Raw genomic sequence first — 121896 nt, 5'->3', positions numbered from 1 at the left:
AGAAAAAGGTGTGGCAACGCTGCTGTGGGAATCCATGGGGCTGTGGGAAGCGGGTTGTAATACTGGCTCACCAATTTTCTAATTAAAGGTCATGAGTGGTCCTCACGATCTGTTAAAGGATATTGCACAGGAATTAAAAAACAGGCAAATGTGTCACAGGAAGCCCAAAGGCTGGAACCACAGCTGCGTAATTCTTCCTCTGGAAACTGCGCTGTGGACTCGAATCGTGATGCACCGCTTGGTCACAGCCACTCACTGAGCTGAAAGTGTCCCACTGCTCTTTTCCTTCCTGATTTTATTGAGCTCTGCTTCAGGCCCATTGTTGAAATCGCTGCAGAGTGTTGGTGGGCTAATGTGGAGCAATGTCTGGGCGGTGTCACTATTGAATGAAGTGTCTGGCACAGACGATGCCCTCCAGGCACGGCAGCACCTCTTCCCGAACATAATCACCCTCATTTAGCCCCATTAGTGCCAGCTGAGTCGGCGGTGATGGATGGCGTCACACCTTCTGCTGCAGCCTCATGCCACGGTGTAACACGAGCTTTTGGTGTCTGGACCTGTTTTATGGCAGGAGCAGGATTTACGGGGCAGGAAAGGCGTTTCCCATTCCAAATCCAGAACCAAGGCATCGTGAGATGAGGCCTGTGATGCACAGCAGAAGCGAGAAGGACATTTCCAAGTAAGTCTTGACTTTGGGGAACGGGATATGACAGTGATGGGGCTGATGGGATGCATCCTCTTATCTTTTTAGTCACTCTTCTGCCCACACCAGCTGGAACAGTTGCGCACAAAGCTGTCATTGTGACAGGGCTTAGAATTAGTGCTTTAAGGACATGTACTCCTCAGTACTGCGTATCTGGTAACAAGGCAGGAGGGGATAAAATGAACTTTCATGAGGAGAGACCACATTTTCATAAAATATATATCAGAAAAGCAAGAAAGGCTCAAGGGAACAAAACAGAGCTACTGCAGTTCTTGACTGTGTCTAGAGCAGATGTGAAGGTCTTCATGGTGTGCCAGGAGGTGAAATCAGCCACCAAGAAATGCCTGTCAGCAGGACAGTGTTGCTCCAGGTCAGTGAGTTATGGATTCTGGACAGGAGGGCTGGGAAGAAGAAAGTTTGCTCGTCTCCTTATTAGTAAGGCCAACTGTTCCCTTCCAGCAGCAGGGAAGGCAGATGTGGAACATCTTTCCAATAACATCAGGGATGTCATTGCATTGTTTGCAGCCCCGTTTGGCTGAGTCAAGATTTCCAGTGCTTGTGCCTCATCCAAATAAAAGCAGGAGCTGCTCACATCCTTGTCCACCCAGAGGAACCAACCTTAACCAGGAGCTTTTGGAGCCAAAGTAAGGAACTGTGGCCACGTCCTGAGCCACAGGAAAGGCAGCCACGTGTTGAAGCTTGCTGGATTTTCCTTCATTGTGCTTTTGCTCATGTTGGATCCCTGTGCACAGCCTGACTCATGGCTTTGGGAAAGAGAGAAGTCAGCGTTGCCCACTCAGAAATCCAACTGCTTTCAATTCACCCAAACCACCAGCTGGACGCTGAAGTTCCTTGTGTGGATGATTTCCAACTAAAATTTCCCATCTGTAGTCATCAAAGGATGCAAGCAACAAACAGTTCCACATTTCACTTTGCTGCTCTTGTACTCTGCTTTACCCCTATCTTGTCCTCTTTGGCATAATGTCCACTTGCATCAATCTGAGGTTTATTTTTGGAATGAACATGAGTTTGCCTGGAACCTCTCCAAAAAGCTCATTAACTCAGGTCACTCTTTTGATCATGGAGCAGAAAAACATAATTCTGTTCTCGCCTTTATTCTCCCCGAGAAAGTAACTGGGGTTTTGTCCATGGACAGTAGAGCTTGCAGTATTTCTTTGGGTAGCCAGGAACAGGGATGCCCAGGACATTTGAAGGGTTTTGGTGCCTGCTTTAGCAATATTGGTCTGAGGTGTGGCCGTTTTCTGATCAAACCTTTTTTTGGTGGGAAAGTTGAACTTCTGACATCTGAATTTTGTGGCATTTCAAGCTGGGAGTTGACTTTTCCTCTGGAAAGTTTTAGTTCTCTCGTGGGAAAATGAGAGCATGGCCAATCTAAATACAAAATAAAGTCACATATTACTTGAAACACTTTTTCTGTGCTCAGGGAAGTGGTCAGTTACTCTGTGTTGCTCTGTTGCTTTACAGAAAATCCCTCCACCCTGCCCTGTAGATGTGTCATCCTGAGTTTTGATGTTACGTGGTCTGGATTTCAGCAGCAGGAGAGAGAGGTCTTGCACTGTGCTCTGAATATTGGGGTACTCCTGATTTTAGAAGAATGTCCTTACAGACACAATTTCTCTGCCTTGTGGTAAATCTTTTAATCTCTTTTGATGTCTCAGAGAATCTTGTCCCAGGTATCTGGGAAATACAATTTGTAACCCAACTTCTCGGCCAAATGAATGAGAATCTTGAGGAAAGTTTCATCCCAGAAATTTCTTTTTCTCTAATGAAAGCAAACTGATATTCTGTGCTGGGTTTGTAACCTGGGAGCATGTGGCTCAGGCTGGGTTGTCTGGGAGGCTGAAACTGTAAATGGCTTTCCCAGGGTGTGAATGGGACACTCAGTTCTTCAGGCACAGTAAACCCTCATCAGAAATACCCGAGGGGGTGTAAATTGGCACAACCTCACTGCTGCTGCTGGACCTACTTCACACCTTGGCTGCAGCCTCCAAAGCCCCACACTGGTGATACCAACAGAGTGATATGGGGCAAGTCAAACATGCTCAAGCTATTCCCAAATTCAGGGGCAGTTGGACTGGGGACAAGCCCACCACTGACCAAGCTTCGGAACAATTCTTGGAGGGGCTTGCAGGTCTCAGCTGTGAATTATGACATTGCTGAGCGTGGTTTCCTGTTCCAGTTGGAAATACTGCATGGATTCGGGCAGAGCTGCCTTCTCCCAGGGAATCACATGGGCCTAGAAACAGAAATAAACTTCCCATGGCATTTCTTTGATGTGCCTGCTTGCTCCTCTGAGGTATAGGGTGTATCCAGAGGCCAGCGTCAGCAAATGCATCACTCCTCCCTTACTGCAGTGTTATTTCTAGACCCTTGCTTGGTTTACAATGGACAAAAATCTGATCAAATGCCTGGATGAAGCACAGGACAAATCCAGCTGTTCTACAGATGTGAAAGGATAGAGAGCCTTTTGGTTCTGTCCCTTTTTAAAACAAACCAGCTCCTCCACTTCTTCAGCCTCTTAAGCACTGTCACAGCCTGTCCCCCCCAGGGGAAAGAACAAATACCCTCCCCATCTTTCCCGGCTGGAAACCCATCTGCCAGAGATGTGTTCGAGTTATTTTTCATATTGTTCGAATTATTTTTCATAGTCTCAGGGCTCTCTATGGGTAAAATAATGTGAGTAAAGCAATTTTGACGAACATCACAGTTGTCAATAAAATGAGGAACAATGTTTAATAAGAACAACTTAACGGTGAACTTGACTTTGTTGCTGTTAATCTGTTTTCTCAAGCTGGATTTCTGTGGAGAGGTTGCCAAAGAAGTTCAAGGATTTCCTACGTGCCTTTGTCCATCGGATGAACTCAGCTCTTCTCTTGGCCTTCAGATTTCTTCACTTTTCCTGATGTGCCCAACTGGAATTGCAGGTAAATTGCATGAGAGACTTTCTTCAGCTGTTCTGATGGAAAAATTGCACCTGTCTCATTTTTTCTGTGCATTTAAAGCTGAAACAAAATTGTCATTTATCCTTTTTTCCTGTTGCAAGGTTTTATGGAAATACACTCTATTTTCTCCTCTGTTCTGCTCTCCATGTTGTGATACGCTGGAAGATATTAAACAACAAAACAGCAAAGAGGATATGTTTTTTATTATTTTGTTTGTAAGAACACTCTGGACTGGTAAATAGCTACACCCTTCATAAATGTTTTCAATTTTCCCTTTGAAATAAGAAACAAGTAATGCTTTCAGCAAGCAGCTCTTCTTGGTCAAGGGTTTTTCTCTTTTTCTCATTTTAGGGTACATACATAATTTGCAAATCAAAATGTTTCCAGAAAACATGTTTGGGGCACGTGGGGTTTTTTATGTTTTGTTGTTGGTTTTACTTTTGGTTTTTTAGAGCTATGTGAAATCCAAGCTGTGGCTATAAAGACATGGCTGTTCATGATGCCGAGGGCTTTGTGCTGAGTAGAATATCTTTCAGTATGAGAACCTGCAAGGGATCTGTAAAAAACCATAGCAATCCCATAAAGTCACTTGCAGGAGAGACTTCACTTGATTTATTTCTTATTAATTTCAGCAAAAAGCCTCTTGTATAACAAACCAATAACTTGAGCTGTGTAGGGAAGAGTTGCACCTTCAGACACAAGTCAGTGGCCTGGATTAAGATCATTCCTTGGAAACAAATGGCCAGGCCGTGGTGTTTCTGTTCTCCTGCTTTGCTGCTCCCAACAATATGGAATGACTTCAAAAATCTCTTTTTTTCCCAGGCCGTGCTTTTTCCCTGAAGGATTCCTGAGGGCATGCCAGGTACTTGGTCCCAATTCCCAAGCTGGGCACAGGCATGGGATCCTCCTTGACTTCACCATGAGAGAGTTTGAACAATTAGGTCCAAAAGTGAGATGGCCTAGACCCATCTCATTCTAGGTTGGCCTTACATCCTCCCTGAAGGCTTTTGGTCTTGCTCTGGCTGGGATGGTTTTCTCTGAATGTGCTGTATCGTTCTGGACTTCCAGAGAGTGTTTGTGCAACCCAGTTTGAGGTCACCTTGAGAGTGGCTGGGCTTGGCAGAGCTGATTTCTGGGCCCAGGCCTTGCTGTTGATGTCGAGCTTTTGACTGATTACACAAAACATTTTATAGATTAAGTTTGAATGAACCCTTCAATTAAGGTCATAGTAAATAAGATTCTAAGGTTAAAGCACTTTATGGCAAGCAGACTTTTGGGAACTGGTTGTATTAAGAGGAATGGTTTGATTAGAGAATGAGAAACAGGACTGGGGAGACAGGAACCTGACCTCAGCAATAAAATGCACAGAGTTGCTTTTTTTTCTCCTTCTTGGAATCTGGTGTACAAAGGTACAGTTAAACAACATGGCCAACATTTCAGCAGGCCAAGGCAAACCATCTGTGCTTTTCCTGACTCTGGGCATCTGCACAGGGTTTTGCTTTGCTTTGCTTTAAAATTCTGGGCCAAATCTGCTTCTTAGCATGCAGCAGGAAGAGGTTGCAAGGTGGGAGCTGGAGTGGGACCCTCGGGAGGCTGGAGATGCCCCTGGAGCTGAACTGACCACACTGAAATCCAGAGCTCTTGGGCTCCTCCAACTCAGAATCAGCTTCTGGACACCACCAATCAGTACAAGCTGAATTTAAGGATATCTGCAGGCAGGATGTAATTTGGAAGAGCTACCAGGGCAGATAGTCTGGGTCACATTGTTGGAGTCAGCTCAAGTTGGAATAGCAGGGAGGCGGAGGGGATAACAGAGAAGCAGCCAAACACCCACACGACCCCAGTGCCAACCTTCATTGCTTTTGCAGTGTTTGATTTGCTGTTTCCTTAGAAAACCAGGCTGAGCTCCCAGCAGCAGATCATTTTCAATCTCTATGTCTGAGTTAGAACGAAAAGGCTTTGTCCCGAAAGTGGGTATTTCCAGTATCACTGGAAATGCTGAGTGGGGTTTTCATTTCTCTTATTCTTCCTTATCTTTCTGCAGGAGGAAACCTGTCCTGGGAGCAGGGCTGACACTTGGATGCTGCTGCTGAGGTGAGAATCAGATGGCCCCTGGTTTGCTCATAAGCCAAGAGGGCTGGGAGAGAAAAGGATGGACACAGGGAGGATGAATCAGCATTCATGCCTGGTAGCCTTTAACCAAGTTTGGGTGTCCTGCTCTACAGGATGAATGTGATTGTCCCAGTTCATATGGGAATTGCAAGGTAAGACCCGCTGAGCCAGCAAATATTTCCATTTACTTCTCTCAACCCCTTCATCTGAGTATTGAAGCCCTGCACTGGAGGTAACACAAGTTGAAGAGCCTCAGACAAAATTTAAACATGTGCTTTTTCACAGGCAAACACTGAGTAAAGATTGCACTGGCTCAGGAGAAATGCCCTGGTCTGAAGGCAACACTTTTCAGCTCCAAATCAGCTCGTGTTTGGGGAAGTTTGATGCCATTTTGCAAAGTTTACTTTCTCAAACAAGAAAGAAACAGCCAAAATATTATTATTTCTAGAAAAAAACAAGCTGGAATAGGCCAAATAAAATGACAATCTCCATTTGGCAGGGAGAAGAGGTGATGCAATTAGCTGGTTTTTATGAAGAAATGAGTAGGAAGTTGGGAATTTGATACATAACCCTTTTCTGGCGAGAAATACCACAGCAAGGAGAGCAGAAAAGATAAACAGCTAAATGCTTTAGCAAAGATGACCGGTGTCTATAATCAGATAATGCTCGAATATAACACTAAAGAAATGAAATAATAGGCTAAAATAAATCTCCTTAATTTATTTTCCTCCTCTGTTCTGCCAGTTTCAAGTTTCCTTCAAATCCCTCCCATTTGCTGAATTTTTCTCTGGCAGAAATTTGGCCAGGTCTTTTGCAAACCAGAGCAAAGGGAATGCTTTCAAATATCCCAGACAGATAATTTTCTCTTTGCAGTTCTCTTGATGGTGTTAGAAAACACAAGCTGTTTGTGTGAGACCTCTGCTGCTGTCACCATGTAGAAAGAAACATCCAGGAGATGACATATACAATTCAGAATGAGTAAAAATAAAAAAAAATATAATCTGCTGATGCTTTGAGAAAACCCTGTGTCTCTACATAAACCTCTGGATTTGGGGTTTGGGGTTTGTTTTCGCTGTTCCCATGGGGATCCATGAGATCATAGGTACCTTAAAGCACCTAATGAGAAGCAAGAGAATCTTGCTGAGCATCTGGGTTGCCTCTGCATCCCTGGAGAACAACAAACATCCCTGGGGACCCCACAAATCTTCTATTGATGGCTGAAAGACCGGAGAAGGAGGTCAGCTCTTAATTGAGGTAAGGAAGTTCTGTGTTATGGGAGGAACAAGGAGGTTAACCCAGTCTAAACTGGTGCTGAGGGCAGCTACCCCTGAGGTTATGGTGTTGGGCTTGGCTGTGTGAGAAGCACCAAGGGACAGAGAGAGGGTTTGGAGGGATCCTACAAATCCCTCCAGGTCCTGTCATCCCCTCTGAAAAGTGGGATTTGATATCTCCAGGTGTCAACATTGCTGCTCTTTCTCACCCTCCAAACCCTATAGCTGTCCTGCCTTTATTAGAGAAGTGTGGGTTTAATTACGTGTCTCTATGGCCATTTTTCAGGCCGTGGTTGACAAATCATCGTATGTGGCTGACCCAGCAAAGCTCCACCTCTCTCCATAACTGTGTTTTCCATGGGAACACATCTGTTCTGGCTGCTCCACCTATTTTTGAAGGTATATCAACAAACTCCCTCTGGCTCTGACCTCCCAGCAGGCCAACAGTACAACCCTCACCTCTCTCATTAATCAGCCTTACATCATTAGCTCAATTTAGTGGCAGTTTTATCCTTTTTCTCTCTTTCACTGGTGGAGAAATGTCTGCAAAATATTTGGGTTACCTGTGGCAAAGCATGAAATGTCACTCGGGATGGAGCCCAAGCTGGCAATGCTCTGCTGCTTCAGAGGTCTTTGGAATGCAGTCCCTCCTATAAAAACCAGAGTTCTCTGAGGTAACATCACCAGAGGTGACCCTGAGAGTTGTCTTATGTTGAGGCAGCTTCTTGCTTTTATTTTGGGGTTTTTTTGGGTGTCCCTGGGACTATTTCTGGTGGTGTTGCACTGGCGTCTCCTCAGAGCAGAGGTGCTGGATGAAAAGCTGCCTCTGGTGGCACTGCTCGGGCTCAGTGTGTGGCTGCAGAGCTGTGCTGACAGAGGAACTTTGAAAATCTTGCTTGAAAGTATTTTTCCCACTTGGCAGCTGAACAGAGCAAACACACACAAAACATCATTCTCGTGAAGGTTAGAGCTGATCCATCCACCACAGGCTGTGAGAAATGAGAATAAGCCCATTGTCCTGAATGTTTCTTTGTCTTAAGCCTGGTAGAATTTATTTCCCAATATCATTTCTTGACCAAACGCTGCTCTGCACTAGATTTTATCATTTCCTCATACAATAATAACCAAACCTTTTCAATTAGAGGACATTCTCCTACCGGTGCAGCCGACATCCTGTTTTGCCTTCCGTGCTGCAGCTGCACATGGAGTATAAAAGCTTCAGGAATATTTCCTAAATCTCCAGTGTAATGTTCTAGCTGCAGCCCCTGTCAGCTCTTACAGCCCCTCCCATCTGGATCATGGGATGGATTGCTCCAGGAAACATTGCCCAGCATGGTTATACGTCACAGAGTAAAACCTTGATTATTTGCATCCTATTTAGGACAGCAGAGCTTGGAATGTCCCCCGGGGTTTGCCTGGCACTGCAGGAGTGCAGGTGCTGCAGGAATTTTGCTCCCACAAAGCTCAAACAGAGCAGGAGACAAAAATGAGTGGTTTTGGGTGAGATTTGTGCCTTGCACAAAGGATGCACTGGAGGCTGTTGAGGGCTCTGGTGGGGCTTTGGGGGAATTTCAGCTTGTGCCTCAGTGATTTAATTTTCTGCCATTCAGTTACTGAGGGTGCAAAGGTCACCCTAATGCCACTGTGTTCCTCAAGGGCAGTAGCAGGATGTGCTACAGGACAGCAGGTGAAGGAAAAGACAGTGGGCATCTGTTGAAGTAAATGTTGCTGGATCCTCCCCTTTTCTTTTAATTGTCTTAAAATCCTGAGGCAAATTAAACCCATATTTTAAAAGAAGTCTGATTGTGAAGTGTAGTTTAGTGCTGCTTGGTGCATTTGGACCTCATGTTCTGCAATAACAGCAGCCTTGCATGTCGATGGCAGAAAGCTCAACGTGTGACTCACTGCTCCTGCTGGTCCCAGGGGTTCAGGTGTCATCATTTTTATGGGCTTAGTGCAAAAATTGTGGTGAAAACAGAGTCCTTGTGGCAAAATCAACCATGTTTGTGTGCCAAATTGAAGTTTTCCCAGGGTTTCTACGACTGTGTTGTTCATATATATTTGTATATTTATTTGTTTTATATATATATATATATATTTAGTGCTGCCTTCAGGTTGTTTCACGCCAAGAAGGGAAAAGGAAATCCCAACAAACAGCGAGTTCATAGAGTCCTTAAATCTGAAGACATGTTCAAGGTATTTGTTGCAAATAATGCCAAAGGTCTCATGTGCTCCTTGGAGCATTCCTGGAGAGCTGCTGGCTGCCTTTTCCTAGATAATGATCTTTATGTGTTTAGCTGTGAACACACATTTCCCATCTCCTGTTGCTGCTTTTCTAGGTTAGACAAAAAATTCTTGTTCATGCATGGTGTTTTCCAAAATTGGTTTGGATTTTTTTCCCCAGCTGTTCTCTTCTGCCTCCCTTTGAGTTTATTGCCATCACCTTTCCAATCTTCACATCCCCTCCAGCCCCTGTTCCCAGCCCCCCCACTCACACCTGGTTTTCCCTTTCTTTCTTTGCTCTTCTTTGTGCAATTTGATGATTTTCACTTCAGCAGTTTTCCAAGAATATTTGGAATTTAATCTTGGCCAGTAAACCCTTCCTACTGCAACACAAGCTCAGCCTTTTGAAAGTTCTCTCCTTGTTCCTTTGTCTAAGTCCTGAGCACAAACACCACCCAGAGCAGACTTATGGGTCTACCCAAAGACCTGGCTCTGAACTGATAAAGCAGAGCAGAGTGTTTTAATTAGCTCCAGATTCATTTTAAAGGGGTTTTGTCTCCACCACACTCCCCCTGTTACTGATCTGAACACCACGCAGAGTCACAGCCAGATTCCCAGGATATAAATCTCCAAAACTTTGTCTCTGCTCCAGGCTCACTGGTGCCCTGCTAGGAGCACTATCTAGCTCTTAGCTAAGGAATGCCACATTTTTTCACCTCTCTTGATAAAAACGATGTTCTCAGCCCAGCCCTTTTGCCTTCACATTGCTGGTTCTGTGCTTCCCCCTACGTTCCTCTTCCCAACAAACCCCTGGTTTTGCTCTACTCAACACAGGGCTCCACAGAGAGAGTGAATCCCTTTGCTTTTGTCAAGGAGAGAGAGATGAGAAGCCTCAGCAAAACAGGAAGCAATGACAAGATGTGGGTTTATTGGGTTATTAGCCCTGGGGCACAAAGACTGCATGAGATGGTATTTTTAAAGCAGCAGCATCCAAAGGTCACTGAAAGTGTCAGGCCTGAGATACAGGATGGTGATTTCTTGAAGTCCAGGTGCCTGATCACAGGGTTTGTTGGGAGCCATATGTTGGGTTATCCACATGGATTATGTTGGCCTGAATTGCAGGATTTGGTTGGGAGTTTGTTCTTGTTAAGCAGAATTTACTGTGCAGTTTTCTTTGGTAATTCAGCACCTTGTTGCCAGTCTGTGAACTTTTATGTGGAGGAAAGCTATGGAGACGGACTGTAAAGGCTTGGATTTATATTTTCTGGGGTAGAAATCTCTACCTGGGCAAGAGTTGCTAAAATGGGATCTTCACTTGAGGTGCTGTACAATTAAACAGGATCAGAGCTCACGCAAAGAGAGGTTCAGCTGCAGCACTGCAGAGTCAAACTCTGGATGAAGGGAATTAATTTTCTGGTCCACAGATGTAGCAGTTAGAGAGGTTATTCTCTTTATTCTGCTTCACTGGGCCTTGTATTCCCTCTTATCACAGGAATCTACTCTCAGGAATACCTGACATATTCGAATTCTGCTCAATTTGGGCTAGAAATGTCTCGATTAAGTCGCAAAATGAAAGAACTCCCAGTTTACACTTCCATTTCTTAATTACGTTTTATTATATAAATGTGATTACACTTCATAGCGATGGAACACAACGTACCAAACATCCAGGAGAAAAAAAAGAGATTGGAAAGAAAACAAGCTTCATCCTTGAGCTGAATTTGGACCTTTTGCCTTTTAAATAAAACCATCTGTATTTATATTTTAAAAGTTTGTCAGGGCCAGATGTTGACAAACCCTACTATTTCCTAATCAGTAACCTGGAGGGTGACCCCTTTGTACAGCCAGGCATGTCCTGAGCCTTCCTATACAAAATAGGGTGTGAGAAGCCAGAGATGGAAATTATTTGCCAAAAATCTTTAGGAAAAAGAAAGAAAAATGAAGGGTTGTATACTACTGGGATTGGAGCCTTGGGAAAAACAATCATTCATCCTTATGGCAATCAGGTAGGCTCAGATAAAATAAAAATGAGGTAGAATAATATTCCGTAGACTAAGAAACTCTTCTCACCAAACTGAAATATTTTTTTCCTTGATTTCAAGCACAAAATTTAGATTGGAGCATGGGCTTTCCTTAAGCCTGGAGTGTGTTTGGATCCTTGGCTTGGTTCATGCCTACATCCCGATTCTGTTTTAATTTAAGGCAGAAAGAGAAAAGTATGTTTTTAGTGCCAGTTAACCAATTCATATTAATTAACTCTAATGAAATTAAGGATAAAGAGAAAGAAGGAAAACCAACATAGGTTCTTAATAAATTCAGCAATTTTAATTCAGCCCCAACCTAAACCCAAATCACCTCTGGGCTCTTACTTTGACCTGAAGGAGCTGGGGTGCCCACACAGCAGGTTTAAATCAGCTGAGGAGCAGTAATTTGTTCCACAGTCCATCCTCCAACCCAGGAGCTCACTTTTGTGGGATATTGTGGAGGCTCAGCTGTTGCATGAAGGGTTGGCCCACGAGAAGCTCATAAATATGTCCATGTTGGGACTTGTGACTTCAAACCTTCCTAAAGCTGTGGGTTTCTGAGGGCTGCATATGGTGTGGGAATTAGTCACAGCTTCCTATGCTTGGGTGTTCCTCCCTGAGCCCACGGGGACCTTTGATGTGACCCAGTCCACCCCTGTCCTGTTCCCGTAGTCTTTTCACCTCTATTTTAGCCCAGGTTAGCTCATGGGCCTTGGCCAAACTGAAATGGAAGCGTTTTTTTTTCTTTTCAGTGTAGACATAACATCAGGCATCCTTGTTCAAACAAAATCCTCTTGGAGTGACTGCAATTAAACCGAGAAAGGACATGGGCCTGGTCTTTATTTTTGAGCTCTTGCCTCTACAGTGATTCAGATTGGCTTGGATAATAAAAATAAATCCCTCTTCCTCTTGCCATGCATCAGCATGTTCTGGCTTTTGTCCCCAGGAAGAGCCTGTCTGTTCTCTTGCCAGTGTTATTCCCAGTTCTTTGTCCCAGTTCTAGGACTGGATTATCTTCAGGGACAGGCTGTTGCCTCATGGTCACTCTAACAGCTTTCAGAGGACTGGGGAGATCTTTGTGAGTCATCTCCTTCTTGTCTCTTCTCTAACCAAACTGTCCTCAACACCAGCTGAGCTGCAGAAGGGTTTGTGTTCTGGACATTTGGCATTTTTTGCCCAAATTTACTGAAATGTGGGATGGATGGGACATGTGGAGCAGAAGATGGGGCAGGTGATGTCCTTTGGTGCAGAAACACCACCAGTGCTGCGTGTGCATTGATGCCCAGGCCACCCAACCACCACCCTCTGGTTCCCTCTCCCTTTTTAAATCCTTCTCCATGTCCCTGCTCCCTTTCCCTCAGCCTCCATCCCTCCCCAGCACTCAATGTCTTAAGATTTCACCCCTCTTAAAGGCCTTCTTTTGCTACAGATACTACAGGTAATATTTCCCTCTGGAAACTCAGTGTTGGGACACCAAGGAGGCTCATTCCAAATTTCTATCAAAATGATGCATATTAGAATGAGCAAATGTGGGGTTTGCTGTTGCCAAAAATTGGAAGCCAGGTGTATAAGACTTCAGGTTCTTCCTCTGTGAGAAGGGTGTTTTTCCTTTGGCTTTTTTTTTTTTCCCTGTTGGATGTCATCTGTCTGAAGGCTTTAGAAAGAATCCACAGGAGTTGCACAATTTCAGCAATTGGTGCAATAAATTAAATAAAGAAGGTGTGTGGTTTTGATAGGGAGAAAACAAGTATGAGCATAACAGCCTCACTGGTAAATAGAGGACTTAAGGAGCTCATGCAGAGAAATCTGTAAAAAAAAAACAAATTAATTTCCAGACCAGGCTTGGAGTTGCATCAAATATAATTGAAAAATTTCTTGGTTTTACTCCATGGCTTTCTCAACAAGTTCCCCACTAATGCTACTTTTCAAGAATGCACATAAATGCAAGTTTCAATACAGTTAACTTCAAAACAATGTGAAAAATTATTTAAAGTCCCACCAAAATCACACAGGATATTTGAGGATGGGCGGAATCTCTGCTTAAATCAGGGTCTACAAGAGCAGGTTCCTCAGGAGCAATTTAGGTGCTGATTTTATTTAATAATTTTTTTCCTGAATGATGACTTCAGTTTTTCTATTGTATTTCTCAGGTCAGTGGGACACCAGGGAAATTGTGTTTTGTGTTTTTGAGTTGCCAGGTCTGTGTCTAATGCAGTTGCAGTTCAGACGATTTTCAGGCTTTCTGCTTTTTTTTGAGATGACAGCAGCCCTGACACTGCAGCAATATTGGACAGTGAGTCACCATGAGAAAAACCAGCATATTCCTGACTTCTGAATACTTTGAGTCCATCAATAAAGGCTTCATTTCAAATTTCAGTTAATTCTGTCCCCCTAAGAATAGTGCCCAGTGCTGATGTTCCATGTAATGTAACTGTCTAGTGGGAGTAAGAATCTGCAGGAGCTGATGTTGCTGGGACCATGAAGGAGTCAGCACTGAGAGGAGCCGCTCAAAAACTGCTCAAATGCTGGACCAAAGCCTTGGAGACTCTGTGAAATCCCCTTTTTTGGAGATTTTCAAAGCTTGGCTGGATGAGGTCGTGAGTAACCTGATGTAATTCCTTCTCACAGAAGGTGTCCCTGCCCATGGAAGGGGGTTGGATCTAGATGATCTCCTTCCAACCCAAACCATTCTGTGAGTCCATGAATTTAGAAGTTAGCCCTGTTTCAGTTGGTCCCACCAGAGCCCCCCTGGAGCCCACAGTGACTCCTGACTTTTGCAACCAGGGCTTGGAGGGTCTTATCACCCTCATGGTCTCACACTCCCTCATCAGTCTAAGATTACCTAAAACCTGATTTTTTTTCCCAGGATTCCTTTGCTTTTTGAAAGGATCTGCTGGCATTTATCTCCCCAGCTCCCTCTGAGCGAAGGCAGGCGGGCTGGCAGACGCAGGTGGCTGAAGGAGTGCAGCATAAACTCCAGATGATTGTCTGGACTGGCTCAAAGTGCCATCAGGTGTGAGGCTTGGATGGAGATTTGTGGAGTTTGATGCCTTGCCCAGACAGAGCTGGAGTTCAATCACTTGAAGGCACGTCCGGCCAGACACAGCCATTGTGTCGGATCCTGGAACGGGAATATCCTGAGATTTCTATCGGAGCCGCAGAAGTGTTTGGCTTCACAGGTCACTTCACTTCTTCCTGGCCCCTGCTGATGATAAATAGCTCCATCTCCTGTGCTTGCAGAGCTGTTTGCTTGGTGCCTGTAGGCATTAAGATCTACCTGAGATGATTTTTGCCTTTTGGCCGAGGTGGTTCAGCCCCCAGGCTGGAAAGCTGTGCTCTGTGAGCTTGGCATGAGCCAGATTTATTGGAGTCTTCTCACCCACTCATTAGAAAAAGCCTGAGGTGCAGACGGTGTATCTTAGTAATGGTATCAAGGGGATTTATTTGGAGATAGGTTGAGATTTAGAGTGTCACTTTGGATTGTTATAAATTGAGCTGTTTCCTATTTGCCCGGTTATTTATGCTGCGATAATATTGCAGCTGTAAAATCCACTGCTCTGGCAGGATCAGCCCCTGATCCCACTGCTGGAGGGCCGTGGCCAAAGCTCCTCCATCACAGATGCTCTGTGCCCAGAGCTGTCACTGCAGTGTCCCTTCTTTAATCTTTACACCACAGCAAGAGCCACCATCAGGATTGCAGCAACCAGACAGCCCAGGGTGACTCCCAGAACAGTGATGCCAAAAATACTCAGATTATTTTACCTGTGCCAAATCCCAGACTGATCCATCATCCCCCAGAGAGCAGTGAGACCACCCCAACAGCTGAGGGACAGCACCCACCCTCTTCCTACAGCACATCTGAGGGGGCTGGTGGCCTCCTGCCTGCTGCAGAGCTGTCTCTGTCAGGAAAGTGGCATGGGTAGCAAAGTACACCCATTTTTAAAGGCCTGGAGAGGTAAGAATAATCCAACCTCAGGCTTGGCAAGGCACAGCATTGCAGCACATTCCTTCAGCAGTGTAACTGCAGGCTGGGGCTGCACAGACAGACGATACTGGCAAGGCAGCAGGAGTTGAGTTTATGTTTTTTGGTGGGGGGAAAAAGATCAATGCACTGACTCTAAACTCAGGGTGGGGGAATTTCAGGAGAGCAAAAAAAATGTCCTGACTCCGAGTTGTGCCAGAAATTAATATCCCAGTTCTTGTAAGAAATACAGTATTGCCTTTCCAGTATAGCCAGGGCTGAATAGCTCCTTCTCATCTGAAAAGAATAATATCTCTCAGGCAACATATCCGACCAGACTTGGATGGCTTTGCTTTTAGGTACAGGTGTCCTGACTCTGTTCCTCAATCCACAGGGTGGAAGGAGTCCAGGGCTGAATGGAGCATCATTCCCCAGCAGCTCGGACCAGCTGTTGGAGAAATGATCAGGAATGAGAGGCAGCGTTCCCTGGGACAACGGTATCGAGGTATTTCCTAGGGTTCAGTTTCATTTCTGGAAAGCTTGAGTGGGTCCTGTGTGTTGGTTTTGAATGGATTTTCACTTCAGTCCGAGGGAAACAGGTGGACACCTGGCTGGCTCTGATTAATTAAAATGAAGGGGATGTCAACATTAAAACCAAAAAGTGTGTGTGCAGGGGAAGGAAAAGAGGGGTGGTAATGCTGAGTCCTCTGTTTTCTGCCTGTCAATCGCTGACCTGTCAATCACAGCTGTGTCTGTGCAGGCTTTGGCAGTGATTGCAGGGGACACTGCAGCAGTTCTCCCTCACAGCTCCTTTTCACCAGCACCACCACAGTTTCAGGTAAATGCCTTATTTTTCTAAAGCCGTCTTGGTTTCCGTGATCCTTCCAAAATAATTTTTCTTCTGATCTTCACCTGGTGATTAGAACTTTGTGGTGGCTTTTTGTGGGCTCAGATTTGCAAGGTGCTTCTGGTCCCATCAGTCATTCAAACCAACCAAAAATGTTTGGGAGAATCTTGGGTAGAATTTCCTTAGGTCTGGATAAGTGTGCCATGACTACCCTTAAACATAACTGGTTTAAGTGTCTCCAAACCAGAATAATCCTGGCTGCAGCACCTCCCCAGGATACGGAGGAGGAATGTATCGACTGTGAGTTAAGAACCCAAAAATGTCCTACTGAATTCTCTATTGCGATTCAGTTACCATAAACAGCAATTAAAACATTTCTTGGGCTCTCCACTGGCATGAGGAACATTGCATACTGTTATGTTTTCCACAGGCAAACAGCCAAGCTCGGGCCAGAGTCAGTCTTGATGTCTTTTATTTCATGCAAAAGGAATCACAAACCTGGGGCTTTCCCTCAAAGCCCTGCAAAGAGCTCTCCCAAGGAATTCCTGACCCAGAACTGGGATGCCTCCAGCTCTGGAGCATTCAGGAGGATCCACATGTGGTGGGGCAGAGTGAGGCAGACAAGTGACAGCCCACCCAGTCCTTGGGACACGTCTTTGTAACCTGGTTCATATCCAGCAAAGCCTACTTAAAAGTTTACTTAAATATTTCTTACTTAAAACATTTACTTAATTTTTTCTCTTCTGTTACCTGTGCAGGGAGGGCTGTTCCCATGCAAATGCCCTGCTATGCAACCTGATTCAGACCTGCTGAAGAGACCTCAGGAGCTTTGGGTTGAGAAAGAAGGACAAAAAAGGTGACCAAGCTCTGCAATGCCCCTTTGGAAGAAGGGAGCTGAAGTCATTTATCCTCTACTGTGAATTTTCTGAGCCTCAGTTTCCACCTTTAAGGGTAACAAGAGCATCACCAGCCCCCAAATGAACAGTTTAAAAAGTAATGCATTTTTAAATCTAACAACTTCTATGTTCTAGCTGGATAATGTTTTCTCCCTGGGGATCTATTCTTTCCCCTCCTTTCATGCTTTTGTTTTAAAGTCAAGAAAGAACCTTTGCAAAGGAATAAAGCCCCAAAATCAAAACAGCAAATGACAACTGATTTGTTCCCAGAACGTGGGGCTACACCCACGTAGGAGAGGTCCCAAAGTACCTGGAAAGCTCAGGAGAAGTGGTGCCAGGGGAGCTTCTTGCTCCTCTTTTTCTCCAGTGGATTTTCTTCCCTGTTGCAGATGAAGGGCTCTGGGATGTTCCCTGTGCCACAGCCACTGAATTTATAGGGCTGTTAAGGGTGAGGAGGGGCTGGACTGAAAAGATTTTGCTCTCATGGGGGCACCTGAAAATTATTTTGGATCTCAACCTTTTCAAAATCTGGGTGTAAAGTGCTGAGATACCTCCCACCTCTTAGCTAGGCCTCCTCCAGAGCAGGTCAAACACTTACAGAAGTGGTGGGCAGTCCTGAACCCAGCAAAATCCAGCCTTGAGAGTATTCAGGGACCTTGTAGAGAAACTGAGGCACTGGGTTTGGCCAGTGGTGGCAAAGGGCTAGAGCTCAAACTCTTCTCTAGTGCTGCATCTGTTGGTGAGCACAGCTACAAGGTTTGCATGCAAAGGTTCCTAGAAATTAGATAGAGAGCCTTGATTAAAATCACCCAGCAGGCTCTGCTGAGTAAGAGTTTCCACCCTGAACAACTGTCTGAGCATTCAGCTCCCATAAATCTCAGCTCCATGTTCAGCCCCATCCCAGCTGGCGCAGGCTGGTTGTTCATTCCAGCAGATTGCTAGAGAAGAGCTTGTTGAAAAAAAAAAAAAAAACCCAAAAGAAATAGGCAAAAGTACAAAAAGAAAAAAAAAGGAAAAAAGCAGAAGATGCAGCCAAGACTTCAGTGATAAAATGGAGCAGATGAGGCTTGGACTGCAGCGCAGGACATGGTGTGCTGGAATCAGGAGTTGCTCCACACAGATCAATATTTGTTGCCCTGATGGCCCAAATGTCAAAGCACTGTGTCACCAAGGGGCAGAAATCCATCCTGGGGAGCGAGTGCTGGGGTGGGACGTGCAGGCAGCAGGGGACAGAGCAAGGAGCCTGGAAAAGGAGATCCATAGACCTTCACTTGGATATTTGGTGCCTTTTGGTTTTGCCTTTGGCTCTGCCTTCCATTTGTGTTCCTGTCTTTGTCTTCCATGTTTCACCCTCACTTTATCCTAGGGTTTCCTGGGCCTTGCAAGTGGAATTGGCACTCTGGGTGGTCCTACCAGCCTCTTTCTAGGGCCTGCTGAGAGTCACCTCTTGTACCAAGCAAGGGATTATGGATCCACTTGTCTCTTCTCTACCCAGGTTTTTTCAGCACTGTGGGAAGCAGTCACTGGGAAACTCCTTTGCTTTTCTCCCATGTGTGGCCAGAGGTGGATGAAGCCTGGGAAGCCTTTGTCTCCAATTCCACACTGAGAAGTCCATCAGTGCTGAGCAGGGGGTGCAGGTAACATCTGGTCCTCTTCCCCTTGCCCAGGAGAGACCTCAGGCACCAGTATGTGACTTTTAGGGTCACACAACTATCCCTGCTTACTCAGGGGTTGCAGAGGACTTACTGCCCACCTACAAAATCCAAATTTCTGCTCTACTTATTGTACCTCTCATTAACACTAAATGTCACCTGGGCTGCCCAGTGGCAGCAGTGTCCACCTTAATCTGGAGCTACTCAGCAAAATTTATTTCATGTGTCACATGTGCATAAGAGGCCAGGCTTTAGCAGCTTTTGGGTTGCCTAAACACAAACATGGGTGTTTATTTTTGGCCCCAGGATGAGTTTACTCCCAGATTTTTTGTTGTCTGGTGAAGGCCTCTGTACTGCCCTCTGGCCTGTAAGCCTGGCTTTGGCAATGATGATGAGGTGACAGAAGAGGTTTCTGTTCGCTCGGGAGATGATGGCAGAGGGAGCATAACCCCATTGCTGGGATGGCAGCAGGCTGCAAGCTACAAATCAGCTGCCAGAGGAGAGAAATGCTCAAACCCAACCCAGCCCAGACTTCTCTCACAGTCTGCTGGGAACAGAGGCGAACACAGGGTTCCTCTGCAAAGCAAGCCCTGGGGAGAGCCCCAGAAGGATGGGTGAAGGTGTCAGAAGCCTGCTGCAAATCTAGGCCACATCAGCTCTTGCTAGCCATGAGTGCTGAGCCTTAGCTAAACCCTGACAGTAATTTTGGAGAGTGTGTTTGGTGTCTGGCCAAGGAACTTTTTTTCTTGCTCAAACTTTTCCACTACAACTGGCAGAGCTGCAGCTGCACATGGGGGATTGCACAATGCTGGGTCCCAGGGCTCCAAAAAACAGGGAAAAGGCACAGAGCATCCCAGATTGCAACTAGAACTCAGATGAAACAGTTTCATAATAGAAATATACAGCATGAATTAGTCCAGGTGTAAGGACTGTGGTTCGCTGCTTCCTCTTCAAGACTTATCAGAAATATCAAGAAGCTGCAGGAGATATCAGGAAAAAGATGATCCTTGGTTTGTTTTAGAAACTTCCCTTATTTTGTGTTTCTTCAGTGGCAGGAGAAGCTTTCCCCCATTGCTCTCTGCAGCCTTTTCTTGATGAATGATTAGAGATTAAGAGATCTCCTGTAGGTCTGTGCTGGGCAATTTGTTGGCTGGTTTGTAGTGCAGAGAAACTTAGGTGAGATAAACCCCTGGCCCCTTGTAATTTGGAAGGATCACGACCCCCACTCCCTTGGCACAACAGTAAAACCAAAAGAACGATTTTTATTAGGATTTACAGAGTAATTTAATGATTTAATTTTGATCATGCTTACCCATACTCACCAGGCACAGCAAAAATCAGGTAGACATCCAATTCTTCATCTCTCCCCTTTATCTTCCCCATCTGGTTTTCATCTGATCACAGAAAGAGAATAATAGTCTTTTGGGAGAGGAAGAAAGAGAAACTAACACCAACAAGATAATTACAGTGGGGTTATGGAGGTCAGAAGAACATCTTAAAGTAATAAGGAGTATGGGGAGCTGCATTAGTTGAATCAACAAAACCTTTGCAGGAGAGGATAAATTCTCTGTTTCACTATTGAGCTCTATTTTCCCCCAAAGTTTAAACCAGTGATGCTTCTTCTGTAACTCCCTTGCTGTGGCAGGCTTTGCATTGACTTTCAGACAGAGTTTTCACTGCTGAATTTACAGAAAATAAAAATGCGTGGGGTTTTTACTGCTGAGAGTCGGTGCAAAGAGAGGGAAATAAGAGAAAGGAGTTCTGTGCAAAAGCTTGCAGGGATATCCAGCTGAAGAGCATTTGATTTAAAGTTCAGACATGCAACGCTCTCCCCAGGTTACCTACCATAAATTTTAAGCTGATCTTATGGTTTTGATGATATACTTTTTATGATGCATTTCATGCCTCATTTCCAGGCAGATTTACAGCCCTTACACAATGCTGGATGAGTGACTCCACATGCTTCATGTCAACAAGTTCTTTCCCTTTACTTTTTTCCCTCCTGAAACTCCTGCTGGTTAAAATTAAGCTATATTGCAGTCAGAGTGCATTTGCTTTCGTAATTTTTTAACTGCTTTTGGTCATCATTTGGTGAAAATGGCCCAAAGAGCTTTGACTTTACAGATAGACAGCAATAAACATGGGCTGGTATCCCTAGAAATTCCAAAATTGAACCTGGGTCTTTCTTTTTTATAGGTATATCTTTTGTTTTGACCACCTGAGTTTTGACATGATTTAAGGGCAGGATTTAATGTCCTACACCTACAAGGTGCCTTTTCCAAAATAATCTCACCCACAGAAACAGAGAGAGATCAATGTCACCTTTTACAGGCCTACAGATGTGAAAATATCTACAAAAGCAGAGCAGCCAACAACAACTTAGCACAAATCATGAGCTGTTGGAAAGAAAAATATCTTTACACTGGGCTTGGAATAAATGCTGTGGCTTGGAGATGAGCACGGATTTTGCTCAAATGTCCTGGCTGATGCTTTGCCTCTGATGGGTCCCATCACCAACCTTGTACCCCCCCAAAGCCTTCCACCTGTCAAAGCCAGCAACAATAAGCAAAACACCGTGTTTATTTATATTTAATTCTGAATAAACACAAGTATATTTATATTTACTTCCAAAACCCTCAAGAGCTGAAACGTTTGACTAAGGCTGCTAGGACAGGGTTATCCTTTGGCATATTCATGAACAGGGGGCAGGAGGAATCTGCCAGGATGTCACATCACAGCATGATGGAAGCGCAAGGCAATTGTACCTGACTCACACAGGATGTGGCTTTTTTCGCCAGCTTGCCCTGAAATAGGGAAATTTGGGCCATTAATCCCTAAAGGGGAGTAAGTGTCTGTGTGGGGTGTTGCAAGGCTGTACCCACAGCACAAGGAAAGGAGAGGCTGAATCAGAGGAGGAAGGGATGATGCCAGGATGATCCGGGCAGGTCAGCCCACAGGGATGTGTTACAGCCTGGTGGCAGAGTGACCCATCTCCCGTCCCTCATGCAAGGGCAGACACAGGAACACTGCTGAGATAATTAATCCCTGCTGGGCCCATCAGCCCTGCAGAAGATGGTGGTTGAAAGGACACTGCCTACATTCCATCCAAATTTTACCTCGTCAGTGAGGCAGAAAACATCCCAGGTGTGGGAAAACACCTAGTTTATCCTGGGAGCTGCTCCTGTGTCCCAAACTCAGAAGCAGTGGAGGGATACTGTAAATGGGCTGGCAGCTGCACCAAATGCCCAACACACCTGGAGCCAACATCCCTGGCCCACGGTGGGGATGCTCCCTGCTCCCACAGGAGCCCAGGAACAGCTGCTTTTCAGGGAGCTGCTTCAGGAGCAGAGATTTACGCCGTGTTTGACAGGAGCAGAGCCTGTCCCAGCAGCTCCTGCTGGCAGCTGGGGGCACGCAGGGAGGCGGCCGCTGTTCCTCAGCTGCTTTTCCAGTCCCACACGTTTGGCCCTGGGGATCGAGGGCTCAAAGGGGCAGGGAAGAACCTCTGCTCAAGGACAGAACATCTTGTTAAAATATTTTCTCTCTGTTAAAATGACTTCTTTCAGGCTGTTGCCTGCCCGTTCATGAAGAAAAGCTAAGAACAAATTCCTCATGTGCAGTGTATTTCTCTTTATAACCTCATTTTCTTTAGGCAGCATTGATTTTTCTCACACCTCCCTCCACTCCCAGAAGAGGTGTGTCTTATCTTTTTTATGTCTTTAATCCTGGCCTTTCCAAATTGTTTCTCTTAGCAGCCCAGACACTGCCTGGGCATCCTCTCACTCTTTTGCATCCAGACAATCACTGCAATTGGAGCAGCTGCTGTCTCCTGTGGTCCTCGTGTTGCTTTGGTGATGGGGCTTTGAGCAGCAAAGAAAAGCCCAGCCAGATATCCCAAAAGCTGGATTTTAGACTTTTTTTCTCCGTGTCACAAAGAACCAAGTGCTTGATCATTCCCTTTCTGCATTTTGTTTTGCTGTGGGATGTTGTGTCTTCGCATGTGTGAGTTTAGGCTGTTGTACCAAAGGTTTTATTTGCTCTGCAGGCTGTGGAGTAGCTGGAAAAGTTGCTGTGGGGACAACTCACATATTAAAATTCAAAAAGAGAGGAACCAAGATGAATTTTAAACTCCAAAGAAAAAAAAAATTGGGAGAAAAACCTGGACTGTGGGTCACAAGTATTACTGACCTCACTCTTCCTGGTGTCATCCTCTGCAGTTCCTCGCTGCTGCCCCCAGAAATGGCTTTGCTGGACCCCAGCACCTCTGCTCTCCTTTGTCCTCTCACCTCTCTTCACGGGATTTGCCAAATCCTTTTCCACAAAGGGTTGTCAAAACCTGGGAAAGTTCTTTTGACACAGTGTGAAAACCAAAGGTTCTTTGTTTTAATTTCTGTGTTTTCCAGCAAAGGTCCAACATCCTTTTCCACAGAGGGAAGAAATGTTTTCAGTTCATTTCCCTGACAGCTGTTATAGCTTGTACGTTCTCCATTCCTTCAAATCCTCTCTTAACACCATTAACAAATTTTCCCAGTTGTGTTCTTCCCAGGAAGTGTTTGTATTTGTTTGTACATTGTTAATTTTGTTGATTTTTTTCCCCCTAATCTAGTTAAAGCCGTAAATTCTTCAGGGTGAAGAAAAGAGCTACATTTTGAGTTTCTCTTTGATAGCATTGACTTTATCTGGGTTAAATCACCAAGAATAGGGGCAGCAGAGGGGAATTGTCTGCTCCATGCAAGTTCACATTTAGAGAAATTTTGGGGTTTAATATTTTGCAATTTAAAGCAGAGGATGGTTTAAGGACAGGAGAATCTGGAGTTCCTCAGGCCTCTGCCACTCAGCTGTCTGTCACCTCCAGATGTTTTCTTGGCATTATTCCCTTGCAGCAAACAGTGGTCTCTCCCCAGCTGCCCAGAACCAGCTAAATGCCCGAAGGTGCTGAGACTCCTGTGGTTTGTCCCTCATCCAAGAAACTTTTCCAAGGCACCTGCGTGAGCTGAAAATGCAAATGCAGTGTTGATCTGGCAGCAGCCTGCACTGGTCAGGGATGAGATCTCCAGAACAGACTCACCTCTTTTCCTGCTGACCTCACTGAGCCTGTCACTGCTTGTTATCCAGAAGTGATGCTCCAGAGAGCTGTTATGGCTGCAGCCTCTGAGATGTGTAGAGAAAATGGTCAAATTTGTGTGCAAAGTGTGTGCAAGTGGAAGCAAACCGAGAGTTCTGGAAACAGGCAGGTATTTCTAAAATAATGGTCTTTGCAGTGTCTCCTTCCCTGCAGAGATGGGGTTTGGCCATGGTAATGGTACCTCTGTGTATGTTTATCAGGGTCCAAGAGCTCACATGATCCTAAACTTTAGATTTCGTGAAAATCTTTACATTTTCATTGGTTTCTATTAGCTACGCTGACAGAACAACCAATACAGAAGCCCAGCAATAATGAAAGCAAAGGTGGTGTTTATATCTAGTTCAGCTAAGAGAAATTTAAATTTATTTACTTCTAGCGGTGTTCCAGGAAAAGTGGCAGCAACAACAGATGTGAAGGTAATTTTGCCTATTATTATGTGATGACAGTGTCCTTTCTTAACGTGTCACTAATATTTCAAGCCTCCCTTTCCACACAGCTCTAGAAAGATGTGACTATTTCCAACTGGAGGAATACATAAAATAGCATAGAGCTGTTACACTCGATAGTGCCTCATGGCTGGTGGTCTGGCAGATGATCCATAGGAATACTTAGAGGAAAAGCATCTTGGAGAACTTTAAAAGCCTTTCTTAGAAATGGATATGTGTGTGATTCCATTCACTCCTCTGCCTCAGCCATGACAAATAAACGCTACCAGTGTCAGGAAGAGCAGCCCTGGTGAAGGGCAGCAGCAGCTCATTCAGAAAGGGATTACAGCTGAAATCTGGATGCAAAACACTGCCTGCCTTGCCCAGGGAAGATGGGAAATGTTCTCAGAGGGAGGGATGGGACAGAAAAATAAAACCCAAAGTGTTTCCTGCCCTCATGCCAAGTTTTTTTTTTTCTCTCCTAGGGAAAGTTTGACCCTTTTACCTGGGGGGATGATGTGCAACCCCATAAAGAAGCAATAGACCCCTCATCCCTTAGCCAGGTCAGGCCAGACAAAGCCTTTGCTTTGTCTATGCAGGTTTTGCCCAGGAGCAGAGGAATTGATAATGGATGAGCAGTATAATTAATTTCATATTTGAATTTTTCGAATCAGCCAGTAAAGACTGTAACTAATAGTTGCATGAGTAACTGCAGGAGAAAAGAGATACATTGTGGTGTCTGCTGCAAGCTGTATTTTTCTGGAAACAATGACTAATGCAGCTTTTCCCGCAGGGGATTTGATGTTCATCCAGGCTGTGTGCATGAATCAATGCTGACAACCAACAAACTGCAACTCCTCTCACTCCTGGAAGTCTCTGGTTTTGCTTCTGCACGGGAAGGACCTGATTTGCTTCCTCTTGTATCCATTGCATTACTGCTGCTGCTGGGAAAGGTGACACCAGAGGGCTGCTCAGGGTTCTCCCATGGTGTCACCACCCGAAGGTGTGGCAGGTGTCACCTGAACTCAGCGTTCAGACTGATGCAGCCTTTGCTCACCTGCTGTGGTGGGGCTGTGACACATCCTGAGCACCAAACCCAGGGGGAGCACTGCCGCTGCGATGTGCTGCTAGCGCTGATCACACCCCAAAACTCTGCTCACGGGAATTGCGCTGCAATTCCAGGAAAACCATCACCCTTTATGCCTGTAATCCAGCGGATTTGAAAGGAATTATAAAGCTGTAGCAAGGAGCATGAAGGGTTTCTCCTGCAGCAGCAATCCCACCTTCTGACCAGCTCCAGGAGCAGCTGTGTTTAGCAGAATTCACCTTGCTTCAACAGCTTCCGCAGCTGGGAGAGTCTGAGATTACCCAGAAATATAGAAAGGACCAGGGAAGAGGTGGGTCATGTCCAGTATCTGTCCTTTCAGCACCACCTTTCCACAGGGAGAAAATGGAGGAGACTGGAGCTGCAGGAGGGTGGACACAATTAGGAGCTGTTTTTGGGAAGACATCGCCAAAAAAGCCAGAGATTTTCACCGTTAGTAATGTCAATTCAAGTGTCTTTATGTTTTCCTAAATTCTGTTTTTCAGTGTGGTGCAAAAGTCTATCAAGGACTTCATTTTCCAGTGGTTTGTCAGTATAAAAAGTGCCATTTCCACCCAGCCTGTTGTTCCCAGTGTAAATATGTTTTTAGGCACAGAGCAATACAATCCTACAGATTTTCAGAGAAGCTGCAAACCCTTCTGGCAGTGCCTGAGGCAACATAAAGGCTCTGTTTCCATCACTCTTATTTATGGAAAACCAGAGGCCATTTATCTCCTCGATGCCCCTGAGATTTTCTATAGCTTAGTCAATAACCATGAATTACTGCTTGGCTGAGTTATTTTAGGGAAAACAGGATAGCATGGGAAGAGGATGTGCCTCAGCAAACAACCAGTGTCTCTAGCCTGGCTTCCAAATGGGGCCAGAGTGAGGCCCTCTCCCCTTGCCTAAGAACTCATTCATTTCATTGCCAAAATTAGACTTTCATTTAAAACTTCTTTGATTAGAAATGAGTTTAGAGTTTGTACCGCTGATCTCAGGCTCCTGAAAGGATTCCATCTGTATACCCCTAAACCTGGATTGTTGCCATAGGCAATTCCAGCGTGAGGTAAAGGAATTACCTGGGCTCTGCAGCAGCAGGAGGGGACCCAAATGGGATGTACAGAGGCATGGGACAGGGAGAAGATGCAGGAACCCTCCCAACCGTGGTGGCTGCTCAGTGTCCCTCAGTCCTGCCAGGGACAGGCACAATTTTTTTCCCCCCCCATAGACATTCTGTCATTGCAAAGCTTTTGCTGAGCAATTCCAGCCATAAAGAAAAAAAAACACAAAAAAAGGGAATATTTAAATCTTCCTGACTGGACCAGGAGAAATTTCTTGTGGTTTAACTGGTTAGACTTCAGCTATGTGCTGGCAGAGGGCCCAGCTGGAGGAGTGCTGGGGGATACATCCATGGCACTGAGACATTTTGGAGTGTCCTGGGTGTCCCTCAAAGTGCTCCTGGATCCTCCAGGGAACATCCCATGGCTTTATACCTCAGCTGATGGCTGCTGCTGGTGTGTCACGAGATTTGCCCATCACCAGTGACACTTTGACAGCCCCTGAGCTGTTATTTGGTTGATGTTTACACTGCAATAAACGCCCTCCTATTTATTTCTGCCCTCAGCACCTCACCTCAGTTTGTGGGAAGCTTTATGTTTCTGAAGTGCTTTGGCAAAAGTGGAGGGCAGAGCAGAGTTATTTCAGGTTTTGTTTTAACAACACCCTGAAAGGCAGATTATTTATTTATTTATTTTATTTTATTTTATTTTATTTCTAGGAGAAGGACATGTAAACCACTCTGCAAGATCATCCCAGGAAAGGAACTAAAGGAGCCAGAAATTAGGTACAATTCTCCCTTATTACTTTATGGTAATAATTATTTGTGGCAAATCAAGCTTCTAGATAAAGTAGTCTAGCTTTTGAGAGGATACAGTACTTCAAAATTAAGAAAAAAAAGAAGAAATTCCCTTCACTGGAAAGTTCTAAGAAGCAGGGAAAGAAAGGAAGTTCCTGATCTATTTCTTATGGAAGATTTTCCCCTACTCCATATCTGAACAGATGTTTTAAATTACATGATGACTTTGAAAGTGTAGTAATTTCTTCTGGGAGTTTAGTAGTTCCTGGGTTTGCTGTCAAGAAGAGCTGTCTGCTCCCCCTGTAGCTTCTCTAATTAGGCCGTAAGTTGGCAAGAAAGGACTTCAGTCTCAGATTTTTCTGCTCCATCAGATGATGTCACATTTTATCAGGGCAGCAGGGGCTGCACTGTGGAGCTCTTGGGAGTCTTTTTTCCTATTTTTGCTGTCCCCACTGCATGTTTAACAGGCATCCCAAAGAAATCATACTGCCAGCCTCATCTTTGTTTCATTGGATCGTTTCTCATCCCAGTGGTTCAGTGAGTTGCTTCAGCTTTAGGATACCTGAAGCCCTTATGACAATTGTTTTGTTAAACATGGCCTGGGTTAAGAAAGAGTGAAATGATTTGGGCCAATTCTTTGTTTCCATAGCACCAAATTGGGTTTGTAGGGGATTTGCCAAGAGGAAAGGTGTGCTGGTCAGAGGTGAGATGATATTTGGTTGGCCAGATACTCTTTAATTGCTTTTTTTGAAGGTACAAATGTGGATCATTCTCTAGGCAAATTGTCTGTAGATGGATATCTATTGTGCCCTTGGAGGTTTTGTCTTTTTAGAGATGTTTGTAACCAAAAGCAGATCAACTTCGCCTCTAATACCGAAGAAATAGAAATCATCTCCCTGAGTACAATTACTGAGGTAATTATAATAGATATTAATGTCATTATAATTCTCCCCTTGCTCAAGTTCTTGTGCTGGCTCACGCCTTTGCCCTCCAGCTCTCCCTCACACAGAATTTCTCAGATTCATTAAACAATTCCCACGGGTTCCAGGGCAATAACTGAGGTTTTGGAACTTATCTTGGGCAGTTGGTTTCTGCATGGATCTTCCTTGGTGACTCTTGTTGCTGCTGGGTGTCATTGCTGGCCTCGTGCCCCTATGAAGAGCAGAGGGCCAGGTCAATCAGCCCTTACTGTAATGGAAACTAAAGCCTGTTTGGTTCTTTTTAAAAAAGGGGTTAAATTGCTGGTCTGGTCAGGAAAGAACTGGAAGAGTGTTTGTTCCAGTGTTGGCTCCTGAAAGATTCAGTGGACAGAAAGAGACTCATGTTTGGGTTTGAATCCTCTGCACCAAGGCTGTGATAAAATCCCACTCAGATCTTAAGTGTGCACCAATCCATTTTAACAGAGCCTGAAGAGCTCTCTAAGGAGGCTTTTGCTGCTGCTCTGAGCAGTGTTAACAATCTGCTGTGGTGCCTCAACCCCAGAGACAGAAGAAATCCTGGCAATAAAAATGCTTCCTCCAATAACACCTTCACTGCTTAATGGGCTGTGAGCTCACATGGAAGCAGCTGCCTCTCACCATCACAGAGGACACATCTCCCAGTCAGTTTTAGCACATGGAAACCACAGAATAAGAAAAAAAGCAAATCAGGGCTGAAGCATGACATTTCCACCTCCACATACAGGAAATAAGAATGGTTCAGTAGTGCTGGCACGAAAGAGCCTGAACTCAGCTTTATCGTCTTGGGAAAGAAATAAACACCCATCTTTTAGCAGAGCTGGAGGTCACCTCGTTCTTCCTGCACACCCACTGTGGTTCTCTTGATCCTGTCTCCTGCCATTCCACAGAGGAGGTGGAGTAACACGGATGTCCTGCAGTGGATGGGAGATTGCTGAGGCATGGGACTCGTTTTGTCCATAGCACAGCAAAAAAGAGCCACTCCTTGCTCCAAAAAAGCTCCTTAAGCTTCCAAAGAAAATTCCAGAATAAAGGAATAAGGGTGGCCTAATAGATGGGGTCCAAGCACAGTGGGGGCAATGGAAGGGGAAGGTTTTAATGGAGACTTTTCTTTTTCCACACCTGGAAGAGGAAGGCTGCCTACAGAACACAGGCAGGATTTTGGTTGCAAGTGCCAATTTTCATATTCTTCAGAATGATTTGGGGTGAAAGGGACCTTAAAGGTCATCTAGCTTCAACCCTCATGTTGCCCAAATATTTCATATTTCGTATTTCACATTTCATATTTTGTATTTAGTATTTAGTATTTCATATTTCACATTTCACATTTCACATTTCATATTTCATATTTCACATCTCACATTTCATATAGGACTAAATAAAGAGCAGGTATAGACCTGAGTTTTTGTTGTGGCATTCAAGCTACCAGGGTCCCAAGAGCTCAGATTTCAGCCTTAAATTTCATTGCTAAAAGGAAATATTCAATCCAAGCTATGGTCATACTGGCATGGGTTATGTGGACCTTTCGGAAGGGACCTCACCTACTGGGAATGCTCCCTGCTTTCCAACTCTCTTTCTCTTTGCCATCCCTGGAAGAAACTTGTGAGTAAAATTTCATTCCTGGAAGACAGAAATCTTGGAGAAACATCTTCCTTTTCTCCTCAAAGGGTTGTGGTAGAGAACATGAATTGTGGTGTGTCCTGTGGCTGGGAATGTCAGAAGGGGGAATCTCTCTGGAGACAGAAATCCCAAATTCCAGGTTTCCTCCTGCTGAATCCAGAGACATTGTGTGCGATGGGATCGTGGGTTTGTTGTTCAACAGGGCTGGTTAACAGCAGCTCAGATTTCAGGAAAGGCAAGGCAAGAAATTCCTTGTCCTTATTGTTTGTTCTCCAGGATGGAATCCAATGTCTGACTGTCCTGCCTAACTTTATGGGTAGCTTGTTTCCTGGATGTCCTGAAACAGATGACCTGGAACAGATAGAACTTGGCTTTTTCCTCCTGCAGCTGTGAGGGACAGGAATATTGCTCTTCCATGTTATTTACTGGAATTCACACCCTTTTCTGAATTAGTTCCTCCAGGTCGATTTTTAGTTTTGAACAGGTTTAGCTTGATGCTGCCATTTCCAAGTGCTGGTCCAAACACTCCCTTCCAGAGATGGAATAACTTCAGGGGGGCATCTCCATGGGCTATCCAAATGTGTCCATACACTGTGGCCACAGACCTGATGGGATCTGGGGGAATAATCTTGTCTGATGTTCCTTCAACAAGAGGAGCCATGGCAGCGTCAGACTGTGTTGGTGGCATCTAAGAGCAGCAGCAATTCTTAATTCAGGTCTTCCCTTCAGCACAGCAGGTCCCATGTGCAGCATCTTCCTGCCCAGTCCAGCTTCTGACCTTGCTGGAAAACCAGTTTGTTCCACAGGTGTTTGATGACTGGTTTACAACAGGATGCTTCTGTCAGTAGTGACCTTTCAGAAATGTTGCTTGAAGAAAATCCTGACAAACACCACTGAATGGTGAGGTGTGGGTGTTAACAACCCTCACTGGAAAGGACTGGAGGAACTGGGAGTGGGTTTGGGGCAAATAATTTATCCTCCTTTTCACCACTTCCTCCATATCTGCCTCGCTAGGGCCATACCTGGTGGCAGGCATGTCAGACACAGTTAGTTTGATGTGGGATTATTTTATGTCTATCCATCTGAAAACAATTGCCATGAAACACCAAAACCTTAGTATTTCCAATGTTTATTTAATATTTTGTTCTTGGCTTCTTGTCCTTAATGCAGCTACTGAAAGCAAAAGAAATATCTTGCACTTAGCTTGCACTTTCTCTTCCTGTTGACTCTTCTGTTTTAATTCAAATTTGGGGGCTTTCTCTAGAAAAAAAAATATGAATAAAGTACTTAATGAGAGTTCACATGGTAGTTTAACTTTTCAGGGTCCAGCACTGCTGTAGTTTATTTGCTTGCCAAGTAATTACCAGTTTGAAATTGCAGTTCTACTCCCAAGTTTTAGGACAGTCAAACAGGAAAGATCATCCTCAGGGTCAGACAGGTCTGAGAGACTTTAATGTCCTTGTTCCTGATGTGGAGAGGGCACAGACTCATCCAGGTCAGTGGGGAGTTTGTCTTTCCTTGCACCAAACCCTCCAGCCAAATGTGGGAGATGTGTGGAGCTCCCTGGTTTTCTGTTTGCTGCCCAGGTGATGTCATCCAAGTTACTTTTAGCTGGGGCACAACAATTAGTCCTATTTTATCCCTCCTCAAGTGGTTTAATGAAATTTTACAGCTTCCAACCCCATACTCAACTGCCAGGGAAATCTAAATTTCCATTAATAAATGTTCTTAAACAGCTAAAAAATACCTGTGCCTGGGGTCTTAAATTTACTTAAAATGTGGCAGTGATGAGGAGATGGAAGTTTTAAACTTAGCAATAGGATCATAAGAGAAGGCTTTATCACCTGTAGACCATCTTGGAGCAGGCCTGAAGAGTGGCCTGGAGGAGGTGGGAATACAGAGGTGAGGTAATCTGGGAGATGACCCCGTGTGAGTCTTTACTCGTGTATGAAGCATTTATTGAAACAGATACGAACCCCACACCTCTGCCTTTCCCATGGTGGGTCCTTTTGTTGTGGTGCTGTGCAACCTGGCTGGAGGGACCTACAGGTTTATTCAGCAGCTTCAGATGCTGAGGTTACAGAGAAATACCCCCAGTGTTCAGATACTGGGAGTATCATGGAATCACGGAATGGTTTGGGTTGGAAGGGACCTTAAAGCTCATCTCATCCCACCCCCTGCCATGGACAGGGACACCTTCCATTATCCCAGGTTGCTCCAATCCCCATCCAACCTGGCCTTGGACACTTCCAGGTCTGAGGAAATCTGCAGATAAAGTCATAAAAGGTGTCAAGGATCAGGCACGTGAGAGTATCACAAATTGATTATGGCTACTGCCGTGACCAGATATGAAATAATGATTTACACCTCTTTTATGGCTGGCTGATATCTCTTAGTGTTGCAAATGTACACTCTTTAATCAGTGGATTTCCATTCACATTTTCAGTGGCCATCTGCCCAAAAAGGCCCTGAATAAGTGGTACTTTTTGAACGAAAAATGTTAAGGAGGTACCAAACCTTCAAAATAATCTGGATGTGCTCCCTGTTTTAACCAATCCAGCAAAATCATAACCTGTTACCTGCTAGATGTGGTGTTTTCTTTCCTTTGTTTTCTTCTCCCTATAGGAGCTCCATGTTGTGTTCCCACAGCCTTAGAAGGGGTTAGAAGCACGCAATGGCCATGGGGAGAGGAAGCTACTTTCCAGGCTAAATCCTCCCTGATATAAATCTGTTCCACTGGCACTGCATTTTATCAGGTCAGTGCAGCAGGCAAAGCACGAGAAGTGACACCAGAGCAGGTAAGAGATCCCCATTTGTTGTGTGCCCAAATATTCCAAGCAAAAGAGTTTACGTCAGCCATGTGTTCTTTTTCAGGGAGGAGGAGGACATCAGGAAGTCTCCTAATCCTTGCTGGGTTGCCAAATGATGGAAACGTGAAAGCTGCCAGGAAGAACAGGGATCAAAAGTGTAAGCATTCAGTTTTGGGGGGAATAAAACTAACTATCCCATGGAAAAAAATAAAAACGCCCTGCAGTTCAGTGTTGTATCTGTCTCTGAAAGGTATTTGAGTTGACAGCTTAAAATACTTCTTAAAATACTCTCTTAGTCAGTTTATGGTGGTGGTTTCTGAGTTCTTTCAAGTGTCTCCTTTGAAGTTGTATGAGGATGCATGAGACAATTCACCCGAAGGGAGCCTAGGCTGAGAAGCCAGAGAATATAACCCAGGAGGGCTTTTTCTGACCATGCTGAAGATCTTAATTTTTTTAAAAAATAGGTACATTCCTAATCAATCTGGGAAACGATACAAAGAGATCACAGCCACATGTACCTTCAGGAATGCACTTCAAAGAACACGTTGTGCTCAAGCGTTTCATTTTCACTGCAAACTACTCTGAAACAGAGCTTTCCTGCAGGGTTATTTGTGCAGGCTGTGTGGTTCAGGAGCTCTGCAGAGGCTTTCAGGTGGTACCTCCTGCCTCACAGGGACTTGGGATGATGAGCTGGATCTCCCAGGCAGACAGTTAAGGCACTTAGGGCTGATGTCACAAATAGAAAGTGTTTGATCATTTGTGGTTTAGCTCAGAGTGTCTCAGCCCAAAGTATAGACCCTTAATCTCCTCCTCTTTGACTTGCTGCCCAGTTAGAAAGCCCCTGAAAATCCACCTCCATTCCCACCAGGAGGTTCCTGAGGCATCAGAACGTCCCTTCTGCTGATGTTTCTGGGCAAACTGACCATCACTGCCCTCAGGGAAGGCAGAGGCAGAGACACAGATGTCCATCTCTTCATTCCCATCCTTGGATCATGGGCATCCCTTCATTGGCTTGTCTTCTCCAGAGGCCTCTGGCTACCAGGGGAGGGTGTCCCCAAGGCATTTTTAGCCATCGAGCTCAGTCTGGAGAGTTGATTGAGAGCCCAGCCAGAGTGTGGCCATTGACAGAGACCAGGGATGGCAGCAGGGCATGGGATACAAGTGGAATTCTTGGCCCAGGGATGAGGGAGATGTCTCATGCCTCAAAGGTGACTCCTCCAGCACTGAATGAGTAGGTGAGGGCTGTGATTCTCCTCAGGACTCTGCCTCAGGGCATTTATCCAGCCGTGGATGGATAACACTGAGACTGGGAGCCAGCACCCGGAGCCCCTAATTCCCTGCAAGGCTGTGCTGAAGGCATGCTTCTTCCCTTGGCATTTTCTTTTGGCCCTGATTCCCATGCCAGCTATTTTGGAGTCCGGGCCAAGTTGTCTTGCTGTCTCCACAGGCTGTAAAAGGAGCCTTGGCAGCACTGCCTGCTTCGCACTTAGGATGTCCCAGCTGCCTGGGCTCCTCAGGGATTTAACCCTGCCTGATTTGCTTGAATCTATGTGCAAGCTCTTGTTCTCAGCTGACCACAGCAGCTCAGGTCACTATTAATTCATGAGCAAGTTATCCCTGCCAGCCTTTTCACCATCACAGAAATCCATAAAGACAAGTCTTGCTGTTTTTCTCCCCACTTCTTTATCCTACTAGTTTTAAAGTTGTGGTAAAAAAGGCTGATTTAATCACCTTTCTCTTGCTGATGAACTTCATAAAGCACAATAAGCTTAGTAAGGAAAAAATCTACCCTGAGTCTGAGTGATGTGTTCACAGCATCTCAGAGAACTACAAACCCAAGTAACTGCATGACTAATTTGCCCCGTGTCATTAATTATGTCTTATCTCTGTGGAGAGAATGGGTTTTCCTAATAGCCCATATTAATGAAGGAACAAGTCAGGAATAAGAAAGTCAAGCAAAGAGCAAGGCCAGTGGCCAGGGAGGCACAGGGCGTGCCTTGGGATCACACTCAGTCCGGGCAATAAATCCCTGGGGGTTGTTCAAGGGTGCAGGGGAACTTGGCAATTTCCTGGGGCTTTCCACACCTCACGGGATCAGAGGTTGGGGTTCTACGTGTGTGACGAGAAGGAAAAGCATGACCTAAACACCAGCGGGCACGTAGATGCCATTTCTCCAGGAGCTTTGCCAGGCTGAATGCCCATGACCTGACTTCTCTTGAACACCTGCATTTGTTCCCAAAATTTAATGAACCCACTTCTATTGGTTGTGTTGAGCAATTTACCATTCTGGTGCCAAAGCAGAAGAGGAGGAATGAAGGTGATATTTAACCTTCCCACCTTTCCCACAAGGGAGAGAAAAAGGTCTGGAGAAGGTCAGTGCAGAGGGGCTGGGTTCTGTCTTCGGAGCCATGGGAAGGTTGTTCTTGAGTCTGTTGGTACTGCTGAAAGCTCTAAGGTCTGTGAGGACCCTTGCAGGGTATGTGGCCTCAGTGTTGCTGTAATTTATTGAATTCACTGTTCCTGAGAGAGCTGGGGGAAGTCCCTAAACCACTGACCAGTGGTCTCTGGGAGGGTGTACTGGCAAAAGACCTTGCCCATCCCACCCCTTCCCTACCAGGAGCAGGAGCCTGGGTTGTGAGCGGGGTGAACCCTCTGCTCTGGAGCAGGAAGGCAGTTCCCACAAGCAGCAACCCAACATCTGTCAGGCACTTCAGCTGCAGCTCATAATATTTATTTTTCCCTTTGTTCTCCGCCTTTTATCCTTTGGTGACTTACCAGGCCACCCAAACCAAAGGAGATCGCTGGGTCTGCAGAACAGCGTCTCACACAGCGGAACAATATCAGGGGGAAGAAATGCTCCCCCAATTTCTAGGGAAAAGGGCAGTAGCACTTCTCAGAAGGTTTATTTAAACATGGCTGTTTGTTTTTGCTGGAGATTGAGTTACCTTCCCTTATAAGAGTAATGTTTTTGGAATCCTCCTTGTTTCTCCTGTAATCAATCACAGTTGTCTGAAGGAAACGAGCTGGGCTCTTTGTCATTTTTCTTTGCTTTTCCTCCATTGGCAAGTGAAGGAAGTGCCCCAAAAAGAGTAATTTATTATGAACTTGGTTTTGACATTGTTGGCAAGTCCTTGGCATGCTGGCTACATAAATTACTGCCCTATCTCTGGGCAGACAGAGCACAAAGGCACAGCTCTTGTTTCTAATTGTAGGCTGGCAGGACCTCTGCTATCAGGCAACACAGACAACAAAGAGAAGAAGAAAAAAGGCTCCCAGCTGGCTCTCAGCGAGGGTGGCAGGGCTGCAGGGAGGGGACCCCAGGTCCTGTTATGACTCCAAGCCATGTTTTGTCCCAGCAGCTGCCAACAACCACACGGACAAAATCTGCTGGCTGGTTTTGTGGCTTCTCGCGGATCACGGGCTGCTCTCCTCAGCGCGGACAGGCAACAATGCAAAGTTGCACCCAGGGCTCTTTAATTCTTGTGAGGGGATGGCATTTGGGCTGAGGCACAGCACAGTGACCTCAGGGAACAGCAGACTGATGGGGAAGACTAAGACTTCAAAGAAGTTCTGAAGTGGTTCTGACTCTTCTCATCCCCCGTTCTTGTTTTTTTTTTGATCAGCTTTTCATTGAGATTTGCTGCTCTGGGCTAAATAGTTTGGAAGTGTTTGGCTGATAGAACAGCTGGAACTGGTAATGTCCAGCATCTAACAGGGTCTGTTATGATGTTGTTTTCCTTGTTTTTCCTCACAAAGTTCTGAAGAGCTTTTACAAAGAAGAACTATTTTTTTGTGTAATTGTGGAGGTGTACATCTAGAGAAACTGAGGCTGTGTAAGTAGGACAGGAACAGATCCTGCATCAGCAAGTGGACAATGGGAGAAGGAAAAAATAGGACTAAAGTCATGGAACTCCTATAATTTTAAATGCAATTTGCTAAGGAACTGCAGTCCCCATCTCTCTGCCCCTAATCACTTCTTTATCACTTGAGACAGAAAAGTGCTGGACAATGAGACACAAATATCTGTAAGGTGGCAGAAGTGGAGGTGGTTTTTAGCAAAAAAAGGCACCTTCCCAGCACTGACCACCATTGCTGTGGTAGAAATGCCTTCATTTGGGATCCTCCAGGCCACTCTTTGATGTATTTGAGCTAAAAAATGCTGAGTGTTCAGTTCTTTCTACTGGGTGATTTTGCTTCAGTTGCCTCCTTTTGAGCCCTCCATATTATTTGGTTTCACTGAGTATTTGGTGTAATGGTGGTGTTCTTTGAATGACGTTGATCCATCATTTCTGAGAGTAATGTCTACTCTGCTTTTCCTGTGGTAAGCTTTGAATGCAGCCATGCCACACAGCTGGCAGTATATACCCAAGAAAATGGAAAAGGTGCAGTTATTTTAGGCTTTACAAGGTTGGAAACAGGGAAAGTTGTTTTGATTTTCAGCCTCCATCTCTCTTTAGTAGCGTTTAGGATTTACAAGGACTTGGAGGGTATACGGTTCAACACAAGCATTTCCCCAGATTAGGTGATGCTCATTCCTTGGTCTCCTTAAAAAATATTAGAAGAAATTTCATCAGATCATGGAGCTCAGAATGTCAAATCAGAGTCTTACACAAATAATCCAGGTTTTGGGAAGCTTGTCATGCTAAGTGGGTTCTTTGGCATCGACTGGTTTTATTATGGATGGAGCCACAGCAGAGCCACATTAGAAAAGGATATTGTTACCACACTTTCAGTATCAACAATGCTACTTGGAGAGGAATAATCTGTTCCAGATGACTGTTAAGAACGTCTGTCCTCTTTAGAAGGGATTTTTTTTTTGTTTAGTTGATTTATTCTGATTAGATTTGGGATCATTTAGACTCCTGTCAAAGAGTCAGTAAACATGAAGATAATGTGATTCACAGAACGGGCAGTCTGAGAGGCTACTTTCATTTAATTCAATTAGATGGGCTTTTAGATTGGATTTATTTGTTTTATCTTGAGTATTGTAGCAAATTTTTTCTCCGTGAAAGAGGAGGCAGAGTACAATTACTGCAGACATCAAAACTGCTGGGTTAATTCCAGGGCTTTTCCATGCCACTGGCAAGTGAGGGGACTGCAGTTACCTGCATAAATGACTGGGTGTGAGAGCGGGCACAGATAAAGCAGATGAGATTTTGAGGGGCTTGAAGGAAAAACTCTGTTTGTGATATATATCACACCAGCATTTCCCACCAGAGCCATGTGCAAGGCAGGCGCCAAACTGAACTCTTTGAAATTAAAGCAAAAAGATATTTTAAATTTGGCTTTGCTCAACATGGGTGAGGGGAGTCTGTGAAAAAACTAAAGTTACTGTAAACTCACAGGTTTCTTCAGTCTCTTTGTGTCCCTCCTTTGTTCTGGTCCTGGGATAATGCCCATGGTTTTTATAGCACTGATGAGGATGCTTTTGGTATCTCCTGTCCATCACTGATGTCCCTCTGTACCACATCATCCTGCACACGGGAACTGCAGGTGAGACAAGGCTGGGAACACCCCTGGATAGAGCTCAGGAGCAACAGTGCAGGAAAAATATTCCATGGCCAAGGGTATGGGCAAAGGCTGTTGTGATGTGCCTCAGTTATTTGTCTGTTCTTCTCATAACTTGCTGTATCTGGGCTCTCGCCCAGCTTCTCCCTAGGCCATTGCTTAGGTGCCTTGGATCAGGTATTCCCAGGAGCCACGGGGAGAGCAGTGGGGGCTGACTGGCTGCATCTGGATGCCTCTTCCACTGAGCAAAGTGCTTGGTGACCACCCTGACAAAGCTCAACTCTCACTCCTCTCTGCATTCCCAGCACATCCAAATCCATCTCTCCAGCCACTGAATTTTCCCTCTGAGGACTTAATTTTGGTTTTGAGTGTTTCTCCAGCAGGCATTAGTTAAGCCTGAAAGGCTTTTGAAGATGTTCCCCACAGCTGAGGGCTGCTGAGCATCCAGCAGTGGCAGAGTATGGGGAGCTTTGTTAGTCCTGGATGTGCAGATTCCTGTTTTGTATTTGAAATAGATCTGCACCCTCTTGGTTAACAAAATATTATGCTCAGGACAACTACCTGAGCCACCTCACTGAGCCAAAGGGCCCTAGGAGGGTTCCAGAAGAGCCAGTATTAAATCCAGAGACATCAACATTAGTGAAGTAGGACTAAATTATCTCCAGCTGGTGCTGGCTCTCACCTGAGGCTCAGAAATAAGTAGCTCCCTGGAAAAGAAGGGAAGATGAAGGGTGCTAATGAGGACCAGAACCATGCTTGGAGCTCAGGTCACGTTCTGTTTCCAGCCCTATCAAGTGCAGTCAGAGACAATTTTTCACCTCCTGTCACTTGTGCACCAGCCAATCCATCAAAGCCAAATTCCTCTGGCAGTGAGGAAGGATCCAGTCCCACTGTTGGAGCATTGGAGGCATGGCTGCCCCTGCTTCCAAGGTCTAGGTGAGAAGCGGAGATCCCTTGAAACTTCTGTTTTCCTTCATTCAATTAACTCTTTGTAGCTGTTAATTGCATGTTAACCACGATCAGAACTCACTACCAAGGGCTTCGCTCCTCACTGACCAGTGCCATTGAGTGCAAGTCTTGAAATATTTGGGGAAAATGATAGGGAAACACCAACCATTGCTCTGTGCTGAACGTGACTTAGAATAGCAACTTATGAGCAGATTAAAAATCAGCTCTCACATCACCTGGATATTCAGAGACCTTCACTGTGTGTTTCTGAGCAGTTCTTATGACTAAAGTGGTCTTAGAAGAAACAGGGATTTTCAGACATTAATTATTTACTCATGTGATAGGTAAGCTCTGCTCTCACATGTACCATACTATTATTTTTAATTAACATCTCTAGATTCTCTGGAAAACCCTACTTGCCATGTGACTCTTTATAGCTAAGCAGCGTTGAAAATACCTGTATTCCTCACTGCACCTAGAGCTGCAGAGTCAGAATGGTTTGGGTTGGAAGGAACCTTAAAAAATCCTCTTGTTCCAATCCACCTCCCACTATCCCAGGTTGCTCCAAGCCCTGTCCAACCTGGCCTTGGACACTTTCAGGGACCCAGAGGCAGCCACAGCTTCTCTAGGCAAGAAGGAGATGGGTATTCATATGAGTGTGGCACTTGTGCAGCACTTTGGGGCATACTGTTGGGCAGAGATGGATATAACGAGGCATGGAAAACATAAATTCAGCTGGCTGGGATCACTGGGTGAGTAATTATCCCTGTGGAAGCCCAGCAGGTGGATTAATTACTGGGCTGCCTTTGCAATAAGCAATTAAGGGAAAACATCTGTTTCACATCACCCATCTCTCCTTTTCCAGGATACTCCTCTGGTTTGTCTCTCTGATGCTGCAACCTGGAGACAAGTCATTTCTGTGAGGAGGTTGTGCAAACATCATGTGTTCCTGTGTGGAAAGCAGAGGACACGGCCAGGAGCAACAGGACACGGTAAGGAACATCCGGAATGAACTCCCGACTCCCTTGTTTTATTTTCTATTGGGTTCTGCCTTGTTCCATTCCAGAACGAAGCTGTTTCCAGGCACTGGCAGCAGCCCTGTTAGAGGTGCAGAAAATAAACCCAGGAGCCAGCTCTGCTCGGTGACTCAATATCTCTGCTGCCATCTTGAGTAAGAGGAAAGTCTGAGCATCTGAGCAACCTTTTCCTGCTTGATTAGGGGTTTTAAAGTGGATTTTGTTAAATTAGCCAGGCCAAACTCGTATCTGGTGTGCAAAGTTGGAAAGGTCCTGTCTGCACCAGGAAAGGTTCCCATGCTCACCAGTGCTCCAGGGTATCCATGGCTGATGCTGAGTGTCCTTGTGCTGCTGAAAACTGAGAGCAAGTGAAGCAAAATGGTTTTTGTATTACCAGCAGGGTTTCTTCATGCTCTGGGTAGATTTAATTGGGAGAGAATCTGTTCAAAGTGATGGTAAATCCAGAACAACCCTGCTTTATGTGAGCTGGTTTCAATACTGCTGCTGTAGGTCGACATGCACAGATGTAAAAGAATGGTTTTTCCCCCTAAATTGTGGCTATTTCTTACTGGGATAAGTTACCCAGAAGTTAAATCTGGTTGTCTATAGATTATCACGATGTCCAGGCCTCTGCCTGCTAACAGAACATAGACAGAAAAATAATTTTTGAAGGTGTGGACTTCATTATTTACTTTATCCAACTTGCCTTTAATTTATCCATCTTGCCTGAGCAAGCATTGCTTTCTCTAGAAGTCCCTTATCCTTATTGCTCTTGTCTGGGATTTATTTTTCAAGCAAGGATTAGATTAAATTTCTGTAAAAATATTTAATACACTTGATCAGAAATGTGGGGTTTAGCAATGGATCAGTGTGTCACCTGCTGTGCACACAGCAAATGTTGGTTATTTTCTTCGTGTCTTGATCTAAAATCGTGAATATACAATTGGAACATACATTTGGTGAAGAAATGTATCCACCCTCCTTTAGAATGACATGAAAATCTCATGTTTAATTTAAAGTACAATGGAATTGCTGCTTGGCTTGAAGTGCTTAAGCAATATTAGAAACTTTTGCCTAATCTCTGTTTTGCAGATTAAAATACCAATATTTCCAGTGCAACCAGAATTTATTAAAGCAGGCTATTGCCTAGGGAAATATGCCTTTGGATGTGTTTCTATCAACTCCCCTGGAAAAAAATTGAATATAATTAGTGTTGCATAACCATAGAGAGAAAAATGGGCCAAAACCTAAGTGCATAAAGGGAATATTGCAACTGTGGAGTGTAAATTGCTTGTGGCTTGCCAGGCTGGTTGTCATTCCTGGGGGCCAATGCCAGTCAGAAACTCCTAACTGGAAGAAAGCAGCAAGGCTGGCGATGTCCAGGAGAAAGATGAGAGGAGCTGTTGTATAAAATTGGGAAAACAGAGTCCCAGAGTGACAGGTAATTTGTTTTATATATACCTTGTATACCCATCAGTGAAATTCAGGCCAAAATGAAATTATTCCAGTCCCTGGTGATGGAGTTTCACTCTGAGTTCATGGAGACTCCAACGGCTCATGAGACGTTGCTAAATAATTCTCAGTAATTGTCCCATTCTTTCTCCTTCTTGTGGTGAAATCAGTTCTGTGAATCAGCTCCTCTTCCAATTAAAACAATTGGCTGATTAAACTCTCTCCATGCAGTGAGATCAGATTTAGGTGATTCTCACAATGCAGTGACTGGATTTGGTGGGGGCTATGTGCATCTGGGACTGAGCTGCTCTGGTTTCCCTCTTCACTTCTCCTCTTCACCTCTTGTCTGCTGCACTTATTATCAGCAGGGATGTTTCTTGCAGCATTTCTGAACAGCACCAGGGCTGGAGTCTTCCATCCCCCAAGTGCTGCTGAAGTATAAATAAGAGCAATAAAGAGCCTTTTCCCTCTGCTAATAATTCATTGGTGTTTTTATGCAGAATTCTGGCCTGGAGCAAAATATAATTGGCAGGCAGCTTTTAACAGGGGAGGCCACAGTGACCTGTTTCAGCAAGGGACCACGGAATAACAACCTCATGTTGTGCTTTAAGCATCACTGAAATCAGAAACGAAGCTTGGCTTGGAGAGCTCCTCCAGGATTTAAGGCTGGTTTTCCCTTTCCTTCCCTGAAATATCTGGGGGAAAAAAACCCAAACAAACAAGAGACAGAGATTAGGTTATTCCATGTGTTAGGGGAGAAATAGCTGTAGTAAGTAGGTATATGGTGTAAAAATGCAGGTCTGATCTGTCCCCAGGCCTGTGACATTTGCCATACATTTGGGTTCCCCAGATTTGCTAAAAAACTCTGCCCTGAGGGAATGTCGACAGTGGCAATTCACAAATGAAAAAACAGAGGAGTGCATAATTTGCTGGTTAACTCCAATTTCTAAATGACTCATTTGATGTCACATATTCTTGAAGATATGAAATGGTTCTAATTAAAGGCAGATGTGCAAAATATAGCCTATAGGATGGATATAGGGAAAACATACTTTTCCATGTGAGTGGCAAAGCCCACAGCCACAAATACCTCTCCAGTTTGGCAGCCTCAAAAATGCATCCACAAATATTATTCATCTCAGTGGTCTGCAAAGATTTATCAGGGGTTGCAGCTTCCTGAAAACATCTGTGAGGCTCAGGGGTTTGTATGTGTGTGTTTGTCACTTGGCAAACAGTCACTTGCTTTTACTATACCCTCTAAGAGAGCAGCAATTATGAGTAAGAGAGTCTGGAAGAGACTGAAGTATTCAAAAATGGATCTTATGGGGAAAATATAGCTGGATGTTTACAATAATTTCTCCAATTTAAAGTCATGAGAAGCATCTTTCCACACGTCAGTATGTCTGCTTACTGCTTTTTTTTGGGGGGTTGGGATAAATCTTTTAGAAAGGAAAATGTCTGAATTTGTCCCAAATACTTTAAAAGTAACTTGTCATTTTGGATTGTGAAGGATGGTTTGGGTTGGAAGGGATTTTAAAAAAGATCATCCCATTCCATCGCCTGCCATGGGCAGGGACACCTTCCACTATCCCAGGTTGCTCCAAGCCCTGTCCAACCTGGCCTTGGACACTTCCAGAGATCCAAGAGCAGTCACAGCTTCCCTGGGCATCCTGTGCCAGGGCCTGCCCACCCTCACAGGGAAGAATTTCCTCCTAATATCCCATCTAAACCTAAATTTTTGCAGTTTAAAGGCATCACCCCTTTGTCCTATCTCCAAATGCCCTCTCCAACAGATGAACACGTAATCCTGAAGCTCCAGGGGTTGAGTAAGAGGTGTCTTATTGATGAACAACCAGCACTTCCCTTATGGACACTGTTGAATCGTTATGTTGTATCTATGATTCTACGGTTTCTCCACGGTCCCTAAGGCATTTTAAGAGATATCCCTTACTAGAAATAACAGAAAAGCAAAAGTCTCCATGGGATATAGGATGGACAACCTGTTAGAGATGATTCACACACTGGAGTGTGCTAAAGACTGTAAGGGTACAAAAATGCACCCAACCAGCACCAGCATTGCTTTCCCACGTTTCCAGAGACTGGAGTGCAGTTCATGTCCCTCAGAGCCTTGGTTTGTGAAGGAGTCAGGGCATAAGCTGCTGAACACCAGTGAGGGATTAAATCTTTGCTGATGAGTCTCATTTTCTATCTCTCCACGTCCAGCTGAGATGGATATTTTTAATGACCTCTGGGTGCAGAGCTGGAGAGCAGAGACAAGCAACGAGTCCCAGAATTACTGGGGTTTCTCATCTCCTGTTTTAAAGAGAGATAAAATAGGGATTGCTCCTGTGCCTCAGTTCTCTAGAACAAGCTATTGGACCTGATGGAGCTGAACTCAATGATTCTCTTCCCTTCCAACTCAGGATATTCTGTAATTCTGTGATCTTTTCCTACAGGTTTTCTCATTTTTCTTCTTGACTTTACACTTTTGATGCTATTATGACTCATAGATGTTTTCTCCAAAGCCTCATCAATTTCAACACAATAAACATAGATAATCCATCATTAAAAAAAAAAAATTTAAAAATCAATATTTACTTAGGTTTGTGCCTGTTTCAGCTTTCCACTCCCCTGCAGAAATGGAAAGTTTTTCTCCAGAGTACTTAACATGTTGGTTGAGGATTTTTCCCTTTTACTCTTGATGCTGAACTCCAACAAAATGTTTGTGTGTGTGCAAGAGCTGCAAGGTCAGATGTTCAAATAGGTAATGGATTGTTGCAGATGAAATGGACCTAGCCTTTGAGTTTTGTTTTGGTTTTTTAAGTGGTCTGTCTCCTCTCTGAAATGTTTATATTCGCACTTAGTTTACTTAGAAGACAACACTGAAAGGAGTATTTTGGAGGAATTCCATCTTTGTCCTGAATTATTAACTTGTCTGAAGAATGGCAAAGATAGAAAATCTGGTGGACAGAAACAGAAATCAAAACTATCCAACAAAACACTGCATCATTTCCCTGGAAGGAACGTTGTTGAGTTTACTGTAAATCTGATGATGATTCCTGTTATCACAGTCAAAGGTCAACCCATTCTTGGTGATACTCTGAGATAACATCTGTTGGTTTATCTCCTATAACAAAAACACAGTGTGAAGACACTGAGGAGAATGGTTTGCAAAAAATCTTACAACCGGAAAAGGCGGCTTTTGGTGACATTTGAATCTTTCTTGTGATACAACTGGATCCAGATTCCACCACAGAAATCTTAAAATGCAAAAGAAAAACAAGGGACAAGGTAAATTCTTTTAAACTCAGAGCTTGGCATTTGTAAGATACAAGGCAAAATCTAAGTCCTGGGTTAATTTTTGGGAATGTGGGAGATTAGAGTTTAAGATAAATGAGTATGGCAGTGATAGAAGAATCCCTTAAAAATGGTGCTTTACGTGCTAGAAAAGGGCTTGTAACATAAAGGCATTCCCTAAAATAGAAAGCACAACACCAACATAAAACACTCATCATGTTTTCAGTGCAAGGCGAGGATTTGCACTCCTAACCTCCCACGATGGAGCTGGGCCTTGAATAGCATTTCTGTTCTCTCCTCAGCTGAGCTAATGACAGATCTGAAGAAGTGTCAACACCGCAGCCGAACAAGCTCGAGGTGGCAGGAATGTTGTTCACAGGGGACGTGGGAGTCACAGCAAATACTCTTTTCAAGGCTGGTTGCTCCTGATTAAACAGTGTTTTCAGCAGGAAAAGCCAAAAACTTGCCCAGAGGCAGTGGAGTGCTCCAGATGAGTCCCATGCTTACTCCAGCAACGGCGGGTGAGGTAATGCTCTCCCTGGCTCCTCTCTCCTCTCCTGCTGCCAGCTCTGGCTCAGGCCGGGATATTTGCTATTTGCTTGCTATTTATTTGTTATTTTTTATTTATTTGCTATTTATTTGGTATTTTTTATTTATTTGCTATTTATTTGGTATTTACTTTTTTAAAATTTATTTATTTGCTAGTTGCTTTATTCAGAGGCCGATGTCACCCACGGTGGAGGAATCCAACCTAATTCCCAATGGCTCTATGTGTCATTTTCGTTCTTGGCAGGGGGAGTTTGTCTTCTGTGACTTCACCTCCCATAAAATTTGCAAATTGAGTGGAAGTCACCTAAACTGCCCGTGAGCTCTCTTTAGGGAGGTTGGCATTGCCGTGCAGTTCCTCCGAGGTCTCTTGGACACCTGTCTGAGTTTGGGATGAATCACCCTCTGGACACAGCAGGAGAGGAAACGGCCTCAAGTTGAGCCAGGGGAGGTTGAGATTGGATAGTAGGAAAATTTTCTTCATGGAAAGGGTTATCAAGTGTTGGGACTGGCTGCCCAGGGAAGTGGTGAAGTCACCATCCCTGCAGAGATTTAAAAAACATGTGGATGTGGCACTTGGGGACATGGGTAAGTGGTGGGCTTGGCAGTGCTGGGAGCATGGTTGGACTCGATGGTCTTGGAGGTCCTTTCCAATCTTAATAATTCTATAATTCTATGACACGCCAATTTTTCTTTAGGGGTTGAAGAGATACTGATTTTCCAATCCATGTGTGAAATCTTAGTTTGGGATGGTGAAAATTAGGAGAACATCGTGATGGTGGTCTGGAGAAGGGGCTCTGATGCAACCTCGTAGTTCTGTGAGTGACAAAATCTGGATGAACACAGGGGAACAACTCATCGCAAGGGCAGTGAGGGGAAAATGAGGGCAGAAATGGAAGTTTGATTATTTTATGGTCTTTCCCCCATGTTTTGGTTCTCTGGACAGCATATTCCAAAGCTGTTTTCCAGTTTCTATTCAGTGTTGGATATATCAACAATTTGGAGGAATTTGGGCTGCATTGCTCTGAGACAGAGCAGAGCTCAGCCCAAACTCTTGCAAATTATTTGAGTTTGGATTTTCACATGTAAGCCCAGCCTAGGAAAAAGTTTCCATCTTTGTAGGAAATAACTAGAAAAAGAACATTTCCCTGCCAGAGAGTGAAAAACTGTGCAAATCTCACCTGTGAAACGCAGTATGAGTTCGCTGAAATAAGTCCCATCTTAATTTTGGTGAGTGAGGTGAAGTTTCACAAATGTGTTGACGTTTTCACAAGTTGATGGTGCCAGATATGATCTCTACTGAATTCTTATATTTTCAGATAAAATGTGTTGTACCCACAAATTTGTCAGTTTTGCTCCCTAGGACATAACTTTCATTTTAGTTTCAGAAGGTTGCCAAGGGTCCCAAATTTGAGTCAGAAACTGGTACCATACCTAACATTTACAAACAAAAATAAGAAGCAAAATGTTTTGTTTCTGTCCTTTCAGTACTTAAAATTTTGTTCATAATTAAATACTTTAATTTCCCTCCCTTCAGTGACCTTCAAAGTTTAAATACAAATGAAACCAACAATTCTTTTTTCTGTAAAAAGAGTTTTAAACGAAACTTGTTCCTGTTTTTCCATAATTTTTTCAAGTGTTGATCAGCTGATCTCTTTCCAGAAAAGAAAAGAGACAAAAAGTCCCTGAAAGGAAGAGAGACAAGAGGTCGTTGTTGATGTGAGGAAAAACATTGGGGTTTTTTTTCAAAAATATTGCAACCATTTCTTTTTTCTGAGCATTTACTTCTGCTCATGGAAAACAAAGAAGAGAAATTCCAGCTGGTGCATGGAGGCATCAGGTGTTGGCTATGAAGCGTTTGCCAGGCAGGGACAGGTTTATAAAAGGCCTTGGACCCCACACGGGGGAAATGAGATTTTTAATCAGATTTCACTCAGGTGTCCAAAAAAGGGGATTTATTTCTAAATCACCAGTGACCTGTGGCTCCATCTTTGCAAATCCAGTTGTTATTCCCAGCGGGAGCTCCTGTTTCTCAACAGAACTGAAATTCAGGCGGCTTCACATTTAGGAATCAAAAGGAGCCCTTTGTGCTTCTGAAAGTCTGGCCTTGGCCAAGTGTTCTGCAGCCAAGAACAAAAATTAAGTTAACTCAGAAAGAACAAGTCATCAGCCTGACCTTTGGTCATCAGAAGAATGTAAAACATCTCAGATTTATTCCCCAAATCCAAGTCAGATTTCATCTGTGCTGAACATTCGGTGCAATAACTGGGAATTTCATGAATTAGCCAACGTGGAGTCACTGCTGGCAGTGGGGTCTCCAGGTGATTTGTACTTGAGAGTTTGTAAAGACCAGAATCAGCATTCCAGCCTGCTGGAAAGAGCTCTTTAAGGGTTTTTTAATTTGGTTTGGGTTTGATCTTTTGTTGTTGTGTGTGCCTTTTTTTTTTTTTTTTTTTGGAGGAGGTGTTGTGGTTTAGATTTTTTTTTTGTTTGTTTAAATTGTCCTAAAGGAATTCTTTCCAGCATAGTGATTGGAGCTTGTTTAAGTTTCTATTTACTCCAAAGGGTTGTTATGGAAGAGTGAACCTCATTGTTCTAAAGCAAAATGAGTAAATGATAAATGAATGTGTTTGGCAGCAGTAAATCAAAATAAGTTTGTCTGCAGAGACAGGAGGTGGAGGTCCTGATATTTTGCTTTTCTCCCCTCCATCCTCCTGTATGATGGGTGATGATCTCCCACGTCTATCAGGTCTGTCACAGGACTTGTGAAATTTCTTAAATGATTTTTATTTTATGAATAATCACTACACAGGCAAAATCTTTTTGGGAGATAACAGCTGGAAGAACAAGGAGCCCCTCACAGTGGAAATTACAACATGTGGAAATGTAATGTTCGTTGTAATAAGAAATACCTGAAAATGTAGAGACATTTTCCTGTTTACTGTACCATAAATATCAAACTGCACCCAGGAAAGGGGAGAATTGATTTAATAACATCTCTTCTAGATAACTTTGAAATGTCTGCCATGGTAATTACATGCTAATGATATGATTTCACACTGCTTATAATCTCAGCAGCACACTGTTTCTAATTATACATTGCCCAGAAAAAGGGCCTTGCTGCTTTCTGTCTCTAAATTATTGTTTTTATCCAGGCACTACCTGTCCAGGTAGGTAATATTATAGCTACTGTTGCTTCTGAGAACCACCTGATCATTGATGGATTTATGTTCACTGCATAAAAATCCTTTTCCTGAACCATGCAAGTTCACAAAAAACTGTAATTAGTGCTGCATTTCAGTCAAAGAAAATTTCAAAACAGTGGTAGGGGATTTTAAATGGCTGTCTATGAATAAAAGCAGAAAACTTCTGTTCCAAAAATACAGTTAATGACTTCTGCCTCACCATTTTGCATAGCAACAAGTCCTTCATTAAGTTTTAGTCTCTCAGACACCTCTCCCCATATGCAGCATTGAGTTAGTTTCCTTTAAAATCATCCTCCAAAGATGGATGTGCAGCTTCCATGGCTTGCAAACATCTTCCCCAATCACTTACCTCTCCAAGGAAATGTTATTTCTGACACCCTGCCCACAGTACTTTGTGTTCTCTCTTAATCAATCTAAGCGTCCTTAACTTTGTTGCACTTCATCTTGTCTAACAAGCGTTCCCAAAAGCACCTGAATTTTATTTCTAGGAGTAAGTGTGCTGTCTTATTGGGACCATGTGTTCTTCAGAGCCTGCCCTGTGCCCTCACATAGGAGAATCCACATTGATTCATTCCCAGAGCATGAACTTTGAACACTTGTATTATTTTTATTAAACTTAACTCTGGTTCTTTCTCTGCTCTCCCCTTTCCCCTGCACCCTCCAGCTATATCCAGCCTCAGCGTCAAAACAGGGATAAATGGAAAACACATTGGAAAGAGGGTTATGTCCATATGGAGGAGGATTGACATCCATTTCCAAACTGGGAAGAACGTGCTATACCAGCCAGTTTTGCCCTTGGTTATCCACCTGAGATGCCTGTGCAGGTGAGTGCCTGAGCACCCAAGGAAAAGAGGGACACTCTGGGAAGTGTCTCAGCAGAAAGTGTTTGTCAGCCTCACAAATCTCTACTCAAATCCATCCTTTCTGCGGTCACAGTCTGGGAAGGATTTGAGTTCTCTTCCCATCTCCCTGACTGCTCTGTCAGGTTGGATCATGGTAAGGTAAAAAGAAACCAGCTTGATGTTCCTGGCTCTTGGCTGGGCCATTGTCACTTCCTTGTGACATGAGCAGTCATGCTCAGGAGATGTGAGGCCACCTCTGAGTCTCCTGATGTTGATAAAACTCAGCCCCAGCCTTGAGTAGGTCCCAGCTGAATTGCAGCTGTGACTCAGAAAGTGATGTAAGAAAGCAGGGAGAGGAAAAAGAAGAAACTGTTCAAACCTCAGCAAGGTTTTGTCCATCTTCAGGAGTGGTTTGGAACAGGGCACTGACATCTGTTTGGAACAAATGCCATGTACTGTCCCTCCAACCCCACCTTCCACAACAAGTCAGTCCTGATTATCAATGTGGTTGTGGTGCTGAAATCTAGTCCTGAACTATGAAATTTGCTCTATAACCTTTTGTCATTCCCAGAATGAAAATTGTCCAAGCACATCCTCATCCCACAACTTTCCTTGGAAATTGTCCTCAACCCTCACATTGTACTGAGGGATGGAAAATGCTGAGAGATCTCTAAAGCCAACAAGATCAAGGCAGGAGCCCTGAGTTCTCCTCTCTGAGCCTCAGCTGCCCAAAAGCTTGGTAAATACCAAAATGGCTATTTTAATGGTGAGAAATCCATTAAAAAAACTCTCCTGGAATTGTAGAAATGTGAAAACCCTTTGCTGTAATAGTAGCAGAGTTCTGAGAATCAGGCAGGATTGTGCCCACAGCTCAGTTAAAAAAAAAAAAAAAAGAGCCAGATTAATGGGAATAATCAAGCCTGACATTGAGTAAGAGGCAAGAACGAGTAATCAGATCCCAACTTAGCTGATGCTGGCATTACTGGGAGCCTGGGGCACAGTCCAAGGATAAAAACATAATGTCTTATCTAAGCAAGGAGTCATTTGTGCACCACTGGTTACAACACATTCTTAAAAAGGGAAAGAAGGAAAAGGAAAATATGGCACATGAAATTATTTTATTCCCCAGAAACGATAAGAAAGTAAAGCTAAAAGTTCCTACACCCAATCTTTATAGAGGAAAAACCTTTCTAGAGTTAACCCCTTGCAATGTCCACTGTAAAACCCCAGGATATGAAAAGATATTAAAAAATAAAAGTGAAATGGGGATTAAATCAAATTAATATAATGAAGACACTTAAAACCTCAGATTTTGGAATATTTCTTGCTATTTGGAGATTGCTGGGATCCATGGGGCTGGCCTGCTCCTCGGTTCAGTGAGAGTTCAGCAGTCTGGCAATCCCATCCTTTTGGCCGAGGCTCCTTTTCTGGCAACGCATCTCCCTGTTTCTCAAGACTCTTCTTTTCCTCCAGATTCAACAGGATGTTGACCTGGATCTCTCAGAACAGCTCATGGAGAGGAAAGACCCTCTGACACAAAACAACGTCACTGGAGAGAGAGCTGTAATGTCAGGGAGGGCATCTGGAAGATCAAAGTGGGAATAAGCCAATCACTCCAAGCTGTATGGCTTTGCATGGCTGGGTTTTATTTCCATTCTTTTGAAGCACATCTCATAAGTCTTAACAAGGAAAGAACTTTTGTGTAAATGAAAAAAAGGCTGTTTGTGTAAAATTCAGTAAATTAAAAAAAACCCCAGCCCAAACGCCACAGGCCTGCGGGGAAGAACTGGAATTGAATTTCTGTAATACGGACCTTTCCCAGAAAAGCCAGGCGTGGGTCAGCGTGCAATGCAACACCACACATCTGCTAGGGATTCTGCCCAGTTCCTCCCAGTCTTTTCCATTTCCATCCTTTGCCATCATTTGAAACCTTTCACGATGACAACTCTCAACCACAGCCCAGCTCTTCCCCAGCAGGGGCTCTGGGACTCTGGGGCTGCCTGGAGTAGGGAAGAAGACACAGGTGAGAGGGATGGAGGGTGGTGGGTGGAAGTCACCTCCTCCACCTCGCCTCTGCCTATGGAGCAGGGTGAAACCATGTGTGCAGCTGGAATGAAGCCTCATTTTCCCCTTCCAGCAGCGACTCAAGGTGTGACCCAGTGTAAGCACTGTGGCGTCTCACGGAAATGACTCAGGTTCTCAGTGCTGACCTGTTTTGATGATCTTCATCCAGTGGGACATGGATTTATTGTCCTCATCAGCCTCAAGTGACACCGTTTGCTCTTTCTCCAAGGGCTGGTAGGCAAGCAAGGTGACAACTGGTGATTGGACGTGACCACTGCTCTGCCCTGGGAGAGCGACATGTGTGCAGTGGCCTCTCCTCAGCCCTTCTCAAAATGTTTGTCCGGGAGCAGCCATAAATCCGGCTATATTGACCCGAAGATGCAATCCAAGGCGTTTGAGTCTAGGCCTTATCTACATCACCTTATCTGGAGCGAGAGAGCGAGATGCACCCCGGGAAGGGAGGGGACTGCGCCAGAGGGATCGGCCTCGTCCCTTCTGTCCTGGCACAGGGAGGGGACTGCGGGCAGAGCTGGGTAATGATTTGTCATTGCAGGGACTGGGGTGTCTCTCTTTGCAGAGGAAACCTTGGCCGTGATTGACAGCAGGGCTGTTTCTGCTGCTTCCCTCGCTGTTGTCAAGTAATAATGAAGCTTTGTCAGTCCATCATGGACATGGATATGCCAGATTATGTTGACTCCTTGGACTCCTCTTATACCATGCTGGAATTCGACAACCTCCGTGTGCTCCCCAATAACACCGGTGAGATTTTTATTCATTTCCTCTCGAATAAGCTCCACTATCTTTGTTATAAAGCTGGACACCGAGGAAAGGCTGGTGGGAGGTGTGGGGCAAAGGGTGGAAGGGGTAATATTTAAGCAGCTGACCTGTCAACCTCTGTTGCATCTGTGGTTTTGTTTGGGCTGAAATGCGACCCCTTCGCTTGCCGGTCCCATTTTGGGTTATTCTTTTCTTTGGTGGGCTGAGCGTCATGTCCTGAAGAGCCCACCAGGTTTTGCAGATGTTGGTAGAGGTCTTCATGGCATTCCCTGTGTTTGTCCCCCTGTACTGCTTATGAGAGGAGTAATTACCAATATTTCTCATTAAAACATGTGTTTCATTCCCGTATATGACTTCGGTTGATATTTAATTCTCAGGAAAACATGTCGTGCCAAATGGCATTTGCCTGTGACTGTGTGTCCCGTTTAAGTTGGTCCCAAGGACCTGGATTGAGAAGCAATATCCAAATGATTACTTGCCTCATAGTTTTTTTCTGGCTACCAAAATGGTCCAACAGTTTTTAGGGCACAAAAGGACTTGGCTGGGAGATGGAAGTGTTTATACGCCGAGACTTCCGCTTCGTTCACAGGAATAAGGCGCTTTGTGTAGTACTTAATTTTTTTGCAGTCAAAAATACTCTGACATAAAGTGAACTGTATTCTGTGAAATCAACTGCTTACTGTGTTAAACTAAAGGGCATTGTGGTCATTTTGCATGAACTCAATCGTGCAACTGAATGAGATTCCAACGTTAGCGATCCCTTTGGAGAGTTTTGGCAGCCTTTTCTTTTAATTTGTTAAGGAGCTTAGTGAAATTAAGATGGGATTTTCACATTTGCTCGTTAACTGGCTCATCAAAAGAAATCAGAGTTTCAGTAGGGCTATCACCTACAGTATAAAATGATTAGAGTTATTATTGTGGGGCATGGAGGGAGGTCAGGAGGCAAGTTAAAAGGCCTAAAGAAACTTGAATTTAAAGTTGACTTCAGTAAAGCTCTGGCTGTCCCCAAATCAAGGATTTTCAATGTATATAGGTTTTGCCATCTCCAGATAGACTGGATCTTACTCCTTATTCTTGCAGAAAGGTTTCCATCTCCCATCCTATTCCAGAAATAGTATTTAACACAGAGGTTTTTACTTTGTCACTTCCCATTGAATAACAAGATATTTTTCACTTTTTGAAGCGGCACAAATTTCCTCAAAATTTGATATAATTTTGCAAATGAACCAGCAACACCTGTTTGGGCTCTCTGTTGATTCATGCAGTGGAACTGACAGGTTGAGTTTTTTTCTGAACTTTATCGAGCTCGGTATTGTGTTATTTGTTTAGCTGTTAATGACTAACCAGCTCTCTCGGGAAGTAGCTGCTTTGAAATTAGCTTGTTTGTCTTGGGTAAGTGTCCTTTTCTACAGTTTGTAAAAATAACTTCAAAAAAGGCCTGAAATGGTCATGCCTGGAAATCTATTGCTGTCCAGCTGAGTTCAGCCCCCTGAGATAACTCAAAATCACAATTTCCTCGTAGCTTCAGAGATATTTTGAAATTTGTTAGAATCAAGAAACAATCTCATTTTAGGTATTTTTCACAATTATACTGGACTTCTTTAAGATTGTTTATATCTCTCCTAAGACTCATCTGTATTTTCCCTACTAAATGATGGCAGCTTTGCCCTCTATAAACACGAACAGGAAGGGATGCAATATTTATTTTAAAGGACTCAGCTCAGTTTCTTACCTTCTGAACAATTCCAAAAGTGAAAATTGGAATATTGTCAAATAAGGTCATGCTTTCTTGAAACCAACTCTTTCCTTCTTCAGAACATTATTTCACCAAAATTTTGGGTGGATTAATATTCTGGAGCACTTCTTGTGCTTAGATGTTTCTTCTTCAGGAAGCTGCTATCACTCTGAGATTTGCCCAGATACGTATTTTGGATTTTCCACCTTCAAATAGCTCATAATTTGCCAAATATTTCAAAATTAATTCAAAACAAAGACTAGAACACTTTATGGGAGTGATATAAAAAATATTTTGGTTTAAACAGATGGCAAAAGGAAAGGAGCAAAATCACTTCTAATTCTGTCTCTCCCTTGAGAAATATGTGTTGTAACAGCAGAAATTTTCCCATTCTGTACAAATTTGTTTCCTTTGCCTTGGCTGGCACTACAAACCTTGTTCTCAGGTCCTTTTGTGTGGTTTGTCAGAGCTCTCATTGTGGTTAAGATATGAAGCATTATTGCAGGGCAGCCCCAACTCTTCTGTCGAGAGCTGGGGAGCGCTTTCCCCCGGGGTGGTGCTTGTTGTCCTGCCTCAGCACACACACACCTCACTGATCCTTGGGATTTTGGCACAAGGTTGGTGAAATTATTCCCAGCCCTGCTGCAGTCTGACCCAATTCAGACCATGCAAAAGCCACCAGAGATGTTTTGGCAGTGATTTACCATCCCTCCAGCTGCAGGAGTGCCTGGAACAGCTCTGGCCTTTCCGGTTGGCCCTTTCATCATCGTTCCTGTAGGATTTGGGATCACTAAGTCACAGCTTTGTTTTATATCTCAAAAACCCTTCTATTTGCTGAAAGCTGATGTAGAAAGAGGGCAACCTGCACGTGGCCAGGGTTTAAACCCCCTCCTGCCCTACGTTTGTGTGTACAGGTTTCGCAATGCTGGCTTTGGCACCGAGTTTGACTCTGTGTGTGTACAACCCATACTTGTGATGTCTTCACATTCTAGCCCAGCATGTGTAACTTGGGGATTTGTTAACTGCAAATTCTGCGCACCAAAACTGGGATTTCTGAGTAGGTAAAAGCCACTCTGGAAAGTATTGCAAGACAATTCTCTTTTACAATGTGCATCTAGAAGAGCTGTAGTCAATAATGGAACTGAAAGGAAAAGCAGTGCAGGGGTCAGGTATCATGAGAACATCCTCAGTGTCATTTCTTATCACTGTAAAACTGGCATTAACACTTCAGCCCTGGTTAGGCAATGATTTATATCCAGAGGCAGTAGGTAACAAAAATTTGTGTGCATTTCAGTTGTGAGCTTGGCTACCCCCAAAGCTGAGGAAGCCACTAGGATGATCTTCTCAGCCTTAGGCAGCTCCCAATCTGCACACTGACTATATATAACTCACAAAAAATGGTCAACACTTCAGATATTTCTGCCAGTGAACCCTGGGGACAGCCCCAGTGAGGAGTCTGGCCACAAGCAGAGCCTCAGCTCAGAGCCCCACAAAGTCAAGATGAGTTGTGGTCTCTTCCTGGAGAACAAAATCAAGTGCATCTCTCCAGTGGAAATTTCTGAGGCACCATGGCATGGCTTAGGAACTGTTCAGGTTATTGCCTTGTGTCAGGCAGGGATGGAGCACACGAAGCAGATTGCACAGGCGGTGAGGGGACTGTGCTGCCAGGGGTGCTGGCTTTCCTCTGCCTTTCCTTGCAGAGATCAGTCCAGGAAAAACCCAAACACTGGCTGGGTTTGAAAGAATCTTCTGGTGCCTGCGAGATCCACTGTGTTTTGCTCTTCTCTGAGCTAATTCTCATTTGGGACCCATCATTAGCTGGTGACAGGATTTTGTAATTAAAATTTATCATCCTAATGAATGTGCATTCTGGCTTAGGGCTTTCCTTTTATTTATTTAATTTTTTTAAAATTTTCTGGTCACATTCAGCCAATTCAGCTGAAAAGGACACGTGGATCCCTCCCAGGGATTGAGCTTTTAGCTGTGGAACTGCCCTAACACAGAGCCACCCGACTCACTGGTGGTTTGTTTGTGCTTCCATGGATACAAGTGAGGGCAAAATTTGGTTTGCTAATTTCCACAGGCCCTCTCACACACAGTGCTGATGGTTCCTCCTTCAGTAATCCCTGGTGTAAGGCCAGATTATTAATTCCTTCCTTATATCAGCAAGCAGATTCTCATGGCCGACTCACATAAAGGAAAAAACAAAGCTTTTCTGCTGAGTAAATACTTTGCAGCATCAGGAATGTTTTGTGGTCTGGACCTAGCTGAAGGATGAGGGGTCCATTGGAGACCTAAACTTGGCTTGATTCCTCTAAACTCTAGAGAAAGCATGAGTGGAGTGAAGAGGAAATTGGCTGCCTTATCTTTTTTTTGGTTGTGCAAAATTTTTAAACGGAATCCTACACACTCGGTGCATTTGTTTGTGGTTATATGCTCCTTCAAAAAATGGATGGAACAACAGATGCCCAAATGTTCTGCAGTTATCCTCAAAGGAATATTCTGTACAGCTCATTTAATATTGAGTTATTAAGGAAAATAAAATCAAGAGTCATTGCAAAGAAAACCCCTAAAAATCAACCGAAATTACTCTTAAACACGTCTGACACAGACAACGTCCCCAAAGGACCCAAGTGTCACTTCCTGACAAATGTCAGCGCTGGGAGCATCTTACGCAGATTTTGGGAAGAGGCAAATCTCAATTCCAAATCTCAAATGTCATTATGACCTAAGAATGATTTTGGTGCTGTCATTCTTGCTTGTCATGTTGCTCCCATCCTGCTATAACCCACTTATTTACTCATCCATACACCAGAAGGTGGATATGAACCAAAAGGGTTATTTTAGGGGGTGACGGGAAGTCTGAACTTTGCATTACTGAAGTCTTAGCTAAAAATATCTTAGCCTTAGCTAAGAAACTTCCCAGTTTTTGAAAAACTAAAGCTTTGTTGGCTTTGTTATTTTTGGGGGGGTTGATTACAATTTTCCTTGCACAGCAAATATTTTCACTATAAATTTTTGAAGTGTGTTCACACACAAAAACAACCTTCCCTCGCTCTCTCTGCATATGTACCCAGATTAACCAGAGCTATTTTTATGCATTATGGATTAGAAAACTCTCTCTAGGCAGATCAGATGGCAGTTCCTCCCCGTTGAGTAGTTTTCTCTAAGAAACTGTTAAGCTGAGCTTTCCCTGTCTCTGCTGCGAGGACGTCTCAGAGAGACGTGTCAGGATGTGCCTTGTCCCAGAGACTTTTCTGAGATCACTGGAGTACGAGATGGGCTCCTCTGGAGCACAGAACATGCTCCCAGAGGTGTGATAAATTCATAAAACTGTCCTGCAGTGAGTGCCCAGGTCAGGCTCTACAAACAGATGGAGAGATACAAGCACTGTCAGCTGCCTCTTCGCAAGGATCTCCTGTTTCTTCCTTCCCCAACTGTGCCTCAAATTAGGAGGATTAAGAGGGCAGCGAGTCTGGTGGTTAGGGCCGAGGGAGAGGTTCCAAGGGGAGTTTTCAGCAGTGTGTACACACAGGGCAGGCAGGGGCAGAGCTATTCCTGCCCCAAATGAGTGGGTGCCAATGGAGGACATGAGAGAGGGCATTCATATGACCTAATTTTGGGTCCCTAATTTAGAAATCTGATCTTCCTGCACACCTCTGTTGCTTTCTCGTGGAAAGCAATGAGTCTCTTCAGAGGGAGTTTCAGAGCAGGGACCAGACTTAGGACTAAAGGGATCCCTGTGGGAGCTGCTGTCTCTGCTTTCCAGCTGCAGAGGAGCTCTCAAGAACAGTCTTTTTTCATCAGCACCTCTGTCATGGGCATGAAGTAATTCATCCTTTCTGCCTCTGCTGTTTCTTCTCTGCATTCTATTTATTCAAGTTCATGAGGTTTTTTTGTATTTTCTGCTGTGAACACCAGCTTTGAACCACGTTCTCCAGGTATCTCATTCAGGAGGTGGCTCCCTATCCCTCAAAAACATAAAACTCACATCCAGGTGAGGTTTCTTTATATGTGTCCACAAAAGTATTGATAATTGATAAATTCTCAGGAGTTGTTTGGGTTATGCAGCTTGAACTCTTATCACTGAAGTGAAGAAAAACACCAATACCAGAAGCAAAGGAGCTGAGCTTGGGAAGAGCACGACCATAAATGCTGAGGTTTCCATTAAAAGGGATGTCTAATTGTCCCCATTCTCTGCCAGCAGAGGCCATCGCGGCTGAGTCAGCAAACACCAGCCTGCTCCCCAATGGTGTCAGCTCCCTGTGCTCCATCTGTGGGGACCGGGCCACCGGCAAACACTACGGGGCCTCCAGCTGCGACGGCTGCAAAGGCTTCTTCAGGAGGAGTGTCCGCAAGAACCACGTCTACTCCTGCAGGTACCGGGACTTCGGCAATCGATAAATGCAATTTATGGATGTGGGAAATGATTTGGGGTTGGGATCAGGGGCTCTTTTCTCAAATGTCAAGTTGTCACACCATGAAGGCCAACAGTAGGACTGCAGTTTGGTTTGCAAGGAGTAAATTCCGTCCTATCTCTAAACTCAGTCCTGTCTCATCTGGGACCCTGAGACCCGCATTGAGTGAACTCACCACCACTGCTTTCCCCATGGTGTAAATTGAAGGAAACTTGTAGACTTGAGAATCACAGAAAGACAGAACTAGGTTGGAAAAGACCTTTGAGATCCTTGAGTCCAACCTAAAACCTGAGGTTTGACTGATGTGTAAAATACATAAATACAGACCCTGAGTGTGGAGTGACACCATGACCTCGTCACAGCCCAGCAAGGGATAGCCAAGGTGGCAAAGGACCAAAGCTCCAGAGATTTAATCGTTCTTGCTTTTCCTGGTAAAAAGCAACAGGCATCCAAGAATCTGTCACCTCCAAAGCCCTCTCACAGCTTCTCTGTTCTTGTTTTTGAAATACAAAAAATGATGTACACTGACTTAGCAGTGATGATTTTATGAACGTTCTGAGAAATAAGTGTGGACTAGAGAGGATTCACATCCACTTTGGCACACAGGTATACATTTGAGAGAGGCTTTTTGCCAGGAGGAGGCTATAAATTACAAAGCTGCTATCTTGCTTGGCCTTAGAAAAATGATGTTTATTTTAGCACAGGAGAGAGTGGAAATAAATCCCAAACCTGAATACACTTGATCCCTTCATCTCTAGCTAAAACCTGGAAGTTTTCTTTCTGTTCCAAAGCTTTTTCTCCTCTAAGGGCATTTCCAAATTTTTGCAATGCAAGTCACCCTACTCGTCCAAAATGTTCCTGGTGCCCTTATCCCTCCAGGACACACCAGCCACCAAAGACACCTGAGGTGACAGCAGTGTCCACCCACACGGTGCCCATCCCATGAACTGTGGGATTCCTGCAGGAGGAGATGACAGCTAGTACTGGTTTCTTTGAAATTTCAGCTGTTGGTCTCCTGGGAGCAGAGTTGTTGCCTCTCCCCAGGAACCTGTGAATCTCTGTGATAGTTGGCAGCTCAGGGAAGATGTACAGCATCGAAGCCAAGCTTGTGTGCAAGCCCTTATTTAGTGAGCTCAGCCCAGCTCAGGGCTCTGCTTATCACAGACGTGAATTCCTCTGAAAGTCTTTGGGCCTTTGTACCTTTGGCTTTTTACCAGGCTGGGAAAGTGCCTCAGCTTTTACAGCCTCTTGGTCCTGGAGCAACCCATGTCATCTCCTCTCTGCATGGAAGATTCCCCTCCCATTGTTTCACCCACCATGGGGAGAGCTGCCAAGCCTGCGTGGGCCGCCCCTGGAACTGCACAAGGGTTCCTAAATCCCCATTGAAATGAGGAGGAATTAGGAGGCCACAGGCCTCAGAACAAGGCTGCAGACCCAAAGGACTTGTGGCCTTTAATGCAGCTTATCCTACACAAATCATAGAATACTTGACAAGTGAAATCAGACAAAAACCCCAACACCCAAAAACTGTCTGGAAGTGGGAGATGGAGCTCCTACTGAGCCCAGCTTGAGTCACAGTCATGTTTTCACAGCCAAAACCATCCCAGTCCCTGCAGGGTGGGTGGTCTGAAGCTGCTGTGCTCCCATCTGGCAGGAGTGGCGGTGGGGAAGAGGAGGAGCTGGGCCAGGCCAATGTGGATTCAATCCATTTCTTGCAAACCTTTGGCTCTTCTCTAGGATTGTGCAGTGTGGAGCTCAGGGAGGTCTGGGGCTGTATTTGGGGCTGCTCAGGGTGAGAGGGGTGCAGATACCAGGCTGGTTGCTCCATGTTGTATTTCCCATCTCCTCCTAGGTTCAACCGACAGTGTGTGATAGACAAAGACAAGAGGAACCAGTGCAGGTACTGCAGGCTGAAGAAGTGCTTCAGAGCTGGCATGAAGAAAGAAGGTGGGTGCAAAGAGGCATTTCAAATGCGCCAGCTGCTGTCTCGGGCCCTGCTCCCATTGCAGAGCATGGCAGGGAGCAGCAGCAGCACTGGCTGGAGAGAGGATGATTGTGTGTCACAATGAGAGATCTTCTGTTGCAGCCAAAAGCCCCATTTGCCATTTTATCTCCATTTCAATGAGAGCCTGGTGACATTATTCTCCCATCCTGTGAGGCTGGTCTTTTTGGGATATTTTAATCCTGGGAAAGGAATGGGCTTCCTCAGGGTTTATCTGTTTTCTAAGTGTTTTGCAATAGCAATTTCTGCTCTCCATACCCATTGGTGTGACTCCTAATTCCACCTGTGCCAGTCTCGGTGAGGATCTGCCACCTTCAAAATCATAAATGCCGTCAGTTTGCTGCTTCAGATGGTGTGGTTGGCTTGGCTGATGCTCACATAGCTGCGTGCAAGGGCAAGGTACAGCCTGAGTACAGTGCCTTAAGTAGCAAGAGCCCGTCCTCTGTGGCACAGGGCACACAGGCAGAGCTCCTGGAGCAAGGTGACCCATGTGTCCCCCACAGGTGACACAGGAACCCCAAGAGGGGACATGAGTCAGAGCCAAACCCTTTGGTTGTGCTGCTGGTTATAGTGTGACCATGGGGCCACCAGCAGCACCAGCATGGAAGGGCCAATCCCACAGTGGCCAGCACCTTTTGTTGCACGTTCCATTGGCTCTACTGAGAAGGAGGTGGAGAGTTGTAGGCTTGGGTGCCAGTGACCATCAGGATGTGCCCTTTCTAAAGGAAATACTGCTATAGTGCCTAATGCTCAGCAGCAGAAACCCCATTTCTGTTAACCTGTGCCTACATCCAGCTTGCCAGGGGAAGTCTGGGATCTAGCACAGCCCTTCTGGTCTCTGCTCATCCAGTTCTGCCTACTAGGAGAGTGTGGATGATCCTGTTTTACTGTGATTGTCCCTGTCCATTGAATGCTTGACAAACTAGGGGCCCAACCAACCTGAGGTGTAGGTTTTCAGGTGATGGTTTCAAGACTCTTCACCTTTCATTTGTGCTGTTTCCAAACCCACTGAAAGATTAGGGAGGTAGAAAGGAGCTTGAAAGTTTCTTTCCATGTCACCAACTTCACCCAAGAGGTGAAATTGCTGTCCCATTGAAATCAAGGGGAAATTTGCCATTGATTTCTGGTAATTCTTAAGATTTTACTGGTGATGAAATGATCTTTCTGACGTTCTGACCATATGTTTCCCTGGAAAAGAAGGGTGTCTTGAAAATTGCCATAAGTCATGGATGAAGCAAAAATGCTGGCTGGTTTAATTTAGGAGAAATGGAGTAAATAGAGCAGATGGAAAAATAAATAGAGCTCAGGCTAATAAAGACGAAACTGAAGCTGATCTGGTTAGTTCTAGATGGGATAAAGCCAAGTACCAATGCAGCAAACTTCACTGCCTGGAAAGGCTGAAATCTGGTTATCAGATCTATTCTTTGAGCTGAAGCATGATTTTTATTGTTTTTTATGGTAAGAGTTATAAAACCTTGGCTCATGCCTCCATCACTGAGTGCAGCTTGATGGAAGACGACTCATTTCAAGTTCCACATCGTCACATTCCTTCAAACTTTTTTATGAGTGCAGTCAGGTTGTGTGCTCAGAAAATGCTCCTGTGTTTGGCAAGGAAGATTTTAAAGCACCTTGAGCAACTGCTGCACAGAAATTAGCTTAGCTGACCAGAGCTCTATCCCAAGCACATACACAGGACTGGGAAAAAAATGCTCTTGCACAATTGTGTGCACAAAAAGAACACAGCTATTTGCTTTTGGATGGTTCTAGATTAATATTAAACAGTATTGCAAAGATTTAGGGAAAAGGAGAAGCCATGTCTTGGATAGAGCACTATTGGAGTGCACAAATATTTGTACTAAATCTTTTGGAGCGTGCAGCAGTTCATGCTGGGAGGTGGCAGCATCCACACTCGCCGTGCTCTGTGTCCCAGCACTGGCACAACCCTCTGTCTCTGGCACATTCCTTTTGGGCCAGCCCTTATAACGGCAATCAGAGTTTCCAGGGTGTGGCAATAGCATTGTTTATCCACAGCAGAGGGGAAGAAGCTGGAAACGATCCTTTTCCCAGGCTGGCTGTGACAATACACCTGGGGTGGGGTCAGCAGGGCTGCATCACCCTCGAACGCGCCCCACTGACCCACTGCTCAGCGTCTGTGTGCACAGCCTTGGAGAACTTGCTATTCCCTGGCAAAACGAACAGATAAATGGGAATTTTTGATCCAGAGGGATTTCCCCCCCCCCTCAATCTTCCTGTGTTGTAAGACGTGACATGCTTGGATCTTTTTTTTCTCTCCTTTTTTTTTTCCCTTTTGACAATTTCAGTGGATAAGGAATTACAAGGAACTGTGTAGAAGGGAAATGTCTCCCTAAAGAAAAAGCCATGTGATACAAATACCTGAGTAGCCTTAAACTGTGCCAGCAGGGTTTAGGTTGGATATTAGGAAAAGGTTCTTCCCTCAGAGAGGGGTGGAGCGCTGGCCAGGCTCCCCAGGGAATGGCTGAAAAATTACCAGTAGGATCTTTAGATTGCCTTGTTTGTACAGACTGAATTCGATCCTACTTTCTGAAAGGACCAACACTGCCCCACACGAGCCCCACACCTTCAGGCTTGTGCTCTGAGATGGGATCCGGGTTCCATCGGCACTAACGAGAGCAGGGAAGGGACAAAACTTGAGTGTTGTGGAAAGTCCAGTTCCCAGATTTCCTAGAAAATAGCTTGTTCAGAATCACTCCTCTCCCAATTGCATTTTTGGTATCAGTAATTCACTCTGATGAAGACCATTAAAGTTAGCACAAGGGGAGAGGGAAAGGAAACCCCTCTTATGTCCCAAAAACACCTCTATGATCAGGATTTAAGATTTTTACAGGAGATTCACTCCTTTATTCTTGTTTTGTGGTTAAGGCTGGGACTGTGCCAGAGGTTGGTCTGGATGTTTTGGGGATTTTCTGGCTGTTCCCCCTGGTTTTCTCTGTTGGCTCAGAAGGTTCGATTTCTATTGTCTTGCACAATGCTACCAGGCAGGTTTTTGGTCACTGCAGCATCAGTGGCTCAGAACACCAGGTACTTAAACACCCAAAGAGAACAGCAGGATTCTATTTTTAGCATCTCCCTGAGATCATGTTTAACCTTGAATAAATCAGCAGGGTGTGATTTCTCAAGTGAGCCTGGTCATCTCCTCACACGGAGCTGAGTGCCTGAAAACCTGGAAGCCTTCTGAAATGCCAGCACTGCACTGTCAGGGTTCAGTTTGCTGGTGGGAAAAGAAAAGACAGTTAATATTTAACCTCTCATCCCCTTCAAAGTAATTTATGAATGTACATGAACTTCTTTAGTTTTATGCAGAAGTAAAAAGAATGGTTGTATCACTCACTGCTGCAACACAGTGGGAGGGTTTGAGGCTTTATTTATTATTGTGAAATTGGACAGGTTTATAGGACAGTTTTATTAGTGCTCCACAGGGCCTCTATCTTGTTTCATACCTTTTGTTTGCACATCTCTTTTGCCAGCTTTCAGAAGGCTGGGACTGCAGTTTATTGCAAAGGATGGAAAAGATAAAGGATCTTCTCTACCTTCAGTAGTCATAAATCATCCCACAAGCCCATGAAAGGATTAAATGTACGTGTACGATCAGGATTTATTTGTGAATAAAACACACCACACCTACAAAATCTGAGGTAGCTCAGGGAAAGAAGATTATTTGTGGCTATGAATTGATCAGGCAGCAGGAGGAGTAAATCTGTCAGTGAAGACAGAAACACTGTGAGCACCAGTGAGTGCACCACGCAGGGACCTCCCTCCTCCTGCTCTCCCTATGTCATTTATCACCACATTTCCAACTCCACCAGCATTAACTGACGCTGGTTTTAGTGGAGTAAGGATGGAAACAGTAATTCTCGTGTAGGCAGGGGTTGAACCTCCGCAGTTGCCATGGAAAGTTACTGGGTTGCTGTTCTCCCAGCCAGTGCCTGTGCCTCATTTATTGGACTCTCTGGAGGTTCCTCATCCCAGGCTTTGGCTCTGAGTGGCAAGGACAAATAGTTTGGGAAGCAGGGGCTTGTTGCAATCCCACAAACACGGCGCTGTTTGCCCCGAGCTCGAGGCAGAGGGTCCAGCCTTGCTCTGAGTGACAAAACCCTTCCGAGGCTCCCCTGCGTCACATGGAGAATATGTTTGTTTTCTCGTCCTCTTCCCACAGCCAGGACATGCCGTAGCCAGGGACAATTCCCTGGAGGGAGACACAGCCATCATCCTGCCCTCTCTCCCCTTTCCCTGTGGGAAAGCCCAGCTTGGGGCCACGCTGTCCCTGGCCAGCACCATCCTGGGGACTCACAACCGCTGACGTCCCTTCTTGCGGGGCTGTGGTGGCTCTTTGTGGTGTTTACTGGCTTTGGGAATGTGCAGAGGACAGGATTAGAGTGGGAAAAAAACAGGGAGCAAAGCTTTTGCCAGGCGCTTCTGGAAATTGCAGCCCCTGGGAGACAGAGGGATCCAGCATTGGCTTTTTAGTCCTTCCTGCAGGTTATTGCGTTTTACTGACTGCAAAGCCAAGATCACACCTGAGCCCAGCACCCCCAGGGCCAGCACGTCCCTCGAGCACTCCCACTGCCTCACCAGGAGTGAGCTGTCCCTTCCCTTTTACAAACACAATAAATATAGCAATATAATCAGTGCACGGTAAGAGATTAATTTTTGTGGCGGGTGAAACATTAACTCCCCTTTGTATCTAATTCCATCACATCTTGGGTACTTTCAGCGATAACACCCGAATCACCTTGAGAAAGTCGGTCTGTACCATCCACTTACACTGGAAGATTGAGCTTATCAGAGCATGAGGGAAGCACTGAACTATGTGCCATAAAAAGACTCAGGGGGAAAAACAGGCTGAGGCTTCTTAAAGGAGTCTGTTGTGGTGACCAGGTCTGCCTGGGACTGTGGGATTTACGTAAAATCGGATGTGTAACTCGGCTGGAAAGGCAAAACTTGTACCTTTTCTTGTAAGGAGGCAGAGAGCCCTACCCTGAGAGCATGTGGGGGAGCATCTGGTATAAATCCAGGTGTAGAAGCTTGGATGGGGACTCTCCAGAATAGCCAGTGATGGCACAGATTGGGTCAGGCTTGTTTCTCCTGAGTGCTGGATGCTGCCACTCACCTTTCTGGTGGACCAATAAAACCCCTGAAGGGTCAAGATTATGGTTCCTATAACCACCTTCACCTCCAGGCTTTGGGGAGGCGTCCCTGGCTGACCCCCCCCTGCCTCCTGCATAGGGCAACTTATGCTGCTATCTAAGGAAGGTTAGCAGAGCCTCCCAAAAGCTGTGGTTGGTTTTTCTCTAAATTGATGACAAATTGCCTCTCTGTGGTATCCATAGCCCGAAAATGCTCCAGGAATGTGTGTGTGGCACTTTGCACAAATGAATGCACCCACCCAGCCCCTTGCAGGCAAGACTGGCTCGGAGGTACAAAGTGAGATCTCCACAAGCTGATCCTGACTGACAGCAAGGCTGAGCCCCAGCTCTTGGAAAATAAACACTGCACTCCAGTCAATAAGGGGAGACATTGATTTTTGTCACTGGTGCTTGTTTTCTGCCCTTTCACTTTGTTGGCCCCTCATCAGAGGCCGGTTAGGAAAACAGAGCAGTGGTTGGACATGAGCTGGCAAAAAAAAAATCCACCTTCCCTCAAACTGTGCAAAGCAGTGCCCATGTGTTTCCTCTGTATGGATTCCCAGGAATAAGCCCTGTGCAAAGAGCGATGCTCTGAAACAAGACCCAGCAGCGAGGCAAAGGCTCAAGGGAATGATGGCAAAATGACTCTGCTGATCTGCAAAAAAAAAAAAAAGATCATTGCTGGAAAAATCTTCTCCAGTGGCCACTTTTGAGATAAACCCACACTGTTCTACACCCGAGGGGTTAAAGCACAGAGTGAGCTCTGGCAGCTCTGTTTGAGTCGCTCCCCCCCGAAATAAAGCGAAAGGAGTCTGGGATTGCTGGATGAAGGAGGAGGGATGTGCTGCACTGTCACCACATGCTAAATCTTCCTGCTCCCTCTGCTTTAAGGACCTGACAAGTGCCTTTCTGAGCTGTTTGTAGCCAAGACCCGTGAGCTGCCAGGGAAGCACTGAGTCAGTGTTCAGGCTCCTTCCCCCAGCCCCGAGCTGCTGGACAGAGGCAAGAGGGCTTGGGGGAGACACCAACACTGAAATCAGGTTGGGTTAATTCTAAATTCTCCTTCTTTCTCTGCTGCTGTCTCACTTGATGGCTGCAGTGGAGGTGAGTCAGCTCTTGGAGACCGTGTTGTAAAAATGAGCTGCTGAAGTGCAATCCAGCTCTTCTGTTCCCTGGTCAGGGCTGATGGAGCATGAGGCTGGATGTGGCTCGTGCTTCGGGGAAAAGGATTATTTAAAGGGTGGAATGGGCCTCAAAAATCAGTGGGTTTTTTGCAATTCACCATGGCATGTCCATACCTTTCTGTCAGCAAAGAGCCTGGGCTGATCTTCGCTCTGCTGTGGTCCCTACAAGGTGTGGTGTGTGTCCAAGGTCTGTGGTGTTGCTGTTGTGACCAGTTCAGGACACTGAGCTGGTTTCCAGCAGGCATTTGCACCAGCAGGGCTGGTGACAAACCCTGGCTGCATCTTGTCCTCAGCTGTCACTGCTGTTGGGGTTCCAGGCTCACTGAAATCAGCTGGGCAACACTGAGGGAAAGGTTTTAAAGGGGGAATCAGTGGATTTAATCTTCCTTTTCTTGAACTTCCTTAATGGAGTGGCTCTTTCTGTGTCCCATGAGTGGTGACATCCCCTGGGATCCCACCTGCAATGCCTCAGGGACAGGGGACACTCCAAGGCTGCTCCAAGGTGGGGTTAGGGGATGATTTTCCAGCACTGCCATGAGATGAGGTGCAGCTCCAGGAGCATTCTGCTGTACCAGGAGCCCAGCAGGGGAGCCCTCAGCGCAGCCATGGCAGAAAGGGTACCAAAGGCCAGGGCTCCAGCAGTGTGGGTGCATTGCCAAGGGGAAAGGGGTGACACCAAATCCCTAAATTACCCCTGAGCTGCATCAAATCCAGTGGGACCAGCTAACATCCCATGGGTGCTGCTCTGACCCCCAAATGGCCTCATCTCCCTCTTATTCTTGGTCTTCTCCCTCTGAGGTGATGTCTTTCCTTCCCCCAGAGCCTGTTGATTCCAACATCCAACAGGAGTGGACGGTCTTGCAGGAGCAAAGCCTCGTCCACTCCTGTTTAGGGATCGCAGGGAGCAGCAGCCATTGGCTGGGGGAGGAATTCTCACTGACACAAGCACCTCTCTCTCTCTCTCTCTCGTTTCAGCCGTGCAGAACGAGCGGGACAGGATCAGCATCCGCAGGAGCAGCTACGAGGACAACGGCTCTCTCTCCATCAACGTCCTCACTCAGGCTGAGGCCATGGCACAGCAGGTAGGACACGTGGGGACAGCCCTCCAAACGGGTCCGTGGCCCTCAGCAATCCCAGCCCTCTAAACCAACCAGGGCTGGATGTTTTCTCTGCCCTTGGATGGCTCCTGCACAAACCCACGGGGAAGAAAATGCAAAATATCTGAAAGCAGACAGGAAAAATCCATTATCAAGGCAATGGAGCAGATGCAGCCTTTGGTGTGAGATACAAAGCTGAAATTCCAAGGGCTGAGGGATGTTGCAGAGCCCAGGTCCCCTCTTCCCCCAGCTTAAATTGTTGCTGCATTCCTAGAATCTCACTGCATTCACACGGAATTTCACCCTTCCTTGCTGCACTCTCTGTCCTGCTCTGAACACATTGTTCCAGTCGTGGTTGATTGTATCTGTCCTCATAACTTCTTTATCAGCATAACAATTTTAGGGCAGAAAAATACTGTGAATAATTCCCTGGGCTTCAGCTGACGCTGATTGCTTTTTCATTTCATGCTCCACCATAAATTTCACTCTGAGCGTCCTTTAACTTCTTATGCAAATACCCTTTCTCCACTGAAACGCACGGCCCAGATGTTGCGCATTACATGCAGCAGTGAGCCCACTGCCTTTTCAAAAATTACGGCTTTTTAACCCTCTCCCTGCCACGCAGCCCTTTAGAGACCAAAATGGGAATTTTGTGTCCCTGACAGCAACTTGGAGGAGAAAGGCTGGATGCATTTCATGCATTTGGCTGGCTGGAGGGATGGATGGGAAGCTGAGACGCAGTGCTGCTGGCTCCTGCTGGGAATGGGAATGTTTATTTTGTCCTGAGCCAGCCTGGAGGGTGGAGATGGAGGTGGAGGAGGGCTGGGTGTGTGTTGGGACTGAGCACCACCTCGTGGAAGCTGCTCCATGGGCTGTGAGTCGGACACAGCCGAGCACAAGGGTCCAGCCACAACGGGAGCATCTTCTCAGGGCCCTGATGGGATGAATTGTTGCTGTGGAGGGTGATAAAACAGCACTGATCGGGTTCAAACACAGCGGGGTGGTTTCTCTTTCAGTATTTATCCCTGAGCCCCGTGCACAGCACAGACATTGCCATGAAGAAGGTTGCCACCATCCACGATGTGTGTGAGTCCATGAAACAGCAGCTCCTGGTGCTGGTGGAATGGGCAAAATACATCCCGGCCTTTTGTGAGCTCCCCCTCGACGACCAGGTACAAATGCAAATGGCTTTTCCCTGCAAACCCCCTGCCTTTGAAAGGAATTCCCAGCTGGACCTTTCGGCAGGAGAATCCGGCATTAACACACAGATCACCCTGTGCAGAGTTATAAACAACAGGAGAGAAAGAGGAATAAAGGCCAAAGGACCAATTAAAGATAACTTCAGCAGCCAAAGTCCCTCAAAATATAGAGCTGGTCGCTCCAGCCTGCCAAAGATCCAGGCAAAAATTCTGATTTTGCCTTTACTGGTGCCTAATAGTTGAATATAGAATCTGCTTATTTCCTAAGAACTCGAATTACTCAAGCCTCTCTTTGCTCTTTTAGTTAAAAACAGCTTCTCATTTAGTAGCACTTCTCAAAGTGAACACACACTGATATTTTCTAGCCCTGAACAGAGCTTTATCTGTAGATCTGCCAGATCTAAGCAAACACCAAATGGGGCTTAATTAAACAGCAACAGCTCAGCACTCCATTCTCCGCTTTGCAAATATAATCTTATTTCTTCCTCCTGTGCCACCTCCAGGTTGCCTTGCTCAGAGCCCACGCAGGGGAACATCTGCTCCTCGGGGTAGCCAAGAGGTCCATCCCATACACTGATTTCCTGCTATTAGGTAAAGTAGTGAAACACACTCCTGCTTTTATCATTCCCCCCTCCCAAGTCATTCCCAAGCATTCTGCATCCCTGAAACCCCCTCTGCACTCCTGGGTGTGGGCTGCACATCTGGGTGGAGACTCAGTGCTGGAGGGGAGAGTAAAAAGGAGCAAGTAAATTCACTGGGATTTTTGTAACTGTTCCCTCATTGCTTTGAAATTGTGGATGAGAAGCCCCCAGTATTTAACTGGGTTGCCTTGTTTTGGTACCTGAAATTGCCAAGGCACAAGCAATGAGGTATTTGGGTATGGATGATTAAAACCTTAGCAGAAACCTCTGTTAAAAATGACAGTGCAAATAGGTGTTTCCTTTTCACGGAGCTCTCTGCCACCACAGGTGGGATTGTTCTTAGAAAAATGAGAATACTGACCCTGAAAGGCTCATGTTAAAGAAAAGAGAGAGGGATAAATTTGTTTCAGAAAAGAAAACCAAAAATAAAGACGCAACACTGCTTACAAACAGATGCTTGATGTAACAGAGGGCAAAGCAGAGCAGAACGGGGAGCAGGCTGTGGGCACAGCGTGGGTGCACTGACGTGCAGTTGAGATAATTAAGGACCAGGGAATGAGATCCAGGGCTTGCTTCTCACTCTCAGATCAGATTATAAAGCTGCAGAGTGGAAATTGCTGCAAATGGCACTGGGACTATCAGGCAACACTCCTTGGGGTAACTGCTGGATGAGACTAGAGCCAGAGCCGAAACCTGATGGGGAATTTCTCTTGTCCTCCCAGGGAATGATTTCATCATCCCAATGCACTGCCCAGAACTGGAAATCGCTCGTGTGGCCACCAGGATCTTGGACGAGTTGGTGAAGCCCTTGCGGGACATCCAGATCGATGACAACGAGTACGCCTGCCTTAAAGCCATCATCTTCTTTGACCCAGGTGAGATTCCTTCTGACTGCCGAGCATGGGGCTTGCAGTGCAGTTGGAGGCTCTTCAAAAACCAGGAAAACCCCTTGGAAGCAGCTTGACATCTCACCCTGCCCGTGCTGGAATGAGCAATACTCAGCAGTGCAGTTTTAAGTTAGAAGTGACCTGTTCCTGAGTGTTCTACTCTTTAGCAAGTAAGAACTGCAGCCAGGTGGATGTGCAAAGCTCTGCAGGCCCTGGAGGAGTTTGGCTGCTTCAGGAGCTTGGCTTTGGGAAAGTCCATCAGCCTGAAATGCAGGAGATGCCCATTAAGGACATCCATGCCTGTATTAATTATGTATCCGCAAAGTGAGCCAAACGAGCAGCAGCGTGGAGCATCCATCGGAGCCCAGAGAGCACCATCAAAAACCACAGGGAGCTGGGCTGCTCAGAGTGCCCAGAAATATCAGGGATCTGCTAATGGATCTTGCTGGAAGCCAGCAGTGACCCAGGGCAGGGCTGATCCACAGGATGGAGAACAGGGAAACACAGAGGAAAGCCACAGGTTGCTTTGAAGCTTTGCTGTGTCTCATTCCAGAAGCACAGGGGGTTCTGCCTCAGCCCAGATTCCAATGTGTATCTCCCTGGAGCTAAGGGAAAAGATGGGAGAACAATCCCAAGCCCAGACAATGCTCTTTTGCCTTTTAGCATGGAGAAATCAAAATATCTTCCATTAATTATTGGGGTATTTTGCTGTATTCACTGATTGAAAATCAAGATCCGGGAGTTTTAGGAGCATCGTGAGCTTTGGCTCACCAAAGCCTGCTGTGACCAGAGTAAGGGTGCTTTCATCAAATTGATTTTGACAAATCACCTTCTCAGCTGATCAGTGTCTCTGTGCAGCTTTAGATCAATGTGACAATGAGGTGCTGAGGTTTCAGCTGGAAGGAGGAAGCGTGAAGCTCCCCAGAAGTGAAGTTCATCCATGCTAACGAGCAGGAATGTCCTCAGAGCTTCATGCTGACATACAATCATTCGTTAACCACTTTATCTAATCTCTTGGCACTACAATCCCGAAAATGTGGTGCCTGTGGATTCTTTGCAGGCAGTGAAGGAAATGGTGCAGTGATGCAGAAATCTCAGGTTTAGATAACAGCAGAGGCAGGAGTGGAAGGCTGTAAATCCCAGCACTTCACCCGACCCAGGGGCACATTTATTTGTTTAAGCAAAGCTGGACCAGTGGTCTTTGAAAAATAGGTTTGACCACAGGTCAAAGACAGGGAGAGCAAGACAAGAACCTGGTGCTGCAGTGAGTGTAATCACAACATACATTGCATTTAGAGGGGGTAGTTGTGACTCATAATTTTCAGGGGAAAATTCCAGGCTGTTTTCATGGAAGGATAAATATTTTAACTTCTAAATTTTTCCCTTTTGCCAATGGCAGTAGGCAGACATATCCTGAAGCAAGCTCCTTTACTTACTGTTTCTCTTCAAAGTCTCCTCGAATTACGGTTTCTCCTCCAATTACTGTCTCCCCCCCCAATTCCCCTCCCTGTTTCCCTGCTCCATGTGAGATGTGAAGCAATGGCAGCCCCAGCTGTCAGCTGATCTCTGTCAGAGCATCACTGCCATCTCATCCTTTTCCCTCCACACAGCCCGGCTGACAGGGCAACATTTGCTTACACAGGCCAGCAATTAACTCCGTTTTTGCCTCTCCCAGACTGCAAAGGCCTGAGTGAGCCCGGCAAGGTGAAGAACATGCGCTTCCAGGTGCAGGTGAACCTGGAAGATTACATCAACGACCGCCAGTACGACTCCCGCGGCCGCTTCAGCGACATCCTGCTGCTGCTGCCGCCCCTGCAGAGCATCACCTGGCAGATGATCGAGCAGGTGCAGTTTGTGAAGCTCTTTGGTGTGGCCAGGATCGACAGCTTGCTGCAGGAGATGCTGCTGGGAGGTACGGACCCTTCCTGAGGAGGGGCAGCAATGCTGGGTTATCTCAAAGCTGTTATAGGGCTTTGGGTTTGTGTCTTCTGGGGGATGTATGGGAGGGAGGACAGGGGGAAATGGTTTTAAACTGAAAGAGAATAGGTTTAGGTGGGATATTAGGAAGGAATTCTTTATTGTGAGGATTCTGAGGGCCTGGCACAGGGTGCCCAGAGAAGCTGTGGCTGCGCCTGGATCCCTGGAAGTGCCCAAGGCCAGGTTGGACAGGGCTTGGAGCAACCTGGTCCAGGGGGTGATATCCCTGCCCATGGCAGGGGGTTGAAACTGGACGATCTTTAAAAATCCCTGCCAACCAAAACCCTCTAATGAATTGTAGCTTGAAGGGTCCCTCTCACTCCAGTCCAATCCCTGAGCAATTCTTTCCAGCCCAGCTCTGGAAATCTGAGATTTACAGCAAAGGATCCACTCTGTGGTGTGGCACTCGACTTAGGCCTCTGTCCTAACTGAGGCAGTTTAAGGAAGACAACACATCTTTTGTTAGGAAAGTGCAAAAGTTATAACTTTATGGGAAACCCAGATAAGAGCAGCCCTTGGGACACACCCCCAGGCAGAACAGCGCAGCTGGAGAGCAGCTGAAACCCCAGACATCCCAGGAGGCTGTTCCTGCACAGTGAGAGGCTGAGAGCAAAGAGGAAGGAAGCGAAGATGAGCCATTAACCTTCACCCACAGAGGTCTTCCGCATCCTCTGGATGAAAAAGATTTAGCCCAGAGCATCTGGCTTGTCGGGAACTGTGCAAGGAATGATATCTCTTCCCACTTCCACTTGCAGGAACCACTGCTGATCTCCAGTACCAGTCAGCACCTCCCAGCCTCAACCTGGAACCGCTGCCGGGACATGTCCTGCAAAGCAACATGAGCTCTGTGATCCACGCTGCTCCAGACCGTATGTGGCCCTTTTTATATTATACACAGCCCATTTTTACATCATTTACAGCTCATCTTTAGATTATTTACAGACCAGTTTTACATCATTAGTGTCAGCATAGCCAAGGGACTGGGAAGGAGAAATAGTTCAGGAAAAAAACTTTTATTTAAGTAAATTAAATTTAAGTTCATTTAAGTAAATTTAAGTTTAGTTGAGTTCTTTATTTATATGAGTTTAAGTGTTACACTAGAATCAGAGCTCTCAGTCCCCCTGGCTGACTCCTTTCCATGATTCCAAAGAGAATTTAATGGATTTTTAATGGCAGCTTGACCCAGGGGGGTTTTGAGGTGTTACTAAAACATTGCAAGATCGAAAAAAGAAGCAAGAACTCAAGACTGGGTGTTTCTCTAGATGTGGCAGCACTGGGAAATGGCACAAAGGAGGACTGAGTGCTGATTGTGGCAGGAGTTCACTGTGGTTGTTGCCAAACAATAGGACCTGAATCCGGGACCATCTTCACCCACGCTGGGCACTGCTGGGGTGTGGGTTAAGGCATTTATCCCCTGTAGGACCGTGCTGTCAAAACCAGAAAGTAGAACAGGAGCTGTAATTCAACAAGCACTGCCATGTAATCACAGTGTCCTGCACTCACAGTCTCCCTCCCTCTGCCAGTTACAGTCAGGTACCTCCCGGAGTGTATTCTGCTGTTTCTCAGCTATTTAAATGTTGGCATCGTGCATTTTAGGTGGCTTTTATTTAGTTTTTAAGCCCCTTTCCAACAAAGGAGATGAGAGAAATGCTGTGCTCTGTAAATGAGGTACAGTGGGGCTGCAGGCTGAGCTCTCCTCTGACAAGGAGATGAAGGATTGAAAAGCAGTTGGGGGCATTTCCCAAGTACAAAATACTGAGAAGAACTGGCCCATGTCTGTCACTCCACCCTGTGCCTCCTCACAAACCAGGAAAGAAGGATGCGCCGGGATCCCCCAAGCTCCTGCTCCTTGGTTTGTAGGACGGTTTGCTGATTTCTATTGAACAGCATCCAAGTCCACCTTAATCCTGTTTTTTTTCTCTCCCACAGCATCTCCCGAGACATCCCTTCCATCTCCTTCTGCCAGCACAGGAAGTGAAGACTATAAACTAGGCTCTAGCGCAGGGCCCAGCACCGTAGTGCAGCTCCTGCCTCAGACACTGATCCCCAAGCAGGAGATTTTATAGGGAGAGGAGGAAGGAGAAGGTGGGAGCAATGTGGAAAGCGTGCTGAAAGTGAAACGGGCCCTTTCTCTTTGCAGAGGCAAAGCACAGCACCCCCCTGCCTGCAGCCGGATCCGTCGCTCCCACCCTTCCCCGTCCGTGAGCCAAGTGCCAGGGGCAGCCTGCAGAGGAGCCTCACCTCGGAATTCCCACCACCATCACCCCCATGGGATTGGGGTTCATGCCCTCCTCAGTAGGGCCAGGACTGCCAGCTCTTCAGGGCAGGGCTCCTCAGTGTGTCTGTGATCATTGCTTGGTGCCACCGGGACCCTTTCGGAGCCTTCGGCCGCTCTCTCCATCAATCCCAGTGCCTTGCACAGCTCCTGGTAACCCTTCATGCACACAGCAGGGCCTGAATTGGGGTGAAAAAGTCTATTCCCAACACAAATTTAATTAATTACACTCCCATTTCTCCTGTGGCACGTTCAGCTTTAGGAAAAATACCGTCATAACCTTCAGCAGGCCAAGGCCGCCTTGTTCCACCCAGAGGGGCCCTGTTCCCATAGAGAAGCCAACATTTAACACTGGCCAGTTGTTATTTATAACCAGCAATGCCAACATTTTGCTATTTTCCATAATTTCCAATATATCCAGAGTCTAGTTGTGAGCCAGTTGATGGACTCGACCCTGTGAGCACATCTAACACAGGACAGCAGCAAAGATCTCTGCCTCTCACCGTGGCTGCTGGTCTGGTAAACCCCCAAATCAAGGTTGACTTATCCCAGCCCCTGCTTTGTATCTTCTCCAAATGTTTACTGCAAACAAACCTGGAAGTAGCAAGTGCCCCAAAATACCTTTTCTCAGTACAGAGATGTGATTTTTCTGCAGTTTTATATTTCTTTGTAATGTCTACAATGTAAACTTCAAGGCTCTGAATTACCCACGAAAAGGAACAGGCAGGTCTGTGAGCCACTTATTGTAAAAAGAGTTTGTGTTTAAAACAAGGTGCTTCTGCCTTAATGTAAAATTTAATCAGCAGTTAAACAACAAATTAAATAAGCCCAGTGATGACTACACAGCCTGAAGAGTTCCCAAAGTGCAGTCATTGTGCCACAGAGTTGATTTGAATGAATGGGACCTTATTAGAAAGCAAATTATCAGATTTCCACAACACTTAAGCTCATTTGTCCACCAACCTCTGTCAAACAGCCACTGGGGGATCAGGAGTGGCTGTCCTGAGCACTGGGGCACGATGGAGAATCCCTAGTTCTGACCCTCTGCACAAATCACCAACCCCCCCCACCCCTCCCTGCTCATGGCAAAGCCGAGATGGTGGAGCCCAGAGGGGCTTTGGGGAGCACCTGGAGATGTGCAGCTGGAGGAAACACAATCCCATCACTGAAAGGGAGGTCGGGAAGAGCATCCGAGCTCCCAGCAGCAGGGGAATTACAGCCTTGCCATTCTGCAGCACCAGAACGAGCTGAAAACCATCAGAGCGCAGCTCCAATTTCACCTGGACCAGAATGTTTTATTTTTCTCCTGCCTATGATGAATTTGATCTGACATTTTATGCTGATAAGTCTGATTTGAAACAGCTCTATCTGGACAGCAGGTTCCACTGCAGGCATTCCTGCTGCATGACAGATGCAACTGTTCTGAGCCAGCACTGCTTCCAGTGCCTCCAGCAGCTCCATTCCATTCCTCTTCCAGACATTAAAGGTACATTTATACTCATTAATGGTAAGAAAATAAATCTATGGGGGAAATAAATTCCATATTCTCGTATTTCATAGGGACAGTTTGCCTTTTTTCTTGAATTCAAAACCAAGTTTCCAAGGTTCTCCACCGATTTCTCCAACACAAATATCTATTTTTCATTAAAAAGAATCACCTACGGCTGCAAAGTCTGGCTTTCACTGGACACCGATGGAATTCACAAACTAAGAAGAAAATAAAGTTGTCCAGGCACCAGCAGCTATCAGAGTCAGCCCCCAGTGTTCAGCTGCTCTGGTGAAGATTTGCAGCAAGAATAATTTACTGTATGAAGGCCCAAAATGGGGAGTTTTGCTGTGAATCTTTCTGGCTTCCTTATCTCAAACCCCACTGTAAATTAAACCAATATTCTTATGCAAACACACCTCAGAAGTGGCTATTTTATTGGAATGATTGGAATCATGATTAACAAAACAGGTTCAAAGCCATCATTTAAAAATATCTCATTTGCCAGCTGCTTATCAGAATGGGGCACCTCAGGCAAGAAAGCCTTAAATATTTCTAAGTTATCCCTTTCTGTGACAATTCTCGTATTTGGCATCTTTACCATTGGATCTGGGTCTAAAATTAACTTTATGCTGCACTATAATATAATGAGAAATTGCAGAAATATTTTGGAGGTGCAAAGTTTCACTTCTGTTATTAAAAAACTCAGCCTGTGCTTGCTTTGATGCCTGCTGGATAATTTGCAGGGCTATGGTTGGGGATGACAAGAGCGAAGTGCAGGATAGGAGCAGATGTGCTACTGGAATACAGGCAGGAAAAAAAAAAAAATCAAGACATTTAGAACATACAAAACCATGACTAAGTGAAAGAAGCCAAATAAAAAATTAACAATATCTCATCAATGAAGAAGCACCAATCCACATTAAAACGTGAATTGACCTGCAACCCTGTTCAGAAGAAAATAAATATATAGAACCAATGCTGGTGCTTTCCATTTTAGTGTTATTAACAGATTCCAGAGTCATTTTACAGCCCAATTTCTGTATTTCAAACCCCCTTCAGCCACCTTCTTTCTCCAACATCATTAAATACATTCACATGTGGACCTGAAGCCAACAGAAAGAAGCAGAAAAGTTGTAGAAATTTAACATTTCTGCACAGGACAGGCATAAAAAAATCCATAAATGAGTTCTTGCTAAGTCAAAGACTTCAGAAAGGATTCCTGGAACAATATTGACACTACTACCAGAAATTAAACAAGAAAATAAAAAGGAGATAAATTGGCAGGAACCATCTGCAAGGGCCTCTGTTCCCTTTGGAGACGAAACAAACTCTTCCCTAAAATACACATAAACACAGCCCTGCCCGGCTGCTGTGGCACACAAACACAACCAAATCATTAACCTGCTCAAAAATATCAGCAGCACTGGCACCAAGTCTGTGTTCATGGATTTGGAGCTCTTTTCTCCATGGAAACAGCAGAGTAGAAAAGTGTGATGTATCTCCAAGTATTTAGAAGTATCTCCAAGTATAGGAAATGAACAGCTTTGAGTCTCTCCATCCTTTACTGCCATTTGTTCCTCCTCCCCCTTGTTTGGGTGGACACTCCCAACCTGCTGCTCTCCAGGCTGCAGAACTGTCTTTGCTCCTGAAGCTGCAGAAACAGAGGAAAAACCCAACATTTGCAGAGAGAAACTGGGGAGTCCAAAGCTGTATTTATCCCGAATTCCTTGGAAGTGCAAAGGCTGGAATGCTGAGGTAAGTTTTCAAATTGCAAGTGTTTTCCCACCCACCTCAGAGCAACAGGGCTGGAACACAATGAGCTTTAAGGTCCCTTCCAATGTAAATCATTCCATGGTTCTATACCAAAATAAGCAGCTACACCAGAGGAGGAAGAAAAGGGAATTCCCAAGAAGAGATAAAGAGTGTAGCTTAAAATTCTTAATAAGCAGAGGAGCCTCTTTAATTTGGAGCAGTATCACCTGTTAATTAATATAAATACAAATTAATTACAAACGGAAGGATTCAAGACCATTTCCCTGAAGCTGCTTCAATCTAAATATATGTGGGGAAAAAAAAGTGACACGTAGAGAAGTTAATCAACTAAGACTTCAATTCATTAGTTTATTCTTTTTTTACATAATAAAAAAAATTACAACATAAGGATTTGAAAAGCCGAGTAAACCGGATTTCACACGCACACATTTGCCAAGTCACAGGGTTCAATCACCTGGAGTGATGTTTTCTGATTTTCTCATTGAACAATATACACAGTAAGAGCCTCAGGACAAAGCCAGACACTTTTTTCCCCCCCCCCAATCTTTAAGGTGTGCAACTGAATATGCACAGAATTCTGTGGAACTTCCAGCTTTCCCCTCAGTTTTGTTCATTGGACTGCAATTCCAGTGGATTTCCAACTAGGAAGCCTCCAGCATTCCACACCACCACCACCACCCTCCCCAAGAGAAGTGAAAATATCCCAAAGTATTGCACAGTTTTGTTCACAGGGCCACAGACAAGAAATGGATCCCTCAGTACCTTCAGGCACCCCATGGAACAGAAGCTGATGGAGCTGGAACCAGGATGCCACAAAGAGATGGAGAAGCAGGGCACTGACAAAGGAAACAGCTCCTGCAGGGCACAAAGGTTGGAATGCAGGGCTCTGAACTGCTCGAGGTGGGACAGGTCACCAGTGCCACTGGCTGAGCAAAAGCAAGAACAGGACAATTTTAAGGCAAGTCCCAAAACAGGGAGCTATTAACTTTCTAGGCACGATTTCAAGCTATGCATCAAGGCTCCTGCTTTATCCTTTATATTGTCAGTAATTTATAGGTTAACAATAATACAAAAAATAGTCTAAATGTAATTTTTAAAGAATCAACTTTTAGCTGGATTTTTATTATTTGCAGCTTGTATTTCATTACTTGCAGATTTATGAACATTTTTTAGCACTACTGCTGTTTGTCAGGCCCACATAAAGCAGTTCTAGATCTATATTGCTCTCATTTCTTCAAAGTAGTTTTGGTTGGAAATGGTTAAACTCAAAATAACTCGTTCTATTGCAGATATTTCTACATTTAAGATGTGTTGTACTTGAGAAAGGAGGGAAGTTGCCTCTTTCTCTGATGTCTTTGTTCAAGGGATCATTAACAGCTTTCCTTCTATGAAAAGTCTGTACAGTAAAAAAGGGGCAGAGCAAGACCCTACAAGGACAAAGTGTTTGCAGTGAATGACCCCCAATTTGTCCACTCATTGTCACCCCACACAGCAGGACACTGGTCCCACTCATCCCTGCACAGTCCACACTTGAGTTCCTCGGGAAACAATGCATGAGGAATTGGAGATGCACCTCCCAGGGCAGGATTTGGCCCCCAGACAGGTTACAAGTGTTGTCGAGCAAAAATGTAGCCTTTCCCTAAATTCCAGGTGGGATGGACACTGCCAAACACAGGCCATGCTTTAGGGAGCCTGGGAAGATGCTGGGCAGGGCTGTGACAGTGCCTCTGTGCTGGGCACCAGCCCTTGGCATCACCTGCAGGTGAGGAATGTGTGGGACGCAGAGGTACAGCTCTGTTTATCAGGATGAGCTGAAAGGAGAACTGAACTAAGCACTATTCCCTGAAATCTGCATTGAGAAGGCTGTGTCTCCCTGGAGATCAACTTTCACCAGAATGCTCCTCCTAATGACTGCCAACTGCACCCAAGGACTTACACTTGGTATAAAAACACACTGGTAATTCCCCAGACATTTATCAAATAAAAAGGATTTAACAAAAAATGGGGAAGTCATCTCAGAAAATAAATTACAGTAGCATGACAACATTTGGCTTCTTTAGTGTGACCACGTGCTTTTCCTCTGGTATCCTGCTGTGAAGATCATGGCAGATCCAGTTCCTGTCTCAGAATTAATGAGATGTCTGTGACAATAAACGTAGAAAACTCTGCTTGCTACAAGCAAATGTCTGATATCAGTTTCACCTGGTCACAGATTATATGTAGACAGCCTTCTCTGGCCCCAAAATAAATATTTTATAGGATTCTTGCAAGTTCCAGCATATTTAGACTCAAACAGAAAACTCAGGTCCTCCTTTCTTTCCTCGCAGTAGAAGTCGCCTGATCCGAAATCCTGCGAAAGGGTTGATCCACAGGAGTGACGGCTGGCCCCCAAAAACAGATTTCATCCCTTCCCAGCGGAGTCTGCGCTCCCACGTTGGCTTTTCACTCTTCAGTCTTTCAATCTCCTGTAAATAAGCACAGGCAGGGGTGCACTGCTAAGTCCAAAGTTTAGTTTAATCTAATGGTGGCTGTAAAAACTGGGTTTGCATTTTTATTGCATTGTTCCTCAGCTGATTAGTTTCTTACTGCTATTTAATTATTAAGGAAGAAAGTAGACACTGTTTTAGCCCCTTGGACACAGGGCAGGAATTTAGGATATAAAATACGTACAAGAAGGCTGATCTACCTCAACCTCTTTCCCCCCCGCAAAAAAAGACAAAAATCCCAGAAAAGCTGATGGATCCACATGCAATAGTCCTACCCTGCAAGTTGTTTACTCAGTTAATGAAAGCAGACAATCAGGCTCCTGCTCCACAATTACTGGAGCCAAGATTGCTCTCCCAAATGCATTATTTTGACGGTCATTTTCTGTGCTTCCCACTAACGAAGGCTCAATATTTACCAATTGTTTTGCACTTCTCCTCAGTACAGAAACACACTTTTAAACATGAGAAAATATTGAACAGTCACAGGATTCAATTTCCTTATGTTTCCAGTCAATTATTCTCTCAAGATGTAATACAGCAGATCTAAGGGCAAGGGAGCTAAAGGCCCAAACTATGTTTTATCCTCTGATAAAATGTATCAAAGTGAAGTGAACAACAGTGATTTTCAGTGTAAACCTGAGAAAAGCAAACACTTCCCATGGCACCCATCAGGAATTTGTGCCAGCAGAGAAGGGAAAGTCAAAACTCAAGTCAGAAGCTTTGCATTCTTTGTCATTTAAAACCAAACTACAAAATGTCAGAAAAGCAAATAGTGCAATAAGCTCTGTTAGAAAGCAGCCCCCAATAAACTATTCCAATCTTCCCAACTGTCAAAAATAAAAATGAGGAACTATTGAAGTTTTGCAGCTTTCTCCAAAATAAGAGCCTCTCCTCACGCAAATAAAACCACATCTAATCACATCTTCCCAAAACAGATCTTACAGAATACAAAAAAGTCGAGGTTTTTACCGTTTCATCATTGCATATTGAGTGGATTTGGGTGCCAAACATGACTGCAGTGAAAGTGAGAAACAGAAAACCTTCAAGGCACAAGAAGATCATCAGGATCACAGTTACAGGTGGGGAGAAGTCACTGCACTCTGTGAAAATGAGATAGGTGGTTACAAAAAAACCCCAACAGCAAATTATAGAGCATGTTCTACATGTCTGGCACTTGAAATAATATTTCACAATTAAAACAAACTTCTGTTTTTGCAGCAGCTTTATCTGCTGACCAAGAAAATAAAGACTTTTATGGAAGTAACATTTCTGGCTTCCTATAAAGCACGTGGTAACTATTTCTGCAATCCTGCCTTGGGATTTCAGGGATATCAAATAAATGTTTGCACATGAGGTGACTGAAGAACTCAGAACTGCACATGTGAGAGCAGCTTAGAGCTTCCTGCATGACAGATGCTGTAAAAACCATCCCCACTGTCAGCCCTGACTTGCTGGCTAATACAGATGTTCCACTTGGCTGTGATTGCTTTATTATTCTTCTTTTAATTCTCCACACAAAGTAATCAGGTTCTGCCTCACATTTACAGTTACATCTCTGGAGAGCCTCTGATCACCTGATTAACTCAATTCTATTTAAACAGGGAAGGCATGGGATAGTGTACAGGAAGGTGAATGTTTCAAGTAAAAAAAAGTTCTAAGATTCCATCCATTTAATGAAATATTCAGAAAAAAATGAAAATCACATGGAATTCCCTGTTGCTTCATATACCAAATGAATATCAACAATATTCTGCTAAAAGCACAAGACTAGAATGAGCTCTGGCACACCAGCACATTAAGAAATGCAAGCTAGAAGTCTAAATAAAAAAACTGGGACAGTTTAGGAAATTTCTTTTCTGCAGGAGCTCCGCAGTTGGCTCCAGTAATGGAATGAGGGAGAAATTCATTTAAATTTCAGATGTCATTCCCAGAACTGAGGTGGGACACACAAAGCCCTAATTTACGTGATGTAGTGCTGAGGTGGTTGAGGACCAGCTCAGTTTCCTTCCTACTACAGAGGTAGTAAATTACTACTGTGTGTAAAGGGAGTGAGAATGCCCCTGACAGCCACAGCTCTCACAGAGAATGACTGATGGAAAAGGGGGGGAAAAAAACCAAAGAAAGAAAAAGGAGAGCGTTGGATAAACAGATCTGAAATGTTTTAAGGACATCACTTTAAAAAGATGGGACTAAAATAGGTGGAATGCTACGACTTTTCCCTAATATCTGCTAGATGATGATAATGAAAACTAAGAGTTTATTTGCTCACCAGTCCATTGCCCTCGGACACAGGAGAAGAACTGAAACCCACAGAGTACAAGAGCATGAGCTGAAATTAGGGCTATGTACATCTGCAAACAAGAGACAGCATCATTTCACTCACTGTCACTACACAAAACACAGCAGAATAAAGAAAGTTTGGAACAACAGCATTGCACAGGATTAAAATGAATATGGGTAGAAATATCTTGCAAACCCACCCAACCAAAACAACACGATCGTGTCCTAAAGCCATTACTCACTAAACACAACCAAAATCGTTATAATCAAGGTAGATTCAGGCTAAAATCAAGCTGCTGGTGATGTTCACTTACCGTAAACAGAACAAAGAATCTCTGATTTTTCTCCCCCACACAATTATTCACCCACGGGCAGTGGTGATCCATCTTTCGGATGCATCGCTTGCAAATACTGGAAGAAAGGACAAGAGGCTTCTGTTGAGAAATTGTATTTTAGATGCAGAAACAAGGGCAGCCAGCAGCCATAGGATGATGTGCTGAAATATTTCTTGACAAACTGCAGACAGAATTTGCATTTCTTTATAGAAACTGTTTGTTCCCTCTCACAACTCAGCTTCTGTTACCTCCAAAACTGTGTACATAAAATACTCCTCACAATAAAACACCATCACTGCATAGCCAAACACACAATCAAGCAAATCCAGAACTTCAGATACTTGTGAAGTTCTTTGTTCAGAGCTGAGCAAAGCTTCAGTTCTCTCTAGATTCAGTATTAGTGAAACCTTTTCCCTTCTGGAGAAGCTTTCTTAGCTTCTAAAGTAAATATTTCACGTTTACAAGCTTTCAAGTTGTAAATTTTGCTTGTGGATAAGAAAAAACCCAAGAAATTCACATTTTCAAGAGAGAAACTGTCACTCTTGAGGTCTCAACCGGCCATAAAATTCTAAACATACGCAATCAGAATCTGAAGTAAAGCACAGCTTATACAGTGTCAGACCTCGCTTCCTCAACAGAAAACACAAAGACTGAAACTATAACCAGCACTTATTGAGAGGCTACTTGTTCAAGACTCCTTCAACACTCCTGTTCTCTGCTGGTTCACTGGGTTCCTGCCCAGTTTTGAGTCAAGGCTATGTCAACAGAAGTCAGTAACTCCATTTTACATTTGCCATACAGCAGCAGAGGGCTCAATTCTGCAGCCAAATATGAAGAGTTATACACGAAAAACAAAACAGTTCAACATCTGTTGTAGTTCTTCATAAATCAATAGCTTAAGCAATGCTGATGTTCCATTTTCCCAGCTTTGTACTTAACACAGCCACACACTCAGTGCTCCAGATTTTCCTGTGGAATACCCAGAACATTAAAGATTTTTCACTTCAGCAGTTACCAAGCCAAATAAGCCTAAAAAAGGCAGGCACTCTTATTCAAACCCCTTTGTTTTTAACCCAGGCTGATTTATGTGTGGTATCTACAAGTACTGCAGTGACAAACCACGAAGCAAAGCTGGGTGACTGTCACTGGAGTGACAAAAGAGGGAGGTGTGGGGGGAAATCAATGCTCTGAGGCAGAAAATAATTTTTAAGTCATCACATTTGTATGATTCTAAGGTAATTCAGCAAGAGGCAGAATATACTACTGTGCAGGGGATGTGGAAGAATCCCAAATGAAGCTGCCTCTGCCCTGAGCTATCAAAACCCAGCCCCTATGTTCCCCTTGCCTCCTGTTTTATGGACATTAAAGAGGATTCATCCTCTGTTACAAATGACTTTTTAAATACAGGCAAAAATCCCAATACCAGATAAACACCACAACCATCCTCTGGTGCAGGAAAACCAGGTATCACTCAAGAGGAGGCATTCAGGAGGCTTCTCAAAAGACTTTCCTTGCTGCCTGTAAGTTCAGCCTCTCATTTCCCTGAGTACCACAACCACGCAAGGCTCTTGATGTGTCACAGAATCCATGCCAGCACTCCAAAAGCAATATTAATGCAAAGTGCTGAGTAAAATCCCATCCAGGCTCAACTGAGCTGAATGCTGGAGGATGTGAGGTGGGCAGGACTTGCTTCTGCTCATTCAGAATTTCTCACAAGCCCACACAGAGCTCAGATATCTGGAACCCTGCCTTCATTCCTGATCTCCCACCAAAAATCTCACAGCAATGCTTAAAGCAGTGGTTCTGCCTTCTTCCTACCCCATCCCTTGTATTTTATTCCTCTTTATGCAGCAGGAGTCTGGGGAAATCCCTCCCTCAGCTGCACCCTGGGTCATTCACCCTACACAAAAGAGAAGCAAAGAGAACAAGCACCTGTGGGTGGAGGAAGGTCTCTCCTCCAGCCTGAAATTGCTGCTCCATGAACTTAGGGAGGTGCAATTACAGCTCTGAATGCCAAAGATAACATCCAGAAAGACACAGATAAAGACTCAAGAGAAATGGGTGTGGATAACAGATATTCCCAGGGAGCCTAATGGAAACATCTCAGTGACTTAATTCAGAGTAACAGCTCCCCACACACAAACAGAGGCACTCAGAACAGGCAGAAATGATGACAGCTGTGCTCCTTCAGTGAAAATGAAAACCCATTCACTCAGGATAGGGTTCTTCCCCATGCTGAAAATGTTAACTGCTCAGTAAAACATCAGTTTAATGTATTTCAGACATGCTTAGCTGTAAATAAAAGGTTCTTGCTCTTTTCCCCATCACTAATATGTGTTTTGAAACTATTTTTCTTCCTTAAAAGAACTTCTGTTGCAGTGTTGCACAACAATTTTCGTAACTACATCCTAAGAGTCTCTTCTGTTAATAATGTACTACTCAAAACATGCACTGTGGCTTTGAGTGAAGTATTTCCCAACAGGAACCAACTTCAATTTTCATTTTCAAGTCTCTTCTATCAGCAAATTGCCACTTTGAATACTTGGGACTAGACCATCCTTTTAATGTGCTTGGAATGGGTTTGCAAACCAATAAAAAATTGGCAGCATAATCAAACAAACCCTTTTTCTACTGGGCAAACTCCTGCAGCGATAAATCGAAGGCAAAGATTCAGATTAACAGAAACAAAGACAATAAAACCAGAAATCCAGCTGCTGAGAAAAACATGACAGCAGCCTCACAAAAGGATACCACAACACTATCAGGCTCTGGCTTTCTCTTTCAGAGGTTCTGTGGAGCCAGAGATGCACTGAGCAAGCCCCAAAATGCCTCCTTTGCCCTTAGGTAGAACATCAAACAGAATATTTAACCAAGGATTAAAACAACTCATAAGACACACAGAGCTGGATCCCTAAACAGGTGCTTGGGGAAAACAAACCCTTTGAAAATATCAGATATCTCCTTTATCACAGGCATTATCTATTCTTGCTCTGCTTTAACAATAACTGTTGCTCAAATTCTTGCTATAAAGAAGGTATTTGAGCTCCAGGCTCTCTGATACTCCAGCTCTTTTTCTGTCATATGGAGAGTTCAACATATGATGTTGAGGGCTCCTTCCAAATTAGCAAACCCTATCAGGACCAAAGATGTGGCAAATGCTGTCCAAAGATACCTGCAAGGTCTCTGTAGGAATCAACCTAAATGTGGGATGAGAAAATCAGTGAGATCCCACCCAAACTCAGCAGGGGCTCCCAGGTGTCCCTTTGTGCAGCCCATGGACACAGAGCCAGGCCATGTGAACACTGCACAGCTCTTCTGGATCCCCAGGGATTTATTTCCACCTTCCATGCTGCCACAGGAGCAGCAGTGCTGTCTCCACCCCCAGCCATCCTCATGAACACTCCCGAGCTGATAAAGCATCAGCACCACACTCCCTGCACAGGAAGGCAGCCCTGGGATCTGCACCCCAGCAAAATCCACACACAAACTAGCTGGAGATTGTTCCATAGTCGCCTATTCATCCATGGAACTTCTCCCTTCACACTCCAGATACAAAAACCCACTCACAGCTGAGAGAAGAACAAGAGCTCGGTGCCAAGGCTGAGTATTTATAATGGGAGCAGCTTCTGAGCCGTAGCATTTGCACTGAGCAGTGACACACACGAGGCTTTTAATTTAGAACCCACAAAGCTACAGAATCATCTCAGAGTCCTGACAAGACTCTGCTCTGTTCTTTTGACAGGCACTAACTCAAGGATTTCAGTTTAATACTCCTCACAATTCACCACACATCACTCCCCACACCTAGAGAGCCACCAGAAGCATTTGCATCTTTATGTAAGCCCTGATTATGCAGGCACAGCTATTTTCAACTGGCACACAATAAACACTACAACAGCATTTCCACAGTGCCTGAAAACTCCAAAGATTGAGAATTAAAAATATACATTTACTATCTCTTCCATAGCATGTTTAGTTCAAATGATCATCACTTCTGTCCTTATTCAAATGGATTTTCAATAAGCAGAAGTGCATTTAACAATTATTCATGCAACTTTGGGAAAATAATCTGCTAGTTCACATAAAACTTCAAATGCACTGCAAAGAAGAGATGACACAAAGTAATCATTTAAAACTACTCTGAATTTTGTTAATTTAAGACTGCAGGAATCATTTCTTTCATCAGCTCCTCTCAGAAATTTCTGAGATCCTTCTCTTTGCCCTGCATTACCCACATCACAGCACAATAACTGCAGTGATGCATTGGAAAGAATATTCACAGATCAAAATTATTTAAGACACCAGAGAACAGTTATTTTTATAAAATCTTTGAGTCTCTTACTTCTCTCCCCTCATCCACAGTCATTTTTGGCCACAGTATATTACACTTATAAAATACTCTGCAATGTAGAAATTTGAAAGTTTAGCAGACATCAAAAGAAATTTGTGGGGGATAAAAATGAACAGATAAATATCAGGAATGTTATTCCATGCCTCCAAATGCAGAACTCTTTAAGGAAGTCTGGCATACCTGCAGTGGTGTGCACGCTCAGGTTTGATACTACAGCACTTGGGACATTTGTAGATCACTTCTCCTGGTTTCAGTTGCAAATTATCCATGTATTCTTTAGTGGCATTTCCTTTGGGCACAGCCCCCTGAAATCATTTCAATTAGAGGAGAGAAAGCTTCTTAAATGGCATGAGAGCATTTAAAAATACATTTCATAGACTTCATACCAGTAACCTCCGGATAACTGCTGAAATAAGTTCATTTATTCAAAGCCAGTCTGCAGTAAGCCAGAATCAATTCCAAATGAATAAATTACCTCTGCTTGACCTCAAATTCAGCTTTATTTCAGCAAGACTCATCTCTGGCCAAGTATTAGCTTAATTCTCATAGAATATCCTGTCACCAGCCCACAGAAATGAAGAGGGAGACACATCTTACCCTGCAGATACAAGCACTGCTCAGCATTTGCTGAGAAGTTAACCCAAATATTTGTTGCAGCATTTGATTATTGGGCCAAGCCATCCACAAAAGTTAAATCAGCAACTACTTGAAAGATGTTATTTCAGCTCTCTGAAGCCAGGGTTTAACCACCTGCCCCGAGTTTTTGAGAACTGTCATCCTTTTTTCCTTAAATATTTGGCTTGGACACTGTTAGCATGAACCAGCACTGGCTTCTTCATTCTTCTTTATTGGGCAGCTTCATGGCAAATAGTTGAAGGAACTGATTCAGAAGAAAAATAATTGATTGGGAAAAGAAATTAATTTTCAGTGATTAGTTCTCTGATCTGATTATCACAGAGCAGATCAGCCTCCTGAGTTCAGGATCTAAATTTGGATCAGTAAGCAGAAAATAATGGACAGCACCACTGTCACCCTGCTCATTTATGGAGGTAAAGTCTTATCTGTGAGAGGAAGTGATTGTGAAATAAACTGGGATGTGACACCCAAGTGCAAGGGCCTTTCTGTACCAACTGCTCCAGGTCAGCACTTCCTTCACACAGGGAGAGCTTTCTCCAGGTCAGCCTAAACCAACTGCAACATTCTACAATTAATTCTCATTCCAAAAAAAAACTCGTTCAAAAAAAAATGGCAACTTCAGCACTTGACACAGACACCTTAAGAAGTTCTGAGACAGAATTAAGAAGCCAGCAGGAATTCAGATTCCACTGCCAAACACTCCTCTGCTTAGGCAGGGAGTTTTTGTTATTATGGCCTGGAACAATAGATTTGTGTTTGTGTTGCCCAAGAGACAGCCCAGGTCCTGTCCCAGCTAAGCTCTTTGGCTGAGTGGTGCTCCAAATTTGAACTGGTACTCACAGGGGTTCAGAGAGACTTCCTTAAACACTCATGTTGTACTCCTCAAGTGTATTTTGCAATCTGAATGTTCTTACTCGAGTTAATAATTTGGTGTAAACATCTCACATTCCCCTATTCACCTGTCACAAGGATGAGAACCTCAGGCCATGCTTTTAAGCATTTTGCTGACAAAAATATGCTCTACTTCAAAAACATCTTTCACGGTCACAGCCAGCCACCAAAAATCTATTTTTATAGTTACAAGAGTAAATTTAATTCACATATGTTTCGAGGCAGTTCATTCCTTTCTTCCTTTAATCTTAAGTTTCTATCACACAGTTGCGTCTTCCATTCTGGGAGTCAGCAGGAAAGGAACAGAGGAAAAAAGCAGTGACTCATCCCAGTTTAGATCATGTTTTACCCATAAAGAACAACACAGGTCTAGAAAGACACCCAGGTTTACCAGCTCATATGTTTAAGCAATAAATCCTTAAACCATTAACTCTCTTAGCTGTCACAGTTTGTAGAAGTTGTAATATTTCATCACTGGGTGTGGGCAGAAGCAAACCAAAGACCTAGAAAATCATTAACTACAACACCCTGCTGGGGTTTTGAACGCTCCCATAACTTCTCTATACACTGCTACTGTCTCAAAATCTGGAGAAAATAGATGTTTTCCCCCTCACCCCCCTTTTCCCAGATTTATTCCCTAAAAATAGTAATAGATTTTAATACAAAATAAACGATTTCATCTCTTGAAGAGAAAAAGTCCTGAGAAATGAGCACTTTCAAGATCTCTTACACCTGCACTGCTTCAATGTTTGTTCAGCTTAAATCTCCCTTCTCTCTGACTCCAAAAACCTAAACACAAAAATGCAGGAATCATGTGGGATAGTGATTTTTCCATTATGCCAAAGTGTGCCTGAGGTTTTGCAGCACATCCACCTCTAGAAGTTCTTCCATGTGCCACAATTGGAAGAAACATTTCAAGAGATACAACAGGATGAAGGTACAAACTGTGAAAATAAATCTGATGGAAAAAAAGTAGGAAAAATGAGGACAGAGAAGACTAAACTTTACTAGCGTCCTCAGGACCTGGGGTAATATTTTACTGGTTTTTCTTGAGTCTAACACTCTTATAAAAATTTTATATTGACTGTTCCTTTATGGTTTCATTAATGGAACAACAAAAGAAGTACAGGTACCATCCTGACGGTAAGTACAGGGATCATCAAAACCTTGAGGGTTTTTAATCTAACATGAGGATTTTGACTCTAACACTACTTTTTCCAGCAGGAGAAGACTGGTATCACTTCTACAAACTTCTCTGCAGATGGAGGGAACAATCCAATGCCAAGGAACTCTTGGATACTTACTGGATCAGTCAGCATAGTCCTCAGGTGCGACGACAGAGCCAGCACTGCCAAGCAGTTAAAGAGAACCCCATTGATCACAGAGTACCAAAAGTCTTTGGAAGGCAGCAACATGACAAAAGTCACTACGAAGTCTGCATAGACTACCAGGAGCCAGGTCATGATGGCACAGACCATGCCACAGCCATCCCGGATGAACCAGACCCTCTCGGCCATGTCAGCCTCCGAGGAGGAGGAGGAGTCGTAGCTGTCATTGTCAGCCAGGAGCGGGTGGTGCTCGACATCGCGGAAACGGTGCCCTGATGACTGCATGGTTTGCTGGCCTCGCCCTGCAGGGACAAAGACACCATCATCATCATCCTCATCATCATTATTATTAACTAATTATGAGGAAACTCAGTGCCGGTGGCTCTGGGTTTTTGTTTCTGGGAGGTAAAGCATGTCCGACTTCAAAACAGAACTGAGATTCATTTTGATCGACACCTGAACAATTCTGTGGCTACACAAAGATGAATATGAGAGAAGGGGGGACATGTTTTAAGGTTTTGTTTTTAAGACTTAGTTTTTCATTCTTATTATTCTACTCTAATGTCATTGGTAATAAATTAGGCTGATTTCCCCAGGTCAAGCCTGTGATGGTAATTTCTGAGTGATCTCTCCTGCCCTTAGCTCAACCCACACGCCTTTTTTTCTATTTTCTCTCTCCTTTCCAGCTGAGGGGAGTCACAGACCAGCTTTGGTGGGTGTCCAGCCAGGGTTAACCCACCACAAACATGCAACTTCAATGCCTGACAGATTTTAGACTGGTTTCATTTCCATCACGCTGTGCCCATAAACCACTCCTCTTCTGTTAAAAACACAACTTCTCTCTTTTATCTCAAACTAAAATGGCAAAGTCTTCATTAAATTGCAGCTCATGTCTCTCTGAAAACAGCAAATTATGGCACCAGACTGTTGACTTCTCATTCTGCTCTAGTAAGTGAGGGAAGAGCAGAAAGGAAAACCAGGATGGGAAAAAAGCTGTTCTAATACCTTGCTCACAACAAACAAGCAAGTCAGAAAGCAACTAAATATGTTGACAAAAATGCAACTGTTTTGGAAAAACCACAAGCCTGTTACAAAGATATATTGGATAACTTATGAAATGGTCTCAGATCAGCCCAAACTTAAGGGAAACAAATGGTTGTGGTTAAATTAACATGGCAACAGATTACATGAATCGGATTTTCAAAGAACACATTAATTAATTTAATTTCATGAAAACTCTTTTAGGGCTTTGTTGTCCTTCCAACGTGGAGCAAAAACCAGACTTGAAGCCTTAACGGTTCTCATGAAAACTGAATTATTTTCCAGACATCTCTCCCAAGGAAAGATATGGAATGGCAGAACTGAAGTGCTATCAACAAACAGGAGACAAATTAAAGCCTAAACATTAGGCCTCAAGAATATCCTGCTGCTTTAAAACTATACCGTGTTCTAAAAATCGTATTGATTCATGCTATTAAGGGCCATGTCTGAGAGAAACTTGAAAGCTTTTCTATTGATTTATGACAGGCACACAGAGGTCTCCCTTTTCCCCCCCTTATTAATGGCAGCCTATATACGGCTGTAGGGATTATGGCACTGCAATTTCCATCCCAAGACCTTGAATATGGGATCACTTTGTCCCTCCAGAATGGGCCAAGTGACCATTACCAGGTGAAGAGAGTGGCACTGAGATGGGTTTTGATGAAGCTGTGTTTGTCTAAACCCTTTAGAAACTCTATATCAGGAAGCAGATAAACACATTTTGCCCAGGAAATCCTTCTGATCCTTGAGCCTTGATGTCAGAACCAGGCAGGAGCAATCCAAGAAACCAGAAATGAAAATAAATATATTCAGATGCAGCAGAGAGATGCGAGAGCAACTGCAAAAATAGCTGGGAAGCTCCCAGGACACAGTGAGGTGTCTGAAGGACACATTCTCTGCTTGTGGAACAGAACAAACTGAAATTCAGCTCTGCTGCTTGGATCTATTACAATTCCTAGGAGTTAAATTGTGTTTTCTGTCCAATCATTGGGGTTTTTTTGGACTAAAGTCCTTTCTCTCATCAGAATGCAGCTGCTAAGCCAAGGATGAAGTTGTCACACACTAGAAAATCACTGTAGGAAAGAATGAACTTCACCTCCCTTAAAAGTAATTCAAACTTAACCTAGATAAGGCCCTCTTCTCATCCACTTTAAATTATCCTAATCTTTCTAAATGTTCATAGTTAAAACTACAATCTATGCCAATTAAGTCCAATAGCATTTTGGGACATCACCAGCCCTTGTGGTCAAGAAAATTCAAGTTTCATAAACTCCATAATTAGCAGCTGGAACATGAAGATAACCATGCAAATCAGTTATTAGTCCATCAGAAAAGGGCTTATAAAACTTTCAAGGAATGTTTTAAGTATGGAATTGCACAGAATTACTGCATTCATTTTGCTTAAATGTCTTAAAGACAACCAAAAAAATTTAGCACAATAAAAGAAACTCAAAACAAAACAAATACCTCAAAAATGTTTTGTACGTTATTCTGACATCCTGTCCTGCCTTTGGGCTATCCCAGGCTATTCACATAATCACGTCTGATGTAATCTGAAAAGACATCACCAACAAACTGATTAGCAAAGCTGCATCATGAAAATACTGTTAAATACAAATAATAAACATCAATGGTAGCACTTTGAAACGCTGCATGTAGCTACAATGAAAAAATTTGTATTTTATTTAGAAAACCAGGCACTTGAAAACTTGGCATTTTTAGCTGTTAACTTTTGGAAATCACCACATGGCACTTGGAGCAGGATTGCAGCACAAAACCTCACATTACATTTCTATTTGGGGAAGAGAACAGAAGAGGTGTGGGCCTGAATTGCTGTCTGATTAAAGCTGCCTAAAGAAGTACCTAGGGTTTTTTTCTTCATTTGTTCTATTTTCTATTTATTTGAAGTAAATTTTGTGATGTGGAAATCACTCTCATTTGCAAGGTTAAATTAATAGAGTTTGAGAGTAACATAAGGATTCTGACATTTAAGAGCTACAGCAAATACAAAGTCACTTTCTTGAAAAGGAAAGCTTCTGAAAGCAGCTTGTTAGAAATAGATACTCCAAATAGAACATTACTGATAGACTCCTTCAGTATACATTTTCAAATTTTCCCAGTTCAAGGGGAATTGAAAAGGAGAAGTCTCTTATTCAAACAAACACAAACATTCTACTGCAAGACTAAATGGTACTGCAAATGTTTATTATGCACATATCAGAATTATTGAATAGATTGGGTTGGAAGGGACCTTTAAATGTCCCCCAGTCCAACCTCCTGCCATGGGCACGGACACCTCCCACTATCCCAGGTTGTTCCAAGACCCCATCCAATCTGAGCTTGGACATTTCCAGGGATGAGGCATTCACAGCATCTCTGGGCAACCTGTGCATCCCCATTGTAAAAAACTTCTGATACCAAATCCCAACTGACCCTCTTTGAGTCTAAAACCATCCCCCCTTATCTTGTGTATCACTGCAGGAAGCTGTGATTGCTTTGTGGTTTGCTTTACAAATAACCTTTCAGGCTTTTCTTAAACTTCACAATATTGTGAAATCCACAACCATTAAGTTGTCACTGATGTGGCATTTGGTGGCATTTGGTGGCAGCTGAGCAGAGACACACGAGCAGACAGGTTGAGTGTCTCACATTAATGTGCAGTGTCACCCACCCGTTTGGAGCTGAGGATGACAGGCAATGGAACACGACACACTCAGCCTCAGCAGGTGAAATATTCGAGTCAGAGTAATCAGCTGCAATTGCTCACGGAGAGTTTATTGACAAGACAGGGATGTGATTTGTTCAGTCAGTCCCTAATCCCAACTGCAATCCTGTGCAAAATCTGTGTTTATCACAGCCTCAGCAGTTACTGGTTTATGTGCAAGTGTCCCCTCAGATCAGCTTTGCAAGAATAATGGATTTAGGCATTCTCATGTGATTTCCCTTGTCCTTCTCCCCTCCAGCTGCTCCCACCTCGGTCCCTCCAAGGGAGGAGGATCAATGTTTGAAAGCTCTCCCTTTATGAAGAGCTCAGCATCCCCACTGAGATGCTCACAGCTTCCCTCTACTCTTCATTTATTTGCTTCAATGCCTCTCCTAACCAAATTTACTCTTTGTTGCATACGTAAGAGTACAAAAGGACAAAGCATTACACTCCAACCTCTAATACACCAAGCAACAGTTTTTAATTTGACCTTTCCCAAATCATTATCTTGCACCAGAAGATAACACTACATTATTCAATGCTTCATGCACAACATCATCTGTTTGCACACGTGGTTATATTACACCTGACCCAATCCAGTTCCACTCCTAGGTGTTACTTGAAATTCTCAGGTTGGGAATGTGTCACCTGACCTGCACCTCACTGGTACTGAAACTCAGGCCTAAAATGCAGAAATACCATTGGAATAAAAAAATACCCCAAACAACTTTTGAAGAAGTTACATTACAAACTCATGATCACCAGAAAGAGAGTCCTGTAAAATGACTGGTTTCAGTGGAAGATTACCCCAGGGCATTAGGAAGATAAATGACACAACGTAACTAATTGTATCATAAGACCCCTGAACTGGTAATTAAATTTAAAAAACCAGGCACTTCAGGGTTAAGAACAGCCCTTTTCCCTGCTATTTTTTGAGGCAGAATGGAAAAGCATTGATGGAGGAAAAAAGAAAAGCTTATTTCTCTGCAATTTTTTTAAACAAGAATTTATATACAGGCTAAAAATCCATCAGCTGTCAAAGCATTAATTTTTTTGGCTGCCTTTTCCTTCAAGCTACACAATGGACAGTTCCTAAGTTTCCTTCCATTTCAGTAGTAACACAATAAAGAAAATGCCTTTATTTCAATATTTCTGATTGCTCTCAATAGTTGTAGGGACACCAACACATATTGCACGTCAGAATAATAATCCTGCAGCATTTACACACGATGGATTTAAATCCTACCTGGAAGCAGAGCACTGGCAAATCAAAATCACAGCTCTGTAATCTCCCTAAGAGGTTACAGTATAAATATTAACTCCAGGAACTTCTGAGTTTTAAGTAAACCAAGCAGGCAACCTCCTCCTGCATCCAACTCCGTGGGCAATTTGGACTGTTCACTGCTGACAGATAAATATCCATCAGATAATGTCTGCACAGAGTCATGGCTAATTTAGAAGAATCACCTACTTTTATTACAGATCCAGGCAAGCCATACTGCAAAGGCATTTAAAAAGTCAGCTGTGGCTTGTTTCAATTCAATTCAATTCAATTCTGGTCTAGCAGCCACCCTCACTGCAGTTCAGGAATCTGGGATGTCCTTAACACAGCACACAACTCTGGAGAAGAACAGCTGAAACAGCTTGTGATGGAGATCCATGATACAACCCTGAAGTGTTATCATCAATATATCCCCAAATCCATCCTCAGCGGCACAGCTCACCATCTTTTCAAATCCTTGTTGTTTTTGCTCTAATGAAAATATATTAAGTATTTATCTCTTGAACTTCCTATTTATACCTTGCAGCCCTTTCCTTGTGCTGGTCCATCTCTGCTCTACTGCAGGCACACAGGGACAGGTCACAGTGGGAACACAGAATTAATGTGAGACTGTGTGCAACACATTGACGAAAATATTCACTAAGTACATATTTAATACAGTCAAGTTTCAAGCTACTGTAACAATTCTCCTGAAGCCAGACCATCAGGAGCACTGGAATTGCTCCTTTCCAGCTTTGAAAAGGGGATGTGCTGCTTCTAAATCATCTCAGACTAAGGGTATATTAGAAGTACTTCAGCGTAAGTATGAAGCTCTTATTGGGAAGTTGAGCACCTAATTACTTATGTATTCTTTCAAACTGAAAGAGAAGAAGTTTAGTTTAGATATACAAAATGAATTCTTCCCTGTGAGGGTGGGGAGACCCTGGCTGCCCAAAGAAGCTGTGGCTGCCCCATCCCTGGAATTGTTCAAGGCCAGGTTGGACAGAGCCCTGAGCAATCCCATCTAATTGAAGATGCTCCCACAGGGAGTGGGGAACAAGATGATCTTTAAGGTCCCTTCCCACCCAAACCATTTCTAGGACTTATGCCAGTAGTATCTTTACAAACATCCTCAAAACCCGGAAATGAGGATTCACGGTAAAAGAAGTTATTAAAAATGAAAGAAAACACCCCATGCATGTATTCAGAACACATATTTATACAAAGTATTACGAAGATTTGCTATCAGACACAGAACAGATTTGTGATATCAAGTCACTCTTCCATAAGCACATAATAACACCTGAGACATTCAGCAGGATATCTTTTCAATAACACATCTTTCACCCAGAGATATGAAAGCCAAAGAAAATATATTACACAAGACTTTTCTGCCCAGCAAAGAACCAAACACATTATCTGGTACATCAAGAGGTCACTGAGGTACAGCAGCAAGGACAAAACACTCCTGGACTAAACAACCTTCACTTGAGAAGGACAAGAACATAATCTATGGCTGGGCTTTGATTTCTGCCTCTTCTGGAACAGGGCCACAGGCTTGAATTCAGATTAGACTCCAGAAGCCTGCAGGCTTACACCAATATCAACATTGGTATGTGAAAGCTGAAAGTTATACCTCTTTGCAGAGAGCAATTGAATGAATCACATCCTACTTAAGAGAGTAATTTTTTTATTTCTAATTTTTGCATTCATCAGTGCACTCTCCAGCCTCACACTCAGTTGAAGAGAGCTCAGGTATCACATACAGTGATTGCACTGTGATATCAAGCCAGCAAGCACATTTTTATGTCAGCTATTATATCCACATCCATATCCATGTGACTCTTCCTTCCAGATTCTAAAAATAATGCTATTGGTCAAACTTTCTCACTAGCAACTTTCAGTACTCATTAGAGGAACATTCAAGCCTTTGTTTCAATTGCTCCTCATATCAGACACATAAACCCTCTTATTTGCTCAATGTTCTTCATGTTCAGCCTTTCAACCGCTGCAAAATTCTATCAATTCACTTTCCTTAAAAGTTCTCTGTCCTCATAAAAGGCATAAAAAAGAAATACAGCAGATCTGTATGATACAATATATACTATGCTAAAGGAAAACCAAGAAGCTTTAGAGAGATAAAAGTATTACCAATTCCTTTCAGCCACAAAGAGCTCTCAGCTATTTAACTCTCATCTCAAACCGCTAAAATTTCACATCAGTTTATCTCCTAATGAACCAGTACGGCTCCTTTTTATCTGTAAATTTTCAAAGTCAGAGAGCATTCACTTCAAAAGAACTAATTTAAGTCTGTTAATGTGAACAGTCACGGCGACTTCAACCTAATTATGTCTCCAGCAAAGCAAACAGTTACATCACTGTAATTCTGCATCCTGATACCATCATACGAGTGGATATTCAGTGTAAAAGTAGCCAGTGATTTCCCAATCCCTTTTTAATGGCACAGATCACACTCACGCTGTGCTGTACGAACCCACCCTCTCATTTCAGAGCTATTTGCATTCCCACTTCCTGCAAGCGCTGCTCTTCCCTCCTGGAAGTAAGGAAAACTAGAACCACATAAATCAGGGAAACTCCCTGGAGCTAGCGCCAGGGCACGGCTGGAAAGGTGGGAGTCAAATGGGAGCTGCTCCCTGCCCTTCCAGCTTCCCACGGCGGCAGCTCGGACTCTCCAGCACCCGCGCTGGGGCTCAGGGACACATCCAGGCTTCTTCCCAGAGCTGCTGATGGACGACTTCTTTTTTTTTTTTTTTTTTTTTTTTTTTGGTGTAAATAACGCGGAAAGCCACAGGAGACGCAGAAACACCCCATTAACGGAGCCCAAACAGCAGCCCAGCCCTCAGCCCGGCCTGAGGCGGCTCATCCCCGCTCGCTCTTCCCGGGGCCACCGCGCTCCTTCCCGCGGGGACCCGCCGGGGCGAGGGGACACCAGGGCGGGGAGGGACCGCGAGCGGATTTACCTCAGCAGCAGCAGCGGCGGCGGCGGCCGCGCTGCCCTCGGCGCGGAGGGGCGCTGGGGCCGGGCCCCGGCCGCTGGAGCTCCGCGCCCGCCGCCACCGCGCCCGGGGGTCCCGAGGCTCCCTCGGACCCGCAGGATCCCGGAAGCCGCGGGGGCGGCGCTTCCGCGGGAGGCGGAAGGGACGCGCGCACCGCCCCGCGCAGGCGCGGCGGGAGGGGCGGGGCGGGGCGGCCCTGAGGGCAAGGGCGGGGCCGCGCCCGGGCACACCCGCAGTGCCCGACCTGGAGCGGCCCGGGCGGGGAGGAACCGCCGGGATCGTCCCGTTCCACCTCCTGCCTCGGGCAGAGACACCGCGCACTGGCCCAGGGTGCGCCGAGCACCGTCCGACCTGGCCCGGGACAGTGCCGGGGATGGGGCCGCCACAGCTTAGCTGGGCAGCCTGTGCCAGGGCCTCCCCACCCTCACAGGGGTGAATTTCCTCCTAACATCTAATCCAAACCTGCTCTGTCAGTTTGAGGTCATTCCCTCTGGTCCTGTCACTACGTGGTCGTATAAACAGTCGCATTCCATCTCTCCTGTGGGCTCCCTTCAGGCGCTGCAAGGCCACAATTAGGTCACCTTGAAGTTTCTCTTTTCCAGGCTAAACAATCCCAGCTCTCCCAGCCTTTCATCCCAGCAGAGCTGCTCCATCCCTCTGCTCATCCTGGTGCCTCCTCTGGGCTCTCTCCAACAGCTCCAGGTCCTCCCTGTGCTGGCCCCAGGGCTGCATTCAGCTCTGCCCGTGGGGTCTCAGCTGGGCGGGGCAGAGGGGTGCGATCCCCCCGCCTTCCCTGCAGCCCACGCCGGGGGATCAGCCCAGGGCATGGGGAGTTTCTGGGCTGGGGCGGGTGCAGCCTCTCACCCACCAACACCCCCAAATCCTTCTCCCAGGGCTGCTCTCGATCTGCTCGTCCCCAGCCTGGTTTGAACCTGGGGTGCCGTGACCCATGCGCAGCACCTGCAGTTTGTCTTATCATACCTCATGGGCTCACTCGGGATTCGAGAGTAAAACTGAACTTGTAGGCTGCCAAGTGATGCCTCATGGTGTTACTGCCTCCCTGGAGATCTGTATCCCTCTGGAGGCTTCCTTACCAGCAGCAGGACATCACCCTGCCCCTGCGAGAACTGAACACGGGTTTTACTTCAGTTTCTCCATGAAGAATTTTTGCTTTATGTCTACACATATTCCATTACAATCCTTCATTAGCTTGTATGTCATCCGTAGAAGTGTTGTTCAAGGCCACGTTGGATGGGGTTTGGAGAAACCTGGGATAGTGGGAGGTGTCCCTGCCCATGGCAGGGGGTAGAACTGGATGAGCTTTAAGGTCCCTTCCAACCCAAACCATTCTGGGATTCTGGGATTTCACTTCCCAGAGTCTCAGAAAGGTGATTTGGCACCTAATTCAAGACCATGTTCAGCAGTTCACTAAATTTGGTCAACGTGTGCTTAAACATCAGTAGTTAAATTGTTTGATATGGAAATAATATTACATGACGCTCATTCGGGATTTCCCACTGTGTATTAGGAGAAATACAGACCCAGTAGCTTAAAAAGTAGAGGCAAAACAACAAACCTTGCAGTGTGTGGGCTGAGGATATTTTTAAAATACATAAAAAATGCTGAAGGATGACAAACAGAAACGATGACAACTCAGGCATGCTTCTGCATCCTTTTTTTTCTTGTAGCATGACCACCATCTAGTGGGACACGGGCAGCCAGCGCATAAGAGTTGTGTGTGCTGATAAGTGCAATAAAATACAGCTGCTCACATGCCTGTTTGTCTCTTCTTCTGTGATGAAAACCTTGATTTTACATATAATAATCTATTTCCCCACAGCTGGGTTTCACACACTAAATCAGTCGATGCCAGTGTCTCTGCTATTCAAATAGAATTATGTAAATATCTATAGATACAAGACCATAAGAGCTGATTTTTTTCTAAAACTGCCTTTTCCCTCTGTGTTTTCCTTAATGTAGCTAATATGCCATTTATGCAGGAATGAAAACAAAACGAATATTATATTCTTAGTTGTATTATATTTATTATTCTCTACTATATTAAATTATAGTGAGCTTAACCCTTGAGAAAACTACCATTCTTGTGCTTTTATTTCTGGATGGCTGAGATACCAGAATTACCCAGGAGTTACAAAAAAGTCAGGTGCTGTGTCATCTTTTTTTAGCAGTATTGCAGATGCTTAAGACAGTATGCAGAAGGTTAAATTTATGCTAGTCAGGAATTCTTAAAGTCAGCTTGCTTTTTCTTTGTGTATCAGTCACAGATTTCTCATTTCCTCCTGACCTTAAAAACAAATCAGTTGAGTATTTTCCTCCCCACACTTTTGCTAAACATGTGGAGCAGCTCTTAGGCTTGTTTTAATACACACAGCGTTGGTGTTGTCACACAAAAAACATCCCCAGACATGTCAGACTTTGGTTCTTCTGCAAGTCCCGCTGGTGTGGAACCCATTTCCACCACAAATAATATTGCCAAGATAAACTGTTTGCCAGAGATAACTTCAAGTCCTCAAACAAATTACCTAAGAAATGTGGAACCAGAAGGTTGCATGAAACAAATTGTTTCCATGCTTCCTGTCCTCACAGGAAGGAACGGAGCTTATTTCTGTTACAGATTCCCCAGGGACACACATACTCAATGCCTTCACCGTGGCTTGGGGAGACTCTGGGAGGTTTGGAATGCTTCACATATCAGAAGAACTGTATGAAATCTTCAAGCCCCATTTCTCCTCCCCTCAGAAATGCAAATATTGAAATTCAAATGGTTTGTGTAAGGACTCTGACAATTTGGCGAAGGGCAGCAAAGCTCTTGGGTTGCACTGGGAGCAAAAAGAGTTTAGAAGAGTCTGTCATTTGTTGTAGCCCCTTCCATCTCAGGCAGACTCGAGCTGCTGAGAATATAATTATGTGCATGTTTGTAAAGTCCCAAAGGTTTGTCATTTGTGTGGCTCTTTCCCCATTGACTATTGCTTTGTGTCAATAATGTCTTTAAATTCTAGAAGAAAAGAAAAGCTGTTTTTCATAATCCATTCCCTTCGCAGCATTTCTGTGGATGAAGCCACATCTGCCGTGCTGCAGGTGCAGGGTGATAACATTGTGACACATCTCTTTCTTTCAGACTGTTTTCAATCCCTCCACAGCACAATCTGAAGTATGAAAACAACCTTATTATCCCTCTGGCTCTCTGCCTACTCTAGATGCTTAACTTTAAGATGTGCCCCTTCAATATTGGCTGAAGCAAGGGTGATTTACAGAAATTAATTTCTGAGCCTCATTGTCTGAGTCTCTGGTGCCTTCTGTCCTTCTCCTTTTAATTTGATGTGGCCCATGGACACCAATAAAGCAACACAGAACAGTTGTGCCAGTCTCAGAAAAGGGAAGCTGTGTAAAACCGAGGAACCTTTTCAAGAAGATAAAAGGAACATCATACATACTAGAAGCTTTTGAGGGAACAGTAGAAACATGATCACTGAGGCAGTGTGAGTGCACATCAATATCAGGACAAACTAGATAAAGGGCAGAAAGGAGCAGCAGAAAACAAGTTACATTCAGAGAAGAAAATCAAAAGAACCATAAGCAATGATCCGTTAGATGCAAACCGGGGCAGAGGTGATTATAAAACCAAACTGAGGCACAACCGAAACAAGGCATTAAAATGCACAATAAATGCTTTTGAAAGTTAACAGAGAGCCGGCTGAGAAGTTTGGAGAGCTAACAAGGAGTCAAAACACCCAGGAGACAAAGAAAGCACAGGTTCTGAGAGCTCCAGCTTTCTCCAAGGCAAGATGAGCTTCACTTCAACTTCTCCTGAGAGGCTGGGTTTGTTTCAGTGTAGGAAAATGAGACTAAATGCTTGCTAACTGCAAAAGGAATAAAAAGATCTCTTGTGCAGCCAGCCAAAAGCCTTCAAAAATATGGCATCTAGAAATGGTACCTATAAGAGATGCTGAAGAGATGCTGTGGGTGGGGCTGTTTGGCTCCTTGCGTGAAGTGAGCTGCTGCCTGTTGGCTGGAGCCGGCAGTGGGAGCAAATAAAGGACCCACTTACGCCAAGAGCCCAATAAAACAGGATCATAAATCATAAAATCATAGAATAGTTTGATTTGGAAGGGTCCTTTTAAAGGTTATCTAGTCCAACGCCCCCCTGCCATGGGCATCTTCAACTAGACCAGGTTGCTCAAAGCTGCATCCAAATGTTTCCAGAGATGGGGCATCCACCGCCTCTCTGGGCAGCCTGTGCCAGTGTTTTACCATGCTCCTTGTGAGACACTTATTTCATATATCTAATCTTAAACGGACTCTCCTTCAGCGATCTGCAGCAAAGAGTTCGGTGCCTCGGGGAAGAGAGCCTAATACCCACTTTTTCTGCACCGCATCACTGGACGGTTTCCTAGAAATTCGGCTGCGTCTTTCCCAGAAGAATTGCCTGAACTTCCCTTGGAGTGCATAGTAAATAAAAGGCGCAAAAGCAGCTTCCCAGAGTTGGACAAGCCCCTCGCGGAAATGACTCGAGCCATCCCGGGACACGGCGGGGAGCGGCCGCGAGGCGGGGTTTGGAGGCGGCCGGAGCCAGCCCCGCACCGGGCTCCGCACCGCGTCCAGCTCCGCACCGCGCCCAGCATCGCTCCGCACCGCGCCCAGCATCGCTCCGCACCCCGCACCCCGCACCCCGCGATGCCGGCGCTGCCGGCGCTGCTGGCGCTGGTGGCCGTGGCGCTGCTGGCGCTGCTCGGGGCCGGACGAGCAGCCGCCCCCGGCTCCTGGGCGCCGCTGAAGCGCTGGGCCCTGGGCTGCGTCCTGCTCTGCCTCGGCGCCTGCAGGCAGCGGGCGGCCGGAGGCACCGCCGAGCCGCGGCGGCCGCGCCCGCTCCGCGCTGACCCCCACGTGAGTGGCCTGGGATCCCCGATCCTGAGACCGCCTTCCCCGGGACCCGCTTCTGCGATACCCTATTCCCATTCCCTGGCATTTCTGTCTCACTCATCCCTGGCACTTCCATCCTCAGCATCCCCACGTTCCCTCAGAGCACCCTTTCCCCTTTGGACTCAATCTTCCCTGGACCTACACCACCTCCACCTCCACCCCACTGCATCCTCTGCATTCCAGCACCTTGCATCCCCCTGGCAATCCCTCAGGTACTCCCGTTCCCTGCGTCCTGGTGCCTGGCAGCCCTCACTGCCCAATTTTTATGAGCTCTCCTGTCTTTTGACTGAAGTTTCACTGCTGCTTGCAAAGGTCTCTGGCTGTTCTCGGGGTGCCTGCTATGAAGTACAAAAAGTGAAAGTAAAATTTGATCCCTGAGAGGAAACCTATGGAAAACAAAAGATTGCTGACCTACTCTTCTCCCTTTCCTGCCTCCAGCTAGAGCTGAAATCCATTTCCCTCTCCTCAGGCGCTCGATTCCTTGTACTTCACTGGCTTTGCCGAGACCAACAAGACCTTTGTGATCGCTCGCCTTGCCAGGCGTCCCGCAGGCCTCTGTGAGATGTGGCTCTTCCTGAGGCTGGATGGGATAGGGGAGTTCGAAGTAAGTGCTGGATGTGGGGTGATGCTCAGGAGCAGTTTTTAACTCCCGTCTTGAGCCTGTGATAGGATCCCAAGCCAAAATTAATGTTCTCTGCATCTTCACACCAGTAAGACACCAGTGCTGTGTCTAAAGGCAGTGGAAGAACTGGCCAGAGTACTGGGTATGTCCCTTTTTCAGTAGGATCTGACACTCGTTCCCCTTTCCCATAATGTGCACAAAACCACATATTTTCTAAAAAGTGGCTTATTAAATCCCCCAGGAAGAATTTGAGCATCCAGTATTTCCAATAAGGTGCAGCACATGGTTAATGAGTTCCATTTTCTGCTTATGGTTGGTTTTCCCCCCTTTTTTCATTTTAATGCTATAAAACCATTTGGAATTGCCTCTTTGAAAGAGAAGGGAAAGCTTTTAGGGAGTTTTATGCACATCTGCTTCATTCTTGCTGAAAAGAAAGCTTAATCAGATATTATTAATCACATTTTTGCCTGTGGATTTTCTTTTTCTGTTAAGAGCTGGCTACATAGTAAAGAAGGAGAGAAGACCTGACATAAGTCCCTTTGCACTCAACTCTCTTTATGTTCACAAATCTGTTTCACTAAGTAGCCATGACTGGAAAAAGCAGGAGAAATCCTATTTGCAGAATATAGGGAGGGGGGGGAAAAGATATAGGATTGATGTGCATTATTTTGGGTTTTTAGTAATATTTAGTATAACAAGACTACTTTGTAGCATCATCACAATTGAATAAAGCAAATATTTTCCTGAAATGTTTCCTCTTTTTAGCACCCACAGCATCCAAACATGATGGTGAGAGATGAATCCGAAGAGATCTGGAGTGGAGGAGGGCTCACTATGGAATACTTGGAGCCCCAAATGTGCTGGAAAATAAATTTTGATGGATTACTCAGGTATTGCAGCACTCCCTAATGTCATTTATCTATACTTAAAACCAAGGCTTTTTCAGCACTATCTGGAAACATATTTAACCAACTTGAACCAAAAGCTGTTTGGTAACTGACATACTTTGATTTTAAAGGAATGAAATCATATCTGGTAGGGTATAGTATTACAGATTCTTCTGCAGTGTCTCCTATTCCATCCGATGCCAAACACATAAGAAACATTTGGTTGTTTGTTTAGGAGTGATATAAAATTATAGTGCTTTGCCTTGCAGGAAAGGACCCTACAGACAGCAGTGGACTGAAGAGGAAGGAGAACTCGTACCAGTTAAATTCTCTTTGCAGTAAGTGTTTAATCTTTGCTTTGGGATGTACAGTGAGCTCATGGCTCATTTAAAATGGTGAAAATCAGAATTTTCAAAAAAAATACAAAGATTTCCACTGTCAAAGTAGCAAGGTACAACTTGGCCTAGCATGATCTGGATGCTAATAATGTCTTTTTTTTCCCCCTCTTTTTTCCTAGTTGGGAGAACTCCACAGAAGTTTTTAACTTTAATGTTGACAGTAACCCCAGCACATTTGCTCGTGCTTTAGCCCAGGAGCCATGGACTATCAAGATCTTCCAGAAGGTCAAAAAGTGAGAGGCAAGATCAATGTCTTCTGGGATTAATAATAATTTTTTTCTACAGATCTCTTCAAGGTCTGTTGTGTGTTGTAGTTGGTGGAAGATTTTAGAAGGTGGGTTTAAATTTGAAGTGTTTTAATAAAGGACATGGCTCCTGTTTTCAATGCCACACCAGACCCGGGGGATCCTGCTCACAGGTGGGATCTTCCTTCATGTGGTGAAGGATGGGGGTGAAACCTTCAGCATCAGGAATATTTTTTATTCTTTTTTCATTGGTTTAGCCAGCTTCCAAAATCAGTGGTCCAGGTATATCTAAGGAAAGGAATATAACCCTGTGAAAAACAAGCTGAAGTGGGTGTTTGAATTACTATACAAGCTCTGGAGAGCTGAAAATATGAGCATCAAGAATATGTTGTCCAAATAGAAGCAGAAATTATGTATGTCAATAATGTGTGGGTTTTGGTGATACCTGCTGAGTTCTGAGCAGCAGCTGTTTGGCAGCCCAGTATTTCTTCAACCAAAGGGTGATTTTATAGTCTGCCAGGGTGAGAATTTGCTGTTGTTTTATTCTCAGGTGTCTCATCATGTAGTAGTAACTGGGAGATGTAGAAGTGATTGCTGATGTGCAAAATCTGGGCTAGCCATGGTCCAGATGCTCTGAAAGTTCCTTCATTTTGGGATATAAATCCATCAGACTGGCGTCAAGGCTTCTTGAGGAGACCTGGAGATCTTGTCTGTGCTGATCCACTCTTTTCTTTCTTCCAGACAAAGGGAACGGCATTTCCGACACGAGCAGTGGGGCCAGTCTGTTGGAGAGATTGACATAGAAAATCATGGGAAAATGGAACTTTCCCTCAGAGGCGTTCGGAGCCACTCCTATGGTAACAGCACTGGAAAGAATTCCCTCCCTTGGGAATACCTGCACTGTAGCTGGCACTGGCAGGGCAGCGAGACTGAGGATTATCTGTTAAAATAACCAGGACTATGCCTGGGCATGAAGTTAAGGCATTCCAGAGGAAATACCATCACTATTTTGGGGATGTACATTGCTTACCACGTTATCAATTACTGGGTATTTCTTTATCCAAAGTTAATGCCAACTCAGGTCCTGTTTGTTCACACTTCCCAGGAATGGTGAACTTCAGGTTGGGGGATTTTGTTCTTTCTTTTGCAGGTATCCGGAATTGGGCTGACATTTACCGCTATGTCATGATTTTGGCACACTTTGAAGTAGGTATTAACAGGGCAATGTGCTACTTAACCAGGAAATTTTTCTGACCTTTTCAGGCATATTTAAGTACCCATAAATAAGGAGTTGGGAGCATCCGTGGTGTACAATCAGAGGTGCTCGTGGTGGCACCATTAGCCCAGATCAGTGTCAGGAGCAGCTCTCAAAAGCAGAGCTATGTGTATAAAAACTGAGATTTTGCTACGCTGATTGAAGCAAAACTTGTTTTGATAACTGGAAATGGTTCATTTTGGCTTTTTAAAGAAAAATTCGGCAGGTAGCTTTACAGGAGAGTTTCTCAGCTGCTGCAAGTACCCAGCACTTCATGGAGTTGCTGCAGTGCTGATTCCCATTAATGGGAAGCCTGAGGTGTTTGAGGCATCCTAAGCCTTCGTGACAGCAGTCAGCAAATATTTCTGCCTGTGCTGAGCAATAATTCTCTGCTTTGCTGTGTGCAGGAGAGGCAGGGCTGGGGCTGCTGGGAGCAGACAGCCCAGGGACAGGCTGAGGGCTGGCCCTGCCAGCTGCCAGCGAAACCCAGCAGATGCTCCTGAAAAGGCATTTCCTTTGCCAAGCCAGGGGTGAAGCAAAACTCTCTATTATAGGCAGCATTACAAGGGTTTAGCCTGAATTCTGAATAAAAGTTCATTTCCCAGATATATGGGGCCAGCACAAAAGCACAGCTTGGAAAATCCCACTTCTGTGCAAATCTGATTTATCACGTGCCTGTGTACCTTTTAATAAGACTGAGCTTTGGCACCACAACATATAACCAGGTAACAACCTCTCCCTGTTCTTCAGTTATTCAGGACTCACAGTGACTGTGGCTGTTCTGCCCCTAATTAAAAGCCAGCTGACTTTGTTAAGAAGTTTATTGCAGACTGAAGTTTGGAGTCCTCTTACCCTGAGTGTCTGTACATTTATAGCATCACAGAGGAGGCTTCAATTTGCTCAGAGCAGCCCAAGTGGAGCATGAAGGGTTCCAGACTCAAGGATGGAAGAGAAATTAGTAAAACCAGGAGATTCCAGTTCCTTCTTAATATATTCCCTATCTGCTGCTCCCAGATATAAACTAATACAGGTTAGAAAAGAAGTCTGGTCAAACTACATCAGTTTTGTACTCCTTTGCAGGCTTTGTTTCCCTCCTATGTCCTCTTGCTGTGGACTTCCTGTTGTCCCCATTGTCCTTAATTTGTCCTGAACATGTTTGGTTTATATTCCTGGATTTGTTTGCAGCCAGATTTTCATGGAAGATGTAGTGAGAGGCTTTTAAAGTATGAAGCCATAGCACATTGCATAAGCTGAGTTATATCCAGTGTTTTCTTGGTCCAGCTGGTGAAGGACCCTCCGAAATGAGTCTGCATGACTTTGGCTGCTTTGTCTTTCTCTTGCAGGATGGGACTGCAGCACATTTAACAGTTATTAATATGCCAGCTACCACAACTCAGTAAGTGACCAAAGAACTTTATGTTGCTAAAAAACCACTCATCTTTAAGGTGACAAAAGCTGCACTACAGGACACCTGTGTGCACATTCTTGCTTTGAACCTGCACAGCCCAATTTCCATCCATGCCCTCCTGCTCCCTGCTCCCAGTTTTTCATTTGCAGTTAGTCACCAGGATGGCTTTTACCTTCCCTTGTTTCCTTCCCATTCAATGACTGAAGGCTGGTGCAGCTGCCTGTGTGACTGTCTGGATGATTTAGAGGTACAAATTGGGCACTTCCAGCTGTTTGAGAAGGTGTGCCTGACTGTAGTCTGCATTCCACAGGGAGCCCTGCCTTGTTGACTGGTGTGCTTTGCATCCAGAGTATGAAAGACCCATATCCGTGGCCCCAAGGTTGCTCCAAGACCTGTCCAACCTGGCCTTGGACACTTCCAGAGAAGGGGCAGCCACAGCTTCTCTGGGCACCCTGTGCCAGGGCTTCACCATCCTCACAGGGAAGAATTCCTTCCCAATATCCCATCCATCCCTGCCCTCTGGCAGTGGGGAGCCATTTTCCTTATCCATGCCCTTTTCCAAAGTCCCTCTCCAGCTTTCCTGGAACCCCTTTAAGCTCTGGAAAGGGCTCTAAGGTCTCCCCAGAGCCTTCTCTTCCCCGGGTTGAACAATTCCAATTCTCTTGGCTGGTGTTTTTGAGTTTTGGTTGAAATTTAAATCTGCTCCATTCCTCTCCCCTTCAGCCTCAGTGTAGGTTATGTGTTTTTTCCTGATGGGAGGAAGGCTGGCATTGAGTGGTCCAACGCCTCCCTGGCTGAGATGGCTGAGGATGGGATTATCCAGGATGAGTATGGAGTCAGTTTTACTGCCGGTAAGCTCAACACAGTCCAGCTACATCTGCCTTCGTTGCAGGGATGCAGTTCCTTTAGCGGAGGGAAGACTATTCAGTGAGATTCCATGTGATCTTGGGGAATGCATCACCTCACATTCTCACCTGAGAAATCAACTTACAACCCTAAAATCCTGGTTTGGGTTGGAAGGGACTTGAAGATCCTCTGGTTCCAACACCCCTGCCATGGGCACTTCCCTGCTTAAATTAAATCATAGGTGTGGTGTGTCCTGGGTGAAATGTGTCCACTGCAGGAGCAGGGCTGCAGGTTCCAGAGGGAGAGTTCCAGGTTCTGTTTGTGGTGACTGTTGCTCATATTAATCCACATAAAATATATATTCTGGATATGGCATGGGGGAAAACCCGGACTGGATTGTTCATGGGATAGGGAATGAGGGGAAACCCGGACTGGATTTTTCCATAACACGGAATGGGGGAAAACCCGGACTGGATTTTTCCATAACACGGAATGGGGGAAAACCCGGACTGGATTCTTCCCAGAATATGGCATGGGGGAAAACCCGGACTGGATTTTTCCCGGAATACAGCATGGGGGGGGGGGGGGGGGGGGGGAACCCGAACTGGATTTTTCCCAGAGCATGGAATGGGGAGAAAACCCAGACTTTTTCTGGGGGTTTCAAAACATCTGTTATGAGGTGGATTCAGCTGGAAATATGGTTGATCAGTTTACTTGATTTACAAAGCAGACAGAACTATTACTCTCCAGAAATGCATAAAAACCCCCATATGCAAAAATAATAGTGCAAATTTTGAGATAAAATACTCCTGAAGGTCAGTGACATTATTTCCTTTTTCACTCTTCTCCAAGGTGGCAAGAGCTTTGATGTTTCTGCAGCTCTGGATGAGCAGACTTGTCCCGTGGTGTACAATGGCCTGACAGGGAATGGAGTTTTCCACGAGTGCATTGCAGATTTCCAACTGAATGGGTTAACACCAGGCTGGGGCCTGGTTGAATTTTATTACAGGTAAAATAATGACAGGCAGGAAGAGGTAAAGAACTCCCATCCTCCTATATTGACTTATATGGTTATGTCTCCATAGATATTTGAAGCAATACGCACAGTTTTTTTTTTACGTGATGTAAAAAATGTTGTTCCTTTAGTGCTTAATGTGTTTATGAAGTTGACAAACACTCTATATATTATTTGAAAAGGAATGATTGCGCAAGCACTTCATGAGTGCAGCCAATTTGTTTGTTATCTAGCTTTCTGTGGGTTTTATATAGGTTTCCATATAGGTTTATCAGTTGCAGAATGGTCCATTCTCGATGCTCTCTTATTTAGAAAATCTGTCCCATTATAGAAATAAAGAGTCCTCTGCCCCAAACAGAGGCTGTTTACATGGTGAAACTTGCTCACTCAAGGATGTGTGTGGACAAGATTTATTTGAACAGATAAATGTTCAGAAAATCCCCACAGGAATGGCTCCGTTAGGGGCAAAATTATATTCACAAAGAATGTGCTTCCCTTCTCAGTGAATTGCTGTTCCTCCAGCCACATGATTATCACACTCTTTCATTGGAGTCTTTTCCATATGGAGTCTTTGCTTTCATGAAAGAAAAAGGCAAATGTTGTTGTTTACATTTAGTTTGCTTTTTAAAATAAACACTGATCCTTGGCTGTCAGAGGAAATGCCATAAATGACTTTCAGGAGATGCAGAGCTCAGCTCCTTCTGAAAACCAGACACATTTAAAGAACATTAAGCAGGCCAAGAGTGCAAAATACCTGCTGGGTGAACTTGAACCTGCTGCTGCTGCCAGGTAACTGCTCCCTCCCCTCTCTGGCTGTCCGAACCTGCCTGGTGGAGGAAATGACCCAGCAGGGAAAGCCTCAGATAAAACCCAAACAGGACACGCTCTGCAAGTCCAGACAGTCCCATCCAGCTCTGGAGCCACCCCAGGGAGTCTTCATTTGGCAGTGCTGACACAATTCCTGTTGGCTCTATCCCATATCTGCTTCCAGATCAACCCCATGGTAGAAATGAAAGGGGGGTGTTGTTCTTCCTCCTTGCCACGAGACGCCAACTTAGCATTGCCTCTCTTCCCACAGGGATGAGGCCGCCCAGCCGGTTCCAAATCTGCAGCTTGGTTCCAAAACAGAAGGACCTGACCCTGCCACCAAAGGCTCTCCTCCATGATCACTTTCAAGCTTGTCCCAGAAATGTTAGCAAGCAGCAGCTTTCAAAAAAAGTATAATTCCCTGCAAAAAAACGCACTGGTTTGAGTGTGGAACTCACCACAGGATGCTGGGGAGGTCGAGGGTATTAAAGGATTTGGAGAGAAATGAGATACATTTTTGTTAGTGCAGCTTTCAGTGGTTGCTAACCAGGGTGGTCTGGAGGCAATTTGAAGGAAGTCTGATTGCAGGAGGAGTGCACTGCGAAGGATCACTCCATGCTCTGTGCTTTGGTGTTTTCCCTAAATTACCAGCTGCTCCCCACCGTGACGACCAGGACCTCAGGCTCTGTGGATCTCTGACCCAATTTAGCAGCTCCTCTGTTCTCTCAGATTTGTTTTTGAAATAAAAACTGTGTATTTCTGAACCCTCTGGTTGTTATAGTCATTAAAACGTGGGAAAAACCTGTTACAGGAAACTGCACGGATTTGATAGTTATGTCTATGACTGTGTAAAACATGAAGTGGAAGGAGCAGGAGAAATCACATCTAGATGAGGTGTCCTCTAGGAATAGCATTAATGGCCAGTGAAATAAGTGGTACGAACATGATTTTCCCTTGTCTGAACTTAAGCCAGGGTCTGATAATCCAGTTTAGAAAGGGATCTGAATTCCTCATCATTCCCTCGTGGGTGCCTTTTTAACCACAGTATCCACGACAATCACTGGCCCAAGGTAGCCCACAGTGTATTCCCTACTTAGATGGCTATTAAATACTGAAAATTGAACACACTTAAGATATATATTAAATATAATGAAGTGGAAGGTCTGGAGAGGAGAAATTAAGGAAAGATGCCTTATAGTTAATAGTGCCACCATTCCATTTCAGAAAATAAGGAAATCTGAGTGCACGTCTTTGTGTTTTTATAATCCCTGCTTAGGCTGACACTGGAGGAGACTTTAATAGAATTTAATGGACAGTTTTTCCTTTCTGAGGCAGTCCTTACACCTGTTGCTACAAGAGCTTTATATGCTTAATGGATGCATGAATATAAAATGGTTCCACCTGTATATGTGACACGCATGTCCCAGTTTGGGATGCATCTCTGAACAAGGCTGGGATGCTGCAAGCAGCAGCCTGGTGTGCTGTAACAGGCTGATCTTATCTCCTGCAGCTGTGAGAGATTCCCATTCCCAAATTTCTAACCTCATCCCTGTTCTGCACTTGTGCTCTTGAGCTGCACCCCAACAGGTGCGGGTGCTGTGCCCCTCCGTCCACCCCAAACCACCTCTGGATGTGCCAAGCTGACTTCTGAGTGCATTGATTCAGAGCTCTGGATTTTAGCTGGACCTCTATAAACACTCCTCCAGTTACAGTGGTATTAAGAGCCACATTCTTGTGAGCCTTGCACAAACCCAAAGATGTCTTAAATCTGTCTGTGCTCTCGTGGTCTCGAGGTGCTGAAACAGGGTGCTTCTAAATTACTCCAGACAATGGTACTTTGACAGGAGGGAAGGCCTTATGCCTCTTTTTACACCTAAGAAATCAGTCAAATAGGTAATTTTAGAAAGGTTAGAAAAATAACGATGTTATATATCACAGTTTGTTCCTATTAAGTGTGTGGCTTGTTTTGCTATGATCTCAGGAACATCTGTTCCTTTTTTCTGTGGAGTTCTTGTCATCTCTTTCCCTTTCACTTATTTCTTGCAGGCTAAAACATTAACATTTAGAAGGTGGAAGACGGGCACATAATAAAGCAAGGTTTTGGAAGTGTCAGAGCATGCAGATGATGAGAAAAATTGTTAATTATGACTCTGGAATGAGAAATCACTGTAAAAAATAATTCCCTGTCCAGGCCAAAAATTAAAAAGCCATCCCATCAAGGAAGGGATTGGTCTGGCTGTTTCCTAATTCCAGAAACTGGGCTAGAAGTAGGGATGCTGTGGGGAAAAGGCAGGTGTGTCCCCAAATTACTGGAAGTTCATGTTCCTGCAGTGGAGGAGGCAGAGACGAAGCCTTCGTCACTCTCGCTTTGTCCTCTTTACTTGTTTCTTTTGCTACCAGTGGGTGGAGAATTAGAGCACTCCTGAGTTCAGTTGGGAAAAGTTCAAGCAGGGTACAGAAAATGATTAATAAAGTTTGGAGCTGGCAGGTTTATTTGCCAGGTGATGAACTACTGGTAGGGTATTTCAGCTCCAAGGACTGAAAAAATTGACTGTCGGGGGGGTTTTCTCCCTGGATTTCAAATTACTTTATAGCAAACTTGTGTCCAGGACACATGGAATAACTTATTTAATTTAAAATAAATCTCCCAAGCCCCACGCTTTGACCATATGAAGTGGTCCTTCACTTGCGGCTCCTTCCTCGGTGGAAAAATCCATCTTGGGAAGTGCTTCTGCAGCCCGAAAGCATTAATTTTGAGCCAAAAAAGCAATAAATGGAGGTGAGCCCTGGCCAGAAGTGAAATGTAGCATGTGATCTACGTGAAGGGGGGCAGCTGGAGCCTCGGTGGGATGAGCTGCTTTCCCAGCATCTGGGAACAGGGAACACCTGCAATTCCTGCTGCTGTCGGTGGGCCAGCGCCTGACACAGCAAAACGCTCCCACCAAATCCTTGCACGTCCCCCCGGAGCTCCCCTGCATGTTGAATTTCAGGATTCAGGCCTTGTAAAGAGGTCATTTAAAGGCTGTCAGCCCCAAACAGAGCATTTCCCATCAATCTGCCCTTGGCTACTGATGTCTAGAATGGTAAATATTTTACCACGCTTATTTATTCTCCTTCCTTCTTGCGATTTTTCATGTGTTCATAGTAGAGCTAGAAAGGCCATTTTCAGTGACATTGTATTTCACTGGCAGAAAGAAAGGAAGAAAAAAGGTCTTTTTTCAGTTTGGATTTATGTTGTAGCTTTACAGTTGGTGAAGCAAAGTGTAGCCCAGGGAGCTCTGTAATTTATCAGCAGAAATGCACTGTGTGGCCAAATTATCTCTGCAAAGCAACTAATTATTTCAAAAGTGGGCTTTTCCCTCCTCAAGAACATGCTCAGCAGCCAAACGACTCAAAGACATTCCAGCCAAAGTGACTGATAACCACTCACTCCCTTCTCCCATTTGCAGGAACCCCAACTCCCTCACATCTGCCATAAAAAGTCACTTCGCTCTTTCTCCATCCAAAATTGCTCTTCCCTAAATTGTGACTCCTTTATTGTTGCTCTCCCAACAGCCTCCAAGCTCAGGTGTCTGAAGCAAAGTCTCCAAAGAGATCTGTCCTGGGGGGTTTTTTGGGTCTCCCCTTTTGAGGTATTTTCCTCTCCTCATTAAAGCTGTCATTAATTACCGCACTGATTTTTGCTTTTATTCAGCATAAAAAAAATTTTATTAAACCGTAGTGCAAGTGAAGTTCATTCTAATCTGGCCATAAAATTTTACGAGGGGTGTAAATCAAAGGGAGGAGTGGCAGCAAATGCTCTGGAACAGTTGAGCCCTGTTCAGGCTCCCTCAGTGGAGTTAAATCCCTCCAGGAGCAATTAGCCTAACAAGCTGCTTGGTCCACTTATAAATAACGTCACTGATGGAGACATCTGGAGGTGTCTGCTCTGTGCACGAGAGACTTTCCAAATATGCTGAGTGGTGAATGACCTTTTTATTCCTCATCCGCAGGATGGGGGGGGAGATGCAGATCTGACATGTCCCAGCATGTCACATTTTTATCCCGTTTTCCAGGAAAGATAAAGAAGGGAAAGTAGGAGTGACAGTCTCAGCCAGAGTGTCCTCTTACATTTCCTGATAGCTGAGCAGGGGACAGCATGTCTGAAGTGCTGACCCCGAATGCTTTGGTCAAAGTAGCCCAGAAATGGCCCTGGGCTCAATAGACCTGGAGAGGGTTCATGGCTGAAGTCCTTGTCCCAGCCCTGGGACATCAGGGACTAGCAAGGGATTTCTGGCTGCTGTAGGTGTTAGAAATGGATCTGCAGAAGGCGATCTGGATGATGGATCACAATTTTTTCCTTCTGCAAAACACCCCAAATGATGCCCACTTGGTACCTTGTGAATAACCTTTTTTAACCTTCAAACCTCCCTTTCGGATGAAGCACAGGAAATTCCACTGTTTGTTGCTTTTGCTGTCACTCCTAAATGTCCTTTGCGAGAGGGCTGGGTAATCGGTTGATAAAGAATGAAAAAATTAATCATAAAATCAAGTTTAAGAATATTTAATAGTGTTTTGCAGAGGTGAGGAGTAGGAAAAGCTGTGAGGTTACACAATGGGCTGTGCTGCTGGTTGTCTTTACTAAAGCATCCAGATCCCAGTGTTTCCTTTCCCACTCTTGTTCCTGCTGTTATTCTAAGGCATGTAGGCTTCTACCACATGTTTATAAGCTGATAAAGCCATAATGCCAGGAATGTTTTCCTTCCTCTATTACTTTAACAAAATAAGTGATTTTGCAGATATAGCCCTGTTTACCCTACTTTCTACACCAAAACAATAGTTGGGAATAAATGTCATAATTCATGGAGAGGTGAGAAAATAAGACTTTCTCGGCCTAAATGCTGGTGTAAGAGCTGTGCATCTCTGTGGAGATGAGAAATGTTCTGCTCTGCTGTCATGCTGGTGCCACACCACTGCTTTGCTGGGCTGGCAACCCTCCGTGGTGACAGCAGGGCTGACATCATGGTCAGCCCAAATATCTGAGAGTAAATCCCAGCAGGCATTACTGAGCCCTTGTGCAGCCACTGCTGAGCAATTCATAATTGGACATGTCAGGCAGCTCCTGACGACACGAGTTTGGCTCCCAGCAGGGCAGAGCAGCCACACAAAATGCTTTTCATAATGCAGAAGGAGGATTTTAACTGATCTCTCCTGAGATTTTCCCAAAGCCATAAATATGCTCCTCTTGATCTGTGGTGCACTCGGAGGAGCCGTGTGCTGTGTGAGGCTTTCAGAACAAACACCGCCACAGAGGAGTTCAGGGGATGGGGAAGAGCCTTGAGCCATCACAGCCAATTACACTAAACTCCCAAAATACATAAAGCATTTCATCAAGGGAGATCAAAGTGCCTTTCATGGGAAGGAAGAGCTATGATCTGTCTTTTACCCACGGGAAAACTCTGGGGAAGAGGCTGTCTGGCAATTCTATAGCAGCATTCTTCAACTGTTAACCCGAGAGGTTGCTCTCTGTTCCTCGCAGCTTCCGTACGCCCTCGCAGCCTCTCCTGGGCTCTGCCCAGACCTACAGCATCCTTTGCACTTTTTGGGGTGGGGCACAGAGCAGGCAAGGTGAAAAAGGGGGGGAAAGTCTTCAAAAAACCCCAAACATGGTCAAACCTGTAAATGAAACCTGGCAGCACCCTCTGTACATACCTGGGGTGTGATGCTCCATGTAAATGCTGTACAATCACCCCCAGTAAAATGGTTGAAACTGCAAAAAATGATGTTGGATGTGGTGGACTATGAAGAATACTGGGTTTTAATGCGCATTATGAATATGCCATGATGAAAATCCCAAGGTTTTCCCTGCAAATCCCTACTAGGCTTTGGGTTTCACAGTCACAACTGGATCAGCTCAGTTAGCATTGAATGGATATTTAGTGGAGCGCCTTGTTCCTGGAGAGTGTGGTATTCTAGAGATGATGGAAAAGCACTGAAACGAGTGATGATTAAATCAGTTATCCCCCACCTTAATGAACTGTGGATAAATTGTTCCTTAAACATTATTTCCATGGGTTTTATTTGTCTCAGAGAGAAAGGGACATCTTGGCAAAGCGTGCAAGACACACATGGAATGGTTTGGGTTGGAAGGGACCTTAAAGATCATCTCATTCCAACCCCCTGCCATGGGTGGGACACCTCTCACTGGAAGTCCAGCTCTCCACAAAAACACAAGGAGTGATGCTCACAAAAAGACTCAGGATCTGCGTTCACACGTGATCTCCAAAACACGATGGTTTCCCACGGATAACCACTCCTGATACAACCAGAACACCAAATGTTTCTGCTCTGGGAAGGGATTTGTGGAGTCTGGTTTCAGCTGGAACCTGTCTTCAGTGCCTCAAAGGCTCATGTAGCTTTAGGGATGCTCTGGAGCACATTTGAGGCTCTGCTGATTCTTGAGGCTCTTCTGCAACTGGTATAAACTGGATAATGGAAACCCATTTCTAACCATCCTTTCTCCCTCAGGCTTTCCCAGCATCGCTGATGAGCTGTGGCTCTGCACCCTGTCTTGCATGGACTTGGCCAATTCTCTCAAGGAACACATATCAACTCATTAGCTGGAGATTCTTTTCTGCATTCATTTTGCTTAAATCCTTCCTCACTCACACCACATCTGACTTCAATGCTATTTGCTAGCATTGTTTAGCAGTATTTCCTAGAAAAGTTATCATTTATGGCACTTTATTCATTCCCACTGACTGAGGAGAGAGGGCCCTGGCTGATTTTGTGCAGGCTGATGGGCAAACGGAGCAGAAAAGCCCCCAGATGTGTCCGGTGCCTCCCGTGTGCTGCAGCTCTGTTGACACAGCACAATCCATGCCGTGGAAAGCTCCTCTGCATCCCAGCGGAGAGCACCGCCCCATCCGCCTTTTGCTCCCTTCAGGATGCTGCTTTCCCTTCTCAGGAATCCGGGATGGTTTCGCTGTCTCTCCCCTTTCAGCCTCCCGAGACCAGCGCTTCCAATTTGTCTTCTCCAGTGACTCCAGAGGGTGTTTCCGCCAGGACCTTGTCTCTTGAATTTGTTTCCCCTGCCTGATTCACACAGCCCGGGTTTGTTTGATCTCCCAGGGCCAGCATTTCCAGCAGCTCCCTGGGGCTCCATGAAAGGGGAGTAAGGAAGAAGAGTTCACATGTGCTATGCAGAAATCTCCATATTTTAAAGGGTATCCTGTATCCCCGCTGGAACGTTTTTAATGGTCCACAAATCAGAAAAGAAAAAAAAAAAAAAGTGGAAAACCACACTTAAGGCATTCATTGTTCAAAGCCCAGATCCCTGGGACTGCTGGAGGCTCCACGGGGCCGGGATCCGAGGAATTCTGTGCGGGGATGGGCTCCGGGAGCCCGCTCACCCAGGGCTGGGTGGAGGTGCTGCTCTCAGGCACTCACTGTTTGTCTTTTAGGGAAATGTTTCCATTTTTGGGAAGGGAAGCAAGCAGGAAAATTTCCAAGGAAGAATGTGCCAAGGTATTAGGTAGGGAGATTTATGCCCTGCTTGTGACAGGGGATGGGTGAAATATGTGTTAAAAGAGGTAAAGACTGGTTTTATTCCTCTTTAAATCTCCTCTAAAGCAGAATTCTGCTCTCCTTGTGACATCCTTTGATGAGACTCCATAATCACTGAGGCTGGCCAAGCCAAAAGTGGTGGCTGGCATTTTCAAACGTGGTAAACCCAGCATTAATCCAGCATATTCCAGCATTTGTCTTCCCTTCAGGTTCTCCATTTGTTCCCTCTGTGATTCCCAGTCACTAACACAGGGAAATGGAGCGTTCCAAAATCAGCTCTGTTTTTTTCTTGAAGTGAGCTGCTTAATGTTCTGCTTTAGAGTTTGGTGACAGGGCAGTGAGGGGAATCCCCAGGTGCTGAGAAGGCTCCGGCTCTTCAGCAAGGAGATGTATTTTGAGGGAGTGATATGCAGAGACCAGATTTAATCTTAGGTAGACTCAGCAGTTACTGAGATTGAATAAACAATATCCCACAAGAATATTGGGACTGGCCAACAGTTTGCAGTTTGTTGTTTAGACAAACAGAAAGAAACATAAACTTGTGAAATTGTGGGAATGCATTCCCCAAAGCTTTCCCCAAATGTGCCCATTATCAGCTACAAATACTTCCAGACTATCTTTGTTTTATAAAGACTTCTTGAAATGGGATTTATAAAAGTTCATGCTGTAAACATCTGGCAATTCTTCTGCTTCCTGGTCAGTAACTGACTAAAGCAGAAATAGTGTTAATTATACAACCAAAATGGCATTCCACTTGATTTCTGAATGTTCTGGGTAAAAATGTAATTTCTGTAACTATTCTGTTGCAGGAGAGTGCAGCCAGGTGTGGGTTGGTCTCTTCTCCCAGGTAACAAGTGATGGGACAAGAGCAAATGGCCTCCAGTTGCACCAGGGGAAGGTTTGGGTTGGATATTGGGAAAACTCCTTCAGTAAAAGTGTTCTCCAGCCCTGGCACAGCTGTCCAGGTGGAGTCCCCATCCCTGGAGGCGATGCCGTGATGATTTTTTGCCTTTTTTTTATACCCCTGTTACACCTTTTTACAACTTCTGTATTCTTAGTGCTTTTTGCCTACATTCTTGGACTTGTTTGTTCAGCTGGGAGACTCAACATCTTAGAAGCTTCATAGGTAGGGATCAGTGTGTCCCAGACCCCAAGGTCCTCTCCAGAACACATTCTGTAAACCAAGATAGAACCATCCAGGGGAAGGCTCCTTGGGGAGGGGGGCTCACTCGAGCCTCTCCTTGGGGAATCTTTGATAGATCTGCTAATTAGTAACACCTCTAATGATATACCCGATCTTTTGGGGGTGGGCATTGTGGGGTGCATTTCGATGTATATGACCTGGACGTGGTGTACCTAAGGATCCTTAAAATAAATCCCAAGGTAAAATCCCTTTTTCCCTTCTAACCATGTTTGACTCTTGATTTTAAGACCAGGAAAAGGCATCAGAGGATTTAAAAGCCATGTAGATGTGATACTTGGGGACACAGTTTAGCGGTGACCTTGTCAGTGCTGGGAAACAGTTGGACTTGATGGTTTTAAAGGGCTTTTCCAACCTAAAAAAAAAAAAAAAAAATGCTTCTGTGATTGGTAAGGAGGTCAAAATCAATATTCAGGTTTCACTAGTGAAGCTGTGCAAACCCTTGCAAATGCTGACAACCTAGAAAGACCAGCAGCTTGTAGGGAATTCCCGCTGCTTCGGCAGAGGGGTTGCTAAAGGAACCTCTCCTTTCCGGGAGAGCAGCTTTGGCAAACAAACCCCGCACATCCGAGCCTCAGCTAAAACTGTGAAATAAGGACTTGACACTTCTCCCATCCTGCCCCCAGCTTGCAGGGCCACCAGTGCCACCACTGACTCTTTGGCACTGGTGAGGTGTGTTCACCAGGAAGAATTCCTTCTCCCTCTGCGGTAAACAAGCACTGGAATCCCAAAATCCCAGAATCATTAAGGCTTCTCTTTGCCTGATTTGCTCTCATAACCATGGGCTAATGTCAATTTTTTTGTGTCCTGAACACATTTGCCCACACCCATCCTCCACCTCCTCTGGCTGAGGAAGCCCGAAATGTTCCACATCCAGAGGGGACAAGCCAATGAGTTGGTGAGGGGACACGAAATTCCAAACATTTGTCTCGTTACAAAGCAGGAGCACTGGAATCCATGGAAATATCCTGTGATTACCAGGGCTCTAGAGACCTCTCGTGGACAAACACATTGGCTTCCTTCGTGTGACATGTTTGTTTTAAAGTGTGTTTATTTGCCAATCATTTATTACAATAACAACAACAACAACAATAATAATAATGATAATAATTTTATTAATTTCTTTATTGTAATATATTCCATGGTGACACAAAGGTGGATTCTGCTCCTATAGTGATGATCCAGCAAATTGCATCTTAAATATTTACCCAATTTCCCCCTTTGTCTTGTTCTCCGTTAATATTTTGTCAGGATTTTTGTATTTACGAAAATCCTATTTTTGTAAATAAAAACACACCAAAAAATTAATACAAAAATGGTGTTTGGCAGTGAAAACTCATTTTAATTCACACTGGGTTTGGGGTTTTTTTTTACTATTTTAACTGATCAGAAAATACAGATGATACAAAAGGAAGAATTAAACCAGCAGCACCAAATTTCATTCCTATGTATTTATTGTTGACTGTAAATGATTTGGAATGTGGCATTTTTTTTCCTCACCTGAAAAACTTATCAAGATTCATCAATTTTATTGACTCCATTCCCCCTTTTTTCTTTAGTGACCAGTTTTTGTCACAAAGCAGAAAATTTTCACCAACCAGAGAGAAATCTGGGCTTTGCTGAGGATTTCTGGACTGGCAGGGGGAGTTCATTGGTTGAAACCCACCACTCTTAAACAAGAAATAAATCAGTGAATTTTTATTGATAAAAAACCTCCAAATTTTTTCCCTGAGAAATGTGTTAACCTGGTTGGGCCCAGGCCCTAGGAGGTGACTCCTATGAGATGAGATTTATCCCAAAATCCCCTGTCTGTAGCCATCTGCCAGTACATGGATAAATTGCTTTTTCCAGAGAGATTATTTGAATTTTTCCACGATCCGCCTCATTTTCCAGCTCTATCCTTTCCTCACTTGGGTGAGTTATTGGTGGCCCTTGATGTTCTCACTTAACAAAAAGCATAAGGAGAAATTTCTGTTTACTGCACCGCCCTGGCTTTGCATGAAAGTGCGGTAAAATTAAAGGCAGACAAAGAATTTTATATTAAGGAGATGTAATTAAAGCTCTCAGTGCTTATCTCCAGCCCCCGTGAGCAGCCCACTGTGTGCAAGGCAAAGGCAAGGCAATTTTTCTTTTTAATATTGCAATAACTCTAAGCTCTTTTAAGAGAAAACCCACTGACTATTTGGGACAAAAAGCTACATTTCAAAAATAAATTAAAATCTTGTCAGGCAGCACTTGATTTCACGGGAAAATTTCAACGTGCCAGACTGCTTAAAACCAAACGTATTTCAGCTGAATACTCTTTGATTTTTGCAGGGGGAAGAATTCCTTTTTAGTTCTTTTCTGCCCTTTTTCTGCAGGGCAAAGGTCT

General features: G+C 44.6%; 3 protein-coding genes and 1 long non-coding RNA gene across 9 annotated transcripts; 3 read left to right on the top strand and 1 right to left on the bottom strand.

The window, feature by feature from the left end:
• Window positions 1-3210: 3210 nt before the first annotated feature.
• On the top strand, window positions 3211-5906 carry LOC125332160. The gene is made up of 4 exons (XR_007206375.1): window positions 3211-3400; window positions 3516-3648; window positions 4489-4528; window positions 5711-5906. It is a non-coding gene; the product is annotated as an uncharacterized LOC125332160 (long non-coding RNA).
• Window positions 5907-23732: 17826 nt separating this feature from the next.
• LOC125332082 (hepatocyte nuclear factor 4-beta-like) lies at window positions 23733-77112 on the top strand. Of its 6 annotated transcripts, none has more exons than XM_048316692.1 (18): window positions 23733-24193; window positions 24996-25599; window positions 27064-27129; window positions 32343-32515; window positions 32592-32684; window positions 39849-39975; window positions 45051-45274; window positions 49165-49324; window positions 50816-52165; window positions 58123-58297; window positions 60189-60283; window positions 67663-67769; window positions 68801-68956; window positions 69487-69574; window positions 70347-70499; window positions 72187-72423; window positions 73244-73357; window positions 74418-77112. In XM_048316692.1, exons 9-18 carry the CDS (start codon window positions 52051-52053, stop codon window positions 74552-74554), a joined length of 1377 nt encoding a protein of 458 aa, XP_048172649.1. In that variant the 5' UTR covers window positions 23733-24193; window positions 24996-25599; window positions 27064-27129; window positions 32343-32515; window positions 32592-32684; window positions 39849-39975; window positions 45051-45274; window positions 49165-49324; window positions 50816-52050; the 3' UTR covers window positions 74555-77112. The 6 variants fall into 6 exon arrangements, with proteins under 6 accessions (XP_048172649.1, XP_048172650.1, XP_048172648.1 ...); XM_048316693.1 differs by lacking the exon at window positions 23733-24193 and having other exon boundaries at window positions 24627-25599; window positions 50816-51365; window positions 51984-52165; XM_048316691.1 differs by lacking the exon at window positions 23733-24193 and having other exon boundaries at window positions 24627-25599.
• A 1232-nt stretch (window positions 77113-78344) lies between these two features.
• ZDHHC7 (zinc finger DHHC-type palmitoyltransferase 7) lies at window positions 78345-98450 on the bottom strand. The gene is made up of 8 exons (XM_048316697.1): window positions 98320-98450; window positions 92841-92926; window positions 90309-90634; window positions 87658-87782; window positions 83106-83202; window positions 82781-82862; window positions 81481-81611; window positions 78345-80490 (listed from the first exon to the last, which is right to left on the bottom strand). Exons 3-8 carry the CDS (start codon window positions 90615-90617, stop codon window positions 80314-80316), a joined length of 921 nt encoding a protein of 306 aa, XP_048172654.1. The 5' UTR covers window positions 90618-90634; window positions 92841-92926; window positions 98320-98450; the 3' UTR covers window positions 78345-80313.
• A 4484-nt stretch (window positions 98451-102934) lies between these two features.
• On the top strand, window positions 102935-111543 carry LOC125332292. The gene is made up of 11 exons (XM_048317038.1): window positions 102935-103260; window positions 103766-103900; window positions 104684-104808; window positions 105075-105143; window positions 105323-105436; window positions 106190-106305; window positions 106599-106654; window positions 108047-108099; window positions 108835-108962; window positions 109810-109966; window positions 111051-111543. Exons 1-11 carry the CDS (start codon window positions 103051-103053, stop codon window positions 111136-111138), a joined length of 1251 nt encoding a protein of 416 aa, XP_048172995.1. The 5' UTR covers window positions 102935-103050; the 3' UTR covers window positions 111139-111543.
• Window positions 111544-121896: the final 10353 nt, after the last annotated feature.

The sequence above is a fragment of the Corvus hawaiiensis genome, chromosome 12, assembly GCF_020740725.1.
Source record: "Corvus hawaiiensis isolate bCorHaw1 chromosome 12, bCorHaw1.pri.cur, whole genome shotgun sequence".
NCBI lineage: Eukaryota > Metazoa > Chordata > Aves > Passeriformes > Corvidae > Corvus > Corvus hawaiiensis.
Note: the sequence above shows the minus strand (reverse complement) of the source record. Positions and strands in the feature narration are given on the sequence as shown.

Bases quoted from the DNA above. Each gene is read 5' to 3' on its own strand.
- LOC125332082 (XM_048316692.1), top strand. From the start codon at position 52,051: ATGAAGCTTTGTCAGTCCATCATGGACATGGATATGCCAGATTATGTT. The intron at 67,770-68,800 runs GTAGGACACGTG...TTTCTCTTTCAG, and splicing joins CTGAGGCCATGGCACAGCAG to TATTTATCCCTGAGCCCCGT. The intron at 73,358-74,417 runs GTATGTGGCCCT...TCTCTCCCACAG, and splicing joins GATCCACGCTGCTCCAGACC to CATCTCCCGAGACATCCCTT.
- ZDHHC7 (XM_048316697.1), bottom strand. From the start codon at position 90,617: ATGCAGTCATCAGGGCACCGTTTCCGCGATGTCGAGCACCACCCGCTC. The intron at 82,863-83,105 runs GTAAGTGAACAT...TCTTGTTTGCAG, and splicing joins GATTCTTTGTTCTGTTTACG to ATGTACATAGCCCTAATTTC. The intron at 81,612-82,780 runs GTGAGCAAATAA...TCATTTTCACAG, and splicing joins TGTCCGAGGGCAATGGACTG to AGTGCAGTGACTTCTCCCCA.
- LOC125332292 (XM_048317038.1), top strand. From the start codon at position 103,051: ATGCCGGCGCTGCCGGCGCTGCTGGCGCTGGTGGCCGTGGCGCTGCTG. The intron at 103,261-103,765 runs GTGAGTGGCCTG...CCCTCTCCTCAG, and splicing joins CGCTCCGCGCTGACCCCCAC to GCGCTCGATTCCTTGTACTT. The intron at 105,144-105,322 runs GTAAGTGTTTAA...CTTTTTTCCTAG, and splicing joins CCAGTTAAATTCTCTTTGCA to TTGGGAGAACTCCACAGAAG.